Source organism: Leptopilina heterotoma, unplaced genomic scaffold, assembly GCF_015476425.1.
Source record: "Leptopilina heterotoma isolate Lh14 unplaced genomic scaffold, ASM1547642v1 Lhet_17, whole genome shotgun sequence".
NCBI lineage: Eukaryota > Metazoa > Arthropoda > Insecta > Hymenoptera > Figitidae > Leptopilina > Leptopilina heterotoma.
In genome coordinates this window covers 2,898,774-3,042,952 of record NW_025110886.1, presented here as the reverse complement: position 1 = coordinate 3,042,952, position 144,179 = coordinate 2,898,774, and the positions used below count along the sequence as shown (strand labels likewise).

General features: G+C 27.5%; 4 protein-coding genes and 1 long non-coding RNA gene across 7 annotated transcripts; 2 read left to right on the top strand and 3 right to left on the bottom strand.

The window, feature by feature from the left end:
* Window positions 1–2,370: 2,370 nt before the first annotated feature.
* On the bottom strand, window positions 2,371–50,665 carry LOC122499580. The gene is made up of 8 exons (XM_043608024.1): window positions 50,147–50,665; window positions 47,303–48,890; window positions 17,549–17,783; window positions 13,364–13,473; window positions 11,733–11,979; window positions 9,868–10,072; window positions 9,175–9,376; window positions 2,371–7,147 (listed from the first exon to the last, which is right to left on the bottom strand). The coding sequence occupies exons 1-8, from the start codon at window positions 50,347–50,349 to the stop codon at window positions 5,594–5,596; spliced, it is 4,344 nt and encodes a 1,447-aa protein (XP_043463959.1). The 5' UTR covers window positions 50,350–50,665; the 3' UTR covers window positions 2,371–5,593.
* Window positions 50,666–53,580: 2,915 nt separating this feature from the next.
* LOC122499573 (dnaJ homolog subfamily C member 13) lies at window positions 53,581–108,852 on the top strand. The gene is made up of 19 exons (XM_043608014.1): window positions 53,581–53,725; window positions 53,879–53,978; window positions 55,512–55,779; window positions 63,279–64,121; window positions 67,360–67,731; window positions 70,890–71,300; window positions 71,481–72,046; window positions 74,792–75,707; window positions 78,813–79,169; window positions 79,273–79,464; window positions 96,590–97,102; window positions 99,766–100,344; window positions 102,650–103,094; window positions 103,506–103,788; window positions 105,458–105,671; window positions 105,926–106,111; window positions 106,253–106,393; window positions 107,321–107,561; window positions 108,505–108,852. Exons 2-19 carry the CDS (start codon window positions 53,911–53,913, stop codon window positions 108,615–108,617), a joined length of 6,708 nt encoding a protein of 2,235 aa, XP_043463949.1. The 5' UTR covers window positions 53,581–53,725; window positions 53,879–53,910; the 3' UTR covers window positions 108,618–108,852.
* LOC122499574 lies at window positions 108,360–112,186 on the bottom strand. Its single transcript, XR_006301344.1, has 2 exons — window positions 111,827–112,186; window positions 108,360–108,573 (listed from the first exon to the last, which is right to left on the bottom strand). It is a non-coding gene; the product is annotated as an uncharacterized LOC122499574 (long non-coding RNA).
* A 5,132-nt stretch (window positions 112,187–117,318) lies between these two features.
* Window positions 117,319–138,945, top strand: LOC122499585 (cytochrome b-c1 complex subunit 2, mitochondrial). Its single transcript, XM_043608031.1, has 7 exons — window positions 117,319–117,474; window positions 118,093–118,226; window positions 132,689–132,880; window positions 133,611–133,827; window positions 133,952–134,383; window positions 138,218–138,439; window positions 138,683–138,945. Exons 1-7 carry the CDS (start codon window positions 117,430–117,432, stop codon window positions 138,764–138,766), a joined length of 1,326 nt encoding a protein of 441 aa, XP_043463966.1. The 5' UTR covers window positions 117,319–117,429; the 3' UTR covers window positions 138,767–138,945.
* On the bottom strand, window positions 123,281–129,969 carry LOC122499583. 3 transcript variants are annotated; one of them, XM_043608029.1, is made up of 5 exons: window positions 129,381–129,969; window positions 129,102–129,181; window positions 125,862–128,667; window positions 124,120–125,370; window positions 123,281–123,793 (listed from the first exon to the last, which is right to left on the bottom strand). In XM_043608029.1, the coding sequence occupies exons 4-5, from the start codon at window positions 125,368–125,370 to the stop codon at window positions 123,383–123,385; spliced, it is 1,662 nt and encodes a 553-aa protein (XP_043463964.1). In that variant the 5' UTR covers window positions 125,862–128,667; window positions 129,102–129,181; window positions 129,381–129,969; the 3' UTR covers window positions 123,281–123,382. The 3 variants fall into 3 exon arrangements, with proteins under 3 accessions (XP_043463964.1, XP_043463965.1, XP_043463963.1); XM_043608030.1 differs by having other exon boundaries at window positions 128,647–128,667; window positions 129,381–129,966; XM_043608028.1 differs by lacking the exons at window positions 123,281–123,793; window positions 124,120–125,370 and having other exon boundaries at window positions 125,868–128,667.
* Window positions 138,946–144,179: the final 5,234 nt, after the last annotated feature.

The following is a 144,179-nucleotide window of genomic DNA, read 5'->3' as shown; positions in this document are numbered from 1 at the left end:
CACTAGGCATCCACTTTACTTCTACTATGTAGTCACTGGGATACGGGTCAACTCATCTCAAATCTTTCAGTTGCTGAGGACTCATTCAATTTTGCCTGGAGTACACTCGTTTCCAGGTATGAAAATAAAAGACTACTTATTGCAACTCATATGGATCAAATCATTGCAACAACGGTCATCTCACCCAAGTAGGTGAGATTATGGTCAACTCAAGGAATCAACTCTCTCTTGTCCTCAACAACGGAAGCATTGAATGCGCTCTCAACCCTCGGTATGCCAGTGGACCAATGGGACCAGGTAATTGTACATCAATTGATAAGGAGACTTGGCACTCACACCCGAGAATCCTGGGAGGTGAAACTCTGATCAAGGAAGGACCCCCCCCCCCCCCACCTATGCTCAACTCAAGGAGTTGCTTTAGAGAGCGGTAATTCTCATAACATTGTTAAATGTGAGAAATTCCGTGACAGGAATACTAAGGCTGGACGGGAATTTTTCGTTAAGGAGCACCTCTGTTTTAACTGCTTGGGAAGGCACATCGCTAATATTTGTCAAATTGACAAAAGGTGTCAAGAGCATGAAGGCAAACATCACACGATGATCCATCAAACCACTGCCCCTCACCTCAACAGGGATTCGAATCAAACCAAGGAAAAGAAGCAAGGTCTTTCTCAAAGTGCATCCAGCTGTTCTAAGGATCAGTGAAATGGGACGCAGCTTGACGACGGCGGTTCTCATACAAGGCCAGTGGTTCCCCTCGCCACTGCACGTGTTTCAATCACACTCAGATCTATCCATTTCTCTAAGTCCATCTTTTTTATAATGCATACGTCCTTTCAAAATTGTCGTCAACGCTTCCAACTGCTACACCTCCTCCTATCAAATTGTTTTCGCTTCAAAATATCCAACTTGCTGATCCTGATTACTCCATTTCAACCAAGGTTGACCTCATCATTGAGCAGACGTATATTCACAAATTATTCTACCTAAGATCATCAAAGAATCTTCAATAAAACCTATAGCTCAGCTCACGATCTTTGGTTGGATAATTTTGGATCAACAAAAGGTGATTCAATTAGGGAACATTATTTTCATAACATAATTGTTGATGATTTTTAAGAACTACTCACAAAATGTTGGATTCAAGAAGAAGTACGTATCAAGGAAAAGGACAATCTCACTCTTCAAAAGTTGGAATGCGAGGAGAATTGCAAGGCTCGGAATTTAACAAGGAATCTAAGGTTACATTTCTTTGCGCCAAAACCAAGGCTGCTTCTCTCAAACGCCTCACCATCCCAAGACATCCCAAGGCATGACTTATTTACAATTTGAGAACCAGTACCCAGCAAGAAGCAGGGAATAGAGAATAATTAAATTTTTAAAAAATTAGCTTTAAAACAATGATTTTTTAATTTATCTGAATAGGCAAATTTAACTCCCAATTGTATTTCAGGGTGAACATGAAAATTGACAAAAATCAATTCCACTCGACTTCTAGTATAAAGGAAGCCATTAAAAATAACTGAGACTTCCTATATTTTTGAATGCACATCATTTTATTAATTTCAATGTTCTATAAAAAATATGGAATTCTATTATTTTAAATTGACGACGGAAAATTTTGATAGTGAATTCAAATTATAAAGAATAACTATGATTTTTAAGCGACTTTTGTATGTTTCTACACGAAGAAAATTTATTCTTGAGATTTCACTGAATTGAAATTTCAACTGGGTGTTTAAAATTTCACCGAAAGTTCGGTAGAACGTAAGATATGTTATTCGGAAATACATATTTATATTTACTAAATAGTTCGGTAAAACGTTAGATAAGTGTTCGCTATATTTATATTTACTGAATAGTTTGGTAAAACTTTAAAAACAAAAATAAAAGATAATGCTAACGCAGTAGATTATGTTAATACTGCTGTAAATCTCAACTCACTTCAGTCATTGCTTAACCCTCTGTAATTCTATATGAACATACACAAATTTATACATTTTATAATGTAACATACATACCTTCCTACAGTACATTCTAAACGCATTCATACATCGCGCGCTTCACAGTGTTTAAGAAAGCTTAAACTGTTTTTATATATTAATCTGAATTTCATTTCACCGCTTGCAAGAAAAATTTAAATTAATTATTATTGTTGCACGAAATAAAAAATGATCTATATTAAGGAATGATTTTTAAATATTCTAACTATCAATCAAATATACTATGCATAAATAATACTATGCACATTTAATTATTAGATATTTGATAATTAATAAGTGTTTAAAATAATTAATTAAATTTTACTTTAATTAATAATTAAATATAATAAAATATATTGATTTATATGAATAACTATTTACTTGGGGGTTTTCGGGGTTGTTGATTACGAATCTAAAGTAAGCTTTTAAAAATTCAAAATGGCGGGTCTAATATGAGGGAATATTTTTTAAAAATTTATCGGAGTCGATTAATATTTCTTACTCCGAGGTTTTCAGGGTCGCTGATTACGAATCTGAATTTAGATTTTTAAAATTCCAAATTATTTCCTAGTAAATAGTTTCAACTGAATTTAAGAGATATTTCATGGTTTTACAAATTTCTTCTCACTCAATACTTTCAATAAAAATTTTTAAAAACAACGTTTTTTCCAACAAATTGTCTGCCCTAAAAGGAATATGCCAACTTTATTGAAAAATTCAGTAAAATGCAAAGGAATAAATTTTCTATGTGTAGGTAGACAATTTAAAGGAAGATAAGAGAAAGTTCAACGACTAAATTTAAAGTGTCTATTCCAACCAGTTGTCAGCGTCAAATTTTCAAAAGCGTTTTAAAAGGAAATATGGTTGAAAAACGCGTATTTCTCACGAGACTAAATAAAATTGTCTTACATTTAGTGGAAGAATTTTTCATGTATTCAATGTTTAACATAAGGTTATAAATCTAACCTTAATTTTTTGTACGACCTTATTTAACACAATAATTACTTATTTACATACTTTTATACAAGAAAGTAAAATCTTATTCTAAAGTGAAGAAGAAATGAGCATTAAATATGTATCTTCATTAAGTAGTGTCATAAAAATAGACAATTTTTAGCATTTTTAGTAACTAAAGCTGAAGATTCATATTATAACCAATCATGTTTTTAGAACGTATTATTATATATAGAATATATGTTTAGAATATATCCAATGAAATACAAATTTTTACTTGTTTCTCTAGTTTGTCGATTTCTTTCGAATGCACTTTTCTGACTGGTGACGAGTCAATTCATTGAAATAAATATTCCTTCAAATTTATTTTACTCCTTATTCTGTTGAATGCGCGTTTGAAAATTTTTAGGACAATTTAAAATTATAAATTTTGATATTTCTTTTGTTTCATTATAGAATAAAATTACGGAGTAAATTCGTGCATTCAAAAAAATGCAACTTTTAAATTCTTTACAATAATAGATGACATTTTAGCTTCGTTTAATGATGAATCTTCTGTGACTTTAAAATGATTAAATCCTACGCTAGGGTCGAGTTGGAATCTAACAGGTATTTATGAAAATAAGTTTTATATAATAAATAAAATATTTAAAAGGTTAAATTTATTTTAATCTATTGTTAATAATTTTCCAAAAAACCACAAATTTTACAATATTGCTCAGATAGTATTTCTAAGGGAAAAAAGTGAAATTTCTGGCTGTGACCTATGATGTCTTCTGAACCTTGACTTGTGCATTGGATGTTTTTAAGATGTCTGAAAGATATCTTTTTCTTCCAAACTTTGAAAATAGAAAAATTTTTATAAAGTAAAATATTATTTTCTAAGTTCAAGTAGGACTTAGAAAATGGTTAAAAATAAAAGTTTTTGGAATCCGGGTACACTAATAGTAATGTCTCGGAGTCATAAAAAATACAAGTAAAATACAATCTATGTATGGTTCAAAAGATGTTCAAAACACGTCTAAAATACGACTTTTGAACTTCTAAAAGACATAAATATCCAAAAGTTTTTTTTATTACCTTGATTAATTTTTCAGGTGGTGACTGAAGATTTTTTAACTTTACCAAAATAAGTACCACTTTAAAGTATAGGCTTCCAGCGGGGTTACAGTCAGAAATGTTCTCTAACAGCAACAGATATTACAGGAAATCCTACAGGCATCCTTGTCATATCCGGAAATTAGAATATCCTTAAAATATTCCAAGACGTCCCTGGGATATCCTAAGGATATAATTTATGAATATTCTCAAGAGGTCTGCAGAATATCCTGGTAGTGTTAGGGTTATTTTACTGCATATCATAACCAGTTTATGGAATATTTAAAAATGCACTCATTCTTTCCACCAGTAAATAAGAAAAAGTTTCGTTTACACCTCCACGGCCTTTCTTCTTTTTGTGAAGAAAATCTTTCATATGTACGATTAAAAACAAAATGTGAAACTTATTCAATTTCAGTTTTCATTAAAAATATTTCTCCTGTATGAGAAACACTGTTAGAAAAATAAGTATTAAATTTAAAATTTATGAAAACTAAATCTTAAAATATTGAAAAAATGAAAAAATTGTATCGGCTGGGAATCGAATCCTAATTAGCAGTAAACTTGGTTACGTAACGTTATAAAATTAATTAATATAAAATTGTAATTTATACAACTATTACAACAAAAATAACGTTATTGGAAAAATACAGTTACACTCGAAATCTGAATCAGTGAAAATTTCACTGATTCAGATTAATGAACCATTAAAAAAGTACTTTTCGGATGAAAATAGATTCGGGCGACCGTTTGCTTCCAGATATTCCAAAGAGCACTTCCAATTTAAAAATAAAAATTTTTAGAACGTAACTTTTTCTTACTTCTTGGTATTAATTAATATTTATTTTCTAATATGTTTTTTGTAGATGCTTTAAAAACAATAAATTTATTAAGCTACTCTGTCCTACAATATTATAACTGCGGTATATGACATTTTTATTAAAATTGATTTTAGAGATAAATCATATAAGGAAAATTTGCATTTTATGAACCTATAATTAATTAATGTTTACTTATAACAAAATATGGCAAGTGTATTTTTTAACACAGAATGCATAATAATTCAATTAAAATAGGCGAATAAGTTTTGCTAAAGAAAAATATTTACATTGTTTATAATCTATAACTAAACAAAAGTACTATTGTTAAATACCTTTTTCATTATCCTCTTTCAACTTAAACCACACATGCTGCACTTTTTCCGTTGCAGATAGAATTTATGCCTGCAACTTATTATTCAAAAGATACTGCCATCTTGAAAATATTTATTGAACTTTGATTTTTATTAAAAAGTTTTGTTTTTATGACAACCGAAATTCATAAAAATGACGTGCTTTTAAAGAACGTTAATGTAGTACAGATTGGCAACGATTTATTTTCTTTCAATATTTTTTAAAAATATATTTTAATATATGATTATTAAAGATAATATAATATAACGTCAATACTGAATATAAAAGAGAGAAAATTTAGTTAAACAAAACTTGCAACATTCCCAATAAAGTTTTTTGTTCAGAATAGAAAAAATAATTTTCGAAATAAATATAATAATACTTTAATTAATAGTACCCAGAATAATGATGATAACCGGATCGAGGTGGATGATAAGGTGCAGGATTTACAGAATAAGTTGAATTATATCCTGATAAGGGAGGAGGAGGTGGAGAAAGAATTCGGCTCTCAACAGCATCAGGTACCACGTGTGGTGTAGATGAACCAGGCGGTTGTGGACTTGCAATCATTCGAGAACCAGGTCCATGTAAATGATGAGTTCGCGAAAGACTTACATCCGCACTGTGTCTACCTCCGGGTGTTAAATCTAAACTTACTACCCTCAGAACGTCACTATGTGGATAAGGAGGCGGTGGTGGAGATAATGAATAATTTCCCGTTCGACTGAGGTCGACACTCTGACGCTCTGAAATATCATATAAATGAAGATGATGATACCTTGAATTTTGTACCTGTGAACCAAAGTTATGATGATATCCTCTAGCCGACATATCCAAACCCTGTAATTCTCCACTATTGAGAAGGATTGGTTCAAAATTTGAACGTTCTCTACCAAAATCTGAATCAAGTGTATCGTATTTATAGGTCGCTGACAAATCTAATTGTAATGATTTTTCTTTCACAGACAAACTTAAATTTTGAGCAACAGAATCTCCTTCATCACTTGACAAATTGTCTGTTGGCACTTGATGATGGTGATGATGATGTATGTCTTGGTAACGAGGATTTGGAGTTGTCGAAGGTGAGGTTAGATCGTCTTGTTGTATATGAATATAAGCATTTGGCGAACTGACACGAGGTAAATCTTCATGGTGTATATATTGCTCGATATTATGAGATCTAGTTACAGTCATGTATTCCATGGGTCGATGGACATGATAATCTACGTGTAAATGATTTGGAGGCGAGTGTCTATTTTCCGATGTTGGCGATGGAGATATAATATTATCTTGATGTTGAACATACGAATTGAGATGAGGATCGGGCGACCTTGACGGCAATGGCGATTGTAAATGATTTGATATTGAGTACAAATTTGTATCGCGATCAGTATCGTCGAGAATGGGACTAGAAACTGCACCAATATCTCGTTCAGCAGCGTCCAGTGCTGCTTCTACCAAAAGACTAGCACTTTCCGTACGTCTGTATATTCCCATTCCCAACTTATTCCCAGTCATGATATCCTGAGAAGGAGAAATAATTTCATCCTCATCCTCCTCTTCTTCTTCCTTTCGGTTATCTTCAAATTCATAAACATCGTGCGTGATAGTTGATTCGGATAAATGGGAGTTAGGCATATCTATTGTAATCGGTGGATTATATTCGCCCATCCATTTTTTGCTGCCTTTACTTTGTATTCTCGAGGTTCCATAAGGATCAATTTCCGGTCGAATATTCTCGAATGAAGACTCCATGGAATTTGGTATTGGCACTGATTGTTGAGGAGAGGATGTGACTTCACGATCTATTTTTAATGTAATATCACTATTTTCATTCGAAAATTCCACTGAGGTCGATTGAGAAATATTTTGGCTAGTTTCCATTTTTAAACTGTTCTCTGAAGTACACTCGTCCAATGAAGGTAAACTATTACTATTATCCTGAAATTAAAAAAATTATGTTAATATTAAGTTGCAATTTAAAGAAAAGTTGATAAATTTTTTAATATTGTTTTGAAGTATTTTATTGCGGAATTACACAATTAAATTATTTTAAATTGAAATGTACTGTTAAAATATAATTCATAAGTTAAATAATATTAGAAAGAATAACCGATGGTATATCACGTTCGGTAGTGTGACTCTGTGGCATACGATCGTCAAGGTTAAGTGGATTTGAATACGCTTAGTACTCGCCCAGCTGAAAAAAATCGTTTGGATTTTCCCATGGACTTTTCAGGTAATCTCCATATGGAGATTTGAAACTATCCACATGAAATCCGATGGATTGCCATGTGGATTTCCGCATGGATTTTTTTATATTTTTAATAAACAAAAAATATGAACGAAAACCTCTTTAAGATCGCAGAAAGTAGTGAGTGAGGCCCCTTTAGGGTATTAGAATTCGAATTTGATGTTTATTTCTGAAAATATTTAAAAATTGAAAAAATAGAAAATGTCCATGTGAATTATTTCAAATCTCCGCATGGATATCTGAGTAAATTTCCATGTGGAAAATCCAGACGGATTTTTTCAGTTGGGCGGATGGGTGACCGCGCAACGGCTGTCGCTATAGCCAGATGCTTTTTTACTACTTTAAAAAAATATCAAGTGAGAGGTTTTACGTCGAAGTATATAATGATGTGCACTGTCGATTATTGTTCAGTGCACACCATTAGTTTGAATTTTTTTGTTTAATCGGTAAATGATTATTCCAGTCTATTTTTATGATTTAATATTGAGAATAATTAGTCAATCCTTTGTGAGTTCTGTTGAATACTACAATACTGCAACCTCGCATAGCATAACATCGCTTAAACAATGTGATTTATTTGTATAGAAATGCTTTCTTTTTTTCTTTGATTAAATTTTTTTCTCAAATTGTCATTATTTTGAATTATCAACAATTTTGGACAACCTCTGTATGAGACCGAGTGACAAAAAAATTCTGACAATTCACACAAAAATTTGTTTTGTCTCTCACGTCTCATGTGAGACCAAACATTCACCCGGACCATCATGATTATTTTCACACTTCACACATCTAAATTTCCTATTACAATAATTGGTTATGTGGTCTATTTTTTGACAATTGTAACATTGCAGTGTTCGAGTATCGTGATATAAAATTCCATTTTAGTTTTCTATTATTTTTACTTGAAATAAATCTCGCGCAATCCTCATAGTGTAGTAGATTCATCCCACTTCTGAATTGTTAAAGATTTAAAAGATTGGGGCTAAACCGGACGAGTCAAATCTTTCCGAAACCATGAACAATTTCAAATAATGTAAATAACCTGTGAACGCACTGTTACGTGATGTATATGCGGCATAAGGTTTTAGGGACATTTCATTTTTCTAGTAAGAAACCCGGATTTATCTGTGCGCAAACCCGAAGCTACGAGATTAGCTCGTACTTTCAATCGTATGAATGTCAGTGCCTTTTTTAGAAAATTAAAATTGCTTATAGAGAAACATCATTTTTCTCCTCAAAACATCTACAATACGGACGAGACTAGTCACTTTAGCAGTGGCTGTATCAGCAACTGGCAATTTAATTCCACGCTTCTTTGAATTTCCCCGTAAAAAATTCAAAAACACCTTTCGCATTGGAGGATCAGTGGGCTATGCTGTTGCTGGTAATCCCAGCGGTTGAATGAATGTGGAACAGTTTTTTGAATTTCTCGTTTTATTTCAATCTCACGCTCACGCTTCGTTGGAAAATCCAGAATTTTTAATACTGGATAATTATGAGTTTAATTTATCTATTCAGGGATTGAATTATTGCAAAGAAAATGAAATTATCGTTCTATCATTACCGCCACACATTGCTCACATAATCTACAACGCATTAGACCGAAAGTGTAGTTTTCTAAAATCAAACAACTGTGATTTGTATGTGAAGGAACAAGTTTCAAAACGGTATATTACTCTTCAGCAAAAAATAATTCTAGTAAAAAATGGTTTACCTGAGAACTGGTTCTATTTATTCTTGGCGACTTTGCTCCTTCATTGTCTTCTATTATACCACCACTGTACGCATCAAAAGTGTATGCTACTGATCGTTCAATTTTAGGCATCATTTCTTCCGTAAGACCATGAACTTTCTTGTAGTGAAATTGTAAACACTGTTTTGTAGTGAAGGCAGCTTTACAACTACTTTCTTTACATCTGCAAAATAACCCAAAAATTAAACACCATTTTCTGTATTTACTTTATTTTGTATATAATAATAATAATTTAAAAGTATTTAGCAGAGCAAACTTGTTATCCACTCAATGGACAAGATAAACAAAACAAACCGGTATACATAACCTATTTTTCAGCATGGGTACATTTTATTTAAGTTTTTTATTTTTTAAACATTAAAGGTATACTTATAAATAAAAAAAATACTCCATTCGAAACTTAAATCATTTATCAAAAAATATTTTTTTATTTCAGAAAAAAATTATTTTTTGTAATCTCTCAAATAAGCTAATGTTTATTTGGAACCCCAGTGGTATTTTCTTTACTATCTCTGACTTTACCGACTAGGCGTGACATCACGTTAGACATAGTACTATAAGTTAAAGAAATCGTCTACATCTTTTCGTACTGTGAAAGTTGCTCTCATTTTTATGCGAGTTACCTTTTCTAAAAACTATAATAATTATACTTACTTAAATGGCTTTACTCCACTGTGAGTCAGCATGTGAATTTTTAAGTTACTTTTATTTTGAAACATTTTTCCACATCGATCACAAGTTGCTGCTCCTACAACATCTTTGTGATGAACTTCTTTCATGTGACGTTGAAGAGCAGCACGAGATCCTAGCAATTTCAAACATATTTTGCACTGAAATTCTCTAAGTACTTCAGACATATCTGAAATAATTATTTTTCGTTATAAATAACTTATATTAATGAAAGCCCAACTAAAAATATTCGCCCAGATTTTCGAGTAAAAATATGAAACAATTCGCAGATTTCCGTTTGAACTTTAATTATGCAACTCTAAATGAACGTCAAATATTATCTTTAAAAACGCGAAAAATAGTGAGTCAACCCCTCTATAGACATGCTGAAGTAAATTATAAGGAATATTATCTTTTATAAATTACTTAATTATTTTAATCACTCAGACGTATTTATCAATTTTAATAAATGGAGGTGCTTTCTTAGTAATCTTATTTTTTTAATGTAATATATACATCGAGTGTTATTTTTCAAATACCTGTAAAGGGTTAAAAGATAAAAAACATTTTCCTGTAAATTTCTGTCATAATTGTTTCAAATCTCCATACGGATTTCCGGCCTGAAGATCTGAGCAGATTTTAAAAGCTGGAAGTAGACAAATATTAACAATTAGAGTTGCCACAAGACTCGAAGCGAGAAAAGATGGTAAAGGCAAGATGAATCATATATCTCGTCTCAGTAATTCAAGATGAAACGAGTTAAGCAATATACATCCAATTTTAGTGCTTCCTGATAAAAATTTCATTTTACGAACCGGAACCCTGCCTAAAATTGTAATGCAATGTGAAACATAAAAGAATTGAACCGACAGATTAGCTCAGTCGGATAGATGCCTCGCTTGGCGGTCGTTTAAGGACCAAGGGTAAGTACCCTTGGTTCGCGCCCACTTGGCTTGGTATTTTTCCGGCACGTGAGACAATCTGAGCGGGAGGTTTGACGTCGAGGTATAATGATGTGCACCGTCGATTATTGTCCGGTACACACCATTAGAACTCGACTGTCGATAAACCGGTTGTACTCAGGAGAGGTTTTCTACAGTTTCCCTCTCCACTGGCGAGAAAACCCATTAGACGGGTGGTCCAGGCAAATGCGAGTACTCCTAATTTTCAAGTCGCTCTGTAGGCACAAAATTTAGTATAAGGTTATATAGTACAAAAAAATTTGTAAGAGAAAATTGTAGAGAAACACTTGTATAGCCAAGATTGTAGGCTTAAGACGAGTGTATAAACAAATAAATAAAAATAAAAGAATTAAAATTTTGACTAATTTATAATCTTTATGTTTTTGTCCAATTAGCGATAAACAAGACGTATCTGTAAAGTAAATCTAAAAATGAATATGTACTAAGTATTGAATGTATTTGAAACATTTTTATTAGGCCTAAGACAAATTCGAACAGTAATAGTTTATAAATTGAACAATAAAATTCCACATAAAACTTATATCTTTTGAAATATCGAAAAAAACGCAATTCTTTAATACGTTAAATAATGCATCGTAATATTAAACATTTTAATAATAAATAACAATTGGAATAATAATATAATAATCTTAATATTGAAGTGATAATAAAATAATAATAAGTTTAACGATAATGTTATTAAAAAACCTAATTATTAAAAAAAATATTACAAAACCGTACATGTATTAATGCCTAATTTTTGGACAATTTTTCAAAAATATTACGAGAATATTTTGAAGCAAGACGAAATTGTAAAAAACCTCGTTTTGTCCCGTCTTGTGGCAACACTGTCGAAAATTACAAATTTGAAATAAAACCAAGAATTACCATTATGCATTCTTTTTATGTGTACTTTCAACTTTTGTGGTTGACAAAATTTCCGTCCGCAAAAGTCACACAATGGTCGTGAACGTTGTGGATTCTGGGAACATCCATATGTCCTATGCATTTCAAGATAGTTTAATCTTAAAAAAAATTTCTTACAATACTGACATTGGTAGGCACCACGACCTGCATGAAGTTCAGCTGCATGTTTCATAATATTATCTTTGCCCAAAACAGCAGCGCCACATACCTTAGATTTAAAAAAAACATATTTTTTTAATTAAATATTATAATATTGAATTTAGGTGAAGTTCTGAAATAACCAAATCTTCAATATTTCAGAAATTTCATACACATTAATTATTAATTATTTTTTCCCTATGAGCGAAAATGTCGAACCAGTGAATGAATGTTACATCCTACAGTTTGCTTAGCAGATTTTTTTATTTTCCCTAGAGAACAGAATTTCGCAAAATCTGCTTTTAAGTCTCCGTACATACGTTTTAAGTTTTAAAAGACCTTCAGAACTTGATATGTTGCTACTATGACCTATATTAGTTATGTACATCATTCTGTTCTTAATTCACATGATTTCTCAGGTCTGATAGTTTAATGAAACAGTAAGGACAATGGTGAGTTGATGTAGCAGTTTGTTGACCATTTATCATTATTAAGAGTTTGAAATCCGACACAAATTTAAATTGATCAGATCAAATAAAATCTTGACATTCTCATAAGTTTCCTTTATTTGAGGAACTACATACTGTTAATAAATTTAGCCTATTAACGATTCTGGGGATTAAATGGTAGGATTTTTATAAAATAAATTCAGAAATGAACATTAAGGTGGCGCACCAATTTTTCAAATTACATTAGATATAAAAAACAATGAAGGCTCCGTATAGTCCAACTAGTAATATTTGAATGGTTTGACCAAGAATTTTTACTACTTTGCCGATGCGGATCCAGGGGGGTGGTTTGCAGGTCATGACCACCCCCTTACAAGTTAATTTAACGTTTAATATATATTAGCTAACCACCCCCTATTCTGAAATGTTTATATAAGCTGACAACCCCCTATTGTAAATGCTGTATTCGCCCCTGCTACTTTGTAATACAGCTCGCGAATAGTATCTTCAGATCCCGAGAAGGGATCTTGAAAAATTTGTCCGTTAATGAATTTAGAACCAAATCAATTGGTTTCTTTCTTTTTTCTCGTACAGGTGTCTCGAACAAACCGCGGCTAAGAATGAGCAATTCAATGTTTTCACATTGAATTAATAGATTAAGCAATAGTCCGATTTTCCAAATCCCAGTAAATGGGATGATAGAATCACGATTAAAAGTGGAAAAAGTGGGAGTCATTTCTCTCAGGTCCCGTTTAGGTACCTTGAGAAAATCTAGAAATTTTGACTGTTTGACACTGTTTTGACTAGCTACGTCAAGCGATAGAACCTCCTCAAAGAAAGGAACAAAAACTTGAAATATTTTCCTAGTTTTCTCTAGCTCTTGTTCCCCGGCAGAAAAACTAAATCGAACTTCAACTATCTATATTTTAATAGTGCCGCCATATTTTATAATAAATTACATAAATCGTCATTATACATAACATTTATGAAGTTAGTTTTACTTACTTTGCAATGATATTTCCTAATGGTAAGACTATAATTAGTATCGTGAAAAATGCAGCAATGAAGACGATAATAGATTGAATGTGCAAAGTTCAAATTACATCCACCGCAATCTAAAACAATTTAAAAATGATCTATATATAGAATACTTCAATAAAAAAATATGTAGAGGTAATAAAGTAGAGGTTGCAAGCTTTAATTTAACCCAGGCGCGAAAGACAAATGCTGACGATGGGTTGAAGCTTGATTGAGTCTTGAACGCCCAGCGTGGGTAACCCAGAGTTGAAGCAGTCTGTGTATCATTGTCACTCAATATTGGTTCAGCATTGAACACCAATGTTCGTCCCGTGCTCGATTCAAGACTCGGTCAATGTTCGTGAGTGAAGCTTGAACGTCTAATCTTAATTGAAGCCTGAATCAATATTGATAGTTTATTCATTTCCGTGTGTACTTAACAATATTAAATATAAATATTTATAAATTATTTAATATTAAAATATTTTTATGATAATTTTGCATACTATTTAAAAACTATTATTATTATTATTATTATTATTATTATTATTATTATTATTATTATTATTATTATTATTATTATTATTGCTTCCTCGTGAGGAAGCTTTGTAGTCGTTTAATTTCCAAAATTTTTAAAAATCCTTTTAACAAATTTTCTTCTATATAGGACTATGTTATATAAGACCCTAAACAATTGTCCGGATGTATGTATGGATGTGTGTATGTGTGTGTGTGTGTGGATCCCGATTTTTGTGAACACGATAAATCATAAAAATATCTCGAAATGTATTGATAGACTTTAAAAAATTCTCAGAAAAAATTTTTTTTTTGACTTTTTTCTAAAAAAAATTTTTTTTCAAAATAAATTTTTTAAGTTGGTTATTGAAGGTAATATATAATAAAATATTATTCTTTGCATCAAGACGAATCGATTGGTATATAAAAAGTATAAATTGTATGAGAATTTACAGAGTTAATCACAATTAAAGCTGAAAAATTCGCATTTTTATTAAAAAATGAGTTCTTTCCGCAAAATTATGTTGCTATATAAAAAAATCTTAATCATTTAATTCTAAAATCTTATTCTTTGCATCAAGACGGATCGATTGGTATATATAAAATATAATTGTATTTAAATTTATAGAATTAAAACCAATTATAGACAAAACAATTTGCTCTTTTAAAAAATTCTTTTTTTCTTTAAAATCATGTTGCTGTACAATAAAATGTTATTATTTATTGAAAAATAAATCAAAAATCTTATTCTTTGCATCAAGACGAATCGATTCATGTATATAAAGTATATATTCTATTGAAAATTATAGAATTAATTACAATTAAAGGTGAAAAATCCACTTTTTTACTAACATTTTGTTTGTTTATTTAGATTCATATTACTGTATAATTCGTCTATTAAGACGAATGAACTTTATTTTATAAATGTTAAATTGTATAAAAAAAGATTTAAAAATGAAATATAGGTACTTATCGTTAATGCTTCCTCAACGAGGAAGCAAATTTTTTTTTGCTGATCGTAAAGAGGAAGCAAAATGTTCATATAATGAACATCTGGATTTACAACTTGTTATTATTATTATTAAATAATATAATAAGTATTACGTTATTAATTATTGTTATTATTATTAAGATATCAATTTGTAAATAAATCTTAATATTTATTTAGTGTATAATATTTAGATTAATTATATAAGATTCATATAAATAAAGTTAAATTATATAGGGGAGAGTTGTTAGGGTTAGGCATAGTTTTGACTTTTCTTCATAACTTCCCCTGTAGAACGAATTTCGCGATTTTGCGCATATTGTTGGAAAGATCAAATCAAATGCAATGTTTTTGCTGAACATTGTAAAAAAATTTGACCAAAAGATTCGGAGTTATAAGCAATTTAAAAAAAAATGTTGCCAGGGTTGAACATGGTTGCCAGAGTTGAGCCACTGTAGAAAATCAATGAAATATTTAGGTAAATGATTAAAAATTACCTTCAAATGATAGAATGACACTTGGGAATGAGAAAAGGAACCATGAAATTAAAATAAAATCCCATATTATGCATTTTCATATAACTTTAGATAATTTATTTCTCATGAACAAAATTGAAAAATTGAAAAAAGGTTATCAAAAAATTTGTTTTACTTTCTTTCCAATGGAAATGCAGTTTTTAACACCTCTTTAAGTGAAAAAAATGAATTTCTGTTGCAAGTACGCTTTGTAATTGCAAAATTTCGGGTGGCTCAACTCTAACAACCGCTCATGGCTCAACACTAACACACGCGTCGTTTTGCGTCATATCGCACAGAACACAGACGCGTGACACAAACACCAAATTACGTTACACATTTTCACATATCATCTTAATGAACAATTTCTGTAAACTTATTTACACATTTCTTCTACATTTAGTTCTCTTCTTTTGACACCCAAAAAAGTTTTTGCTGAGCCTATATTACTAAGTGGCACAATACTTAAGTATGCGTTTGTATATTTAACTGCGACTCATATGAATAGATGGCTGACATTAGTAGCAAGAATTTACGTAAAAAGATAGATGGCGCTAGTGCAATAAAACAAAATAAATGCGGTGGCTCAACCCTAAACCCTGCCTAACCCTGACAACTCTCCCCTATTATTTTTTTTGCACAGTATCAAATTATTATTTTCAAAGTTCAAGAGGTTCGTTTATCTAAACAATTTTCAGTGAAAAAAATGTTCATTAGGGTGTAATAAATATTTATGCCTAGTAGTTTTACTCTAGGATTATCTGTTTAGTAAATATTATCAAAAAACTATTTTTTGTCAAACGCGCGCGACTAAACACAAATAACCTTGAGACTTTAGCATTGCCAACTCAAGAGTTTAACGTATGTGTTGAGTTAGTAATGCTAAGTTTCAAGGTTATTTGTGTTTAGTCGAGCGCGTTTGACAAAAAATAGTTTTTTGATAATATTTACTAAACAGTTAATCCCAGTGTAAAACTACTAGGCATAAATATTTATTACTACCTAATGAACATTTTATCGTTGCAAATTTTTCAGATAAACGAAACCCTTGAACTTTGAAAATAATAATTTGACACTGTGCAAGAAAAAAAATAACATGTAATTTAACTTATAAAATTATCATAAAAAATATTTTAATATTAAATAATTTATAAATATATTTATATTTAATATTGTTCAGTGCACACGGTAATAAAGAAACTGAATATTGTATCAAGATTGACCAAGTCTTGAATCGAGCATGGGACAAACATTTGTGTCCCATGATGAACCAATATTGAGTGACAGTGATATACAGAATATACGACACTGGCATTGATATAGTAGATTAGGCGAGATGCTTTCCAGCCTTCTGTGGCCGAGCGGTTTCAATACGTGCGTTAAAGACTTCCGGTATGCGTTAGGGGCGCGGGGGGCGTGAGTTCGATCCCACATGCGAGCGAATATTTTTCATTCTTTGTTTTAAGCGTTATATAAAATAATAAAATTGGGTGTTGTGTTGTGAATAAAAACTGTGAACATGTTTGTAAATAATATTAAAAGTCTGTTAAAAAATCAAGAAAAAAATGTTAACGATAAACAGAAAAATTGTCTTTTTTTACTAAAATTATTTTTTTAATATTACTATTCAAATGATATTTATTGTTAAATATATTACTATTTATATGAAAATAATATAATTGAACTCCTTGATGCAAGAACCAGACGCAACCCATTTAATTTCAATGGTCTATGTCTGGTTCTTGCATCAAGGGGTTTAATTATTAAAATAGTAACTTATTGCCATTAAATTTATACACGCATATAATATGAATAAAAGTAATAATAATAATATTTATTATTATTATATACAATTCATATGTATCCATATTATACTGAATGAGCGCGAGAGACGCGTAAATTTAGGAACAGTGGAAGCACCATTGTTTCAGTCCTGCATTAGGGTTCCGCAGCATTGATTGAAGATTTAACGCCAATCTTCAACAAGGACTGGAGCGTCAGACTTAAATAAGTGTTACATTATGGCTAAATGTCAGTTCTCACCTGGGGTCCTATTTTGATTTTTTTCGTTAAAATTAAAAATGGACAGGTAGGGGGTAAAATTTGACAAAGAATGCCCCATATATATATCATATATTTTTAAAAAATATTTACTTGTTTTATCTATTTTGTTCTTCCTCGTCCAAGTTGTAGATTGCGAATCAGCCCAGTACGTTAACTCCATTCCAGGTGTAATATTTTGAGTTGTAACTAAATGTAATTCACCCCGTTTAGTAATAACCGTTATATTTCTTTCCCCTTTGGATTCAGATGGTCTAATGTAACGAATCCAATTACTTTTCAATGGGTTTGTGGTACTTATATAAGAAATTTTGCCAGCATCTTCAATCTATAAAAATTTTATAAAAATCAATTCAGTTCTAAATAAATACTTTCAATGCAGTTGTTATATAGAGTAGACTGCGGCGAGATCATCATTTAGCTTTTGATTTCGTAATTTATGACTTATAAATTTGATAATCAAGAGATTAGAAGTTTCATCTATAGAATAAAATGTAGCGTAAGTACCAATCTTTAAAACCTTTTTCGTTTTTGTCTTTATTGACTCTGAATTCGGAGCTCCAGTTCAAAAAATGAAAAAGTAGTGACCTTGCCTTAGTCTATTCTACACATAAAAACAATATTTTAATGTTGTTAATGCATAATGCTAATATTTTGATAATTCAGTTTTATTCAATTCAAACATATGTGACTCTCTACGGTAGACACCTAAGGGTGTGTTTTAAATTCCACCCGAGAGTTCCCGAGTGCACCTCAAAAGAGTTCAGGAGTGCTATTCTCGAAACCGCACGAACATGGTTCGTATACGAGCAAATTCAATTAGCAATTTTTGTATACAAATCTTAAGTCTTATTCTCAAGCATCACACGAAAAATCGTTCGTCGAATGCCCTGTTCCTGTATCCGTATTCATTCTTGTGTTAGCTTTTATGGTGACTTTCTTATAAATGTCTGAATGAACAAATGAAATTACTTCTGCATAATATTGTTAATAGTATGAGCTACTCATGACTGACCACAAGTAGTAAGGGTTAATGACGCTTATTCATGTGAATTTATGGCTACCTCAGGTGTCCCGCAGGGTTCAAATCTTGGTCCGCTTTTATATTTAATTGATATTAATAAGATCAAGAATATTTTTCAGTTTTGTTTCTATTTACTTTTTGCGGATGACCTAAAACTTTTCTTGGTTATAAATAGTTTTGATGATTGTTTAAATTTTCAGGAAGATTTAAAACAACCTTAATGATTGGTGCCAGCAAAATTCTATTTTTTAAATGCTTCTAAGTGCTCTACTATGACTTTTTCTAAGAAAAAGGTTACATTAGCTTGCGATTATACTATAAACAATATTTCCCTTTTGAGGGAAATTTTATATTACACGTTTGTTATGTCGTCTATGATGTTTGTGTCACATACTGCAGTGTACACTAGGGTGTCCCAAAAAAATAAAAAGTTTTTTTTATTGGGTCTCATCCCCTAAAATCCTTTCAAATTGTGTAAAAATAAGAACACAATATTTGGAAATAAAAAATTTTAATATTAACCCGTGGTTCAGACCCTTTGAACCATAAAAACGCTAAAAATTTAGTGTTTTTTCATTTTTATTATAAATATAAATGTCAAAATATAATGAATAGGGTGTCATTGTAAAGATAATTAAATTACCTTTCGATACATATGTCACAGTATAAGATTTAATGAAAATTAAGAGTGTTACAGTCGTTTAAAGATCAAATTTCATGGAAATTTTGATGATTTTTAGACACTTAAGTAACTTGTGACTGTCCACGAGAAAACAGGGCTTAGGTCCAAAAAATAAATTTTGAGTTTTTTATGGTAATCGACAGATTTTATGTTGCTTTTTCAAATTCAAAAGTCAAAAGTTAAAAATATCAATTATTTTCGACAATATATCGTTTTAAAGCTGGGTATGTCAAGCGTAGTTAACTTCAATCGTAGTACTTCAATCGCTCGCCCTGTGAAATTCACGTTTGGGAGCTAAGCCCTGTTTTCTCGTGGACAGTCACAATTATATTCTGTTCACAGTGAGAGAAAGAGAGGGAAGGAGGTATTGTCTCTCCTTTTAGTTTAGAGTAGGAGCGAAAGAGAGACGAATAGTTAAGAAAGTAATGCCTACTTTTTGGGTTTAGAAGGGGATATCATGTTTTCACCATTTTCCGTCTCAGGTAGAAAGAGAGGAACAGAATTTGATAGGGGAAGGAAAAGTGGGGAATTTCACTTTCAAGCCAAAATACGAAAAGGGCGTCTTATTTCCTTATTGGCTAATTATTTTTCTTTTCTCACTCACAGATATATTAAGGAGTGAAAGAGAGGGAGATCGAGAACGAGATATGAGTGAGAGGTAAAAATTTATTCGTTGTTCCATAAACCAAATGGACAATTTTTCACCAATTTTTGACCCTCCGGTTGTGAACAATCGCAAATATTTTTAAAAACTAATTCGTATAATTATTCGACGCCTCCCGTTCATATAATGCTTATTGAAAAACAAATGCAAGATCATTCTTATTCAGTTTTTAGTGCAAGACAATTCTTATTCGATTTTCCGTGCAATAAAATGCTTATTCAAAATTGTGTGCAAAACAATTGCCACTGACAGAACAATAAATGTAACCCTAAATCATCTTTTTAATATTAAATTGCAATTAAATATCTGAGAATTTCAGTGCGTATCTATTGTTATTAGAAAATTTAATACTTGATTATCTCTTACGTACTAAGAAATATTGTTTAAGCAATTGTAATTAAAAATTATATTCAATTGAAAATTTTATAAAACTCATAGTGTAAGCTAATTTCAGATTGTACTTTTTAGCATAGAATTTTGAATAAGCATTTTATTGCACGGAAAATCGAATAAGAATTGTCTTGCACTAGAAACTGAATAAGAATGATCTTGCATTTGTTTTTCAATAAGCATTATATGAACAGGAGGCGTCGTATTTAAGATTCAATTATCTCACAGGCCGACAAAATTTCATCAATTGCATGTTGCCTGAAATGTTATTGCCGATTCTTATAATATTTTGTCCGTAGAATCCAAATTTGACCTTGAAAATATTGGATTGGCTCTAGTTTTTAGGCAACTTACGTTTCAATACGCAAAATACGCATTTTTCGCATTTTTTGAATGAATGTAAAACCAAATACTGAAACAGTGAATTTGTCCGCATAGAACCAAATTAAAGATTAAATACTGGTCTTAAATATCCAAAAACAAAAAATTTAATTTAAATACAATTTAACCTTTAATGTCCAATGGGACATACGCTGTTCCATAAACGTATTGAAAATAACATTACTTTTGACCAGGTAAGGCAATTTAAGTAAAAATTAGTCTCTCTGAAGGTTTTTGTGGTCGCTGCTTATAAATCTGCTATGAAATATAAAAATTAAAAATTTCGAACTAATTTTTAAAAATAGTTTACACCTTTATGATAAAAATGTCAAATAAAAAAAAATTCGCCATATTAAATCCGCCATTTTCAATATTACAATCTGAATACGGATTTCTACGCAGCGACTACAAATACCCCAAGAGAGACAAATTTTTACTTAAATTGTCTTACCTGGTCAAAAGTAATGTTATTTTCAATACGTTTATGAAACAGCGTATGTTCCATTGGACATTAAAGGTTAAAGTGTATATAAATTAAATTTTTTGTTTTTGGATATTAAAGAGCAGTATTTAAGCTGAAATTTGGTCCTATGCAGACAGATTTACTGTTTCGGTATTTGGTTTTACATTCATTCAAAAAATGCCAAAAATGCGTATTTTACGTATTGAAACGTAAGTTGCCTAAAAACTAGAGCCAATCCAATATTTTCAAGGTCAAATTCGTCTTCTACGGACAAAATCCTATAAGAATTGGCTTCTATTGGTTGGGAAACAAAATTTTGTTGGCCTGTGTCTTCGAACAATGTAAATAAAAATTTATGAATATTTACTTTTTGGACTTATTGAATTTTTTGAGAAATTATGGTCCTACTTATGATTAAAATTCTCGAAAAATTTGATCATTTTTATTAATATTTTTTAATACAAATTATATTATTTTTAAAAGATTTTACCAAATTTTAATTGTTTTCTTTAAAAGAGTTTTTGTATAATTAAAAAAAACTAATTAATTTTTTGATGAATAGCAATTACAATTTTGAATATAAATGTTTTTTTCCAAAATGTTAAAAATAATTCTAAAATATTATTTTTGTATGTATTTAGATTTTTGGAAATATAAATTGAAAATATTGAAAATTATAACAAAATACTTAAAAGAAATTAATTATTTTTCAATTAAATTTTACAAAATTTAAACTATTCAAAAAAATGTTATTATACATATATTTCAAAAATTTAATTATGCCTTAAAAAAGGATTCAAAAACAATTTTTAATAATTTGTTTATAGTTACTTTTCGCATTATCAAAATCAAAATAACTTGCCCTTTTTTACTAAAAAATTGTGGTATTTTGATATTTGAAGTTTGAAGGAAAAGACGAAAAAGTGGCAATTTTTTAAAGTAAGTCGAAAAAAGTCTCAATTTTGTTAATTTCTCTGAGAAATTTTTTTTATGACATTTCCATGTCTATGGTGTTAATATACAGTGGGGCAAACCAGACATACTAACGGTTTTTTACTCTTGTGACTAAATGAATCAACCGATTTCATTTTTCGATGTGTTGTTTAAAAGTTCATTTAATTGTGCAACTTTTTTCCAGAGACACCTATACTTTATCTTTCATTGTTTAGTTGCTGCGTTAACTTAAAAAAATTTTGCCAACTGACCGGTTTGACCCACCCCCTGGGGTAAACCGAACAGTTAGGTTTCTTATCTATAATATTGCATTTGTATAATCTACTATAACAACAAACATAAAGAATCATGTGAACAATGGTTGTAATAATGTTAATAATAATACAGGATTGGATTTTAATTAAATAAATAATTTTTTAATAACAAACAAAAATGTTTGAAATTATCAAGGAAACAGTATTAAAGGGTCTAATTCTCATTGCCCCGTGCAGAAATTAAAATGTGGGCCTGATAGGGTACTAGACAGTTTTCCCGATCTCTGGTGTGGCTCTGGGTAGAGAAACTGACCAGTGCCCGACTAGTGTGTGACGCTGTTCCCGACCAATGCCCTACTTAGGGAAAAACTGGTCAGGGCCTTGTCAGTTTTTCTTAAAATTGCCCTATTTTGTGAGGTTAATTTTATTCAAAAGAAATTACAATAAAATTACTGTAATTAAAAATATTATTATATTAGAAACATAATGAACACAACATATTTATACATAACATAATGAAGTATTATAGTCATTTTGACTCGAGTTTGACTAATTTAAAAGTGAAAATGATAAAAATAATATAATTTCAAGAATAGAAAAACTTAAAAATTTTTGAAAAATATAATTTTTGGTTTTATGATTAATTCATTTTTCTTTTGGAGGTTGTCGCTCCATTCTGACTCCTTAATTTTATAATATTAATAAAGGTTATAATTTTTGTTTTCAAATGTATAAGTAATAATTAATATTTATTTAATAAATATTTTATTCAAATTTATTAATTATGTTTAAAAAATAGTTATTAAATATTAAAGGTGTTAAATTTAACAATCTCTCCGAATCATTTTCTCACTTTAAGCTAATATAATATAAAATAATTATTATTATTAAAATAATATAATATATATACAAACCAAATGATAAATTCATCCTATAAATTAATAATTATTAAAATTCATTAAGTATAATTTGTTAATAATTGTTTATTAATTATTATTTTTTAAATTTATAATTTTTATTTTTAAATAAATGTATAATCATTAATTATTTAATAACTATTATTATTCGTTATTTATAATTTAGTTGTTATTATTAATAAATTGATACCAGTCAAATTGCAGGGGGGAGATTAACTGGCTCAGAGATGGACAATTGAGATTGTCGGTAAACAAAGGTTCGATGAGTTGAAAAGAGAGTTACTAATAAGCGCTTAATTGATCTACTTGATAACGGAGTGATGTCGAGAGGATAACCAGCTCGACGTTGATTGTTGTTGTGTTGAGAGAATATCCAACTCGAAGCATAGTGTAGTAAGCCCAAGAGGATAACCAACTTGGTTGATGTGTGTGGATATCGAGAGGATAACCAGCTCGATGAAAAGTGTTGGTGTATTGAGAGGATAACCAACTCAACGTACGATGTAGTGTGTCCGAGAGGATAACTAACAAGGTTGGTATGTGTGGATGTCGAGAGGATAACCAACTCAACGTATGATGTTGTGTGTCCGAGAGGATAACCAACTCGGTTGTTATGTGTGGATGTCGAGAGGATAACCAACTCAACGTACGATGTAGTGTGTCCGAGAGGATAACCAACTCGGTTGGTATGTGTGGATGTCGAGAGGATAACCAACTCAACGTATGATGTTGTGTGTCCGAGAGGATAGCCAACTCGGTTGTTATGTGTGGATGTCGAGAGGATAACCAACTCAACGTATGATGTTGTGTGTCCGAGAGGATAACCAACTCGGTTGTTATGTGTGGATGTCGAGAGGAAAACCAACTCAACGTATGATGTTGTGTGTCCGAGAGGATAACCAACTCGGTTGTTATGTGTGGATGTCGAGAGGATAACCAACTCAACGTATGATGTTGTGTGTCCGAGAGGATAACCAACTCGGTTGTTATGTGTGGATGTCGAGAGGATAACCAACTCAACGTATGATGTTGTGCGTCCGAGAGGATAGCCAACTCGGTTGTTATGTGTGGATGTCGAGAGGATAACCAACTCAACGTATGATGTTGTGCGTCCGAGAGGATAGCCAACTCGGTTGTTATGTGTGGATGTCGAGAGGATAACCAACTCAACGTATGATGTTGTGTGTCCGAGAGGATAACCAACTCGGTGGTGATGTGTGGATGTCGAGAGGATAACCAGTTCGGTGTTACTCTAATATTCAGAGGATAACCAGCTCAATGAAATATAGTGCACTGGTATTGAGAGGATATCTAACTCAATACTATGCTATGTTCAAAGACGGCGGGGGGGGGGGGTGCATGCAAATAAATGAATTGAATCGAGTCAAAAGCATGTAAAATTTCAAAGACAGTTTATTTTAAAAGTACAAGTCAATGAAGAAATTTAAGTATCGGAGCTCGGGAAAATATTCTAAGTTCCTAAGGACGAAAATATGTTAAGTTCAAAATTGGACGAAAATATTCTAAGTTCAAAATTGGGTGAAAATATTATAAGTTCAAAATTGGACAAAAATATTCTAAGTCCAAATTTCTTCGAAAATTTTCTAAGTCCAAATTTCTTCGAAAATTTTTTAAGTCCAAATTTCTTCGAAAATTTTCTAAGTCCAAATTTCCCCGAAAATTTTCTAAGTCCAATTTTGGGTGAAAATTTTCTAAGTACAATTTTGTGAATTTTAGTATAAGTATAACGTAGTGGTTAGGCTGAGCGGAGGAGGAAGACCAACCTCTAGGTGAGCTCAGGACAAAACTGACGTTTTGGTCCAGTGCATCGAGCTCCCTCGATCTGCAACTTCCCAAAACGTACGGTGGGAGAACTTCTCTAAGAGAGAGGGCAACTCGCGTCTGCGCTTCCTATCTCTGACTCAACGCGATGCGCGTACGGTTCACTCGTTTCGCTTGGGCCAGAGACAGAGTCGCGCGTCTTCTCGCGAGTTATTCCTATATCTCAAAGAATTCTCTTAAAATAAAATTAAAAAATAAAATTACTCAGCCTTTCCTAATTTACTAAATTTACTTAAATTTTTTATTAAAACTAAAATTATAACTAAGTTATAATGTACGGTATTATTAGATTATAAAAATGTTATATATTAAACTATATATATATATACATATATCTATATAATACATAGCATAAAATATACATATTACAATATAACCTAATAACCCTTTATCATTATACGCTAAAATACATTTAAAATTGTTAATTACTAGTATTGCTTCGAAAAACGCGTGGTTTTAAACAACTTACCGCGAAAGAATGTCTAAAAAGAAAACTAAAAAAAAAGATATTACAATTTTCCTTTAAGATAGTAAGCATTGGCTCGGCCAAGAAAATACGGGAACGAAAAATAATGTTTTGTTTTTTCCCTACCATTTAGTGACCTGTATCAAAATAGACTTTATTATAATATTGTACTTAAAGGAAAAAAAATTATATGTATTTTCGTTTTTTAAATATATTACCATAATTATTTTATAAAGTGTTTTAAAAGAACACGCTTTTTTAACTTAAATAACTGTTTTAAAAAAGTTAATTTTAAAAAATTAAATTTATTTACATGCTTTTAAAACGAGGAAAACTGTCGAGGCCCTGATCAGAGCCATATTTCATATCTAGTGAACACCCCACTTAGGGTTTTGGCCAGAATTTCTGGTCAAACCCATAAGATAAAAAAATTCTTAAAAATGTAGTATAATTACTCCGTTTAATTAATTTCTTCAATTGTTTATAATTTTATTATGGGGATTAATTTAAAAAACTTAATTCATTTACACTCTATTCAAACGAGGAAAACTGTCGAGGCCCTGATCAGAGCCCTATTTAATATCTAGTGAATACCTCACTTGGGGTTTTGGCCAGAAATTCTGGTCAAACCCACAAAATAAAAAAATTATTAAAACGATAGTATAATTACTCTCTTTAATTGTATTCTTCAATTGTTCATTATTTTTTATTAAAAGTAATTTTAGAGATTTAATTTTTTTACACTTTATTTAAACAAGGAAAACTGTCGAGGCCCTGATCAGTACCCTATCTAAAATCTAATGAACACCCTACCTGGGGTTCTGGCTAGGAATTCTAGTCAAACCCCTAAAATAAAAAAATTATTAAATAACTAAAATAATGATTGCCTTTCATTGATAATAGCTTCTACAACAAAAAGGAATTCTAAAAACTTTATTAAAAAAAAAATTTTAATAGGGAGAAGTGTCGAGTCCCCGACCAGAACCCTGTTTTAAATAGGGCAAAGTGGGGCATTTTCTGCACGGGTGGGAGCGTTCACAAATGATGTCACGTATTTGGGAGTAGGGGGGGTATCTACTAAACCTGACACAATGTATTTTTACATGTGAAATTGTGTGACAGGAGGAGGGGTGGTCTAAAATCCCGAAAAATTGCGTGACATCATTTATGAACGATTCCATTGAAAGACAATTATTTTACATTGAAAGCAAATATTTTAATGAAAAAACATTCTAATTAATAATAACTTTCATGAAACTCTGATACAATGAAAATATCCTATGTCCGGTTTGCCCCATAGGCTAATTTTGAGAATAAATATTTGTTTAAAAATAAGGTATACTACACATGGTTGTTTCAAAATTCTAAGCAACACTTTTGACAATTTCGCTATTTCGGTGATATTGACACCTAGCCGGTTTGCCCCACTCTCCCCTAATATTATAATATTTTAATGATTAACCCATTAACGCCTAAAATAAGAAAATTCTTTGCGCAATTTCATCCTATACTTTTATGAATAAAACGGATCATATTTTATACCGCAAGTATGTTTCTTATAGGTATTGAGTGCGCTCTTTTCGATTAGGGTGTGAAAAAAAGAATTTAGTTCAACCCAAAAATTAAATATGGTTGCTTTAATTTCAAAAACACAAAATAAATTTCATTTTTTCAAGTTTGATAATTTTTTAATCATTAACCCCTTCACAGTGCATGACGTCTATAGAGGCAAAAATAATTCATGCCACCAATGTGTATGACCGCTATAGCGGCATCTAAAAGGAAAATCTCTGTAATAAATAAAATATGAATATCAATGAATATTCTAAAGTTTTTGCGGTCGCTGAATCCGAATCTTTGGTCAGAATTAAAAAATTCAAAATGTCGGCTCTAAAATGGTGAACAAAAAAATTTTAAATCCGTAAACTTTGAAATTTTTGATCGACATTTTGAATTTTTAAATTTTGATCAATTATTTGGATTCAGCGACCCCAAAAATTTAAAGATGGCGGACCAAATGTGACGTCAAATATGAAGGAAACTTTGAAAGGGTTGGTCACTATTTTTCAAAATACCAAAATGTAACAAAATTCGCCTATGTTTTCTTACTCGAAGGCTTTTGGGGTCGCTGATTACGAATTTGAAGTCTGATTTCAAAAATTCAAAATGGCGGATCCACTATGGCGGACACGTTTTTGAAAAATTCATCGGATTCGCTTGAAATTCGTTACTCTGGGGTTTTTGGGGTCGCTGCTTACGAATTTGAAGTCAGATTTCAAAAATTCAAAATGTCGGATCCAATATCTCTGTGTCAGCCATATTGGACCGCCATTTTGAATTTTGAAAAACCGACATCAGATTCGTAATCAGCGACCCCAAAAACCCCAGAGTAACGAATTTCAAGCGAATCCGATGAATTTTTCAAAAACGTGTCCGCCATAGTGGATCCGCCATTTTGAATTTTTGAAATCAGACTTCAAATTCGTAATCAGCGACCCCAAAAACCCCCGAGTAACGAATTTCAAGCGAATCCAATGAACTTTTCAAAAATGAGTCCGCCATATTGGGTTTTTGAGGTTATGTCAATATCCTGATCTGATGGGGTTAAATGGACCTCGGATTCGGATTCAGAGACCCAAAAAACATAAAGTCTACATAGTGAGACCCCCAGATCAGAACTTTTTTTTTGTGTGGCTGTATTATCAGCTGTGGTTATACTTAATTGTGAATTAAATTCATTTCGATGACCCAGATATTAATTGATATTGTTCTTGCCATAGTTTTATCATTTTGTGGCAACCATGTATTGAAATATACTCAAAATACACCAAAAAAGAATAAATTAAATTTTGTAACTTTAGATTCATTTTATTATTTACAGTGTAAATTTACAAAAGGAAAATGATGAAAATTCCCTTTTTTTAAGTTTCCTTAAGCTTTAGTGAAAATACGGTTTTTTAAGAAGTGACTGCGTTTTATGTAGCCCCCTGGTAAAATTATTTTTTTTTATTTTGTTCTGTCAATGTAGAATAAATTTTTATTTTCTAATAAAAACTGAAATTATCGTTTGGAGTCAATCGATATTTCAGTACGATACGATATATAAAAAAACAAATGAATGAACGATATTTACTATTTTAACATTTTAAAAACGATCAATATGAAGTGATATAATTGAAAATCTCGTATCGTTATGCATCACTAAGATTGAAGGGATATTAAAAATGAAAAAAGTAGTTTCGTTTGCTAAATCTAGTGTAGAATTGTCTTTTTTAATCCAATCGTGGTCCAAAAGAGCTCAAAATTTTCCTAATGAAATACTATCAATAAGAAAATTAAAACCTAAACATTTTTTACTGTTTGATGTGGAAAAAAATAGTAGAAGTTACTAAAGTGTCTAAAAATCATAAAAATTTTTATAAAATTTGATCTTTAATCGACTCTAACTCTCTCAATTTTCAATTTTATTCTATGACTTATGGATCGAAAGGTAATTTATCTACCTTTCTAATGGCGTCTTATTCATTATATTTTGACAATCTAATTTTCCTATAGGTAAGTTTAAATCACGTCGCACCTCGAAAATGCAAAATTTAAAGCTACAAAAAAATTACAAGAGGAAAAATATTAAAACTATGGTTTTCTTACTAGAAAAACACCTACTAGTCGAAAAAATATGTTTTGTTCGATTGGTAATTTTACTGTAAACCGGTGTAGAGAATCAAATACATATAATGATAAAATTGATTTTTTTGGCATCTCTCTGCCAGCCTTTAAAGCCTCATTGCGCAAATTGATATTATGCATAGATAGCACCCCAATGGGAAATAGCCATTAATCTACCATTGGTGCATTAATGGCCCAATATTGGGAGCCATTGGTTTTCTCTAGGTTTATTATTGGCTCCCAATAATGGACCACTAATAGTAAAATCGTGGGATGTCCACGCCGATGCCAATAATTGGCAACCATTATTGGAACATTATTGGCTGCCATTAAAAAACCAATAATAAAAAAAAAATTTTTATTAAATTTTATTAAATAATAAATTTATTTATTATTATTATTATTATTTATTATTAAAAATATTAATTATTTTATAGAAATGGTTATTATTTTCTATCACATCGAAATGTGAATAACCCTTTCGTTCAGAGTCTAAAAATTATTTACCTCACTCCATCAGTGCAAAAATAGGAGAGGACGGGCAGAATAAAATTCCACAAATATTCGTGAGAATGCTGCCTCCTTATATACTTTTCAAGTTTCATGTTAGTTGCAAGAGAGTTTGAACCAACACCTCCTACAGAGCGTTGAGCGAACTACATACTTACCGACCGACGCTGCAGAAATTATCATCATTATATGTAGTTCGCTCAACGCTCTGTAGGAGGTGTTGGTTCAAACTCTCTTGCAACTAACATGAAACTTGAAAAGTATATAAGGAGGCAGCATTCTCACGAATATTTGTGGAATTTTATTCTGCCCGTCCTCTCCTATTTTTGCACTGATGGAGTGAGGTAAATAATTTTTAGACTCTGAACGAAAGGGTTATTCACATTTCGATGTGATAGAAAATAATAACCATTTCTATAAAATAATTGAATAAAAAAATTAATATTTTTAATAATTAATAATAATAATAAATGAAATAACTATTAAATAAATGAATTTATTATTTAATAAAAGTTAATAAAAAATTTTTTTTATTAATGGTTTTTTAATGGCTTAATGGTTTTTTAATTATTGGCCCAATAATGTTGCCAATTATTGGCATCGGCGTGGACATCCCACCATTTTACCATTAGCGGTCCATTATTGGGTGCCAATAATGGGACAATAATGGAATGGTGGATCCCATTATTGGGCCATTAATGCGCCAATGGTCTTTTTCCCATTGGGACTAGATAGGTGTGTTATTAGTGTGCAGTATGTTGGGAGTCAATGTAAGAGTGCGTTAGGATTAATATATTGTATTTTTTTATATTACTCTTTAAAGGGCCTTTGAGCCCTTTATACATTAAATACTCTAAATGCGATTTTAGAATAAAATTTTATACTATTTAAGATGAAAAAAAGGAACTTTTTATTATTTTTTTTAAATCAATTTGTTTAAAAATTTGAAATTTTCGAAAATACATACGCTCGAATATTCAGAATTATAAAAAAGTATAAAAATTGTCAATGAAATGTAATAAAAATTAAGAGAGAAATGCAAATTTGTTTTTTTTTTAATTTCTAGTTTTATTTAAATAAATAGTATGCGACTTTCTTTTTGGAAAGTACGGTTTCAATGAGTGATGAAAAAATTTACAATAAAATAATTGAAAAAGTAATTTAATCAAAAAGTAAAAATAAGAAAAGTTCTAGCGATTATTCCATTCCATTTCAAACCGTACTAATACGACCAATAACAAAATACTATCTTGTTTAGAGCACTTAAAAAAAATAATTTAAATTAATAAAAATACTCTATAAATATACAATGTAAATAATTTCAAAAGAGAATTTCTGCATCTTTTAAATGACTCTATCTGTCCATTAAAGCTTTTTGTTCTTTAAAATGTTCTTATTTCATGTTGCATTTTGTATTTAAAAACTTTGTATCAGAATATCTTAAAACAAGTAGCTTTTAATTTTATTGAAGTGATGTCGATTTTCTTAAAATCAATCATTTTTTAAAAATTTTCAATGTATATGGGCAATTCCACGTGAAATTTTTCTATGGCATTTTAAAATAGAGTAAACATATTTTTCTCCCATTCTTTATAGAAAAATATTAAATACGTATTTTTTTATTTTGGTTTTTCTTCAACTTTAACCCTTAAACGCCAAAATGTGTTGATTTTTAGCTTCGGTTTCAAGATCATAATATTAAAAGAAAAAAATTATTAAAAATTCTACAAAGACATATATCCATACTGTAATATGATTTTTATTTGCTACGGAATTCGCCCGCCGGATGGAGTCCGGGTACGTATCGTAGTTTTTTAAACTAATAATAACTAAATATTAGGTTGAGCATTACGTAATTATTATTTCTACTGTGAATTCGAGGAGAGGTGTAGTCAGTAACGAGTCTCAATTTAAACCTTCGAAAGTGAATATATTGTAAATCAAAAGAAAATATTTAACAAACAATAAAATAAGAAATATAAGAAAACAATAAGTATAAATATAAAAATAGTGAAACATAAAGTAGTATGAAAAGTAACTTAACATTTGTTTCTCGTCGAAAGAAATACTTTAGTTAACATTAGAAATTCATTTAAACAAATAATACTAATTCTTATAATTATCGGTTCTCGCGGAGTTAAGTCAAAACTTTGTTCGCATTAGATTTTAGTTACAAGTAATTCGCGCTTCAGTTTGCATTTCCGATGCAGGGATTTAATTCATATTCGCGAGACAGTCCTAGAATAGGTTTCCACGTTACTCGTGTCCGACGATACCTATGGCACGCGCGCACTTCTAAGAATTAACCAAGTAGCACCTAGAGGTTAATTCAAATTCCGGATGCTGCCGAAATCCTTGCCGTATGCGGTAACGAGTGAATATGAATTACGAGGAAAGGAAATTAATTAAACTACGGTGGCTGTTTCAAAAATACTCAAAAAATACAAGATTTTGGAAAGTAATTTTTTTCAGATCCAATTTTAGTTGTCATATCGATTTTTCCAAGTCATCTAAGGACGACAATATTAAAACTTCATATATTGGCTTCAAATTTGTTACTCGGGAGTTTTCGGTATTGCTATCTACGAATCTGAAGTCAGATTTCAAAAATTCAAAATGTCGGATCCAATATGATGGACGACAACATTAAAACTTCAATTATTGGCTTCAAATGTGTTACTCTGGAGGTTATTTGGGGTCGCTGATTACGAATCTGAAGTCAGATTTTAAAAATTTTAAATGGCAGACGACAAAATATATCAATAACAACATAATTTAATCCGCTAATAATTCTGGCGAATCTTACTTGGATGATGGCGATGCTGAATCTAAGTGTAAGTTCGATGATATTTTTTCTGAGGCAGATCATGATTTTAATTCCTTGTTAAGGGGTCATGAGCAGTTGTAAAATCCCATTGAAATAAGCCTATTTTTAAGAAGGGGAGGATGGGGCAAGGATAGTTAGTTGCTGTTATGCTTAGACGGCTTGCTCAAAAATCGCGAAATTCATGGTATATCCGCGTTTTAACACCAAAAGATGATTGTAAAAATTGCAAGTCAATCTGTCACCATTTGCGAAGTTGGGAGATTATTTTTGAAAAAAGGCTGTTTTGCTAAAATGTCAACGTAATGTTTATCATATTGTTTTCTACATTAGAGTTTCAAAATATTTATTTACGTAAGTGTTTTCCGGAGTGGTATTTCCTGCTGAACACGAATATCGTATTTATTTTCAAATTAATTCACGTCGTTCCTTAAAATTTTTAAAAAACTAAAATATGGGCTCACGGGGCAAGGATAGTTAGAGATAATGCGGCACGGTAAAATCCTGTTAATGCCATTACAAATTTTAAAAAAGTGTTTAATTGTTGTTTTTAGGTTGATATGCATAATGGGTGGTCGTCTGAAGAAAATTGGTTCAACCTCTGATTCTAGTCCAGATGAATTTTAATAAAATAATTGCAATTCAGAAAATGTTCCATACATATTTTTGATACTTGAGATATCAATATTGAATAGTCTAAATCCAGTAAAATAAAGAAAACAAAAATTTACTGATTTTCTATAACATTTTTAGCATTCGATTTTTTTTAACTATCCTTGCCCCGGGCCGCTAGATACGAAAAGGTCTTACCTAACTATCCTTGCCCCATCCTCCCCTACCATTTTCTCAACTCCAAATAATTAGTTTTTATTACATTTTGTTCTGATGATTTTATATACGCAAAGGACTAAAATCTGATCGTTCGACAAATATTTATTTTTGAATTTCCTGTGCCATTTTGAAAAAATAATTACCCGTTTTCTTGATTTTCTTTGTTAAATAAGCAAACAACTTTAAATTAACTAATTTATTTTTAAAACCGAAAGACCAGATTACAGTCCATTAATGTACAAGTATTTTTTAAAAAACCATATCTGTTAAGTGGTTTTCAAAAAAATGGTACCTAAGTGATCCGACATTTTGAATTTTTTAAATCTGACTTTAGATTCGTAAGGGGCCATTCAAGTATTAAATAAGCATATTTTTGAGGTTTTTAGACCCCCCCTCCCCCATCGTAAGATTTTTTATATTCATTAGCGCCATTTTTTCTAATGGAAGTAAGCAATACCTAGACCTCCCTTCCCCTTAAATGCTTACGTAATACTTGAATGGTCCCTAATCAGCAATACCGAAAACCCCCGAGTAACAAATTTGAAGCCAATATATAAAGTTTTAATATTGTCGTCCACCATATTAGAGCCGCCATTTTGAATTTTTTAAATCTGACTTCAGATTCGTAATCAGTGACCCCAAAAATCCCCGAGTAATAAATTTGAAGCCAATACGATGATTTTTAGGGTATCGTGGCCAAGGGCCAAAACCCTTATAGCGAGACTGCGGTGTCCGTCCGTAGTTCTTAAGTCTCAAGTTTTAAGTCTAATGTATTAAGTCTTAAGTCTTATAGCGAAACTTCGGTATAAAAAGTTCTTAAGTCTTAAGTTTTAAGTCTTATGTCTTAAGTCTTAAGTTTTAAGTCTTATGTATTAAGTCTTATGTATTAAGTCTTAAGTCTTAAGACAACATAACAACCGTTGCCTTGGCAACCGTTGCTAAGTTAATGGTTGTCATAACAACCGTTGCCATGGCAACCGTTACTATGGTAATAAAAAAAAATTTCAATTTTAAGCACAAAAAAAATTTTTTAATAAATTATTATTTATTTTTTTGTCATTTTAGGCCACGAAACCCTATGATGTAGGCGCATTCGCCTGCTTCTCTGACTGATTTTTAATATTGTCGTCCGCCATACTGGGTCCGCCATTTTGAATTTTGAAATTATTACTTCAGATTCGTAATCAGCGAACACGAAAACCCCCGAGTAACAAATTTGAAGTCAATACGTTGAATTTTTAATATTGTCGTCCGCCATATTGAATTTCTTAAATTTGACTTTAGATTCGTAATCAGCGACCCCGAAAATCCCCGAGTAACAAATTTCAAGCGATTTCATGAACTTTTGAAAATTGTATCCATCCTGTGTTAAATTTTGGAAAATTGTTTATTTTCAGGCGCCATTTTGAATAAAAAAATACCAAAAATCTTAAAACGCAAAGCATATTTTCAAACTAAAACTATCGGAAATATGTTTTTTATACCTTAGATGACTTGGAAAAATCGATATGACAACTAAAATTGGATCTGAAAAAAAATTACTTTCCAAAATCTTGTATTTTTTGAGTATTTTTGAAAAAATAAGGGTTAAACGTCACTTTTTGGAAATTTTGACCATGCTATTCGAAAGAGCGACCCCCAAAAAGTTTGGCACGGTGGGCTTGAACCAACTTTAAATAAAAAGTCTTGCGAAATGGGATTTTTTTGTGGATTCCAACACTGGAGACCTCCCTGAGTATTTTGCAACAAAAATTAAAATAATCCATCGGGCCGTTTTTGAAAAAAGTAATTTTTAGTATTTCCATCATGAACTCTGTATACAAGCACTTTAAAAAAAGTACAAAATCAAATTTAATTTCAATTTCATGAGTGTACAATAGTATTTTGGATCGCATAATCTGAATTTGATGTTGGATTTAAGAATTTCAAAATGGCGGATCCAATATGGCGACCAAAAAGTTTAAAAATTGTTTAGATCTATTAAGGCCTCAATACTTGAGGGTTTTCGGGGTCACTAAATCTGAATTCAATGGTAGGTTTTGAAAACTAGAAATAGCGGATACAATATGGCGACCAATTAGTTTAAAAATTGTTTAGATTTGCTTGAAACTTAATACTTGGGGGTTTTTAGGGTCGCTGAATCTGAATCCAATGTCAGTTTTTGAAAATTAGAAATGATGGATCCAATATGGTAAACAAAATTTTTAAAATGGTATGTGGATTTAATTTAACGAATTTAACGAACTGTTAGATTTGCGAAGTATCCTGGGAAATAGACAAACTGTTCTGAGTGCAAGGCAGGACTAATTTGTGTAGGCACAAATTTCTTGAAAGAAAAACACTATTTTGTTATTTGTATATAGCACAATTAGTACAATTTTTATCCTTATGACATTGCGGGGTCCTCTTGATCCCGCTTGCCAGTTCGTGACGGTAAAATTTCTAACACCCATGTGACATTATTTACAGTTGGAAAATGAAAACTGTAGAAATATTCAGAGTATTCGGTTGTACTTTTAGTCTATTTAACAGAATTTCTAGGATGAACTCATTTTTTATACGGATTCGGAGAAATTTGAAAAATAGATACTTGCAGGGTCTAATGAACCCCGCTTTCCCGTCCAAAGATTAATCAAAGGAGTTTTAATTGATTAATTATTACAGTGCTATAATGTGTAAATAAGTGTTAATTTTAATTGTAAGTGATGTCATTATTTATATAATCTTATTTGTCTATTTCCTTTTTTAAAAAAAGTAATTCTTTCAAATACGGAAATTTAGATTCAGATTCAACAAAACCAAAAGCTCCGAGTAATGAGTATCAAGCAAATCTAAACAATTTTTAAACTTTTTGGTCGCTATATTGGATCCGCCATTTCTAGTTTTCAAAACCTACCCTACTACCTACCTACTTCTAGTTTTCAGATTTAGTGACCCCGAAAACCCTTAAGTATTGAGACCCAAGTAGATCTAAACAATTTTTAAACTTTTTGGTCGCCATATTGGATCCGCCATTTTGAAATTCTTAAATCCAACATCAAATTCAGATTATGCAATCAAAAATACTATTGTACACTCATGAAACTAAATTGAAACTAAATTTGATTTTGTACTTTTTTTAAAGTGCTTGTATACAGAGTTCATGGAGGAAATACTAAAAATTACTTTTTTCAAAAACGGCCCTATGGATTATTTTAATTTTTGTTGTAAAATATTCAGGGAGGTCTCCAGTGTTGGAATCCACAAAAAAATCCCATTTCGCAAGACTTTTTATTTAAAGTTAGTTCAAGCCCACCGTGATGGATATGTCCTTGTAGAATTTTTAATAATTTTTCTCTTTTAATATTATGAGCTTGAAACCGACGTTAAAAATAAGCACATTTGGGCGTTAAAGGGTTAAAGAAATGTAAAAAAAGTTATTTTTTTAAATTTTTAATAAAAATTTTTTTTTTATAAACAAATTAATTTTTTTTAAATCTGGGCATGATTAATTTTTTCTTATTTAATTATAACTGATAATATACAGAAAATTTTCCTAAATAGGGTTAAGAATCTGCAAAAATATTCCACTGCCCGACAATTGTTTAATAGCAACCCAATGGGAAATAGCCATTAGTCGACCATTGGTGCATTAATGGCCCAATATTGGAAGCCATTGGTTTTCTTTAGGTTTATTATTGGCCCCCAATAATGGACCACTAATAGTAAAATCGTAGGATGTCCACGCCGATGCCAATAATTGGCAACCATTATTGGCACATTATAATAATAATAATAAATTATAAATTATAAATTATAATAAATAAATTTAAAACTCATTACTCGGGGGTTTTCGGAGCCGCTGATTACGAATTTAATGTTAGTTTTTTAAAATTCAAAATGGCGGATCCAAAATGGCGGACAAAATATTTTAAATTTTAGTGAAATGGCTTAAATTTCGTTACTCGGGGGTTTTTGGGGTCGCTGATTACGAATTTAATGTTAGTTTTTTAAAATTCAAAATGGCGGATCCAAAATGGCGGACAAAATATTTTAAAATTTAGTGAAATGGCTTAAATTTCGTTACTCGGGGGTTTTTGGGGTCGCTGATTACGAATTTAATGTTAGTTTTTTAAAATTCAAAATGGCGAATCCAAAATGGCGGACGAAATAAAATTAATCTTTAAAATTTTGATCGCCATATTGCATCCGCCATTAAAATTTTTTAATTTTGACCGCAGATTCGTAATCAGCGAACCCAAAAACCCCCGAGTAACATGTTTTAAGAGAATCCAATTAATTTTCAAATATTGTATCCGCCATTTTGAATTTAAAGAAAATAACATTAGATTTGTAATCAGCGACCCCAAAATCCCCTAGACAACAAATTTGAGAAGAATCCAATCAATTTTTACAAATTGGACCGCCATATTGGATCCGCCATTTTAAATTTTTGAATTCTGACCTTAGATTCGTAATCAGCGACCTCGAAAACCCTAGAGTAACCATTTTCATGCCAATTCACTCATTGTATTTGCGACCAAAAATTAAACAATTATTTTACAATAAACAATTATTTTTTAAACAATAATGTTTATAAAGATCGTAACCACATATTTTAGAGACTTACTATAGTCCTCCTCTTCTCATAGGAATAGTCATTTTAATGTTTTTGAAACTTTTTTTTTTTAATTACAATTTAGAATTTGTTCTTTTTGAGAGATTCACCCAGTTGCATTAATTATGTAAGTGACGAGTTTCAAGTGAATTCGATGAATTTTTGTGAAACTTGTCCGCCGTATTGAATCCGCCATTTTGAATTTTTAAAAATAAAGTTCATATTCATAAATGATTCTATTTTGGCTTGAACGAAATTTATTTTTGACACCGGAATTGGAAAGAGCACAAACAAAACCTATACAAAATGTTCATCTGGTACAAAATGTCAACCGTTTATTTATAATTAGGGGAGAGTGGGGCAAGACGGGGTACTTAAGGTTTAAAGCGCAAAAAAACGAAAATTATCGAATATATACTTTATTATAATTTTTAATTATCATCTTTGGGAATCAGTTTTTCGTAAAAAAGGCGTATAAAGGCTATCTGTTTCTTAAAAAAGCTTATAATTAATAATATTGAAAAAATTGCAAATCTCCCCATCTTGACCCACCGGCGGGTAAGATGGGGTACCCGTAGGGGTAAGATGGGGTACTAAAAAAGACAACCTATTTCTGTCGACAAATTTTACAAGTAAAGGTTGCATCTTCATCTTCATGCATAACTGCAGTGAGCCCATTGGCCGCAGACAAAAAAAGCAGCCCAGCCTTCATTTCAGTCTAAATAATAACCATTACAATAGAGACAAGGTGTATTTTCTACTTTACCATTGCTAATTGATGATTTAACCTGACAAGCTTTTTTCTTTTTGGTCACTCTTATTTTATTCAGTCTTGATTTTAGTAGTTTTCTTAACTTCTCTTATTTATCTTTTTTTTTGCTTAATTTGTGAACCCCGTCTTGCCCCACTCTCCCCTACCCCATCTTGCCCGCACCTACGAAATTGAATAAAACGATTAATTACTACAATTTACGATTCAACAAAGAAAAAAAACATATGCTTCCCTTCTTCTGTAACCCTTGACAGTTAGAAAAAAATCCATACAGTTCTTTAACTGTTATTATTAAGTAATAAACACCTCCTAAAAAAAGTGAAAAAATGACAAGAAAATCGTCAAAAACAGTTTTTTTAGTAAAACAGATAAAAGATTTGTTCTCATGGCTTTTAGGTTTTGTAAACAAGAAACTATCGTCTCGGTGCAGTATTATGTAAAATATAATCGCGATTGGTTAATTCGTTTGTTAAATAAGGCCGGTACCCCGTCTTACCCGCTACCCCGTCTTGCCCCACTCTCCCCTACGTATCACGAAAATGACCAAAGAATTTTCACGAGTTGGGCGTTAATGGGTTAAACTAATAAAAAATTAATTAATTTAATTTTTTTCATAGAAAAGTAACCGGTTATATTGCAAAAATAATTGCAGCTCAGACTCGAGGGCATAATGACCAATATAAAGTAATGTCATTTACTTTAAACAATGGGCAGAGATCCATGTGCCACGTGACAACATGGAATGAAGAAGTGAATAGAATCGAGCCAGATTTGCAGTTAAATCTTGTAAGTTTGGAACTTATTTGAATTTTTTGTACAATAATTTTATAACAGATTGATTTCCTTAATTTCCAATCGGAATTATAAAAATGATAAATTTTAAAAGCAAATATAATTACTGTCAATTTTAATTAATTTAAAGTAGTATTCAGGATATCCCAGGGAGGTCCTGGGGATATCGATTTGTTTTGTGTATCGAGGGAGCTTAGGTGGTACCAGTAATTAAGAAATACAACGAGGGAAATTAAAAATATAAATTAATTATTAGAAAGAATACAGTTATCCTACTATTGAAGAAACAAAAGAATATACCGGTTTCAAGAGAAACAGAATCTTCACTAATCTTTTTTGATGATTTGAAAAATACAAATAGTCGTATAAGTAATATTGTTTATATGATAATGTAAATAATATTTTAATACAATCCTTTTGCTTCATATTGAGTATAAAAATTAAATAAAAAAAATTGATTTGACTTTAATTTTCAGAAATTTAAAGATTCGTCAAATCAACCTTTCGATTATTGTTAAAATATTAGATGAAAGAAGAATTAATAAATTACGGGGGATAGGATCAATCACAGACGAATAATTTAATCTGACGATAAGAATTGAAAATTTCACTACACTGTAAAAAATTTAGGGAGTTAACGGACTCGGGAGTTAGGAGTGAAATTTTTCGAGTTAAAAATCAACTCCAAAAGAGAGTTAATTTCTAACTCCCTTCATTCAACACCCGCGCGAGTTATTTTTTCCTTGGGGAGTTAGCATTTGGGTGTGCAATTTTAACTTTCTTTATTCAACTCCCCTGGCATTAACTCCCCAATGGGTGCGACTTTTATAGACCCCCCGGGGGAGTTAAAATTTAACTCCCTTTTTTTACAGTGTAATGATGTGGAAAATGATTGTGGAGCCTCTCCTTGTTTGGGTCATAGGACTTCAAAAATGAGTAGGTTGAACGTGTTTTTCGTAGAACTGTGATGCTACCATAAAATTGAAAACTCTTCGATCTTCTTTGAATGTCCGTTCTGGAAAATTAGCTTTGTCGCGTTAGGTACCTTTCCTCCATTAAGTGTCACATATTTTGACGTAATTTAGAAAAAATTCCAAGTATTAAAATTCTTTACAAATCGTTAACAAATTTTGTAAATATTTTACAATAAACTAACAATTGCGACAATATCTGAAATATCTAAAAGCATGTAAAATTAATATTAATAATTTTAATTGAAAAGACAGGAATCTTTTATTAATTTTGTCATTTTAGTTGAAGATTCATTTTCTTAAAAATCCTCCTGGCCTTTAAAAATTGCTTTTTAAATAACAAAGAGGGTGTCGAGCGAACTGTCATTTCAAACTATGTAGTTTTTTCTGGATGTATTCGCTAATGACTAATTACCTCCTATTAAGAAACTATGAGAAATATTTCGAAATCAATACGATTTCCTCTTCAGGGAGTCTATAAAATAATACAGAAAACAAAAATAAAAAATAAGAAAACACGAAGACGTTAAATAATAATTTAGAAACATTAAATATGTTAAAAGTCAGTTTTTTGATCTTAATATAATTCTTGTTATGAAGTTTAGACCAAAGAATCCAAATTTTCCATTAAAAAATTTTGAAGACAATTTTTAAGTTTGTCAACATATGTATTTATTATTAATATAATTGTCTCGACGTTTCGATGGTAGCCACCATCCATTTCAAAAGAAAACATTCTAAAAAATTACATTTAATTATAAAAATTATAAGTTATTAATTACAAAAATTATAAATTACAATAATTGAAAAAATTTTCTTTTTATAACAGAAACGTGAGAATACATACGTGGTAAAGCATGTTTAATTTGTTTTAAGAGTTGGGATTAATCATATAACTTATTATTTTAATTTTATTTATTTAAATATGTAGTGGTGGTGGTGAGGAGTTGTTTCCCAACTCCTGAAACAAATTAAACATATGCTTTACCACGTATGTATTCTCACGTTTCTGTTATATAAAAAGAAAATTTTTTCAATTATTGTAATTTATAATTTTTGTAATTAATAACTTATAATTTTTATAATTAAATGTAATTTTTTAGAATGTTTTCTTTTGAAAAGGATGGTGGCTACCATCGAAACGTCGAGTCAATTATATTAATAATAAATATGTTGACAAACTTAAAAATTGTCTTCAAAATTTTTTAATGGAAAATTTGGATTCTTTGGCCTAAACTTCAAAACAAGAATTAAATAATAATGATACATTATTAATAACAATTAAATAAATTAAATAAGAACAACACAAAATAAATAAATAATAAACAAACAACATTTTTAACAATTTACACTGTAAAAACCACTAAAATAAAATAAATTGACCTTAGATTTTTTGACATCTTAAATGTATTCATACAAAGTGTTTTTAATTTTTTATATTACTATGGGGGCTCCGCCCCCCTACGCGCTTCGTGCGCCAACCCCCTATTTTTATTTTAAAATTAAGTAATAATATTTATTAACAATATTGGTTTTTAGCCAAATTCTGTGAAATTAATGTTTGTTGAAATTATTTGTTTCCAAGATACACTACGGGGAAGTAACCAATTTCGTATCTCAAAATTCAAATAAAAATTAATTAGTCTTGTCTTATGTAAAGATTATATAAAATTCATAAAAATTCTACAAAATGATTCAAAAAATGATACAAAATTAAGGAGCTGGATCGAAGAACCGGCTCTTCGCTCGGACCGTAAGCGCTAATATCAGTCGGGTGGCAGTGAGCGCCTCTGGTCCACTCACTCCTACCCGACTGGTATAAGCGCGTGCGATCCAAGCGAAGAGCCGGTTCTTCGATCCAGCTCCTCAATTATATTAATGTTTTATAATAATCGATACAAACAGGAGAAGGAATTAACTTATAGAAATTATGATGAGAAATGATTTTTAGATGATGAGACTTTTTTATTTTTCAAAAATTTTTCAGAACAATTTTTTATTGGAAGGAGGAGAATTAACTTACAGAAATTTTGATGAGAAATGATTTTTAGTTGATGAAACTTTTTTATTTTTCAGAAATTTTTCAGAACAATTTTTTTTAAGCTCAAAGCAATAATTTTTCACAATTAATTGATTTATAAATTGTACGGATTCAGATTGTAGTAATTGAAATCAGGTCCGAAATATAACACATGACTAATTTCTTTTTATTTAGATTTTGAGTTAAAAAATTCGTTACTTCCCTGTAATATATCTTAGAAAAAAATTCGCTGAAATAAATAATTTTAATAAACAATGAAGCAGGAGAATTAATTTAATTAATAATATTACAAAAATTATTAGGGGAGAGTGGTCCTAAGTTGGCCACCCTGCATTTCTCTGAGATGGTATACTGGACGAATCTATAACTTTGTGGTATGATATATTGATAAACCATGATATAATTTATGGACCTAATTATAATCTAAGATTCTTCTACGCATTGTGAGGACAATAATATTGTTTACGACCAATAAAATTTAATTTTTCTTGTTTTTTCGAGAGCAGCTACAAGAGATAAATAATTAAAAATTTCTAAATGCGTGTGTGCGCTAGTTCCTTTATTTAATGTTGTAATAAGAGGTTCTGTTGATTTTTTAATTAAATTTTTTTTATTAGCGTAATAATTTGAAACTTGTAAAAATTTACAGTGGTCCTAAGTTGGCCACCTATTGTTTTTTATTGTTTTTATTTATGTTTTACTTCTTTTTTGTGTTTTTCATCACGAGAAAGACCGTAAAAGTGTAACGTAGGAATTAAACAAAGACAAAAAACAAAACAAAAGGTTTAAAAAACATTAGAAAAGATATAGTACAAAAATTAACGCCTGTCTCTACAGCCATCCACCACTGTAAATAAATGAAATAAAATATTGCTTCATTTTCTAAACAAAAATAGTTAAATAATGCGTTTTTATTCTCCTAAATGTATCAAATTTGTAAAATTTCTGCGTAATTGAAAAGAATATGCATTTCTTCCTTATACACCAGCGAAAAAAGTGGTGGCTAACTTAGGACCGCTATTTCTGAAATGTCAAAAATGCAGCTTTTCACTATTTATTGTATTAAGATTACAAAAGCCATTTCATAACGTTCTAAGTACCACAAAATTATAGCAAAACGATATATGGAAGGTACGTACAAATCTAATTTAATTTTTGACACTGTTGACATTAATTGTGTACGATAAAGACTCCTGAGAGGTCCTTAATGTCCCCCTTTACGTTAAAAAAAAGGTTGAATTTTATCTAAATTTTGATCCCTTGGAAGACCTTAATGAGGCCTCTTTTGATGTAAATGTTAATAAATAAGGTAAATTTGAAACAAATTTTTACCTAATTTACGTTTAGGCCCCTTTACCTTGAAAAAGGTAGAATTTCATCTAAACTTTGATCTCTTGAAAGGCCTTAATGAGGCCTTTTTTATGTGTAAGTTAATAAATAGGTCAATTTTGACCTACATTTTGATCTAACTCCAGAAGATATAAGGAAATTTGTCTATTAAATAGGCCCTCTTTTGACCTATGTCTGTGACCTGAGGCCAACTTCAAAGCGATGACCTTTGACCTTTGACCATTTGTGACCAACTTCAGGGGACTGAATCCAGCGGCGAAATCTTTTTATAATATAGAAAAAAAGATTTATAATGTACCTTTTTTATTTATTTTTTCGGAAATAATAGACAAAATTTCTTCACCCATTAAAGGCGGACAAGGTACCAGCTTCATGCAGATAAAAAACAGGAATTTTCATTAAAAAATTATGAAAAATTTCATTAAACAATTTTTATAGTACTGCACATAATTTTTATAAAATATGTAATTTAGTTACTATAGTTTAATAATAATATTCATAAGAAATCGTCAACAAATTAAATATATAGGTACCCGGGTACCTCGTTCATCCATAAGGTGTCCTTATACACTGAAAAAAAAAAAGTATTGAACCAAGAAAATTTTTCTTGGTTGAAGCAAATCGTGGGATTGAATACGGCCAAGACTATTAAAGTATTGATTGAAGAAAACGATTTTCTTGACATATGATATTTGGGAGAAGAACATATATTCTTGATCCAAGAAAATATGGAATTCGACCAAGAAGTTAGTCTTCTTATACGAAGTATGAAATGTATTAAATGAATAAAATATTTTCTTGTTCTAAGAATATATATAGTTAATTAAATTATTTTATTTGATTCATTCAATTTTTTGTAACGTTCGTTCAAGTAATTCAAGATTTAAATGAAGAAAACATTTATTTTGTGAGAAGAACAGATATTCTTGATCCAAGAAAATATGGAATTCGACCAAGAAATTAAGTAGCATGTAAGAAATGCAGAATATATTAATTCAAAATCATTTATGTATCAAATCAAGAAAGTATGTTCTCTGTCCGAGAAAATATTTTCTTGATTTGAGAAAATTTATAGATTTCAATCAAAAAAATACTTTCTCAATACAAGTAAATTATTTACTTAAATTACCCCCCCCCCCCTTACCCCCATCCCATCTTTTCTAATACTTAGGTCAAACATTTTTATTATTTAATTAATCAACATTTATATTTTTTATTTAAATAATTAAATAACTGTTATTTTACATATATATTTACATTTAATTATTACTTAACACAAATACAACAAATATACCTTGAAAGAAAATTTTCCACGGTCGGAGGAATTGAACTCGGGTTGCACGCACCAGAAGCCGTCACGCTACCACTATGCCATCCTAGCCTCAATGGACAGTTTTCAAAAACTGATATTTAAGTTGCATATACATTTGAAGAAAAATATTTTCTTGGATCAAGAACACCGGCATTGTGTTAAGTAAAAAAAAGTTTCAAAGCAAATAAATAAAATGATTCGATTCAAGAAACATGAATTCTCCACACAATACTTTATTATTTCGCTTAAGAACATGATATTCTAGATTCAATACTTTTTGGTACTTCGGAAAAGTAAAATATTTGGTTGAAATAATTACATATTGAGTTCTGCCAAATACTAAATTGTTAATTCAAGAATTCTGTTCAATGCTAATAATTACTTGACACAAGAAAATGAATTTCTTTCTTCAAATAAATATGGGATTAATTGAATGTAAATTTTAATCAACTTGAAACAAATATTTACTTATATTAACCTTCGTATTTTCTTGAATCAGGATTATATGAGCGTTGAATTAAGTAAAAACTTTTTTAAAGGAAACAAAAGAATTATTTATTTCAAGATCTTACACTTAATTGAATTGAATAAATAAAATATTTCATTCCAGAAAATATAACATTCTCGCAAGAAATTAATGATTTTGAAACATGAGAATATAGAAATGCTTCAAGTAAAAGAAATGCTTAGATTAATTAATATTTCTTTGAAACAAAATAATTTTTAATTGAGTTGAAACAATTATTAACTTGTATTAATCTTCCCATTTTCTTGGCTCAAGACTATGGGTGTTGGATGAAATAAATAGTTGCTTTAAAGGAAATAAAAAAATTATTTGACTCAAGATACCAAATGACTCAAGGTAAATTACTTGACGTGAGAACATGATATTCTTGATTCAATACTTTTTCGAGACTTGGCGCATGTAAAACAGTTCGTTTGAAACAGTAAGATATTTACTTATGTCAAACCCATATTTTCTTATTCCAATAACTTTGATCAATGCTCAAAATTACTTGACACAAGAAAATAAATTTCTTCCAATAAGAAAATATGGGTTTGTTTCAAGTAAATCAGGTCAAGAAAATGCATTTACTTGATTCAATGAACTTTTTTTTCAGTGTAATAATATTAACTGTCCTTATATTAAAAGGTTGTAATAATCTTTTAATGCTTTCTGAAATTGTTTCATAATATGGAAACACAACTTTTTTGTCTTTGTTGTAATTATCATTATTATTATCATTACCATTATTATTAATATTGTCATTGTTCATTGATTTTTCTCTGTTATTAATTTGTATAATTCTTTTTCTTATATGTTTATTAATGAATTCGTCAGGATAGTTATTCAATTTCAAGTCAGTTTTTATGAAAGCAATATTTTTCTTGTTGAAACGTTTGTCAGAGGCAGTGTCAATAAGATTTTGAATTTTTGCAATTTTATTTTGTATTTTTATATTAATTTTAATTTTAATATTGTATTAAGTTAATTCTGTTTTCATAATTTGTTTTATCTTCAGTTTATATTATTTCTGTATTTTTATTTATTACTTATTATTTGATGTTTTTAAATTATTATTTAAAGTCTTCGTGTATTCTCATTATTGTTTTCTGTATTATTATTATTTTATTTATTATTTAATTTTTCTAAATTATTATTTGACGTCTTCGTGTTTTCTTATTTTTATTTTCTGTATTATTTTCATAATTTGTTTTATCCTCAGTTTATATTATTTCTGTATTTTTATTTATTACTTATTATTTGATGTTTTTAAATTATTATTTAAAGTCTTCGTGTATTCTCATTATTGTTTTCTGTATTATTAATATTTTTTTTATTATTTAATGTTTCCAAATTATTATTTAACGTCTTCGTGTTTTCTTATTTTTTATTTTCTGTATTATTTTATAGGCTCCCTGAAAAGAAAATCGTATTGATTTCGAAACGTTGCGTTGGAGTAATTTTTGTATTAAAAACCACTTGTCCGAATATATTCGTGTAATTTAGTACCTACTATTACTACTGATTGTTTGATCTTTTCGGAAATGCACGGACTTTTTAAGTAAGAATTACATTTTAGGCAAATTCATAGTTCACTAGACACCTTGTGACTAAGTAAAATTGACTTTTAAAGATTTACCTCCCAAATGTGACGCATAGAAAAATCGTCTGGTATGTCCATTTCCTTGACTGGTCTGCCGACAAGAGGACCCAGTTGTGCAAAAATTGGAACTTCACTTTTAGCATAAACTCCCAATCCATGTTCAGAATTTGTCGGTTTCAATTCAAAACAATCCGGTATCGATTCTCGCGAATATAAAGGTTTATCGTCATCTACTTGCAATTGTTTTTCCTCCGTTTCTTTGTTTTTTGATTTACACTGTTCAGGTGAAGCGGAATCTTCATCTGAATCAAAACCATCATCTGTTATTTTTCCATAGCCTTCAGACATGGGATCATCGGCATTAACAGTCTTCATAACTTCATGATTATCTTGATGTTTACTCAACCAATTATCATAAGTAATTGAATCATGAACAACATATTGTGGTAGTGTTAAAGGGCAAGCGTCTTGTAAATGTCTGCTATTGCAATCTTGACAGAGTTTGATAGTAATCGCTAATCTTTGTGGCTCAGTAGACATATTTTCTGATAATTGTTCATTGGGAAGCGTTTCAGAAGGCATGATAACTGAGCTTTCTGTGATTAATTCTGATTCCTTAGTCTTTTCACTAATAATTATTCCATCTTGTGGAGCTTTTCGAACATCATGAAGTTTTTTATTCTTGTGCTCATTTGGCACGAGTTTGTGCTTTCGTTTACGATGCTTGTGCATTAACTCTTCACTAGAATCTCCCAATAATTGAGTCATTATACTTTTATTCGGTTCACTGTCATTTTTTAACTTTTTGCGTTTCTTTTTCAATTTCTTATCGTCCGAGTCCTTTGAAACACTTGTCGTCACCAATTCAGAACTTTCCTCAACTCCTTCATGCTGAATATTTTTTTTCTGATTATTTTCTGATTTTAAAGACTCTGAGTCATTTACAGTTTTAACTAGACTCGAATCTTCAATATTTTTGGAAATTTCTTCTTGATATAAACTCGAATGTTCGGTAACATTAATCTCTTCCTCTTTATTTGATTTTGAATTGTGTTTCTGTTCATCCTCGCGCACTTTACTAATTTTCTCTTTATTATTAGACAAACTATTTTCGCTATTTACATCTTTTACAAATACTTCTTTTAATTTTGATACTTCAGTCTTACTAGCGTCAGCTACTTCTGCGTCTATATTAGAATTACTGTCGGAAACACTGAATGATGTTTTCGTATCCACTATAGAAACCTTTTTCTCATTTTGCGAAATATCTGAAGATTGTTCATTCGATTCAAATTTGTTGTCGTCATCGCCAGCATTTTTCGAATGTTTTTTCTTTTTACGCTTTTCTTTATGTTTATCTTTACTCTTATGATGTTTTGTTCTTAAACTTCGTCTCAGGTGTAGCTTAAAAACATCGTCGAGTAGAACAGTTGGCTGAAGCGATTGTATTGTTTTGATAGAAGGCACCTCAGGATCCGAAGCTTCATTTCCTTGTTTCCTTGGACTACGACGTAGTGGTTCCTCCTCTTGTGTTAGTGAAATATCATTTCTAGTTACACTCAAGTCATTCTCCTTATTGTGATTTGTTTTCCAAGAACTCTCTTCGTTGCATTTGCCATCTCGCCTTAAGAAAAAGAAAATAGATAAAATTAGAATTTTTTAAACACGTAATTTGAGAAAAAAATTAATTTTCTTTTCATTAAATAAAATATGTCATAATAAATAATATTAATATATATTTTCTGATGTATGAAAAGCATATTTAACAAAAAAAACTTATGGAAACTAAGATTCTGTTCTCTTTATTTATTACAAATTAAAATAATTTGATTATATTAAATTTTTAAATAAACAATAATTTGAAAATTTACATTATTTGGATTATTTGGCCAAAAATCTTTTCTAAATTATAAATCCAAAAACTTATTCTTTTATAAATTAAATAAATATTACAACACGAAAGAGGAAAATTGAAAAACTCTTTTATTTGTGCAGAAAACTTAAAATGAAAACTGTATTTTTGGTTATATTTTCCTCGAGTTCTTTTTCGTCCCAAATCTTGGTTTTTGTTTTTATGTTCACTAATTCTTTTTTTTAAAGTACGTTTCGATTCACCAACATACGTGGCTGGATAATTATTACAATTAAATTTATAAACAATATTAGTCCTATCCCACTTTCTCGTCAAGTCCTTTCTCAATTTTATTACAGAACTTAAGCTTTTTTCCACAATAAAAAATTTATTTCTTAAATAAAAAATTGTGACTTTTGAAAACAAAATCTTACACTCTTCTATTGACACATCAACATTAAATATTTTTTTCCTGTTTTCTAAAAAGAAATTTTCATCTATTCGTCAACTCTGTAATCAAAAACTAATTAAAAAATTTAATTTACAACTTAATAATTATTTTTCTTAAAAATTTATTAAATCTTATAAGAAATAGTGAGGAGAAAATGAGTTTCCAGAAATTTTTGTTTTAGTTGTCATTGAAAAAAGTTTATTTATACATAATAAATAAATCTTACACACAATATAAAATAATCTTAAAAAAACAATAAAAAAAAGAAAAATTAAAAATTTGTTTGCTAATCAGACAATAAATTAATATAAAATTATAAAAGTTATTAATTATTTGTGAAATGAAATTTTATTTTGTGCTTCTCATTTCGCGTCTCTCCGAGAAAAATTGATCTTTCACCCTCAAGCTCAAGGGTGGGTTATTATATACCGCAAAATGGCGAATTCACCCTTTAAAAGAATAGTTGATAACAAATTTGACAAAAAATGAAATTTTTAAAAAATTTGACAATTTTCTAGAATGTTAGAAATTAAATAATTTTCTTAAAAATAAAATTGATATCTAAATATATATATACCTGGCAAATGATTCTGCCAAGTCTAGCAGATAAACAGCAAGATCTTCATCTGTCAACAATCCTAAACGCTTCTTGAGCGAAAGCCATCTCTTTCCATTCGTAACACCTATATTAATACTGCGAAAATATTTCGGTTTGATATCCGAATTTGTTGAATCACCTTTGTGATAGTCCTTCACATGTTTCATACCTTTTTTCGGCATAACTATACTGTTAACTACATCGTTAATCGCCGGTATTAAAGCGGCGAAATGACGCTTAATTCTATCCTCTTTAGGTTCAACCACGTCCCACCACCTTTAACTCTACCACCAAAACTATCCTCTCCACGGATTCGATGATTAGTCTCTTTTATCGATCCATTAGCATGCACATATACAATGTTTTGAATGTGAAGCGCTAGAAACACCACATTTCCAAATGTATGCAAAATGACATTTTCTGAAAGCGTCCTCTCGACTTCAACATTCATACTATTTTAAAACTTGTTTACACTTGTAAAAGGGTAACCTTTTTTTACATTATTTTTACACAAGTGGTTAGGACGAACATCAATTTTCTTTTAAATAATGCAATTCAATAAATAAACTATAAATTTATACATTCTCACTTATTGACTTAAAATTTCTCCTTTTCTACGGAAAATTAAAAATCTATTTTACTGTAAGTACTTTAAATGTACATAAATGCAACTTAAACTATTGAATCTAAACATTTGAGTGGATTTTTAAACTTTATGCAACTATCAATTATTATCAATATATTAATTCTTTTATCAGACTGGTCATTATTTTATTTCCTAAGAATTACAACACAACTTGTTTTTTATTCAAAAAAGTGAGTTTACGTATATTACGTCATTATATAGGTAATATACGTAGAAAACCTCGAGTTTGTAACATTTACCGTGCATTTACCCATCTCTGGAAAAAATTTGTATCCACATTAATTTTATTTACATTTTAAAAATGGAAAACGGTTACTGACATAAAATAAAAATAAAAATTTTGTTCATAGTTATGTGTGTTATATCTTTTGATTCAAGTGCATTAGTAGATTCTCTTAATTTGTAATAAACTGTAAATTTTGAGGTTAGGGGTGTTTGTTTACTATAAGTTCATTTTACACTTTGACAGAATTATTGAGCGCAATATATACTCTAATTTCAATCTTTAATAAAATAATTTCCTCTCAAAATTACACATTGGATATGCATCTAATTTAAAAAACATGTAAAAATATATTTAAAGTGAAAATTACCTTGTAAAAGATTTTAAGAATTTTAAGTTAGTAAACAAACATCCCTAACCTACAAAGTAATATTAAATCACGAATTCAGAGAATTCGCCAATGCAATTGAATAAAATACATACCACATTTAATTAACAAATCACATTTTATTTTTATTTCATGTCAAACAAGCGTTTTCCACTTTTAAAATATGAGTAAAAATTAAAAAATGATAAAAGCGGGTACAAGTTCTTTTCCCTATAAGAATAGCATTGCGTTTGAGTCGCATGATAATATTCTACAACTGACAATAAGCAACCAAAAAGTCATTTAACAGAAAAATATTTAACATAATTGACATGAAACAGAATTGACATTTAACACAATTGTCATGCAACAGAATTGACATTTAACACAATTATTATTCAAGAGAATTGCCATTTAACACAAAATGCAACAGAATTGACATTTTGACATAATTTCATGAAACAGAATTGCCATTTAACACAAATTATCATATGTAACAGATTTGACATTTTACACAATTGACAAGAAACAAAAATTGACATTTAACACAATTATCATGAAACAGAATTGACATTTAACACAATTGTCATGCAACAAAATTGACATGCAACAGAATTGACCTTTAAAGGCGCTCGCACAGCTCTACTGCCAGCATGAGAGTAAGAGAGAAAAAACATGAAATTTGAATTTTCTGACTTACTTACTCTCATGTGTTACCATGACAACTATGCATGCATTGGCATGCATGCAGAGCTGTGAGAGCGTCTTTACGCAATTGTCATGCAACAGAATTGAAATTTAACACAATTATCATGAAACAAAATTGATATTTAACATAATTGCCATGCAAGATGCAACAGATTTGACATTTAACACAATTATCAAGCAAAAGAATTGGTATTTAACACAATTGCCATGCAACAAAATTGGCATTTAACATAATGTTTTTAGCGCGAATTTTTAAATGGACCAATAAAAAAATTCAAAATGAAAAATAAAGGCGCTAGCACAGCTCCTACTGCCTGCCTGCCTGCCTGCAGGTTAACATGGTAACACATAGGAGTAAGAGAGTAAGAAAATTCAAATTAAATGTTTTTTCTCTCTCACTCTTATGGCGCCTGCCTGCGCAGGCAGGCAGGCAGTGAGGTGAGAGTGTACCTTTATTTGTCAATTTAAAAATCGTGCTAAAATATGTTAAATGTCAATTCCCCTTTTCTTTATTTTTATTTTTTTACTTCTAATTGATTGTTTCAGATGATTCTAAGATTTTTAATCCGAGACACCGTAAGAGGAACAATTTTTTACATGGCCTGCCTAAAGTGGCTGCAACTCCGTTGTTTCTAGATATTTTTTTTAAATTTATAAACATACTTCAAAAGTTACTAAATAATGTGATAATAAAAGGATTGGAAAATAATATTTAGTAGTTTCGTCAAAAAAAAATGTTTAAAAAGTGTTTTTCGCCCGTTATACCATACCTACCCCCCCTTAAATGTCAATTTTGTTGCATAACAATTATTTTAAATGTCAATTCTGTTGCATGACAATTATGTTAAATGTCAATTCTGTTGAATGACAATTTTGGTTGTAGGTTTTTGTTAAATGTTAATTCTGTTGCATGCGTCCCTTGTGTTTCTGTCGTGACGTGACCATTGTAGAACTTGCTTAATTTTCCGTGCTGACGTCACAATGCTTTCACGGACCACTCAGGCTGGAGTCCCATGGTAGCGTTTTGCGTTGCGTTTTGTAACTAGGCTATAAGTGTGAGAGAGATGAAGATATATGTTCGCTATATTTGCACTCATGGCCTAGTTACAAAACGCAACGCAAACGGTGCCATGGGACTGCGACCTCAGGGTGCGATCCCATGTGAGCAGAATACGTCGACCGAAAGCAGAAAATCATGAGAGTGAAAAGAACAACAATATCTACCTATCTCTTTTGCACTCATGATTTTCTGCTTTCGGTCGACGTATTTTGCTCACATGGGATCGCACCCTGAGGTCGCAGTCCCATGGCAGCGTTTTGCGTTGCGTCGTAATGGGAGAAAAAAAGACGCAAATATATGTTTGCTGCATTCTCTCTCATTACAACGCAACGCAAAACGCTGCCATGGGACTGCGGCCTCACAGTGTCGAATTTCGTTAGATTTGGTTAGTTTGTTACTCTATAGTCTCTATACTTCGTGCTTTACAGATTGTCAACAGCTGATAAGCTTAATACACCCACTGTTATTATGACTGCCGTTTCTAAACACTGACGAAATAAAATATATAATGTGCACCTCAAATGAGATAAATCAGTTTAATATTTTATTATCTTGTGAGTATCTCAAATTTATAATTGTGCCGAAGTAATAATCCATTCTTACTTTATTTATTGTCATATTTTCACCGATTGCATTCCCTCCCATATTTCTGTATAACAATTTATTGATACTGTTAATATTTCAAATAAAGAGTATTTTTTTCGCAGAATTTTGCTACTTAATAATAAGATATGTCATAATGACACCAATCAAGGATAATCAAGATGTGGCTTGTTTTCTTGTCACCAAGCACTCATGGAAGGGAAAGTGAGTATTTTATAATTTATAACCTCTTTGTTCTTTATTTAAATTATTCATCTTATACATTATTTTTCGACTTAACAATGAATATTTATTTATTTAATTATTAATGCGACATGTCCTTTTGTACATATAGTACTCCTAAATCTAATAATTTACACATGTAACAATATTAAAAAAAAATTTAAACTAAATCTAGGTTGGCGCTTTAAAAGTTAAAGTTTCAGTATGAAAAAAATAATTCTGATATCACTATTCTCCAAGTAAAAAACAATATTTTGGAAAATTAATCTTTTGTATCTACCAAATCTGTTTATTACAGAAAACAAAATTAATAATATATATATCAATAACAAGTATGTAATATTGAGAATGAAGAAAGTAATATAGGTACATCGAATAATACAACATTTACACAATGTTACTGGATAGAGGCTTTTCTTTGAAGACAGAAATCAAGTTTTGAATAAATGAGTTTATTATATAATATAATAATAAATGGAATATAAATTCCATATGGGTGATTCTCCTGAAACCCTTTTTATTTAATTTACCAAAAAATTAAATTATTTTTTACTTTTCTTTTCACAAATAAATGTTATAAATCTAAAAATGTAAGTTGCGCAAAATTAATTTCCAGAAATACGACCTCCAGCAACATTTTATTATCATATGTTCTAGAGGTTAAGTTTAATTAATTATAACTCTTATAACTTTTAAATTAATGATAAAAAAACTCGGTAGGAATTTTGTTTTAAATAATAAATTGTTATGTTTTAACTTATTACACTTCTTGCTTGTACACTTTATTTTTATTAAATAAATAATTTAATTTGAGGGTTAAATATTTCAAAACAATGATTAAAAAATTAAAAACAAAACGCCTATCAAATATAAAAAAGGCTTCGGAGATGAATTGATAATTTAATAGAAAAATTCTCGTTTTTTTTAATTTTAGAAATATTACAATTTTTGTAAACAATATTTTTATTTTTAATCTTCAAATATTTTTACATAGATTATATATTATGTTTGAAACGTTAAAAAATATGATATTATTTAGAAAACGAGGCTTCGGAGATGAATTTGAATTTTTACTCGCATTGATAATACTATTTTATGTAATTAATAATTTCAATAACTTTTTTTGTCTTATTTTAAACAAATATAAGTGAAAAATAATCGTTAGATTCTCAACTTTAATTTGATATATTTATAAAATATACATGCTACTTAACCAAAACTCGAGGACAAAATTAAATATGTTTTTTAAATAAGAAGAATTTTAATATAAGCATTAAAAGATTATGTAAAGATAGATAAATTTTCGTAGATTGTAAATAAATTTTTCAAAAAATTCAAACTTGAAAGAATATCAATACAAAATTAATGTAAATAATGAACCTCGTGTTGGAGACACGTGAAGAGGTGTATGCACGACATGTATATAGCATGTAAAATAAAAAATATGTTTTACAGTTTGTTTAACCTCAATGTTTAAGGAAACATGAGATTTCATTTAATTTTAATATGTTTAAGGTATAAACGAATTTTTTCAATCGGATCTATGGGAATTACCACATATAATCCTAATAATCTGGAAGTTACTAATAAATGGGAATATGCAGATTTCGTTAGTATTCAACCTACAAATCGCAATCAAGTTGGTTCTTTGGAATTCAGTATTACAATCCGCAAAGATCGTAAAGTTGAAACAATGAAATTCAGCTCGGATCATAGATCGCATTTGTTAACTGAAGCTCTAAAGTATAGATTTCAGTTTTTTGAGAAACCTAAAGAAGTATGGGTACGTATACATTTCAAAATCCAAGTTGTAATTTATATATTTTGGGATAAATCAATTACACCATCGGTCAAAATTGAGAAACCACCCAATTTCAGGTGAATAAAAAACATTTTAAAACTTAAAATTTATGAAAACAAATTTTTTTCATTTTTATTTTTTGAAAGATGATAACACTTTGAAAAGAACAAGATCTTTCAGAAGTCATTTAGCCAATATTTTATTTAAATATTTTTAATTAATAAGATTGTTTCAAATTTTTTGAATTTTTATTGTTCAAGTTTGACGACCTGCATTTTCTAAGAAAAAAATTACACGTTAATGCCTATAAATAATTCTCATTATGTAGAAAATAACCTTTAAAATAAGTTTAAGATTATTAAAAAGCGTTCATTATTTTAGAAGTTATTCAAATTTTTGTAAAACATTGAAAATGACGATTGTTTATATTTCCACAACTTCAGGAACCTCCAAGTAACAAATTGTTTAACTATTCGAGATTTTTTGACACTTTAATACCTTTTTTCATGGGCGTGTCTGTTACAGAATGAATCGATAAATATTAATTAATTAACAAAATTATTAATTAAACAAAATTTAATTATACTATTTTAAAATTTACGTTGACTGGCTCAACAAAGACAAAACTTTATCTGATTCATTCGAGAATAACTTAAGTACTCTTCGTGAAAATTCAATAAAATAATTCATTAATTTAAAATAAGGGTAGTGGATACTTTTCTTAAGTACGCTCTTATTCAGCGGCTCCGATTAGACGGTATTTATGATAAAAAATTAGGAAACAAAAGGAAAATTGTAGGGGAGAGTCTCCAGTTGTGAGACGGGTTTCATTTTTGACCCGTAAATTGTAAACGGGCAAACGAAATTGTAAATAAAATACACCGATCGAAAGGTAACAGAAATACGCAACTTTTATTAAAAGAAAGTATAGTGTTTCGATGAACTCAAAAAATTTTACGATACATTTTCCGAACACATCGCTTTTTTCAAAAAAAAAAAAATGTCTCCAGTTGTGAGACACTCATTAAAAATTGCTAAAATTTAATAAGTTTGACATAAAACGTTATGATTAGTAGAAATAATTAAATATATTAATAATATATATTATTATATACTAAATAATAATATTTATTTGCCAAAATATGACTATCAAATAAACACAATTTAATAGCTTCAACAAGAGCATTAAAATTGATTTCTTCTGAATCAATTGACTTTTTTCCACTTGACATGCCCAAAAATACTAGAAAAAAGAATCAAAACAACATTTAAATAGTATGCCTGCAAAGTAGTATTTTTTATGCTGCCCAGATGGGTGTTGACACCGTCTCACAACTGGTGATATGCTGTGTCTCACACCCAGAAATTGGCGCTATTTTGAAAAAGGAAAATTAAATTATTTTCAACCGCAGATTGGAACAATGCAATATTGCATCACAAAATATAAGGAAAACACTAAAAGAAAATGCATTACATTTACCTTTTTCAATTAATTAAATTGCAAAAAAAGTACTTTGCATTTATTGAAAAAACGCTTTTTAGTCGATTATCACACACAGTGTTGGTATTTAACAAAAACAGTTTATATATCCGCCTCGGTGTACACGAAATAGTTGGCTCATATAAAAAGAAATGTTTTTATATAAACCAATCGGCTTTTTAATATTGCATGTTAAAAAAAATTTACTGTCTCACAACTGGAGGTGTCTCACAACTGGAGACTCTCCCCTACTCGAAAAAAAAATAACACTTTTAGTATACAATTATAATGATATTAGTTTTATTCAAAATCAATTATTTTTCTTGTCGAAGTTCAACAATATTTATCAGTATTACCATATTTCTATTTAAAATCCCTTGTTATATTGAGTTAAGTTTATAATAAAAATATTATCCTTAGAAAAATATTTATGTCACTTAGAAAACATTTACTTCTCAAAAAAAAGAAATAACAATTATTATACATATAATATTCAGTTAATATTCCTTCTGACAAATCTTCTTTTTTCTTTAATTTATGTGTGTGTGTATATATTTTAGATAATAAAAATTCGACTCACCAAGTCTTATTTATCTATATTTAGATAGTCCAATTAAAACGCTGATTCAGGTGTCAAATGACCCACACCTGTGAGAACAAATTACAATTTCCTTACTTCTGAATTTCGTTTCCTATTTATTTCTCTTTTTTGTTTTATTATTCCTCAGTAATTTATTTTATGTTTAAAACATGTGATAATCCTGGATCAAAATTGTAGTTCCTTCTTTTAACTTTAATTGTATTAATCTCAAAATTTAAATTTCGGGGTCACCGAACTTAAATTTTTATTAAACCAAGAATTATTTTATTGAATTTTCACGAAGAGTACTTAAGTTATTCTCGAATGAATCAGATAAAGTTTTGTCTTTGTTGAGCCAGTCAACGTAAATTTTAAAATAGTATAATTAAATTTTGTTTAATTAATAATTTTGTTAATTAATTAATATTTATCGATTCATTCTGTAACAGTGTCAAAATGAAAAAAAAAATTTTTAGTATATTTTTGTTCAATCACACCTAGATACTAGAAATCAAAAAACTATTCTCAATAATTGAGGGGCTGGATGCTATAATGTGTTACGCGCCATTCACTTAACATGGCGCGTAACACATTATAGCATCCAGCCCCTCAATTATAATCAAATATGTACTTTAAAACGATACGATTATTTTCAAAAAATATTCGAAATTCAATTATTTTCAATATCTAGTATTTTCATAAAATTTCTCAAAAGATTTCAATTATTTAAAAGAAAATTGATAAAATTCATCCAAAATTCAATTATTTCAATAAACAAAAAAATTTCAACAGAAATTCAATTAATTTAGAATTGCATTTTCAAAAAAATTTCGAAAAAATCAATTATTTAACAAAATTTATATACAATTCTTCACAATAATTCATTGAATGGTGGCCACTGGTCGGAGAAAACCTGGAAGTCAGGAAATTTTTTAATTAGTCAGGGAAATTGTAAATATTACAAAAGGAAGAAATTTTTTTTATGAGATATCCCACTGCACACTCTGGGACAAATATTCCTTTTTTTCCTTGTCTTACACACGTTCCAATATTCGTTTTCATTAAGGCAGCTACATATTGCATTGTAAATCAATTACTTTTACAAATAATAATATTTTTCATGGAAATTCAATTATTTAAAAACATTTTTAATAAAATTATAAGCAAGAATTCAATTATTTTCATAAATAATAAAATGCTGTTTAGGAATTCAATTACACTACCGCACGGCCCAAAAACATACCAATCTTTAAATCACGATTTTTTTGTAAATACAAATGTCAGAAAATTAACAAATATACCATTCGAAAGATTATTAAATTCTACGATTAATGATACATAACTGAAAATTTTAATAATTTATACAAAGATTGCAGCAATCGACAAATTTGACAAAAAAATTTGAAAATAAAATTGTTTTGGAAATTTTTTCAACCCCTGCACATTTTTTAAAAATTGTAGAACAAATTTGAAACTTACATAAGTGTGATCATTCAAGTCTCATCTTTAATTTAAGACCAAAAGAGTTCAAAAATCTTAATCGGTTAGCGAGATATACAGTAGAGACTCCATTATCCGGATATTCGATTATCCGGACAAATTTAAAATAAAAATTTTTTTTTTAATATAAAGTTTATAAGGTCTCAAGCCGTTAATTAACTTTTATTTTAAATTTATTTACACGAAATGTTGCGTTTTAAAGTGTTTTAATTATTTTAAGAAAATGTTTATGTAAATATTTTGAAATATTTATTAATGTTGACTTTAAAAGTTTTAGTTTGTTTCAGTCTTATTTTAATACATATGCAAATAAATACATAAAATTATGAATCAAAAATTTGTTTAATTCGTACTTTACTCGATTATCCGGATTTTTGATTATCCGGACAAGTGCCAGCATCCATTAATCCGGATAATGGAGTCTCTACTGTAGTTATAAACGGCCGAGCATTTTCAGCCAAAAATCGTTCAAAATTAACTAATTCAATGCATTTGTCAAAAAACATGCTCGGACGTTTACAAATGTTAAAGAACCTTGATTATAGTTCATAATAATTGTCAAAAACAATAATAATAATTTTTAAATTCAAAATAATTTTTTACTAAAATCGACATAGATTACTTAAATAAACATAAATTTGTCTGCAAAAAAAAATTTTTTTTATAAAAAAGATCTAAAGTTATCTATTTGTTAATTAACATTGTTTGCAACAATTTAAATAAATTGTATTATACATTATTATTTGTCTGGTGGTCATACTGGACTAATTTAAATTGATTCCAATCATCTGGAATAAAAAAATAAAAAAATAAACATGATTTTTTCTAAAAATATTGTAAATTGTTAACTTTGAGTAACAAAAAAAATATAAACAATTTAAAATTCAAAAATTGGTTTAGTGGGATCTCTTAGAAATTTTATCCCCTTTAATTTAAGACCAAGCCCATGCAAATCCGATAAAATCTGTAGGTTACAGGCAATTTTGAACAGTAAATTGTAAAAAACGCCAATGTGCGCGGAGCGAGTTTAACGTCATGTAAAGCTCTACACAGCTGCAGTTTTTAATTAATAACTTTTTTTCTAATTGAGGCTCATTTTTTTTCGAAACGGTTTTAGACTCGGAGACATTTAAGGAATAGAATACAATTTTAATTTTTTTGTTAGGACGTGAAGAACATATTTGTTTATTAACATTTTATAAACAAATTATATAAAAAATTATAAAAAATAAAAAAATTTAAAAACAAAAAATATATTCAAATAGTGCAATTCAAGACAAAAAAACCCCATATTTTAATTTTAAAATCCGTCAACTGGAACTCGAGAAAAAAATTTGTTAATTTAGCAGTACTAAAAAATTCAATTGTTAATAACTTTTACAAAAAAAATTTTGTTGGCTTAATATTTTTAGGGATTCTTCTTAGCCATATTAAGCGTCAAAAAAAACTATTTTGGTTCAAAAAGAAAATTTTTTAGTTTTAGGTGATCCGTTTGAGAAATTCTGACCCAACTAAAAAATATGTTTTTATGTGATAAAAGTTATAATTTGTGAAATATCGTGATAAATAATCAATTTGTTCTTTTACTGGTGTCAATTCTTTCACTGGTGCAACTACCCTATTTTTTAAAAATTGCAGAAAAAATTTTAAACTTATATAGGTGTAATCATTCAAATCTCATCTTTAATTTAAGACCAAAAGAGTTCAAAAATCTCAATCGGTCAACGAGATATCATTATAAACGACCGAGCATTTTCAGCCAAAAACCGTTCAAAATCGACTAATTCAATGTATTTGAGGCATTTCCCGTCAGAAATATCACGATTTGCAAAGGGTCTGCCGATTTTCGCAAAACTTCGTGGGATTATAGTTCTATATAAGAGACTTCCTTCCCCCAAATTAAAAAAAAAAAATTCAAAATTGTTGAAGATACGCCATTTTGAATTTTAATATTAATTTTATAAAATTTTAAATATCTCGAAATATTGTTTATGGATTTTTATAAAATTTACACATTTTTCAGGTAAAAGTATGTACTTTAGAATGCAAATAAAGTTAATAAAAAAAAATTAATTTTTAAATAAAAAAATTTAAAAAAATATTTTTAAACAATTTTTTGTTTATTTACTCCTCTCTGAGAAAAATGTTATTAACATATTTGGATTCCTTGTGAATTCACCTTTAATTTCATAAAAAAAATTGATGGAGACTCAACTGGTTCCGGAGATATTGAATTTTTTGTAAAAAAAAGCGTCGCCGCGCCATAGCACCATACTGCACAAGTCGCGTAGTACGTTACCGCAGTCGTGCATTGCTTCTGTAACTATGACAATTTTTTACAAAAAATTCAATATCTCCGGAACCAGTTGAGTCTCCATCAATTTTTTTTTATGAAATTAAAGGTGAATTCATAAGGAATCCAAATATGTTAATAACAATTTTCTCAGAGAGGAGTAAATAAACAAAAAATTCTTTAAAAAAATTTTTTTTAATTTTTTTAATTAAAAATGAATTTTTTTTATTAACTTTATTTGCATTTTAAAGTACATACTTTTACCTGAAAAATGTGTAAATTTCATAAAAATCCATAAACAATATTTCGAGAAATTCAAAATTTTATAAAATTAATATTAAAATTCAAAATGGCGTATCTTCAACAATTTTGAATTTTTTTAAAAAAAATTTGGGGGAAAGAAGTCTCTTATATAGAACTATAATCCCACGAAGTTTTGCGAAAATCGGCAGACCCTTTGCAAATCGTGATATTTCTGACGTGAAATGCCTCATTTGTAAAAAAATATGCTCGGTCGTTTATAATGATATCTCGCTGACCGATTAAGATTTTGGAACCCTTTTGGTCTTAAATTAAATATTAGACTTGAATGATCACACCTATGTAAGTTTCAAATTTTTTCTACAATTTTTAAAAAATATGCAGGGGTTGAAAAAATTTCCAAAACAATTTTATTTTCAAATTTTTTTGTCAAATTTATCGATTGCTGCAATCTTTGTATAAATTATTAAAATTTTCAATCATGTATCATTAATCGTAGAATTTAATAATCTTTCGAATGGTATATTTGTTAATTTTCTGACATTTGTTTTTTGGCCGTGCGCGTGCAGCCGTATCGATAATTCCCAACGGTAGTGTATTTTCAAAAAAATTTAATATAATGACACACAGACATTCAATTATTGTCAAAAATTTTAATAGAATTCTTTGTAAAATTTAATTATTTTTAAAAACTTTTTGCAATTCAATGATTTTCTATATCTATTATCATATCATTTCCATACAGAATTCAATTATTTAACAAAATTTTTGTAAAAATCTTCATAAGAATTCAATTCTTTTCATGAATAATAAAAATTTCTCAGGAATTTAATTATTTAAATTAGAATTTGCATAAAATTAGTCGAAAAAAATCAATTCTTTAAAATTTTTATAAAATTCTTCGCAAGAGTTAAATTATTTTTATAAATATTTAAATTAAGTTTTTAAATATATTATAGTCCTTTTTATAATCGTTGGAGTTTTTTTTGTTGTGACCTTTGATCAAGAAATTAATAATAAATATTTAAATTCTTTGATGAATAATAAAATTCGTTGCTGGAATTTAAATTATTAGCAGGATAAGAAAGAAGTAAATATTTTTGATGGAAATTAGGAAAAAGTCAGGGAAATAAAATATAGAATGGAGTTTTTGTCAGTTTTGTGAAGTGTCGAAAACTAGTTTTTTTGGTCGTCAAGTTTAATGTTTCGATAGGTACGTTTTTACTACTTTTTTTTAGTTTGAAAGCCACTTGTTACTACTTTTTTGAAATTAATTATCGAGTGCGAAATTTGAAATTTGTTTTTACCGAAACTATTCGCATTAGATTTTTAAGACCTTGAAGTAAAGTGAAGCTTTTTGATTTCAGAAATTTTCAGCCTACAAGCATCATTGGTCGGACACAAGATTGCCAGTAGTTTTAGAAGTTACTTCTTTCAGTCTCGACCAATTGGATCCTGCAACAAATATGATTTTGGCAAGTTACTGCTACAAAGATTTTGAAGGATTGGCTTCCGTGAAAGATTATCCAAATGGTTTCGTAATAGTTTATGGTGGCTTTGGCCGCTTACATTTATTCGCATCGGAACATATGGAAGAGATTAAGAAAAAGTTACTAGAAAGCTCATCGAACAATTTGGGTATTAGCATAAAAGTCTTAAAAGAGCCGATTCAGTTGGACGATTTTGTCTCTCAAAGATTTGGCAAGTTCAGTGGAGACGAACATATAACAAGTGTCTCTGAATTTACTGTACATAAAAATTCCCCACGGCATTTAGATCCCCAAAGAAGGACACTTTGTTTATCGGACACGTGTGTTTTAGAGAGAGATCCACAAACTTATAGTATATGTACATTGAGACCATTATCAGACGTTTTTGCTCTAATTCGCGATCAGATGAATCCTCAATTATTTTCAATTCAATATGTGAATGGCCAGATTCGTAGTTATATAGCAACCGACAGAGATTCCTTACTGGCATCTTTACTTGATGGCGTTCGAGCATCAGGCAATAGAGACGTTCACATTAGAATGTTTTCCATTGCTCGTGGAAAGAGATTAGGACCTTTTAATATTCCAGTGGAGGAGGAAGTGGAAAACAATCACGTCAAGTTCCTTCAACAATTACCAGGTGGCAAAAGTTTTGCTGAAGTCTTAGAAAGGTTTAACGCAAACATTCCCTACAGTGGCCTTCGATTCATAACGCAAGAGGTATGAATTTAAAAAAAATTATTAATATACAAAAACTTGTTCTGATATTAATTAAAAGTTTTCTTACTGAATAGAATTACATAATTTCATATTTTTGGAACAACATTAACACAACTTTCTTACTGTACTTATATAAAAATTATTTTCATTCTTATAACTTTGCAGATCAAGATTTTTAGTCAGTTGAAGGTGTTATAAAACTAATAGAATTTTAAAAGATTGTTTAATCTTAAGTATATCTTTAACTCTACGTATTTTGGGGGAGTTTGATCCAGCCGAGGGTTTTCTCCAATGTGTTTTTTTTAATAACGGTCGATTCTATTTCAATTCAAACAGGCTATGTACAGTTAATTCAGAAAATCATTTTTCATTGGAAATGTATTGTTTTTCAGACAATTTTAAACGACCCGTATTTCTTTGTTTTGCAGAAAAAAATTATGTAACGAAGTTAAATCCTTAATCGTGGCTTATATGCTCTTTTAAAACCCACAAGTTAAATTAAACAATGTTGAAATTTAACAAAATGGTGGCAATTTTTCTGTAAAAATGAAAATCGAATTTTCTCAAAAACCCCAGCGTTTTTTTCTTTCAATTTTTACCAGGGTTGCCACAGGTCAGGAAATTCAGGGAAAAGTCAGGGATTTTTATGAAAAGTACTGGAAAAAATTTAATTTTTAGAATTTATAAGAAAATTCTAAATTTCGGAGTCTTTTTTGTTTGCCTCATAAACTATGAAATTGCCAAGAATTCTGATATAAAACCTTCAATTTTTTCTTTTTCTGACAATGATTTCTTTTTTAATAACTTAATTCTTGAAGAACTATCATATACAATTATTACTTAGAAATTATTCAATAAATAATTTTACTCAAAAATTTCAAAATTAATTGGATTTCAAAAGAGTTGCGTTTACAATCTTCATAAATAGATGAACTTCAAAGGTTTCAATTTAAAATTTTGGTAAATATCAATTTTTAATGAATTTTAATAGAAATTTTAAGAACAACTGATTACAAAAATTTGATTATTCTCAAAAGTGATCAACTTTTTCGCATAAATTCAATTATGTTCAAAAATTTAAAAAAATTCTCGTCAAAATTTCAATTATCTTTATAAATAATAAAATTCTTCTCCAAAATTCAATTATTTTCAAAAAATTTAATAAAATTCTTGGCAAAATTTCAATTATTTTCAAAAATTTTCCTCATTTCAATTATTTTTAATATCTACTATTTTAATAAAATTTTCCAAAAGAATTCAATTATTTAAACAAAATTTAAATAAAAATTTCACAGGAATTCAATTACTTACTGATTTTTTATAAATTTCTTCGAACCAATTCAATTATTTTTAATTTTTTAATGAAGTTTCTCGAAAGAATTCAAATATATTTTCAGAGAATTAAAAAAAATAGTTCTAAAAAATTTAATTATTTCGAAAAATTTAAAAAAAAAAAATTGTTTTAAAAATTCTATTACATAAAGAAATGTTGAACAAATTCTTCACAAGATATAGTTGAAAAATTTTTTCAATTTTAATAAAATTTTCCTATACAATTCATTTATTTTCAATACAATTCTTCTTAAGTATTCAATTATTTTCACAAATAATACATTTTTTATGGGAATTCAATTATTTAAAAAAATTTGAATAAAATTCTTCGCAAGAAATCAATTATTTTTATAAATAATAATATTTTTCTCGAAAATTCAATTATTTTTAAAAATTTTGATAAAATGCTTTATAAGTTTGAAAAATTATTTTAAAAAAATTGATCATAGAATACAATTATTATCGCAAAATATAACATTCTTTCTAGGAATACAATTATTGTCAAAAATATTTGTCAAAATCTTCGAAACAATTCAATTATTTTCGTAAAAAATAAAATTCTTCGAAGCAATTCAATTATTTAAGAAATTTTAATAAAATTTTTTCAATAATTCAATTTTTTTTCAAAAATAAACATTTTTACAGAAATTCAATTATTTAAAAAAAAATTTAATAAAATTCTTCGTCAGATTTCAATTATTTTCAATTTTTTAATGAAATTTCTCGATAGAATTTAATTATTTTTAAAAAGTCTTTAAAAAAATCTGGGAAATTCAATATTATTTAAAAAAATTTGAATAAAATTCTTCACAAGCAATTAAATATTTTCATAAATAATAATATTTTCCTCCGGAATTCAATTATTTTCACAAATAAAATTCTTCACAGGAATTCAATTCTTTAAAAAAATGTTTAATAAAATTCGTTGCAAGAATTCAATTATTTTCATAAATAACAAAACTTATCGCAGAATTTTAATTATTTTTTGTACAATGTTAAATAAAATGATAGAAAATTGCATTTATTCTAAAATTTTTTTTTTAAATTCGCCGAAAGAATTTATTTTGACTTAAAATTTTTAATTATAATTGAATATTAAAAGCATTATAGCTTGAATTTTGAAAAGGGTTCAAATTAAAATCTTTGAAAATTTGAATTTATAGAATACAATATTTTTATGATATAAAATAATGATTTTATCACTCTGTCATTTTAAATTTATTATTGTATTTCAGAAGGTTTGAATTTCAAAATCTTAATTCCTATAGAAAAATAATAATGATTAAATATTTATTCAAAAAAGAAGTTATTGATGTTTTCGAATAATTGTACAATTAAAGAGATTCGTAAATAAAAGTAATAGAACATTTTTTTGAGTATCTAATAATTTTTGGAGTGAATCAGAATATTCTTCAGGGTCAGGGAAAAAGTCAAAATTTTTTCTGGAAATCAGGGAAAAGACAGGAAAAAACAAAATTAAATTTTTGTGGCAACCCTGTTTACTAGTTTCTGAATGTAAAATGATCATTTTTCAAAAAAAAATTATTGGGGTCCCACGTCTTGGAAAAGAATAAAAAAATGTTTTATTTTGAGAAAATGTAAATTTCAAGTGTTTTCAAGATCTATATTAGATTCAACAAAAACCCATAAATCATTTATTGAAAGTATAAAGCAAAATGCTATTATTTATTTATTTTTTGCACTGCACTTTTCTTAATCGTTTTCTCCCTATTTTTCTAATATTCATCTTTAAAAAATTTGAAATTTTAAAAATTTTAAATTCTTTTTTTAATAAGAAAAATTTATTTGGTTTAATTTATAAATAATAACTTGTTTTATAAAACCTATTTGGAAAAGGAAAAAATTGTGATAATTGAGTTAATGAAAACACTTACTTTATTTTAAGGGAGGACTTTTTACGGAGAACAAAGATAAATTAATTCTCAGTGCACTGAATTCCTTGGTTAACAAAGAAGTGGAAACTACTTATGAGATGGAAGCACAATTTCACGCCATCAGGCGATTGATAGCAAGTAAAGTTGGATTTGCAGCTTTTACAAGTATGCCGGGTTTCAGAGAAGCGATTGGTGGCAGAGTGGTAAAAGCTTTAAAAAGACAGGATTGGGGAGTGACACAAGCAGCAATCGACTGTATATGTGCTCTGATGCAACCTATGCATGATGATTGTGATTTACGACAAGAACAGTTGAATAAGAGTAGCCTTTTAAGTAATAACAAATTTTTGGAAAGTCTTTTGGATATGTGGCTTAGTCACATTGTAAGAATATCTTTATTTTTTTTATTTAGAATGTCTTGTTATTCCATTTTTATTATTGTTACACAGTGTTACAAAAAAGAAATTATACCAAAAATTACTTTCATCATACATTAATGAGTGATGTAGATTAATGAAAAATTAAAAAGAATGGTGTATTTCATATTTTCGATGCACCCTCAAAAATCTCATTTTAGAGCAAAACACCGTTTTAGGTAGGTTTATGCTCTTTAAATTTTATATTTTTTCCTTGATTTTGATTTCTTTATTTTAATAATGAAAATTGGAAATGTAATTTATTACTAATATAAACCTAAATATTTTTTTATATTTTCAAATAAATGCTTGTTGAAAAACATTTGAGGCCTTGGATCCAATAACTCGCCCGACGCTCGGAGGTACGCGCAACTGCCAGTCAGTGAGCAGTGAGCGCCTCTGGGCCACTCACTGCTACCCGACTGGTATTAGCGCGTGTCTTCGAGCGTCGGGCGAGTTATTGGATCCAAGGCCTCATTTGTTGATGTTGAGGCAAACTACCAGCACATGAACAAATCTCGAAATTCAGACTTATATTTTAATGATATTCTTTGTAACACTGTATTATTATTTTTATTATTACACGGAAAAGTTTTGAGGCAAGTTGCTGTTACAGCAACTCACCTAAAAACTTTTCCGTGTATTATTATTATAATTTTTATTACTTTTTCATGGAGAAAGCTTTGTAATTCTTCAATTTAAAATTTTTTTAAAATATTCTAGACAAATTTTCTTTTTAGAAATGTTACATAACTAATGAGTTCTTGATGAAATGTCCAAAATTATATATATGTGTATCCCAAGTACCCCCAAGGTGTCAAGAAAGCGTTTGCAAATACGCAACCATCACAGTTGATCCCCTTTTCCCCTATTGTCTTCTTTTTTCAATTTTGGCTTCTAAATTTAAAAAATTTTTAAATCAGGCTTCGCACTCATTTACTAAAACCTACTATTTACTACTTTTTTACGTTATTCTGCTATTTGGATACTTTTTTAGATTTCAGCCACTAAAACCAAAGAATTCAATTATTTAAAAAAAAATTGTTAAAATCCATCCAAAACTCAATTATTTTCATAAATAATAAAATTTCCACAGGAATTCAATTAATTTAGAAAAGCATTAACAAAAAAATTTCAAAAAAAAAATTATTTAACAAAATTTTTATACAATTCTTCACAATAATTCAATTACTTTCACTAATAAAAACATTTTTCATGGAAATTCAAATTTTAAAAAAAATTTTAAGCAATAATTCAATTACTTTCATAAATAATAAAACTCGTCGAAGAATTTCAATTATTTTTAATACTATTTTAAATTAATTAATCGAAAAATTTAATTATTTTCACAAATAAAGTTTTCCACAAGAATTCAATTATTTAAAATAAAATGTTCATAATATTTATTATATTCCAAAAAAATTAATTATTTAAAACAATGTTTATAAAATTCTTATGAAGAATTCAATTATTTTAAAAAGTAACAAAACTTTTCACATAAATTCAATTCTTTTTAAACATTTAAATAAAATTTTTCGCAATAATTCAATTATTTTCATAAATAATAAAATTCTTAGCAACTGATCAATTATTTTTATAAATAATAAAATTTATCGTATATTTCAATTAATTTTAATACAATTTTACAGAATTGATCAAAAAATGTAATTATTCTTAAAAATTGAATGACAATTTCACGAAAAAATCAATTACCTATTTAAAAAAATGTTTTTTTTAATTCTTAGTGAGAATTCAATTATTAACAAAGATATTAGAATTTTTCACAGGAATTCAATTATTTTCATATGTTTTAATAAAATTGTTCGAAAAGAATCAATTATTTTAAATACAATTTTAATTAAATTTTTTAAAGATATAATTCAATTATTTACATAAATAATTCTTCGAAAGAAGAAAATTATTCCCGAAAATTCAATTGTTTTTAGGCATTTTAATAAAATTCTTTGCTAAATTCATTTTCATAAATAATAATATTTATCACAAGAATTCGATTATTTTTAAAACTAATAAATTTCTTCTTGGAAATTCAATTATTTAAAAAAATTCTAATAAAATCGTTCGCAAGAATTCAATTATTTTAAAAAAAATTTAATATAATACCACACAGACATTCAATTATTGTCAAAAATTTTAATAGAATTCTTTGTAAAATTTAATTATTTTTAAAAACTTTTCGCAATTCAATGATTTACAATATCTACGATTGTCATAAAATTTCCAAGCAGAATTGAATTATTTAAAATTTTTTTGTAAAAATCTTCGTAAGAATTCAATTATTTTCATGAATAATAAAAATTTCCCAGGAATTAAATTATTTAAATTCGTAAAAATTAAATTATTTTTATAAATATTTAAATTCTTTCATGAATAATAAAATTCGTTACAGGAATTCAATTATTTATCATCAGGATAAGAAAGAAGTAAATATTTTTGATGAAAATTAGGAAAAAGTCAGGAAAATATAAAATGTAGAATGTAATTTTTGTCAGTTTTGTAAAGTGTCTAAAACGAGTTTTTTTTTTGTCGTCAAAGTTTAATTTTTCGATAGCTACTTTTTTACTAATTTTTTTTTTAGTTTGAAAACTACTTTTTGCTACTTTTTTAAAATTAATTATCAAGTGCGAAGTTTGCAAAATACTCACAAATTGTCTTTGTGACTTTTGTACCAAAAATTTTTTTACACTAAAAATTTTAGTTGTTATAGAATTAAATTTTTTTACATTATAAATAATCGAATGGTCACATAAAATATAGATTTTATTGGAAATTCATAAAATTAATCCTTCGTATTATTTTTAAAATTGACATTTGTTTTTTGTTGTTTTTGTGTAAGTCTTTAACACACATAGGAAAATTTGTTTAATATAATTAAAAAGTTTTAGAAAATTTTCAAGATTTGACGGATTATAATTATAAAAAAAAGTTTAGCAAATATTGCATAAATCGATAAGAAAAAATAAAAAAAAATTTTAATGCTTTCTCCATGAGGAAACTTCTAACGAGAAAGCAATATAATGAAATAAATATATTATTATTATTATTATTAGTATTATTATATCTATTTTTAGTATTGTCATGTATATTAATGGAAATTTTGGTTTTAGAATCACGGAACTGGTGCTCTCGTAGTTTCCGCTATGCTTGATCTTTTGACTTTTGCGTTGTGCATTCCGTACAGCGAAACTACTGATGGCAAGCATTTTGATAATCTTTTGGAAATGGTAGCGTCAAGCGGTAGATCGTTATTTAAATTATTTCAGCATCCTTCTTTGGCTATTGTCAAAGGGGCAGGTTTAATTATGAGAGCAATTATTGAAGAAGGACCTCAAGAGATGGCAGCGAAAATGCAAGAATTAGCTCTTGCTGAAGGAGCTTTACCGAGACATCTTTTAAATAGTTTATTCACTGTTGGAAGTGACAGTCGATTATTAGCTCACAGACAACTTTGCAGGCATTTAGTGGGTTTATGGATCACTGGACATCCAGTAGCAATGGGCTTACTCAAAAGAATCATGGTACACAAAAGTTTGAATACATAAATTCAATTTCTAATAAACAATAATTTAATTTTTATTTTATATTTCTATTTAAAAATTTATTTTTTGATTCTAAATATTTAATTCTGCTTATTTTGTAATGTTTCTTAATCGAATAGTATTTAGATAGCTTACTTAATAATTTATCATTCTTTTAAGCCTATTGGATTACTGAGTTACCTTGACTCTGAAGAAAAAGTTCCCGATTCTTTTTTAGAGGAAGAAAGATTGAATAATCGTGACAATTTAAAAATTGCCATTGATCATGCGGCGAAAAACATGAAAAGTCCTCAGTGGATAGCGTTTGAACGGCGAGTGCGTGTTTTTGAGAAACAAGTGGAAAATGTTTTTCAACATTGGGGCACTCGCATTGGTTTTGAGCGTAAAGAAAAAATAAAGGAGAGACCAATTGTTTTGAGAAAACGAAGAGAAAGAATAAAATCCGAAGCCAACTGGAAATTGTTTTATTATAAATTCAATCAAGATCACGCATTGCCGAATCTCATTTGGAATCATAAAACAAGAGAAGAATTGAGAACATCATTAGAAAACGAAATCCGAGCATTTTCAACCGATAAAGATTTGTCTGGTGGGATGTTAATTGCTTGGAATCATCGGGAATTCGAAGTGCAATACCAGTGTTTGTCGGATGAAGTGAAAATTGGAGATTATTATTTACGATTATTGTTGGAGAAGGATAGTCCCGATAATCCAATTAGAAAATCGTAATTTTTTTCTTTATTCGATGGCGACATTATTGAGTCAGAATTTCAGAACTGGACCAACAAAAACAAATTTTTTAAATTTACATTCTGTCTATATATAATTTATTACAGCCGGATGGTAGAAAAACATTCCCGAAATGCGTTTTCAAAAATTTTAATTTTTCAAATTAGTTATAAACAATTAAACTTTAAAGAACCTTTTTAGAAAATTCACTATTGCTTAGTTGTTTTTTGATAAAATTAAATAATATTTGATAGTGATATACAAAAATAATGCCTCTATTAATAACAAAATTTTTAAAAATTCATGATTATTTATGCAAAATAAATTGTTAATTAAACAAATAAGGTTTTAAATGACTTCTGGAATAGTTACGAAAAAAATTCAAAAACTACAATAATCTATGTTTTTTACACTTTAATTTACAAAAAAAAATTTTAGTACCTTTGAAAATTGGGCAAATACATAATTCAATTATTTTGAAAAATGATTGAATTTTCGCTGGAATTCAATTATTTTAAATACAATTTTAATTGAATTCCAGGGAAAATAAATTATTTTTGAACATTTTTTTTAAATTCTTCGAAAGAATTCAATAATTTTAATAAATAGTAAATTTTCCGCAGGAATTCAATTATTTTAAATACAATTTTAATAAAATTCTTCTCAAAAATTCACTTATTTTTTTAAATTTTACAAAAATTCAATTATTTGTAGAAATAATAAATTTTTTCGCAGGGATTCAATTATTTAAAAAAGTTTTAATAAAATTCTATTCAAGAATCCAATTATTTTCAGAAATAATTAAATGGTCGATTTACTGAAAATCATTGAATTCTTGTTTTTAATAATTGAATTCTTTCGAGAAAATGTAATTAAAATTGTATTAAAAATAATTTAATTCTTGGCAAGATTTTGATTCAAATTCTTGTTTTTAATAATTGAATTGTTTTGAAGTATTTATTTCAATTTTCTTGGAAATAATGAAGTTTTTTATAATAATTTCTACTGAAAATTTTAAAAATAATTGAATTTCAAGAAAAATTTCTTTTAAGTTTCTAAAATAATCGTGTTTATTATTAATTGTAATTAGTTAACGATTTTCCTATTAAATTATATTAAAATTATTCATAGAAAATTAAATTCTTTTAAACAATTTTATTAGAGTTTTTAAATTCCTCCAAAACATTTTTTTAATTTTTGAATATAATTGAATTTCTGCGAAGAATTTTATTATTTTTGAAAATAATTGAATTCCTTTGAAGAATTTTATTATTTATGAAAATAATTGAATTCCTTTGAAGAATTTTATTATTTATGAAAATATTTTAAATCTTGAGAAGAATTTTCTTATTTATTAAAATATCTTTAATCTTGAGAAGAATTTTTTTATTTATTAAAATAATTGAATTCTTAGGGAAGATTTTACAATTCATAAAAATAATTTAATTGTTTCGAAGAATTATATAGCTGAATTTTTGAATATAATTGAATTTTATGAAAAATTATGAAAATATAATGATTTTTTAAAAAGAATTTCATCAAAATTGTTAAAAATAATTGTATTCTTTCTAGAAATTTTATTAAAATTGTAATGAAAATAATTGGATTGCTCTAAAGAATTTTATTATTCATGAGAATAATGAAATTTTTTGCCACAACTTTTATTAAAATTTTTGAATAATAATAAACAAGAATATTTAATATTATGTACTTATGAGTGAATTCTTTAAATTTTAAATCTGTATAATCATTCAAAAATTGATGTATTTCTTCAGGGCTGCAATGATTTAAATCAAAATGCAATAGGAACCGAAAAGGCTGCAAAATTAGTATTTCTGTTTAAAGTTTTGAATTCAAAAAAATAAAAAATAATATGTTACAAAGATAATATAATGAATATCAGAATATCACAATTATTAGTTTTTGTTTATTTGACTGAAGTTATTGAAAGATAAGAAATCAGTATTTTATATTTGAGCTAAAGAAGCATTAAATATCAGTATTCTGTTACAGTTTCCTAAAGTTTTTAAAACCTATTTTATTATAACAAGAATTTATATAAATGTATTTTTTATTCAGGATGGTCACAAGTTAGGAAAAAACTGGAAATCAGAGATTTCTTTTAGTCAGGAAAAAGTCAGGGAATTTTTAAAAATTCTTCATAAGTCTGGGAATTTTAATCAAAAGTAACCAGAAAGTAAAAAACTTTGATAATTATGTCATTTTAGTTTTTTAAAGACATTAAAAAATTTTTTAACCAACAACTTTTAATTATCTTATCTTTTTCTTTATAAATAAAATTGTTACTTAAAAAGCATTATTAAATTTTTAATTATCAATGCAGAATATTAAATAATTTAAAAATTTGTTAATTAGGGAAAACGAAAAATTAGTCAGGAAATGTCAGAGAATTCTAAAATGAAATTTTGCAGCCACCCTATTATTATCAATTTTATAATTTTTAATACTAAAAAAACGAACAAAAAAATAGTATAAAAAATGATTTTTATCCGCCCTGATATTCTTGAAAATATAAAGTTTTTTAATTTACAAAATAATAATAAACGGAATTCCGCGTTCCGCGCGTATCATTTGCCAGTATATAATAATTGAAAAATTAATTTTTTTGTAAAACAAATTATGTATATAATGAAAATTTAAAAAGTTTGTGTCCCAGTTCAGAAATTTTGATTATTATTACTTTATTAAATTTTTTAACGAAAAGTATTTTTTTCACGCAGGTATGAGTTTTTCAATGATTTATATCACAGGTTTTTATTGACGAATAAGGTGGAAATGAAATGTCTTTGTCTACAAGCAATGGCCATAGTTTATGGTCGTTACTACGAAGACATTGGACCTTTTTCTGATACAAAATACATTGTTGGAATGTTGGAACGTTGTTCCGATAAAATGGAACGCGACCGACTAGTGATGTTTATAAGCAAGCTCATTCTTCATAGAAGAAACGTAAAAGATATTTTGGATCAAAATGGTGTGCGGGTGCTCATAGATCTATTAACTTTAGCTCATTTACACACATCCAGGGCTGTTGTTCCCACACAGACTAATGTAATAGAAGCTGGTCCCGATCAAGAGCGTTCGGCGGAGAAAGAATGGTATTACAATGATGGCGATAAACGAAAAGGACCACTTCGTTTGAAGGATTTAAAGGATCTCTACATTTCGGGGAAGATTACTTATAAAACGAAAGTTTGGGCCCAAGCTTTAGACAGCTGGCGAATCATAGCACAAGTGCCGCAACTCAAGTGGACTTTGGTTGCTAAAGGAACTCCTGTGATAAACGAAAGTGAATTAGCCACTTTAATTTTAAATATTTTGATAAAAATGTGCGAATACTTTCCAAGTCGAGATGTGGACAACGCAATTATCAGGCCCTTGCCTCACGTCAAACGATTGTTGTCTGATCCGCAGTGTTTGCCACATTTAGTTCAACTCTTGCTGACATTCGATCCAGTTTTGGTTGAGAAAGTCGCCACCTTGCTTTGTGAAATTTTAAAGGACAATCCTGAAATATCAAAGATTTACTTAACAGGTGTCTTTTATTTTATTCTCATGTATACTGGATCCAATGTTTTACCTGTCGCCAGATTTTTGCAATTGACACACACTAAGCAAGCGTTCAGAGGTGATGACGTGAGTAACGTTACTTTTCTTACATTTTCTTCTTTTCATTTTTTCAAGTAGATTTTTTCCCCTTTAATATTGGAAATCATAACAAAGTTACAAATGTATTTTTATTTTTATTTAGTAATGAAACAAAAATTCACCTGTTTCTTACGCGGGACAAAATAATGAAATTACTTGAGAACTTCCTGGTTTAGAATTAGTAAAAAAAATCACTTTTTAAAATGTTATTCAGGGTTGACACAGGTCAGGGAAGTCAAGGAATTCAGGGAAAAGTCAGGGATTTTTATTAAAAGTAAAAGAAAAAATTAAATTTTTAGAATTCATAAGAAAATTCTAAATTCTGATCTCTTTTTTGTTTGACAAATATAAACTACGAAATTACCACGAATTCTTATAAAAAACCCTACTTCTGACAATAATTTATTTTTAAATAATTTAATTCTTCAAAAACTATCATAAAATTATAAGTTATAAATTACTTAATGAATAATTTTATAAAATTTCAATTTTGAATGAATTTAATTAGAAATTCTAAAGAATTTAGATTTTTAAAAAATTGTAATAATTCAAATTCTTCTGAAATTAGTTAAATGTTTTAATTTACTTTAATTTAATTTAATTAATTATTAAAAATAATTCATTTATAGAAGAATTTTAGTAAAAAAACATTTCGATGGCCCCGAGCTATTTCATACTAACTCGCGGGCGAGTTAGTATGAAATAGCTTGGGGCCATCGATTTGAAACATTAAATTTTGGAGAAGTTACAAATTATACAATTTTAATAAATTCTTAGCAAAATTTCAATTATTTTCATAAGTAATAAAATTCTGTAAATAATTTCAATTATTTTGAATATACATGATTTTAATAAAATTCTACAAGATAAGAAAATTGAATTATTTTCAAAACTTAAAAAATGTTCGCTGGAATTTTTTTTTTAAATATGATAACTTTTATAAAATTTTTTCAACAAGGATCAATCGTTTAAGACAATTTTTATCAAATTCTTTGCGAAAATTAAATTATTTTCAAAAATTTTAATATCATTCGTCGAAAAAATTTGTAGGAATTCAATTATTCTAATGAATAATAAAATTCTTCTCAAGAATTCAATTATTTTCACAAAAAATAAAATACTTTAGATAAATTCAATTATTTTTAATATAATTTTAATAAAATTCTTGGCAGAAATTCAATTATTTTCATAAATACATAATAAAATGTTGACAGGGATTCAATTATTTGAAATACGATTTTCTTTGCATTTTTCACAAAAATGCAACTATTTTCATAAATTTTATTAAAATTTTTCGAAAAAAAACAATTATTTTAAGAAATTTTAATTTAATTCTTTATAAGAATTCAATTTTCAAAAATATTCAATTATTCATAAATTATTTATTTTTGTATTTAAATAATTGATTTCTCGCAGAATTTTCTAATAAAAATTGATTTTTAAAAGAAATTTTAGATAATAATTCAATATTAAAAGCATTATAGCGTGAATTTTAAGAAATACTTTAATTTTGAAAACGTTTCAAATTAAAATCTTTGGGAATTTGAATTTTTTTTTACTTTTAACTGACAATTCTGTAGAATTTATTTTTTTGAAAATGTTTAATTGGATTTTTTTTAAATGAGTTGAAATTTTTATTTTCTAATATATATTTAATTGAAGAATTTCCGAATAATTGACCAATTTTTTATAAATTTCTTCGAACTTTAATTTTTTAATGAAGTTTCTCGAAAGAATTCAAAAATGTTTAGAGAATTGAAAAAAATAGTTCTAAGAAATTCAATTATTTCGAAACATTTAAATAAAATTCTTTTAAAAATTCTATTATTTAAAAAAATGTTGACAAAATTCTTTACAAGATTTAGTTAATAAAATTGCTAAAATTTTCCTAAACAATTCAATTATTTGTAATACATTTCTTCTTAAGCATTCAATTATTTTCACAAATTCTACATTTTTGAGGGCAATTCAATTATTTAAAAAAATTTTAATAAAATTCTTCACAAAAAATTAATTATTTTCATAAATAATAATATTTTTTTCCGAAATTCAATTATTTTCACAAATAAAATTCTCCAAAGAAATTCAATTCTTTAAAAAAAATGTTTAATATAATTCTTTGCAAGTATTCAATTATTTTCATAAATAACAAAACTTGTTGCAGAATTTCAATTATTTTTTGTACAATTTTAAATAAAATGATAGAAAATAGCATTTATTCTTAACATTTTTTTAAATTCGCCGAAAAAATTCAATTGTTTTTAAAAATTTTGATAAAATTCTTCATAAAAATTAAATTTTAAGAAATATTCAATTATTTAATAAATTATGTATTTTTGTACTTAAATAATTTAATTCTCGAAAAATCTTCTAATAAAAATTGATTTAAAAATGAATTTCACCCAAAGTTTTAAATTATAATTGAATATTAAAAGCATTATAGCGTGAATTTTTAGAAATAATTGAATTTTGAAAAGGGTTCAAATTAAAATCTTGGAAAATTTGAATTTATAATTACAATATTCTTATGATATAAAATAATGATTTTATCACTCTGTCATCTTAGATTTATTATAAAACATGAAGGAATTATTTATTTTTTTAAAAATGAAGTTCTTGATGTTTTTGAATAATTTTATAATTTAATCAATTCGTAAATAAATGTAATAGAACATTTTTTTGAGTATCTAATAATTTTTGGAGTGAATCAAAATATTTTTCAGAGTGATGGAAAGAGTCAAAATTTTTTCTGGAAATCAGGGAAAAGTCAGGGAAAAACAAAATTAAATTTTTTTGGCAACCCTGATTTCCTGTAATTTTTTTGTATTTCTAAAAAAAATTTTTTGGACAATAATTTCATGACACTAGGGAACATTTTTAATAAAAAAAGTTGATTTTTTTAAAATTTTTGACCAAAAAGTCTGATTAAAATTTTTTTTAGAGACGAAAATCCCTTTTACCTAACTTTGTGAAATATACAAATTTGCATTTTGTACTATTATTGCTATAATGATTTATTTACTCTAATTTATTTATTTCTTCTTCAACAACATGTATTTTAAGGAAATTAAAAAAATTTATCCATTGTTTTAGAATACGCAATCTGATATTATGCAAAAAAGTATTCTTGGACAGCTTTTACCAGACGCAATGGTCAGCTATTTGGAAAATCACGGAGCAGAGAAATTCGCTAAAATATTCTTAGGCGATTTTGATACGCCAGAGGCTATCTGGAATGCAGAAATGCGGCGAATGCTTATTGAAAAAATTGCTGCACATATTGCTGACTTTTCTCCAAGATTAAGAAGTCACACTATGGCGCGATATCAATATATTGCTATTCCTGCAATTAGATATCCTCAATTGGAGAAAGAATTATTTTGCCAAATATTTTATTTGCGACATCTTTGTGATACTGTTAAATTTCCTCAGTGGCCAATTTCAAAACCTGCAAGTTTTCATACTTTATAAATCATTAAAATTTTGTTACTAAATTATAAATGAAATATCTTGAAGAAATTTATTTAATAAAATTAACAAATTTTGTTTTCAGGTTATGTTATTAAAAGATGTTCTTGATACCTGGAAAAAAGAAGTTGAAAAAAAACCACCAATTATGACAATTGATGAAGCTTACAAAGTTCTTGGTTTGCAAAATGGTAAACAACACAATGAAGCGATAGTTCGAAAATCGTATTATAAATTAGCGCAAATGTATCATCCTGACAAAAATCCTCAAGGACGAGTAAGTTTTTCGATTTTGCTTCCTTTCATTTAAATTCTTTTGGAAAAAACAGGGCTCGAACTAGGTCCGTAAATTTGCTTCAAGTCCGTAAAAGTCAGTTTTTTCAAAAAAAGGTCCGTAATTTCAGTGAGAAAAGATGAAAAGTTCGTAAATTGTACGATATAATTTGGAGAATTTTAGAGAAATTACAAATGATTGCAGAAATTCAATTATTTTCAAAAGTAATACAATTTTTATCACAAAACTCAATAATGTTCAAAATTCACAAAAATATCTCGACAAAATCCCAATTATTATCTTTATAAATAAAAAAATTCTTCTCCAAAATTCAAATATTTTCAAAAATATTAATAAAATTCTTGACAAAATTTCAATTATTTTCAAAAATCTTCATCAATTCAATAACTTTAATATCTACTATTTTAATAAAATTTTCCAAAGGAATTCATAAATTAAAAAAAAATTTATAAAATTCTACGCAAACCTTTCATTATTTTCATAAAATAACAAAAATTTCACAGGAATTCAATTATTTACAAATTTTCTATAAATTTCTTCTAATTAGTTTAAAAAAAATTTAATAAAATTATACGCAAACCTTTCATTATTTTCATAAAATAACAAAAATTTTACAGGAATTCAATTATTTACAAATTGTCTATAAATTTCTTCTAATTTAGTTCAATTATTTTCATAAATAATAAAATTTTTCCAGGGATTCAATTATTATCGTAATAATAAAATTCTTTTTAAGAATTAAATTATTTTCATAAATATAACAAAACTCATTGCATAATTTCAAATATTTTTAATACAATTTTAATAGAATTCCTCGAAAAATGTCATTATTCTTAAAAATTTTACTAAAATTCGTCAAAAGAATTTTTAAATTATTCTTAACTAGCAAAGTCCTACGCGCGCGTGAATGATTTAAAGAATTATCACGGTAGCAATCTGCCTACCTGCTTTCCACAGAAAAAATTTAATAATTTCAATTTATATTCTTGCATGTTTACAATAGTTATGATTTTTTAAAAAATCTCGGTATTTCAACTATATTATTATTTCCACGCCTCAGAAGCCATTTAAAAAAATTGCAAGAAGATCGAAGGCGGGGAAAGCAGTGATTTTTATTTTTTGTTACGGATTTTTCAGAAATCCTAAAATATAAAATAAATCAAAATTACTGCTTTCCCCGCCTTCGATCTTCTTGAAAAATTTTTTAATGACTTCTAACATTAAAATAAATAATTAGCAAATGAAAAAAATTGCTGCCAAGGGGTGGAAATTATAATTTAGTTTAAATACCGAGATTTTTAGAAAATCCTCGAAAAATCAAAATTACTACTTTTCTTGCCTTGGATCCTTTTGCGATTTTTTAATGGCTTCTGTTATTAAAATAAATATAATTACCAAGTGAAAAAACATGCCTCTACTCAACTCAAGTTTCAAATGTAATTTTTATACATGTAATTTTCTCATGAAATCCCTCAAACATTTTTTAAGCTCATATAAATGTAATAAAATTCAAACTCAAAAGATTTAAATTATAATTTCTGCAAATATTTTAATTTTCATTCTTATGTTTCTAATAATGGTTGGGGTAGTTAGTTAGTTAGTTTTTCTAAATCGTATTTTCTAAAATTTTTTTTCTAATAAAGGTGAATTTCTAAAAAACTTTTTTCTAATAAAGGTGATTTTGAAATTTTCTGTCTTCTAATAAAGCTAATTTTCTAAAAATTTATTTTTCTAATAAAGGTAATTTTCAAAATTTTTCTTTTTTCTAACAATATTCTATTTTTGTAATCACGATCAATAAGTGATATTTCGTTAAAAAATTATAATAAAAAATAGAAATTATGCAAATTACTTAACAAAATTTTTAAATAATCTAGTTAAAAATCGTAATTAACAAATTATAGGAATTTTTTCATTAAAGATATTTAAAATTTTCTAAAAAAATTTTTTATAAATATATTAACTTTGGAAATTTAAAATAATGTAAAAATGATGCAAATTATTTTTTTCCAAAGAAGAATAGAATTTTGTTAACAAATTGTGATAAGAAATAGTAATTTTATAAAAATTTTTCTTCATTTTCAAAAAGAAACTTATAATTTTGTAAACAGAATTGTAATTGAGAAACAGAAAATTTAATCTTTATTTTTAAACAATTTTCTAATTTTTATCAAAATTATGGAATTTTAGAAATTTTAGGAAAATAAACATTAGAAATTATAACTTTTTATAAAATCTTTTTTCAGAAATCAGATTTAATTACAAATCGCCTTTTTAGACAAAAAGGTGTAGAAAATACTTTTTTTTAAAATAGTGTTCGCCTACCCTAATAATTGTTAGTATTCATCCGAAAAATATTATATTGAATACATTGAAATGTTGATAATTGAAGGAAAGAAATGTTTAATAGAATTTATAAGTAGGGGAGACTGGGGCGAAAAGTTAAATTTTGCATAAATGATTTTTTTTTGGCAATAAAAGCCGCTTAGATGCAAATATTTGTATATCAATATTGTAGGGCAACTTGTCCTCTACAACTTTCAATAAAAAAGTTCCTGATATTTTCGCAAAAAATACATGTTTTGTCCTTTTTTGAAAATTTTGTTTTTTTTAACTTTTCGCCCCACCCTGGGGCGAAAAGTTAAATTCTATTTTTAGCCTACTAAAAATATTTTCTGATAGGTTATAAGTAGTAGATAAGTTAAAGTATAAGTAAACAAGTAATTTAATAAATAAAAGATCTTTGTTTATTTAACAAAAGCTTTAGAATACATAGTTGTAAAGTTAAAAAATTAAAATTTCAAAAAAAAAAATTTTTTTTTGGTTTATTTCATGTGAACGGTCTTGTTTTTTGACAGAGTACTTGCCCAATGTTAAATAAATAATTTTTAAACAAATAAACCCAAAAAAACGAAAAAGAAAAAAAAATTTTTTAATAACATGTAAAAATACATTTAACTTTTCGCCCCACCCATTATTTAACTTTTCGCCCCAGGGTGCGTTTTTGGCTTTAAAAACAAATATAAAAAATCTGACTAAAGATATTTAGCAAATACCTTCAGGTATCTCTTCAGGGGACCCAAATAATGAAGTAAAAAAATCGCGGTGAGGATAAATGCAAAAAATATACTTAAAAGTTGATATTTTCTTTTTCGAAAAAATTTTCAAAAGTAGGTTGAAAAAAAACTTTCAATATAGGCACCACAAAAATGAACAGAATTGCACACAACTCCGGACATTTATTTAGGGTGATAACACCCTTCTATAATTAAAATTGCAATGCTCTAACTATTTCCGTTCGAAAGATAATGAATTTTAACGGTTTTGGCAGTTTAACTTTTCGCCCCAGTCTCCCCTATTATTTTTTCTGAAATAAATAAAGTTCCCGATTCTGCGTAACCGGAATGGCAAGAGTATCAAAAAATGTAAAAAATGCGGAATTTTTTTTGAAGTTTATTGAATTATCATTTTATAGGAGACTGAATTTACCAAAAGAAACAAAAATTCTAAAGATTTAATTGAAAAACACTATTTTAATCTAAAAAGCATACTAAATATTTAAACTTCAAAATTTAAGTGTCTTTAATCAATTTATTTTTGTCAAACAAAAGTGGCAAATAAAATTCAGTTCACTAATTGAATAATATTGTAAAAAAAATTGTTCGATGTTAGAATTTAAACTTTTTATCAATACCAAGTTTGAGAATTTCATTAAATTTATAAGAATTAACAAAATAATAGAGAATTCTTGAAAAAATTACATGTATTTACCATTTTTAACATCAGTTGAATAGAGGCATGTCTTGATCATTTTTCTTTTATTTGTAAAAAAATTTCTTTGCATCAAGTGGTTATCACACATATGGGAATACTCATAACCAAAATTCCTATCAAAACATTAATTACTATAGAATAACAAAAGACGACACTTTCTGTTCACGGAATAGCAAATTATTATTATGTACTAGCAAAATCCTACGCGCGCGTGAATGATTTAAAGAATTATCACGGTAGCAATTTACCTGCCTGTCTTACCACAGAAAAAGTACATAAGGGAAAATGTTCATGATTAATAAAATGAAGAATATATTTCAGAACTATAGATACGAAAATTTTTTTGAAAATCCTACAAAACCGTAGGTTGAAAATGTATGGAAAAAATTTTTCAGGGAAAGTTCTCGAACTGTACCTGAACACCTGAACAGTGAGAAAAGAACATGAGAAAAAGTTGAGGTCTAATCCTGCATTACACTAAAGAAATTCTTGAACTTTTCAGGAATCTACTGTGTAGAGCAGGAGAAATTCTCGAAGTTCACGGCAGATTTTTGAAAAATTCAGGGACATCTTTAGTGTAATGCAGAATTAGACCTTAACTTCTTCTCATATCCACCGTTCACTAAAGAAGTACAGTTCGGGAACTTTGACTGAAAAAATGTTTTCCGTGTGCTAAGAGTTTTCGATAAAAATAATAATGAATTTAATGGAAACTTTCTGAACTTTAGATAGAATAATTGTTGAACTACTCAACAATCGCAAAATTTTAAATTGTCTCTCAGTTTTCTCTTTTTTACTAATTAATATTGGTATATATTGTAATTTTTTGTAACTTCTCTAAAAAATTTTCCGTATTCACCATTTCAGAATAAATTCTCGATTTTTGTGAGACAACATTTTTCTGTGTTCCTTTTACAAATTGAAACATATCGATTATAATATCGATATGTTTAAAATTCTTTTAAAGAATTTTATTTAAATTTTTTGAAAATAATCAGGGGAAGTTAGTCACCATAATTATAATTTTATTTTTTTAAATTTCTTCACAATATATTCAATTATTTTCATAAATAGTAAAACTCATTGCAGAATTTCAATTATTTTTAAGACAATTTTAATCAAATTCCTGGAAAAATGTAATTATTCTTAAAAATTTTATTAAAATTCGTCGAAAGAATTCAATTATTTCTAGAAACATAGTAACAAATTTTTCTCAAGAATTTAATTATTTCTATAAGTTGCAAAATTCTTTAGATTTACTAAATTCTTTTGAATACTATTTTTAAAAAGAATCCTTTACTAGAATTCAGCTATTTTCATAAATTTCTATAAAATTCTAAAAAACAACTCAATTATTTTCAAATGTAATAAAATTCTTCGCAGAAATTCAGTTATATTTAAAAATTTGTTTAAATTCTCATCAAAATTTTAATTATTTTTATAAATAATTAAATTGTTCTGTACAATTCATTTTTTCAAAAATTTTAATAAAATTCTACGCAAACATTCAATTATTTTTATAAATAATAACATTCTTTGGAAGTATTCAATTACTTTCATAAATAGTAAAATTCTTTGCAGAAATTCAATTATTATCAATAACATTTTAATAAAATTAAATAATCAAATTTTCATTTAAAATTATTAAAAAAACATTATTTTCAAAAAATTTTAAGAAACTCGCCAAAAGAATTATTTATCATTCATAAAAACTCTAATAAAAATTTTTGAAGCCATTTGTAGATTTATTTATATTTGAAATCAAATAAATATAAATTTGATGAGAAAAAAAACCGGAAATAATTAGGACAAAGTCGTGAAAAACCCGGGAATTTTGTTAAATATAGCGCACAAAAAAATTATTATTAAAAATTTTTAATTCCTTAAATTGTCAATATTTAGGGACGTATGACTCTCCCCAAATTTAACTCTATATAATTGTTATTTCATGGAATTGCTTCCTCATAAAGGAAGCTTTGTATTAGCAAAATTTTGGATTTTCATTTTTTGACATATTTATAAATTTTTTTTTATTATGCCTAATACTTTAGTACTTTATATATGCACAGGAACTCCCCGTATAAATGTTCTAAATAAATAAAAAAAAATTTCGACGTATTTTGAACTCCGAAGTCCAAAAAACGGATTTTAAAAATTTGTCCCGATGTGTGTGTGTGTGTGTGTGTGCTAACATTACATTTGCCTCAATATCTCAGAACAAGAAAGAGCAAAAGGCCCAAATTTTTTCTTAAATTGTAGGTCTCCACGGGGGACATAAAATGAGAGTATTTTCAGCCCGATTCATGAAGTTAAACTATTTTTTTTTTGCATTTTTCATTTTGTAAAAAAACGTTTTTTGGACATAACTTAAAAAAATGTTAGGACACTTATAAATGTTTTTCTTTAGTTTTGTAGAGTTTTTCACACGCATCTTTTGAGCCCTAATTGAATATTTTTCGTTCATATTAACCGGAAATATTAAACTTTAAAAAATCAAAAATTTTAGAAAATAAGACTTTTTTGAAAATGTTGTTGAAAAATGTAAAAGTTTAGTTTTGTTTTGTATTTAGTTTTGTAGAGTTTTTTCAGACGCATCTTTTGAGCCCTAATTGAACATTTTTCGTCCATATTAACCGGAGATATTAAACTTTTAAAAATCTAAAATTTTGAAAAATAAGACTTTTATAAAAATTTTTTTAAATTATGTAAAAGTAACTTCAAAAAATTATTACCAACTTGAAGAGCATTAAAAAACGCTTCGTTTGACCTATTTTTTAACCTGATTTGGGCAGAAATTATGAAATTATTGGTATTTGAAAAATCAAGAATTGTGGAAAATATCATTTTTTCAACATTCTTGTTTATTAATTTATGTGTAATTATTAAACTATTATTACCATCTTATAGAATATATAAAAACACATTTTTTAGACCAAGATTTAATGATTTTTAACCCTTTTATAAAAAGTAATTCTTATATTTCAATTATTATTATTTCTATGAGGAAGCAAAGTGTTCATGAAATGAACACCAAAATTATAAAAATGTACAACTTGGCAGCGGTTTTTTAAACTTTATAATTATTATTTACTCAAAAGGTAGATATTTAAAATTTAATGAAAACATTATTGCTTAGTTTTTATTTTATGTCACTGAATTCAATTATTTTAAGAAATTTTAAAAAATTTTTTTGGCAAAATTCAGTTATTTTCAAAAAATTACAATATTTATTATAAAAATTAATTTATTTTCAAAAGTAATAAAATTCAATTATGTTCAAAAATAATAAAATTTATTCTTCTCTGAAAATCAATTAAGTATTTAAAAAAAATTTAATAAAATTCTGCGCATGAATTCAATTATTTTTATTAAAAATATAATCCTTCACAAGGAATTTAATTATTTTCAATACAATTTATCTGAAATTCCTCGAAAGGATTAAATTGTTTTTAAAAATTTTAATAAAAATTCTTCATAAAAATTCAATTATTTTCAAAAGTAATCAAATTCATGTCAGCAATTCAATTATATTCAAAACTTAAAAAAAACTCTTGTAAAATTCAATTATCTTTTTAAATATGTAATAAAATTCTTCTCTGAAATTCAATTATTTTTAAAAATTTTAATAAAATTCTTGGTAACATTTCAATGATTTTCAAAAATTTTCCTCAATTCAATGATTTTCAATATCTTCTGTTTTATTAAAATTTACCAAAAGAATTTAATTATTTAAAAAAAAGGTTTTTAATAAAATTAAACGCCAACATCTATAATTTATAAATATAAATAATAAAAATTTCACATGAATTCAATTTATTATTTACAAATTTTTTATAAATTTTTTCGCAGTACTTACTTCAATTATTATTTTTAATACAATTTTAATCGAATTCCTCGAAAAATGTAATTATTCTTTATAAAAATTTTATTAAAATTTACCTGAAGAAATTAAATTATTTAAAAACTTGTTGATAAAATTCTTTATGAGAATTCAAATTCGAGAAACATTCAATTATTTAATAAACTAGCCAAATTATCCGCGCGCAAGCGCGCGGGAATGTTGTATTGCAATGTTTATTGTAAACAATTTCAAGTCATTTTAATTTATGTAATTTTTAAAGAAATACTTATTATGACACATAACTAAAAAAACTAATAATTAGAATTAAATTTTCAAATTATATTATATTTTTAAACTTTAAAGTACATAAAAAAAATTTAACAAATTTTGATACTAATTTCAAATTTTACATCAGATTTTCAAAATTGAAAACTTCTTGTACGAGGTAAATTAAATTTCGCAAAAATTGATATTTAATACCTAAATTAAAAATAATCTTCAACTTTCTGAACAAAGAATATAAATAATATTTTTTTTAGAGAATTTTTACTACCTTAAATTCGCTAATTTTCAAAAAAATTTCGTAAAAATCAATTATTTAACAAAATTTTATGCAATTTATTTTTCACAATAATTTAATTACTGTCACTAATAATAAAATTTTTCATGAAAAGTCAATTTTTAAAAAAAATTTTTTCATTAAATTCTAAGCAAGAATTTAATTATTTTCATAAATAATAAAACTCATCGAAAAATTTCAATTATTTTCATTACTATTTTAAATTAATAATCGAAAAATTCAGTTATTTTCACAAATAAAGTTTTTACACAATAATTCAATTATTTAAAATAATAAAATTTTCATAATATTTATTATATTTCGAAAAAAATAATTATTTAAAACAATGTTTATAAAATTCTAATGAAGAATTCACTTACTTTCAAAAATAATAAAAATTTTTACAAAAATTCAATTCTTTTTAAATATTTTGTTGGAAACTTTAATTTATTAGCAAAACTGTAGTAATTATTAGGTTTTAAGCCGGGTTCAAAATAATAAAAGTCACTTGATTTAAATAAAAGAAAGATTAAAACAAAACTTTAATGGTTAAGAAGATGACATAATGTTTAATTCGTTCGCACAATGTTACTTTTCGCACAATATTCGCGTGTTCGTACTTCGCTCTCTAATCGCTCATTCAGACATCACGCCTCGACCTCGCCATGATGCTAACTGTCCGCCTTTTCGGTCTATGCGAACCAAACGAAACTTACGTTCATTCATACGGTGATTTATCGTGAATTACGTACAATAAGGCGCTAACATTCGGTCATCCTGACAGAGAACTCGTCCTCGAGTGATATTCGGAGTTACATAAAGAAAAAATAAGAAAATTTACATGTTAGAATTGTCGTAACGCTGTGGACGTCGTACAACTCTCTTCGATCGTCGTAAATGATTCCTATCCGACGTGTCGGATTCCACATCACTATCAACCAAGTCATTATTCGAGTTTAATTGAATGTTATCAGTAAAAGGTGTTGATTGATCCTCATCAGATTGAGGATCATTCGAATCAGAGTCATCTTCAACCGAAGGAGGATGCCATAATTTTAATTGACTCGCGTGGGCCGTAGCTGCATAACGACGACCATTAGAATCAATATTCAAATCAGCTACGCCGTAAGTATCTCCTAATAAAATTTTTGTGACTACAAGTGGACCGCGAAATTTCTTTTGGAGCTTGGTTGATTCCCCAGTGATTTCCGGCACGTTTGACATGTAAACAATGTCGCCAACATCGAATTTTACATTTTTAGTATGACGTTTATCGTATCTTAATTTGTACATTTGTTGATTTTTGTCGATTTTCATTCTTGCTTCGTCTTGTAATTCGAGTGGATTCGAGTAACGATCTACAGTAAGCAATTGTAATAGGCCTTCATCGTGGCAATTTATGTAGCCGTACAATAATTCGAACGGAGTTTTACCGGTGGCTTTATTCGGGGACGAATTTAAATCGCGTTGGACTTTCTTTAATTGAATAACCCAGTCTTTTGCGTCGGGTTTCGAAACACACGCTTGAATCGCTGGGATGAGAGTACGATTGACTCTCTCTACAAGACCATTTGCTTGTGGGTGTCTAGGTGAATTTAACGAATGTTCGATACCGTGTCTTTCACAAAATTCGCTAAAGATTTTAGATGTGAAACAAGTGCCTCTATCGCTTATTATTTTACGCGGAGCTCCAAAATCAAGAATAAAATTTTCAAAAGCTTTAACTACATTGATAGCTTTAGTGTTAGTGGTCGCTGTCAAAATTACAAATTTCGTAAGAGTATCGGTAATGACGAGAATGAATTTATTTTGGTGAGTAGCGGTTATTAACGGTCCAATGTGATCAACGTGAATGAGAGCAAACGGTCTCTCACCAGGTTTTATTGGATGTAATTCGCCGGCAGGCTTTCCTGTTTTCGATTTACAAATAATGCACTGAATGCAGCTTCGTATGTGTTGTCGAACATATGATTTCATTCCCGCAAAAAAGTAAAGTTCTCGAATATTAGAAACAGTGCGGTCAAGTCCCGCATGACTTCGAAGATCGTGGTGTCGAATAACAATACTTTTTCGGAGCGATTTTGGAACGACGTATAACAATTTGTTATTTTCACGCTTGTAAAGAATAGAATTCTTTAATTCGTAACCTGTAACTTCGTTTCTTTCGTGAGTTGTTCTCTCGATAACTGGTTTCAAAAGAATCTCGCGTTTACTTCGTAGGAATTCATCAGCGTATTGAAAGAGTGTAATCTCATCGTCGGGAGTTACAATGGAAAAGATTCCGAGAACGTTATCGCAACGTTCTTCTTCAAGATCGGGGGGCTCAACGGGTGCGCGACTTAATGCGTCAACGTGACACATTTTGACTCCGGGTCGATGAACTATTTCATAATTGAATTCTGAGAGTGCTAACGACCATCTTACAATTTGCGGGTTTTTCGTTTTATGAGTGTTTAAATACAGTAAAGCACTGCAGTCGGTCACAATCTTAAATGGGATGTTAATCAGCCAATTTCTTAATCGGATGACTGCCCAAACAATAACATTAAGCTCGAGTTTGCTCGAGTGGTAATTTCGCTCCGGATCGCTAGTTCGTCTGCTGATTGCATAAACAAGATGCAATTTCCCATCACTGGAACGTTGCATCAACATTGCTCCGAGACCTAGTGCACTCGCATCAGTATGGAGTTCTGTTTCTCGATCGGGGCAAAACGGCTGTAAAATCGGGTCGGTAGTTAATTGTTTTATCAACTCGCGAAAAGAATTTTCTTCAAGCTCGGTCCATTTAAAACTGTTATTTGTCTTAAGTAAGTCGTATAACGGGGATGCAATTACCGCAAACCTAGGCACAAAACGTCTGAAAAAGCTACATAAACCAAGAAATTGTCGAACTTTATGAATATCACGAGGTATTGGAAATTCCGCGATTGCTCGAAGTTTATCATTACCGGGTTTGATTCCAACTGACGAAATTTCAAAACCGAGATAAGTGACAGATGATTTTAAAAAGTTACACTTCTTTAAATTAATCGTTAGTCCGGCATCAAGAAGTGCTTTCATAACCGAGATCAATTTTTCACGTAAATCCGTCCAACTATTACCGAGTAACAAAATGTCATCTAAGTAAAATAAAACGTTCCGATCTCGTAATGGTCCTAAAACGCGATACATTAATTTTGAAAAATAAAATGGAGCATTCATGAGACCGAACATCATTCGAGTGAACTCGCCTGTCTCGTCCGGAGTTATAAAGGCAGTCTTCTCTCTCGCAGCAGCTGATAAGGGTACTTGCATGTAACCTAAAGCAAGATCAATAACAATAAACAGATTACATTCACCGATTTTTGACAGCTGATCGTCGATGCTTGGAAGGGGAAAATGAATTCTCACGGTTTGTTTGTTTACCGGCCGATAATCTGCAACGATACGAGGTTCACCATTTTTCTTTTTAATCAGAAACAACGAACTTGCATATTTTGAATTTGTGTCTCGGATAAATCCAAGTTTTCTATACTCACTAATAATATTTCTCATTTTTACCCGTTCAGTGTCGCTCGCAGGAATTGGTTTTCTAAAGGGAGGGATACTACCCGGTTTTATTTCAATGTCCATTTCGATAAGGTTCGTACAACCCAATTCACTTAAATTCTTAGCTATAGCGCCGCGAAAAGAGTTTAATATACCTACAAGGTCATCAATTACTTCCCTGGATTGATCTAAGTCGAAAATGATGTCTTCCTTCGTAATTGGTTCTCGGGTGGAATTCGGAGTGTGAAAATCCTGTAGAGGAATAACCTCCGCCCGTTCGATTACTGTTCCTTTGGCGATGGATTTTGGTTCGGCGTTGAAGTTCATGACTGGAACTTGAATTGGACTGCTCGACGACAAAACACTAATAAAATTTATTGAATTTGGTGGGAGAATAACGTTATCTTCCAAAACCAAATTTTCCACTGCATGATTCGTCACTGGTAAATTAGAAAATTTTTCGAATTCACTTGTCACAAACACGAGACTGTCACCGACCTTGTGATAATCCACGTAAGGTGAATCGGTGAAAGATCGCCCCACTAAAACATCCAACGAGTGAAAATTATCAGGAACTATTACAAGTCTCACTTCCGGCACTACGATTCCATCAATCGACAAATTGCACTTGACATATCCAGGACAACAGTTGGTAAAATGTTCCGGTCCGAAGCTCTTCAATACAACGTCTTCTCGAACAACATTAAATTCGTGCTTTATAACTGCTGAGGCTTTTATCGTGCACTCCGCTGCACCTGGGTCGATTAAAGCTGAAAGATTTATTCCATCTACGGTTATCTCTTTTATATATTTATGAATAGAAATGTCTTGTTTCGCAATGTTTACCTGATTGACGATGGAGTTTACCGAATTTCCATTTTCGTTACAATGCCTTTGAGTATGGCCTTCCTTGTTACATTTACTGCATCTTTCCGATTTCGAAGGTCCAGGGCAATTTCTAGAAATGTGTCCGAACAGCTGACAGTTGTAGCACTTCAATTGGCCATCAGCATTTCTAATAGGCGGCCGTTTATCTGGATTGTTGACAGGATTACTTCTCGAAAATGTATTATTGTCCTGCGGTTCGGTTTTGGTGACGTTGTGAGGTGTTGCAATATACGGTTTCTTGTCGGGTATTACTTTATAATTTTCCTTCGATGCTTTTATTCTTTCTCGTCGCTGATCATTTAATCTCTCGTTAGCCAACATGTCGTGCAATAAATTCTCGACATCTGAATGAGTGCGGGCTGCCATTGACGAACAAAGGTCACGAGACCATAATCCAATTAAAACTTGTTCTTTAATCTCCAAAAACGATAATTTTAAGTCACTACACAATTTCACTTTGTTGTAAAAATAAGTTGTTAACATTTCATTTTTATCTTGCACTCGATCAGACATTTTTTTCCACTTCACCGTTAAGGTTTCTGTCACTACAAAAGATTTACGAAATGCTTCACAAAACCCACTCCACGAATATTGATGAGCGTTGTTTAATCGAAACCAGTCTAATGCACCGTCTTTCAGATGAGATCTGGCGGTCTCCAGCGCGAAATTGTCGGGCCAGCAGTGAAGAAGTTTCATACTTTCGAGAGATTTAATCCAATCGTTAGCTTTTGATGTTCCCATTTCACCAGAATAGTTGTCAATGTTTCCACTTAAGTCTGGCATAATATGGTAGTTGAGGTTAGGATTTCGAGTGTTTTCAGAAATGGAATTGTTCGTCAATCTTTCACACATTTGTAACATCAACTGATCTCTGCGTCTCCCGTCTTCAATTAGATTAAGAATGAGATTTTGCATGTGATTATTCGCTAAAGGATCGTCGAGTGTATCGGCGTATTGTCTCGGTGAAGGTTGATTTTGAGCAGCGGGAGTGGAGAGGATGTCACGACGAACATGTAGATTCTGCTGAGAAAAATTTCCAGTGCCATCTCGTGTGTGAAAAGAATCATCTTCGTATCGGTTACCGATGGTAGTACTTTGGTTATCAACGCCAGGTCTTCGGGTATTTTCGTGTACTCGGCTTAAAGATGGCGCGCATATACCTCTACCACGTCCAAATGATAGGCGATTTTGCGGCAATAAATTCGTTGATGGTCTGTTTAAAGGCGTAGAAAAATCCTCTTGGTTAGCCAATCTATGGGGGTTTTGAATTTGTTCTTGAAAATCCTCGAATTGTTGAGCGGTGATGCTTCCTTCCTCGTTCGACATTTTTATCTTTGTATTAGTTCACGCGGCACGGTCAAGTTTAAACACGTTTAGCGTCCGCCATTAGCACATGCTGATTTAGAAAAAATCGTTTCAATCGCGTCAAAGTTAATAAAAGGGAAAACAACGTACGCGTCACGTAATAAAATAAACAATAAAGTCTCCCTTTTATCCCACTTCTGAATGTTGGAAACTTTAATTTATTAGCAAAACTGTAGTAATTATTAGGTTTTAAGCCGGGTTCAAAATAATAAAAGTCACTTGATTTAAATAAAAGAAAGATTAAAACAAAACTTTAATGGTTAAGAAGATGACATAATGTTTAATTCGTTCGCACAATGTTACTTTTCGCACAATATTCGCGTGTTCGTACTTCGCTCTCTAATCGCTCATTCAGACATCACGCCTCGACCTCGCCATGATGCTAACTGTCCGCCTTTTCGGTCTATGCGAACCAAACGAAACTTACGTTCATTCATACGGTGATTTATCGTGAATTACGTACAATAAGGCGCTAACAATTTTAATAAATTTTTCTGCAATAATTCAATTATTTTCAAAAATAATAATATTCTTCTCTGTAATTCAATTATTTTTGAGAATATAATAATAAAATTCTATTCAAATTAAAAACCATTCAATTATTTTCATAAGTAATAAAATTCATAGGAGGATTTCAATTATTTTTAATACAATTTTACAGGAATTGCTCAAAAATTTTAATTATTCTTAAAAACTTAATTTTAATTCCTCGAAAAAATAAATTATTTAAAAAAATGTTTTTTTTAAATTCTATGGAAGAATTGAATAATTATTTTAAAAAATTTAATAAAATTGTTCGAAAGAAATTAATTGTTTTAAATACGATTTTAATTAAATTTTTTTGAAATAATTCAATTTTTTAAATTTTAATAACATTTTTCTAAGAATTCAATTATTTACACGAATAATTTTTTGAAAGAAAAATTATTAAAGATTATTAAAGATAAATAAAAAAATTACCCCCGAAAATTCAATTATTTTGAGGTACCTATTTTAATAAATTTTTTTTCAAAATTCAATTATTTTCATAAATAACAATATTCATCACAATAATTCAATTATTTTTAAAAATAATAAATTTCTTCTTGGAAATTCCATTATTTTAAAAAATTCTAATAAATCGTTTGCAATAATTCTATTATTTTCATAAATAATAAACTGTTTTTTAGGAATTTAATTATTTTCAAAAAAATTTAATAAAATTTCCCACAGCTATTCAATTATTGACAAATTTTTTAATAGAACTCTTTGTAAAATTTAACTATCTTTAAAAACTTTTCGCAATTCAATGATTTTCAATATATACTATTTCATAAAATTTCCAAACAGAATTCAATTATTTAAAAAATGTTTTGTAAAAATTTAATTCTTTTCATAAATAATAAAAATTTTCATTAATTCAATTATTTAAATTAGAATTTGCATAAAATTATTCGAAAGAAAGGAATTATTTAAAAATTTTTATAAAATTCTTCGCATGAATTAAATTATTTTGAATTCTTTCATGAATAATAAAATTCGTAGCAGAAATTCAATTTATTAGCAGGATAAGAAAAAAGTAAATATTTTTTATGAAAATTAGGAAAAAGTCAGGAAAATAAAAAATATGGAATGGAAATTTTGTCAATTTTGTGAAGTGAATAAAACGAGTTTTTTTTCTTTTTTTTTGACATTAAAAAAAATGAAAATAACCCACAAAAATTAATATTCAAAACAAACAAATGAATGCAGATAATTTGCTAACGGAAAGGAAACTTACGATTATTATAATGTATTATATTTATGTATTTTTGTATTTAAATAAATGAATTTGAAATGAGTTTCAGTTAAAATATTAGATAATAATTGAATATTAAAAGCATTAAAGTGTGAATTTTTACAAATAATTGAAATTTTGTAAAATTGAATTGTAAACAAATGAATTTGAAAATTTTCAAAAAACTTTTCCGAAAATTATTAAAAATAATGCTTTTATAGAAGAATTTTAGTTAAAAACACGAAAAGAAATTTTAATTTTGGAAAAGTTACAAATTACTGCAGAAATTCAATTATTTTTAAGAGTAATAACATTCTTTCTAAAAATTAAATTCTATTGTTTAAATATAATAAAATTCTTCTTAGGGATTCAATTATTTTGGCAAATAATAAAACTTATCGCAGAATTTCAATTATCTATTTCTAATACAATTTTAATCAAATTTCTCGAAAAATATAATTATTACCTATGAAAAATATTATTAAAATTCGTCGGAAGAATTCAATTATTTAAATATTTGTTGATAAAATTCTTTATGGGAATTGAATTTTAAGAAACATTCAATTTTTCAATAAGTTATTTATTTTTGTATTTAAATAATTTAATTCTAGTAGAATTTTCTAATAAAAATTGATTTAAAAATGAATTTAAGTTAAAATTTTAAATAATAATTGAATATTAAAAGCAATATTGCGTGAATATTTGGAAATAATTTAATTTTGAAATTAATTTTTTTGAAAAAGTTTAATTGAATTTTTTTTATATTGTTTGAAGTTTTTATTTTCTAATATATATATATATATATATATATTTAATTGAAGAATTTACGAATACATAATTGAAATTTCGTAAAATTGAATATTGTATAAAAAAATGGATTTGAAAATTGTCAAAGAACTTTTTCTAAAATTATTAAAAATAATCGATTTAAAGAAGAATTTTAGTTAAAAATTCTTGAAAATAATAATTGAATTGATAATGATTTTATCACTCGGTCATCTTTAATTACTATAAAACATGAAGAAACGATCACTCCGAGTCGAAGACTTCGAGTTATCGATATCTTCATGTTTTATATAAAAAATTTAATTTATAGTTTTAAGTAAAATGTTCTCTTATTTGACTCGGACTATTTATATTTTTGTTAGTTTGTAATTATTAATTATTATTAACTAATAATTAATAATATTATTAATATTATTAATAATAATTTATAATAATTTATATAATATTAATTAGCTCCCCAATTTTTCATTTTTGGTGCGTAAAGTCTGTATTTTTAAATACTTTCACTGGTTTGAGCCCTGAAAAATATACAGATCAATTAAATTTATAAATTTAACATTTGTCAAAAACGCTTTAAATGATTATTAAAAATCTTATGATTTTGTTCCAGGACAAGTTTGAAGCTGTAAATCAAGCTTATGAATTTCTATGTAGTCGAAGTTGTTGGACAACAGACGGCCCAAATCCCGATAATATTGTTTTAATTTTAAGAACGCAAAGTATTCTATTTCACCGATATAAAACAGAATTGGAACCGTACAAGTATGCCGGGTATGGACAGATTATTACAACAATACAAATGGAAACTGCGGATGATCAATTGTTTTCAAAGTCCACACCTTTATTATCAGCAGCAAGTGAACTTGTTTACCATACGGTTAATTGCTCGAAATTAAACGCCGAAGAATTAAGAAGAGAAAATGGTTTAGAAGTTCTTCTAGAGGCTTACACGAGATGTGTCTCAGTACTGAATAAATCGAGTAAACCTACTGAAGCTGCAGTTCAAGTTTGTATACATATCACAAAATGTTTCTCCGTCGCTGGATCGTTCAGAGGATGTAGGGATAAAATCATCGAATTACCTCAATTGGTTAAAGATCTATGTAGAATATTACAATTTAAGGTAAGTTATAATGTAATTATTTATCTTTCTTTGTGATTTTTGATTTAGTTCTACTTTAATGAATAATTACATAAAATTCATTTATGTCTCAAATTCAATTAGTTGAATTTATCTTTAGAATTTTTATTGAATTTAATAATTACTACATTTTTAAATAATCCAATGAAATAGGAAAATGAAAACCTTCGCTTGGACGCATAGGCTCAAGCCTAATAAATTGTTCCCTAGAATTTATAAGAAAATTCTAAACTTTTTTGTCTTTCTTGTTTGCCTCATAAACTATGAAATTACCACGAATTCTAATACAAAATCTTCAAATTTTTCTATTTCTGATAATAATTTTTTTTTAAATAACTTAATTCTTGAATTATCACAAAATTATTATTTATAAATTATTTAATGAATAATCTTACTTAAATATCTTAAAATTAATTGAATTTTAATAGAGTTGCGTTTACAATTTTTATAAATAGATGAACTTCAAAAGGATTTAATTTTTCATTTTATCAAATTTCAATTCTGAATGAATTCAATTATAAATTTTAAACAAAAATTAGTTCTTTTTTATTTTAATGATTTAAACTATTTTCAAATTAGTTGAATTTTTTAAATTATACTTAATTATTTCAAAAGTTTAAACCCAATTCTTCGAAAGAATTCAATTATCTTGATAAATAAGCAAATTCTTTCTAGAAATTCAATTATTTTCAAGTATTTTAATAAAAATTTTTTGCAAAATTCAAATATTTTCATAAATAAAAATATTCATCAAAAGAATTTAATTATTATTTTCAAAAGTATTAAAATTCTTTGCAGAAATTCAATTACGATCAAAAATTTTGATAACATTTTTGACTAAATTTTAACTATTTTCTTGTATTCAATGATTTTCAATATCTACTTTAATAAAATTTCCCAAAAGAATTCAATTATTTAAAACAAATTTTGATAAAATTCTACGAAAGCATTCAATTTTCATAAATAATAAAAATTTAACAGGAATTCAATTAATTTTAAAAATTTTCCACAATTCAATGACTTTAATATCTACCTATTTTAATAAAATATACAAAAAAAATTCAATTATATACCTATTTAAAAAAAAATTTAATAAAATTCAACGCCAACATCTATAAAAATTTTACAGGAATTCAATTATTAACAAATTTTTTATAAATTTCTGCGCAATAATTCAATTATTTTCATAAAATTATTTTTATAATTATTTTTATAAAAAATAAAATTCTTTGTAAGAATTCAATTATTATCATAAATAATAAAACTCATCGTAGAATTTCAATTATTTTTAATACTATAATTGAATATTAAAAGCATTATAGCGTGAATTTTTAGAAATAATTTAATTTTGAAAAGGTTTCAAATTAAAATTATTTGAAAATCTGAATTTTTTATATTTTTAACTAACAATTCTGTAAAATAAATTTTTTTGGAAAAGATTAATTGAAATTTTGTTGAAATTATTTAAAGTTTTTATTTTCTATTGTATATTTAATTAAAGAATTTTCAAATAATTGAAAATTCGTAAAATTGATTTTTTAAACAAATAAATTTAAAAATTCTCGAAGAAATTTTTAAAAACTTTTTAAAAAATCATTAAAAGTAATTAATTTAAAGAAGAATTTTAGTTAAAAATTCGGGAAAATAATAATTAAATTGAAATGATGAAAATAATTTTGAAAAAGTTTAAATAAAAGTTTTCTTATAATATAAAATAATAATTTTATCACTCGGTAATCTTTAATTAATTAATTATAAAACATGAAGATATCGATTGCTCCAATCACTCAGAGAGATCGATTTCTTCATGTTTTATAACAATTTTTTATAAGTTGTTTAATTTCAAAAAGTTTTAAAATTTGAAATTTTTGAAAATCTTAATTCCTGTGGAAAAATAATAATAATTAAATATTTATTTAAAAAAGAAGTTATTGTTGTTTTCGAATAATTTTACAATTAAAGAAATTCGTAAATAAATGTAAAAGAACATTTTTTTGAGTAAAATTTTTTTTTAAATTCAAAAATTTTCAATTAAAATTTGTAAATTAACAAATGGAATTTATAAACATTTTTTTCCTTTATTTTTAAAAAACTTTGAATTTTATTAAAACAATTGTTATTAAGAAATAGAAATGAGGCAAATTATTTCCTTATGAAAATTGAGAATTTTCTACAAAAATATTAAGAAACGGAAATATTTAATGTTTTTTTTTTCAAAAGAAAAATAAATTAAAAATTTCCTATTTTTTATAATTGAAAAGGAGAAAAATTAGCAGAATTTAGATCAGTCACACGAAATTTGTTATAAAAAGAAGCAGATAATAAAGAAAATAGGTATATTTTTTATTTGTTAATCATAATTTTTTTTATATTTTCTAATTTCAAATATTATTTTATTATAAATCATGAAAAAATGCCTGTTTATTTTCGATTTGTCAAAGAATATTTTTTAAAGAAAGAAAAACACAAGCATACAAAAAAACTAACTTCAAAGTGTTGACAGACAGGAAAAATAAAAGAATACGAAGATTATTATAGTTAAAATTAAAATAAAATAATTATTTACATTTATAGAATGTGGTTTTTATTTTATTTAATTTCTGTTAATTATATTTATAATGATAATTATGATTGTTCATCCGCAGCACTTAAAGAAGTTATGTTCAGTGACTACAGATTGCATTTCTTCTCTGGCTGCGGATAGTATACTTCAAATGCAATTGTTACAATCTGGAGCGTTGTATCACCTTCTTTTCTTTATGTTCAATTACGATTACACATTGGAAGAGGGAGGCGTGGAAAGAAATGAAAATGATAATTTGCAAGAAGTTTCAAATAATCTCGCAAAACTGGCTGTTAGAGCTTGTGCTCGATTAGGTGGATATATGAAAGGAGAAGATGAAACGCCTGTCAATCCAGTGACAGTGATGACACTGGAAAAGTTGCTTACGCCTTATTTATCAAGACAACTGTCAAGCGATAAACCAAAAGAAATCCTGAAGACTCTAAACTCCAATTGTTATAATCCATACATGATTTGGGATAACAGTACAAGAGCGGAATTGATTGAATATTTAAAAAGTCAACGACAAAATAAATTTGGTAGCAAGCCAAATATGCAACATGACTTCATTGATCTTACGTATAGCGCTCATAAAAATGAATTGATCATAGGCGAAATATACGTTAAAATTTACAATGAACAACCTACATTTCCCATTGAGGTAAGTGAAAATTTTAATTGTCAATTAATAATCTTTCTTATAAACTTGTCAATAAAATAAGGCACATACATAGTCTTTAGAATTCTACATTTCATAGAATTTTATTTTAAACTATTTTCAGTTTTTTTAAATTTTTCTTAATTGACTTTAAATTACAGATTGAAAATTTTCATTCATTTTTTAATTAACACACTTTTTATTTAAAATAATTTTTATATAAAAAAATTTTATTTATAAGAATTAAAGAGAACAGACTTCGCACTCGATAATTCATTTTAAAACAGTAGCAAAAAGTAGCTTTCTAACTAAACAAAAGTATGTAGTAAAAAATAGCTATAGAAAAATTAAACTTGACGACAAAAAAAACTCATTTTAGACACTTCACAAAACTGACGAACATTCCATATTTTTTATTTTCCTGACTTTTTCCTAATTTTCATCAAAAAAATTTACTTCTTTCTTATCCTGCTAATAAATTGAATTCCTCCAACGAATTTTATTATTCATGAAAGAATTTAAATATTTATAAAAATAATTTAATTCTTTTGTCAAGAATTTTATTTAAATAATTATTGATTTCTTTCGACTAATTTTATGCAAATTCTAATTTAAATAATTGAATTCCTGAGGAATTTTTATTATTCATGGAAAGAATTAAATTCTTACGAAGATTTTCACAAAAAAAAATGTTTTAACAATTGAATTCTGTTTGGAAAGATTATGAAAATAGTAGATATTGAAAGTCATTGAATTGCGAAAAGGTTTTAAAAATAATCAAAACAAAGAATTCTATTAGAATTCTTGAGAGAATAATTGAATATCTCTGTGGCATTTTATTAAATTTTTTTGAATTCTTAAAAAGCATTTTATTATTTATGAAAATAATTGAATTCTTGCGAACGATTTTATTATAATTTTTTAAAATAATTGAATTTTGCAAAGAATTTTATTAAAATGTCTCAAAATAATTGAATTTTCGGGAATAGTTTTTTTATTTATCGACATAATTGAATTTTTTCAAAGATTTATTTATGTAAATAATTGAATTCTTGGGAAGAATTTTATTTAAAACTAAAAGAATAATAATTGAGGCTTCGGATCTTAAAAGGGCACTTTCAGCATTGATATTAAATGGTAGAAGTGCCCTTTTTTTAGACAAAAAAATTTTAATTAAAATTGTATTTAAAATAATTGATTTCTTTTGAAAAATTTTATTTTAATATTTGAAAACAATTAGATTTCTGTGAAAAATTCTAATATTTTTGTAAATAATTGAATTCTTCCAAAAAATAAAAAAAAAAACATTTTTTTAAATAATGTAAAATTATATTAAAAATAATTGAAATCCAGCAGTGAATTTTATTATTTATGAAAAATATTGAATTCCTGAAAAGAATTTTATTAGAATTTTAAAAAATAATTGGATTTCCAAGAAAAAATTTATTACTTTTAAAAATATTTGAATTCTTGTGATGAATATTATTATTTATAAAAATAAATAAATTTTGCAAAGAATTTTATTAAAATATTTGAAAATAATTGAACACCTGTGAAAAAGTTTAATATTTTTGTAAATAATTGAATTCTTCCAAAAAATTTTTTTTAATAATTGATTTTTTCGAAGAATTGAAATTAAATTTTTAAGAATAATTTTTTTTGAGCAATTCTTGTAAAATTGTATTAAAAATAATTGAAATCCAGCAATTTATTTTATTGTTTATGAAAATAATTGAATAATTGCAAAGAATTTTATTAAATTTTTCGAAAATAATTGAATTCCTGAGAAGAATTTTGTTATTTATGAAAATAATTGAATTATTGAGAAAAATTTTATTCAAATGTTTAAAAAGAATTGAATTTCTGTGAAAAAGTTTGTTATCTTTGAAAAATAATAATTAAATTAGTCATAAGAATTTTATAAACATTGTTTTAAATAATTAATTTTTTCAAAATATATTAAATATTATGAAAATTTTATTTTTATTAATTGAATTCTTGTGGAAAACTTTATTTGTGAAAACAATTGAATTTTTGATTAATTAATTTAAAATAGTATTAAAAATAATTGAAATTCTTCGATTTATTATTTATGAAAATAATTGAATTCTTTTGCGAAATTTGATGATGAATTTCGAATATTTTTTTTAAAACAATTGAATCGTTTTAAAGAATTTGATTATAATTTTTGAGAATAGTTTTTTCATATCTAGTATTAACGAATTTAGTAGTAGAAATTCTAAAAAATAACAGAAATAGTAGCTTTTAGTCCAAAGTACTGCATAATAATAATTATGAATTTTTGCAGAATTCAAAAGGTTTCACCATTGATTTGTTAGAGTTTTTATCAAAATATTCGGAATATTTAATTTCCCTTGATGGAATAACTTTAGCAGAAAAAGATAACGAAAAATTGAGGCACATCGTAATGTCTCTTGAGGGATTGAAGAATATTATTAAAAATAATCCTGACGTCGAAATACAGTGCATTGGACATTTTAAATTATTATTTCAACTTTTAAGTTGTAACAATAATAATAATAATAATTTTAAGGCGATACAAAAAGGTGCCTTAGAAGTAATTATCAACGTTACGAAAAATCAGGAGTGCGTTAATGATATTGCAGCAAACGATGTTGTAGTCCATTTACTTTTGTGTCTAAATACGTTGAAGGATTCACAGCTCCAAATTCTTGAAGCATTGTATGCTTTAATGAGTACGACGAAGATTGTGAAAGATGCTTTAAATAAAGGTAATTGAAAGTAAATATGTGACCAGTCCAAGAAACAAAGGAGCTTTGGTGTGAAAAAATAATTTTTCACTTTTTTGCCAATTCGGATAGAATTTGAGACGTTGTCTCATATTTTTTAAAAATTTAACAGATTTTGAAAATTTTAAAAATTTGACATCGTATTCGTAATCGAACCTTAAAAACCCCCGAGTAATGAATTTCAAGCGAATCCAATGCATTTTAAAATTCGTCTGCCATATTGGATCCACCATTTTGAGTTTTTAAAATCTAATACCCCTTTTTTCTAGACCAGGTCACATATATAATTTAATCGCTTAAAATTTAAAAAGTAATCACTGTAAATGAGAAATAATTCTGTTATTCTAAAAAGAAAAAGAATTATTGTTATTTATTTATTTTATGTTTTAACAGGTGCTGTTATATACATTCTCGATTTATTTTGCAATTCAAATAACGCACAAGTCCGTGAAGCTGCAGCAGAGTTACTTGCTAAAATGTCTTCCGATAAATTAGCAGGTCCCAAAGTGAAATTAGATTTGTCCAAGTTCCTGCCACGATTGTTTAGCGAAGCAATTCGAGATGCTCCAAAGCAATGTGTCCATATGTTCGAGTCGAAGCAGGAAAATCCGGAATTAATTTGGGACGATCACTCCAAAATAAAAGTGTCTAAATTGATTGCCGAATTAAAGGATGAGTAAGTTAATTTTTTGCTGAAACTTTATTTTAGACCTATAATTATACATTTTGATAATTTTTTTACTTTAAGGTAGTTCTCCGGCTGTTACTCTTGAAAAATTGATTTTCGATAGATTTTCTTCAAATTTTGAAAAAATGTTTCCTCAAGTGCCCTTTAAATGTGGTAAAAATTTCCAAACCCTTTGCGATGCTAAATTTTGAGTTATTCAAGTTCAAACTTTCACTTTTATATGCGATTATGTTAAAAATAAAAAATGTCAACCACAATATCTCGTTCTTTGACATGGCAAAGGGTTTTGAAATTTTTCCCACATTTAAAGGGCACCCGAAGAAACACTTTCTCAAAATTTGAAGAAAATCTATCGAAAATCAATTTTTACAAGAATAGCAGCCGGAGAACTATCTTAATGCATAAAATATATTGTAATTTTGTTATTTTCGTTTCAAACTTTCCTCATTTCAATGATTTTCAATATCTACTATTTTAATAAATTTCCCAAAAGAATTCAATTTTTTAAAAAAATTGTCCTCAAACATTTACAAATTATTTTCATAAATAATCAAAATTGCACTGGAATTCAATTATTAACAAATTTTTTGTAAATTTCTTCTCAATAATTCAATTAATTTCATAAATAATAAATTTTTTTTATTAATTTAATTATTTTTATGAATAATAAATTTGTTTTAGGAATTCAATTATTTTCATAAATAATAATAAAGCTCATCGCAGAATTTTAATTATTTTTAGTACAATTTTAATCGTATTCCTCGAAAAATGTAATTATTCTTAAAAATTTGATTAAAATTAGTCAAAAGAATTCAATTATTTAAAAATTTGTTGATAAAATTTTAAAAAACATTCAATTTAATAAATTATTTACTTTTGTATTTAAACAATTAAATAATTTTGAAAAGGTTTCAAATGAAAATATTTGAAAATTAGAATTTTCAATACTTTTGAAGAATTATTTTTTTTGAAAAAGTTTAATTTAATTTTTTTGTAAATAATTTGAAGTCACATGGAAATTTTTCCAAATTCTCAGAAATTTTCCAATATTTTCATAAGGAAATTTTCCTAAACGTTTGACAGAATTTTTCCAAACTTTTGGGATTTTTGTACACTATTTCATGAGAATGTTTCTAAAGTCATAGAAAGTTTTCGATAATTTTTTAGAAAAATTCCCTTATCTATGTTAGTAAATTTTTCTAAACAATTAGTGGAATTTGCTTCCTAAATTTTTTTGGAAAAATTTCCCAAATTTTCCTAACAATATTCTTAATATAAAATAATCATAATACTTGTATACCACCTAAGTTGTTTAATTTCAAAAAGGTTTAAAATTTGGAATTTTTGAAAATCTCAATTCCTGTGTAAAAATAATAATTAAATATTTATTTAAAAAATAAGTTATTGATGTTTTCGAGTAAATTTACAATTAAAGAAATTCATAAATAAATAGGAAACAAGATTAAGTTTTTAGTTCATTTTATCCAAGTTAATCTATTTATAAAGCCTTTATTTCATTGACAAAAGCATTTTTTAAATAAATTCACATGCAGGATAAAAAAAATATAATATACAGCAAAACAGCTACAAATGTTTGATTTTCAAACTCGCAACCAAGCCCCAATGCACTCTACTCTAAATCTTGTTTTTATTTTAGACATTATAACATCCAGAAGCGAAATCCAAACGCATTGCTGAAATTGGCTGATGCACAGAATAATGTAGACCCAGCTACGAATGAGCCTGTTGTAGGAGGAGTTTACCTAAGATTATTTATTGCTAGTCCAACGTGGGCTCTTAGAAAACCGAAAGAATTTTTAAGTGAGCTTATGGAAACAATCTTAAATTTAATGTCCAGGGAAAAGACTGATGTATGTATTATAAACGCAAATATAATTCATCTGTCATTCCATTATATTCCAACCAAAGTCGTTGCTGACTAATTTTTAAAAATTATAATACTTTGTAGGAATATCATTTCGTAATCTTGAGACCTTAAATAATATTCCTACAAAATATTATAATTTTAAAAAATTATTCGGCTTTGGTTGAAATATAATGGAATGACTCTCATGTTTATATGAAAATGTCGTAAAAAGTTTATAATTTTTATTGTCATTTTCAGTCAGATATGCTAGAATTAACAACTCAAGCTTTAGTAAATCTATTGCAAGCACAACCAAACTTAGCGGACCAAATACCTTCCTTAGGTCACATACCACGTTTATGCCGACAAATGTCAATACGGAATAATCAGCCATCCGTTTACAAAGCTGCAATATTAATATTACATCAATTAGCAAATAGTGAGGTAAAATTTTCAAATTTTTATTTATTTTCCCTGTTTAATAATAGCAATATAATTTTTGCTTATTTTATTATAATAAATTATAATTTTTTTTCTTTTATTACCTACTATTTACAATAATATAAGTTTTGAACTTATTTTCAGGTTTGCATATCATCCATTAGCCAAACGGATTGTATAAGTCCATTGAAACATGCAATGCAATCTAGAAAAGATATGATTGCTATTGTTTGTGAAACGTTAAATAGGTTGTTTTTAACAAACGAGGATCGCCTTATTAAACAAGTAAATGCTTTTTCTTCTTGATACATACATGTATATTGTATTTTTTAGTTTTAATTCTTTGGCAGATTTTTATCTAGTATAAAATAATTAATTTTGAATTAAGAGAGTTAAGGGCATCCGGGAAATAATACTGGTTTCGTGATAGATGTCTCATTTAAAAATAAAAGAATATTTTGAGTCGGGATTTTTTGGTAAATATAGAGAAATGCTCTGGGACCAGCGGTCCTCTCGGAATTTAGAGAAATTTTGATAAATAATTATTGAAAAAAATTGTTTAAATATACGGAAAAAGGGGTTTTGAACGGTTCAGTATAGACGTCTCATTTTGAGAGAATAAAATATTTCGAGTTCATATTTGGAGGGGTGATAGAGGAAGACTCTCCGAGGAGCGGCCCTTTCCGTTTTTGCAATAATTTTGCGAGGAAATTATTTTATTAACGATTGAAAGTGGAATAATTTGAGATTAATACATTTCCTTAGTTCAAGTCGCGACCACTTCCGAGAATTGGCGCCACCTCCTTGACCACTGACACATAGATCCACTTGTCTGTGTGCTCGCCGCCATATTGTCCGAAACTTTCGCCAAAAATACAACTTTTGTAATTTCGTTTTTCAATATTTATTTCAAAAATTACTTGCAATTTTCGAGAATATTCTTTATCATCATGAATTACCCTAATTATCATGATAAATCGGAACTAAATATCTCTAATTATTTAGGAGTGAGACGACACGCGGGAAAACACTTTTTGGGCTTGATTTTTCCCGGATGCCCTTAAGCAACATTTTTGCAAGTAAAAATATTCTAATGATTCCGAATTATGATACTGGAAAGTGATGATGTTCATAAAAATGCCGTATTTCTTTATTTTTATTAAATAGTAATATGTAATTATAATTTTTAGTAACAGTAAAATATATTTTTAGGCTTTAGAAGCAGATATGGTACCTTATCTTTTAAATATATTGGAAGGAAAAACAGAAATATTTGAGAATGTTGCCACCACAAGAGCGCAAATTGTTAAAGCTTTGAAAGCAATGGCCCAAAATTTTTTGTTGGGGGAGAAAGTCAATGAAATTCTTGAAAAATCTCCTGTTTGGGCAGAATACAAAGACCAGAGACACGATTTATTTATATCAAGTGGACCAACATTGTGCTATCTTCCAGGTAATAAATTAATATTATACAAGACTACATCAATTTTATATAAGGGTTAGATTTTCTCAAGTGGACCTTAAATTTTCAAAAGTTGAAATTTATCCGTGTAAATGTGCAAAAAGATAGTTCTACTAGAGTTACGAATAACCTGTAAATTTCATTAAAAAATATTCAATTGTTTATTTTTTATAAAAAATTGAAATTTTATGCATAGCATTTTTAAAAAATGCATAAATTTGACAAAAATTGACGAAACTTGATGATTCTTTTTGCAAATTAACTATGAAATTCCAAACTTTATAAAAATAATAATTTTTACTCCATCGAAACTTTTAATTTGTTATAAAAAATAATTATTTATTATAAACAAATTAAAAATAAAACGTGTTCTGGATAATCATATTCAATTTTATAAATAAGAACTTGAAGAGAATTTATTAAGGATTGCATATCAAAAAGAAAAAATTGTTTCAAGCAAATATTTTATTAATTATGAATTTTTTAAAAATATTTTTTAATGAAATTTACAGGTTATTCGTAACTCTAGTAGAACTATCTTTTTGCACATTTACACGGATAAATTTCAACTTTTGAAAATTTAAGGTCCACTTGAGAAAATCTAACCCATAATAAATGCGACATAGGTAGTGTATTCAAAAATTTTGTAACATTTTTAAAAATTTTGTGTTGAACACAAATTCTGAGAACAACCTTTTTTATCAGGTTAAGCTTTCGAAAAATTATAACAATTAAAAATAGTGATTTTTTAATTTTTGAAACAAACAATCCTTCAATTAAGAAACTCGATACTTTTATAAAACTTAATTTCTTCACACAATAATTAAAAATGTTATACATAATAATAATTCTTGTACTTGTAATTCTTGCGTGAACTGATGAAAAGTAAATTAGCAATTTATTTATTGTACTAATTTTTGTGTGTTTAAATTAGCTGGAACACCGATGTCTGCCGGTTATCTTACAGCAGGACCAAGTGCAGCAATACCATCTGGCCCACCACCTGTTGAAAAAGAAGATAATTCACTAAATCGTAACGATTTTTGACATGTCTGATTCAAAAAGTGATGAGGATTAACTACGTTTATCTTGTAAAGAAAATTTGAAATTGTTTTTTACCGTGATGTTATAAATATTAATTTACTCTAACATTCATTGTATTATGGGTTCGTTATTGAAATCTTGAAGTAGAGAGCTTTTATTTAATTGTACATTGAAACTTTCATGTCAAATAATCTCATATTTTACCCTTTTTATAATAAAAAAGTTAACATATTTTTTACCGTTTTTGAACTCTTATTCCTGTAAGGGACCGTCCATAAATTACGTAAGGCATTTTTCTTACATTTTGACCCATGCATCCACGTCTGTAAGGCTCCGTAAGATTTTGAACACCCCCCCCCCCCCCTATCTTACGTAAGTTTTTGCTTAGGTATTTTTTACGAGAATTTACTAGTAGCATTGCAAAAAATTGTTCATAAAATGAATTAATAAACAAATGTTTGGTGTTTAGTTCTGTATTTCTTAGAATATACTTAATTTATATAAAATTTATTAAACATATTTTCCTTTGGTCAAAATAATAAATATTAATGCAGAAATTTAGCTTAATATTAACATCTTTGGTATTGGGACAAAAATTGTCCACCCACCCCCCCCCACCCAAATGACCTTACGTAATTTATGGACGGCCCCTAACAGCACGAAGAAACATTAAATACCACTACTTCACATGGTCTCAAAATTTTAATATGTTACTATTACATTCTATGGAAAACTGACTTACGTTATACAGGCTTCGCACTCATATACTAAAAGTTACTATTTACGACTTTTTTTACAATTTGTTACTATTTTGATACTTTTTTCAGATTTCCAACACTAAAAGCTACTTTTTTTCTTTCTTTTTTTCACAAATTCCATTAGTTTAAATCCAACAATAATTGAAATAAAGAAATTATTTTCAAAATTTTAATAGAATTCTTAGAAACACTTTAAATAATTTTAATAAAATTCTTTAAAACGATTCAATTATTTTCAAAAATTTTAAGAAAATTTTTTTAGCAAGAATTCAATTATTTTTCTAAATAACGAAATTCTTTGCTAAAATTCAATTATTTTTACAATCTATTATTTTAATAAAATTTTCCAAAAAGATTCAATTATTTAAAAAAATTTTTAATAAAATTCCTTGCAAAAACTCTAATTATTTTCATAAATAATACCATTTTAACAGATTTCCAATTATTTAAAATACAATTTTCATTCAATTTTTTGAAAATTTTAAATAAATTCACTTAAAAAATGCAATTATTCTTAAATTTTATTTTCAATTATTTTTTAAAATTTTGATAAAATACTATATATAGAAATTCAAGTTTATAAAATAATGAATTATTTAATTCATTATTTCTTTTTGTATTTAAATAATTGAATTTTCATAGAATTTTCTAACAAGAATTTATTTAAAAATGAATTTCAGTTCAAGTTTTAGAATTTACACTAATACTTTAAGTCCACTAATAATTGAAATAATTAAATTCTTCTCCGAATTCCAATTATTTCCAGAAATTTTAATAAAATTCTTAGCAAAATTTTAATTATTATTTTAAAAAAATTTTCTCAATTCATTGATTCTTAATAGGTATCTACTATTTAATAAAAATTTTCCAAAAGAAATCAATTATTTAAAAAAATATTAATAAAATTCTATGCAAACATTCAATTGTTTTCATAAAATAATAGAAATTGCACAGGAATTCAATTATTTACAAATTTTTTATAAATTACTTCTAAATATTTCAATTATTTTCATAAATAATAAAATTTTTATAAGGATTCAATTATTAACGTAAATAAAATTCTTTTTAGGAATTCAATTATTTTCATAAAAAATAATAAAACTCATTGCAGAATTTCAATTATTTTTATTACAATTTTAATGGACTTTCTCGACCAGTGTAATTATTCTTAAAACTTTTATTAAAATTCGTCAAAAGAATTCAATTATCTAAAAATTTGTTGATAAAACTCTTTATGAGAATTCAATTATTAAATAAATTGTTTTTTATTATTATTTAAGTAATTAAATTCTATTAGAAGCGTTATAATACGAAATTTATAGAAATAATTAAATTTTAACAGATTTTTAAATAGTTTGTCTTTGAAAATTTTGATTTTTATAAAACTGTAATAATATTCAAATATTTAACATAACAAATTAATTATTTATTATTTTCCAAAAGTCAAGGAAATACTGAATGCAATTTTTGTGAATCGTTTGAAACGAGTTTTTTTAATCGTCAAATTTAATTTTTCGATAGCTACTTTTTACTACTTTCTTCAGTATTAAAGCTACTTTTTTAAAAGTAATTATCGAGTGCGAAGCCTGGTTATAGAAATAACTGTTGAGACTATCAAATTTCACGCATTTAGTATACCTTTTACGGTTCTTCTTAACGTGACTAACAAAAATTGGTATGTTTTTTAATAAAAGAAGAGAATAATTTTTAAAATGTTAGAAAGCTATAAATTTCTATAAAAAGCAACATCAGAAAATAATGTCTATAACAGACTCATAGATACTACAGCGATATTTGGAGCTAATGGTTGAAGAAATTTATAAGGAATTTCACTGTAATTATATAGGTATACATAAACATATCTTAAATATTATTATATTTCGTTAACATTCGTTAAATCTAACGCAACCCTTCCTGATTGTGTGAACCACATTCGGTACCCGTTCGGTTCCAGGTGGAAAATCTCAATAAAAACGCGTAAAATGGTTTAAAAAAATTATTCAAGTTATTAAATTATTATTTCAAGAGATGCAATATTTGAGATGAAGTATGTTGTAAATAATTAGATATTAATATGTTTTGTGTAAAGTGCTCACCTGTCAGTTTAACAGGGATGTGGAATTTTGTTAAATTTTAAACCCAGTATATAAAATGTTCTAAAAATATTCTTCCAAAAAGGATATAGATTTTTAAATATCTAAAGTGCTAAACTGTCACTTCAGATATTTCAATCATATTGACAACAACAACAGTAAAATTTGTAATACACTTTTTATCCACTGTAAAATATAATGTATCATTTCACAGAACAAATTAAGGTACATATATTCATTATTCTTTAATTATAGCAGACTTAGTAGGAACGCTATGAAATCGATTTTTTGAGACAGATTTACTTCTCTTTTTCGTCGATATTCACTAGATTTTTAATTTGTAATAAAACTATATACCTACTAGCTCATGTAAGTTTGTGAATACAGGTTGCGGTGTGCAACATTAGTTTTTAAGAGTACTTTTGTACGAATGGGCAAGTCCCGTATATGTTGAATAAATAAATAGATAATATGACATTTTCGACAAAAGTTGGATGAAAAAATTGCCATGTGCTATAAGCTATAAACGAGACATGTCAGTGACCAGTGATGCCACTATGTGGATTACCCAGGGTGTTTTCGACGTTGACACTCTGAGCGCTCTGAAAGTACGAAACGTGGTTGGTTGGGCTAGGGGAATTCTGAATGTTGATTGGCTGAACTTCAAAATTCATAGTTTTATGCTCTGGTTTCCACACTCTGTATCGCTCGGACCTTTGATACCGAGCGATACAGAGTGTGGAAACCAGAGCATAAAACTATGAATTTTGAAGTTCAGCCAATCAACATTCAGAATTCCCCTAGCCCAACCAACCACGTTTCGTACTTTCAGAGCGCTCAGAGTGTCAACGTCGAAAACACCCCCAGTAATGTGGGGAATTTGAGTACATTAAAATTTAAATGAAGGTAAATCCCACTAGTGTCTTCAAATAATAGTAACTCCTTGATTTTTGTAACATTATTTTAATAACAATAAAAGGGGTCATCCATAAAGAATATGATACTTAATTTTGGAAATTTTAACCCCCCTCATGCCTTTTCCATTAATGAGTAACATGGAGCATGATATTTCACGGACCCTCCCTAACCCCCTAAAGTATCACATATGCTTTATGGACGCCCCCGAAATAAATAGAAATATTAATGATAAATGAGTGATCAAATGTGACTAATTGCCGGTAAGTATACAACAAATGTTAACGAAATAAATGCATCAAATTTAATTTATAAACGATAATGGCGAAGGTATAGTCAGATAAAAGTCTAATTTTGTAAAATAAAAATTAATTTAAATAAATAATAAAAATTTTTTGTTTAGCTGCGCAATCTATCATAAAATGAAAATTTTTTTAAAATACTTTAAAGTATATTGTAATCATTATTGTAAAATCAAATTAAAATGTGACTTGGTGACTTTAATTTATTCACGGTTATAAAAAGTATATAGCAATATTCAATAATAAAATAAATAATTAAATTTGAAATTTTTTGATTTTTCGAATTTTTTAAAAAAGTTTGATTTCTTCTGTTCCATCCATTCCGCTGTTCAGAATTAAGGTACTGCCACAGCTCGCTGCTGCCTGCGCAGGCAGCTGAGATACAATGAGAGTAAAGGCGCTAGCACAGCTCCTACTGCCTGCCTGCAGGTTGACATGGTAACACATAAGAGTAAGAGAGTCAGAAAATTCAAATTAAATGTTTTTTCTCTCTCACTCTTATGGCGCCTGCCTGCGCAGGCAGGCAGGCAGTGAGGTGAGAGTGTACCTTAAGGGAGAAAGAAAATTCAAATTCATGATTTTTCTCCCTCACTCTCATTGTATCTCAGCTGCCTGCGCAGGCAGCAGCGAGCTGTGGCAGTGTCTTTAAGGTACTCGCACAGCCCTGCATGCGAGTTTTGTGTGTCACAAATACATTTGTCAAAGGTGGTCAGAAAAGCGTTAATCCGTTTCGTAAATTAAAGGCGCTTGTATACCTCCACGTTTCTGAGTATATCAGAAACGTCCAGCGTTTTGATTGGCTTTTTTGGAAATTCTCTATGAGCACAGCCAATCAAAACGCTGGACGTTTCTGATATACAGTAGAACCCCGGTTATCCGAGCTCGCTTTATCCGAGGTCTCGATTATCCGAGGTGGCCTCAGAAGAGGATATACCGCTTTATCCGAGTATTGCGGCTGGCCTAGTCCGAGTTATCCGAGTTGCGACATTAAAAAAAGTTCAATAATATTTGAAAATTTTTTGTTATTTTAATAAATTACATAAGTTATTATGAAATATGAATATAAAAATCCCTTTCTCGTTTATATTAGAGACTTTTTTATAAATAAAATGTTAAATTACGTATATATTATAATAAAAGTCCGTTTTATCCGAGTTTTCGTTTTATCCGAGGTAGGTCCGCTCTCTAAATTTGAATCAGCGAAAAGTCGCTGATTCACCAGCCCAGAGTATGCAGCTGATTCAATCAGCGTATATACACTGATGAAACAGCGTATATGCACTGATTTTCCAGCGTATATACGCTGTTTCATCAGCTGCATACTCTGGGCTGGTGAATCAGCGACTTTTCGCTGATTCAAATTTAGAGAGCGGTCCACATTAGCTCGGATAATCGGGGTTCTACTGTACTCAGAAACGTGGAGGTATACAAGCGCCTTAACTCCGTTAATTTTTTCGTTAAGGGCATTTGAACCATTATGACGTCACAGTTTGTCCAAAGCATTTGTTCTAAATATGTGACGTCATAATGGTTCAAATTCCCTTAACGATTTGACTTTTGAGTCTTTCCATTATATTTCGACTAAAGTCGTTGCCGACTGATTTTAAAAAATTGTAATATTTTGCAGGAATGATTTTAAAGATATTAGGATCACCGAACAAAACGAATTTTTAAAATATTTTTGATATTTATTGTAAAATAAGCATTTAAAGTATATGAAGTCGTAAAAACTGTCACATTTTCATCTATTAGAAAATATTAAAGAAAACACATAAATTACTATAAAAATGTAAAAAAAATTATCAGAATTTATTAAGAACGAATTATTTTATTATTATAAATTGGTAGAAACAATTATTAATAAGAAATATTAAATAAAAAATGATCTTAAAGTTCACCTGGCAAATAACCTATTTTTGCAAATTTCATTCACTAAATGTGAGAAAGATGAAATCATTAAATTGAATAAAACCTAAAACCTTATGAAATATAAAGTACCTACTGTGATTAACTTTTAGTTTTTCTTATCACTTTCTACCTTTTTTCTTCATAAATATTAAAAAATAAATCATTAAAACTGGCACTTTGCCCATTTTCATGATTTTAAAATGTAAATAACTTCTGCCCATAGATACAAACACTGGAAAAAGATTTTCTTTGGTCCCGAAGCTATTTTTCGAAATAATTAATTTTAAACTTTTCACTATTTCTATCAGGTTAACACATGTGATTTTTTTAAAACTGAAGTTGGTTCAAAATGATTAAACAAGAAGAGCTAACTTCGTCCTCAGAAAACACATGTATTAACCTGACAAAAATATTAAAATGTTTAAAGTTTTAATTAATTCGGAAAATATCTTCGGGACCAAAGAAAATCTTTTTCCAGTGTTTGTATCTAGTGATCAATTAATTATTGCCCAATTTTCGTAATTTTTCATTTTTCTGGGCAGAAGTTATTTACATTTTATAAAATCGTGAAAATAAGAAAAGTGCCAGTTTTAATGATTTATTTTTTAACATTTATGAAGAAAAAAGGAAGAAAGTGATAAGAAAAACTAAAAGTTAATCACAGGTACTTTATATTTCATAAGGTTTTAGGTTTTATTCAATTTAATGATTTCATCTTTCTCACATTTAGTGAATGAAATTTGCAAAAATAGGTTATTTGCCAGGTGAACTTTAAGATCATTTTTTATTTAATATTTCTTATTAATAATTGTTTCTACCAATTTATAATAATAAAATAATTCGTTCTTAATAAATTCTGATAATTTTTTTTACATTTTTATAGTAATTTATGTGTTTTTTTTAATATTTTCTAATAGATGAAAATGTGACAGTTTTTACGACTTCATATATACTTTAGATGCTTATTTTACAATAAATATCAAAAATATTTAAAGAATTCGTTTTGTTCGGTGATCCTAATATCTTTAAAATCATTCCTGCAAAATATTACAATTTTTTAAAATTAGTCGGCAACGACTTTAGTCGAAATATAATGGAATGACTCTTTTAAGTTAATTTTAAAAACAGTTAACGAACTTGTTAACTTCCGTTACATTTCTCTTTCGTTAACTAATGGAGCACTCACAGCTCTGCCTGCCTGCGCAGGCAGTAATTGGAGTAAGAGAGAAAGTCAATTAGAGTGAAAGAGACAGTAAATTCAAATTTGTATTGCTGCCTACTAGCTGTGAGTGCGCCTTAAGGTCCGTAAAATTTCTTTTTTTTGAAATTTTTAATTATCCTACTAAAAATAAAGTCACAAAGCGACAGAAATTTAGTCAGAATCTCTGATGATTTTAGACTGCTTTTGTTACACTGAGAGAAATGAATGGTTAGAGCAACTACTTTTTTATTAGTAAAAGCAAAATTTATTCTCCCGTCTATTTAGTTAGTAAAATCTAGTAATTTTACCAGTAAGTTTTAATATTCTGCATGTCAAACGTAACTATTTAGAATTAGTAATATGCATCCACATAAATAGTTGGCTTTACCATTTTTGTTAGTAAACAAGAAAAAAAATGTCGGCTTGACATATGACGCATAACTTAGTGTTGTCCTACTCTTAGTGCATTTGTTAAAGTTTAATGTGATTATTTGTTTCTAACTTTTTGTTATTTTTGTGATAAGAAGAATATCGAGTGTGTGGAAACTGATGAAACTGTCAGAAGAGATATCGAGAGTCGAAGAATGTAAAGGACGTGTAATAAGTGCAACTTGTGAATATTTTGTATACTCGAAGAAAGAGTACAGTGTTATTTTTGTAAGGATAACGATAATTACTTTTCTAATATTATTCGCACATTAAAAAATATGTTTATCATGTCTTTTTAGTGTGCGAATATTATTAGATAAATAATTGTTGTTATATATTTATTTATTGTAAAATGAACTAAGTAAATATACCTATTAGAATTTTTATTAGTGGTTCCTACTAACTAAAATAGTTGTCTTTACTAATAGAAAATGGTAAATCTTTTACTATTTAAAAATTGTATCTCCAACTATCCAATTAGCAGCAGTATAGTTTACTAACCAAAATGGTATTCGTAAACATTTTATTGGTTGCGATAACTACTCTGTTCTCTCAGTGTATGATTGCAGCCACAGAACATCAGACTTGAGTCATGTTTAATCAGAAAAATTCAAAAGTAGTCAGGTTTTTTATACAAATTTAAAGGCGCTAGCACAGCTCCTACTGCCTGCCTGCCTGCAGGTTGACATGGTAACACATAAGAGTAAGAGAGTCAGAAAATTCAAATTAAATGTTTTTTCTCTCTCACTCTTATGGCGCCTGCCTGCGCAGGCAGGCAGGCAGTGAGGTGAGAGTGTACCTTAAAGCTGCGGTTACACCTCTGCAGGCTGCCTGCCTGCGCAGGCAGGAGCAACGAGAGTAAGGGAGAAGTTTGAAGTCACTGACTCTCTTACTCTTGTACGTTACCATGACAAGGCAGGCAGGCTGCCTGCAGAGGTGTAACCGCAGCCGAAGTCGACACCCTCTTTCACCTGGAAAAAGGTCAACGCCCATTGTAGAACCGACCTAAGGTTGAGTCCACAATAGGACAAAAGAAAATTGTTGTAGAATCAGCATTAACCCTTTTAACGCACGTATATGTAAATCATGTAATTCCTCACGTAACAATGAAAATGATCGCAGAGACATCTAGCGGATTCTTGCTCTTTTTTTTGATATCGGGACGACATTCGTTCGCAAGTGTCTTGGTGATTTTAAAAGATTAAAAATATGGCTTGTTCTGTAGTGCGGAGTCCTATTTTACGAAATCCTTCGGTGAGAAAAGTATTTAATAATCAATTAATGCATATTCCAGTTTCACGACATTTTTTTCAAGTGCTTTTAATAATTTATTCCCAAGATTTGTGTGTCTCGCCAAGTGTTATGTAAAACCCTGCCCTATAAATTTGAAATTTACTCTAGTATGTATAATAGTGCCAAATAATCTTAATAATCAATTAGTGAAAAAAATATAATTTTACTTTAAAATTATTTATTAATTTTCATTTTGTATAATTGATAACATATTCATTTAAACTTGTTAAAATGTCAATAGTTGCTTTCAATTTGTCATATTAAATATCCAAAGTCATAAATTCAATGAAAGTATGTATTAAATTATTGTATTTAGAAAACTGTTATGCAAATTTCAACAAGGTTTTTATTTTCTTCTTATGTTTAATATAGTAGTGAATGAACAATTGTAAACAGAAAAGAAATATCACTTTTACTTCTAACCTCAAATCTCTAATTGTTAATGATCAGTATTAAGTTTAAGTTCTGTCATTTTAACTTCTTTAGGTTCTTTAGTTATGAAAGAATGTAAAATTTATGTTTAGGTATTTTTTCTTGTTAATTTATTAAAATTATTGCTTATATGATATATAAATTTAGGTTCGCCATTATGCACTTGCAGCAGCGGCTCAAGCTGCTGTACCATCTCCAGATGTTCAAGTTTTAGGAAATAAAATCACTGTTGCTGCTGTTGACTCGAATAGCCCTGTAACACAAATATCTATTGTTTTCAAGTATGTATCAAACTGAATATTCTCATTCTTCTTCTTATATGACTTTTTGTACAATATACAAGGTGTCAGAACATTAGTATTCTGATTATAGAAGTTCTATTATTATTTTCGCCATAGAGCACAGTTGCATGTGAAACGATCAAGTAAAAATTTTAATTTTCTAGGATTGACTGTGAAATTGTAATTCATTTTATTTTTAAGTAAGCTCAAATTTAGTTAATCTAAATTTAAATTTATACAAACTTCCAACAGTATAAATTTCAAATTCTATTCTTAATCAATCTCAAATTCAAACACTTTGAACTTTAAGTTATGTGTTTTTTTACTTATACTTATGTTTTACGAACAATCTAGCAAAACCAAAAATATTTCTATAGTTTTTTTTATTAATCAATCTTTTACGTCCGAGAAATATTAATTATAGATGAAGGAAAATAAACAAAAACATTCGGACAATTAATTTTAAAAAAATTGGTTTACTCCAACTTTACCCTTCAAACGTCAGAGAAAACAGATTTTAGAGTCATAACTAAAATAAATGAGAATCGAAATTATAAATAAATAATTATAGAATGAATAAAATAAATTATTAAAATTTGAAATTTACATTTTAGTTACAGTAATTAAAATAAATAAATTAAGTTGAGATTAACATACCTATAAAAGATTAGAAATTCAATTTTGTAATACGTAAATAAACATTAATTAACACTAATAAACATAGACATTATGATGACACACAACATTGACATTATAATAACACACAACAGAATTGTTAAAAATGTACTTAGGGGAGAGTGGGGCAAACCGGACCCCCTAACGGTTTTTTGACTCTTGTGACTAAACGAATCAACCGATTTCATTTTCGATGGCTTGTTTGAAAGATCATTTAATTGCGCAACTTTTTCCCAGAGCCACCTATATTTTATCTTTTATTGTTTAGTTGCTGTGTTAACTTTAAAACAAAACTTTTGCTCCCTTCGTCGCACAAACGCAAGCTAAAACTGTCAGATTGAAAAAATAAGGCATACTAAACATGGTTGTTTTAAATTTGTAAACAACACTTTTTCCAATTTCGCCAATTCGGAAATATTGAGAGGGGTCCGGTTTGCCCCACTCTCCCCTAAATAAATTAAAATAAAATAAAACTCTGCGTGTGAAGTTAAAATTAAAACTGAACTCCAAACACTATCGATTCTGTACATCAGTTATTATAACAAATAAGAACAAAGAATTTTTTAATTTTTTTTTAAATTGGGTTCATTTATAAAAATAATTAATAATTATAAATAAATAATACAATTTTTAATATTCTATTATCAGAAAAATTTTTTATTGGATTTATAAAAAAAAATATTGTCTTCTTTATCCGCTTGCAAAAGCACGCATTAAAAATTTTAAAAAATTATCTTGCTACAAGAAGGTACATGTAATAATGTCAGGACCGTAAAAAGTGATTTTTTGTTATATAATAATTTAAGATTTCAAGGTTGTCTGTCTGATAAATTGATATCTTTACTGTTATTGTTGCAAGTTTTGTTTTGAAACTGAAAATAATAATGTAAAATTCTTACAATTAAAAAAAAGTTAACATTTTTTTTTAAATAAATGAAAGGACAGAAATTTTTAAACAAAAAGCCGAAAAAGAAAACAGGACACGGTGAGTCTCGATAAAGTTCAACCCAAAAGTCTTTCCACTAAAAAATTTTTTACAGATATTTGTTCACACGTGAAATTAGAATATTTTTCGCCTAAAATGAAAATCATCTGTCGAGGGTTTTTAAAATGAACTCGATTTTTCTCGTTTTTTTGTAGGTTAATTGCTGTTATTTCATTAAAAATTGAAATATTAAATTTTTTTTTTATTTCTCTCCTTTAAAGTCTCATGAACAATTTCCCATAGATGAAGATTTATTTTTGTTATTAATTGTGTTTTAAAAAAATTCTCAAAAAATCTTGTTTCTTTGCGATTTTTGGGTTATTTCTTAAAATTTTAAGATTTAAAATTTTTAATCTTCATCTATGGGAAACTGTCCACAAGACCTTAAAGGAGAGAAATAAAAAAAATAAATTTAATATTTCAATTTTTAATGAAATAACAGCAATAAACCTACAAAAAAACAAGAAAAATCGAGTTCATTTTAAAAACCCTCGACAGATGATTTTCATTTTAGGCGAAAAATATTCTAATTTCACGTGTGAACAAATATCTGTAAAAAATTTTTTAGTGGAAAGACTTTTGGGTTGAACTTTATCGAGACTCACCGTGAGGAATGAAAAAGCAGATTATTTATTTCAAAACAAAGGCTTCACAGTCTGTCCCCTATTTCCCTAAAAGTCCCCTTCTTTTAATTTTGGCCCCTAAACGTACCCTATTTTGAAAATTTCCCCTCCCAAGTGCGAAAACCAACGCGGCCCAACACTGGCCCAGTATTGGCAAAGCTGGCATCGAGACTTGGCAGACAATATTGGCCCGACTTTGCGCCGACTCTTGTGGTGTTAACCGCGGTTGGACGTCGGCAGCCAGATCTCGGCAGACATTAATGGCCCAATATTGGCAGCCAGATCTCGGCAGACATTAATGGCCCATTATTGGCAGCTAGATCTCAGCAGACATTAATGGCCCAGTATAGGCTGCCATTACTCCCCCCGTGTAGACAAAATTAGAAAAAAATAAAAATAAATTTTTTTTTATTTAATTAACTAATTAATTTATAACATTTATACGGCTTATTTCCCTAAATTAAACGCAAACTTACAAATATTTGAAAAATTCTTACCTCTCGCGGGGATCGATACCTGAACCTGACGCTCCACAGCCTAACACTCTGACCACTCTGCTACTCTGACTTGAAGTCGAAGAAGCAAAAGGGTTCTTATAAGCTACACTACACTGGCCGATACTGTGCCATTATTGGGCCGAGCTACGTCCCAATTTTGGCAATTATAATTTGCCATCATAGATACAAAATGATAGACATTAATGTGCTATTCCTGGGCCAAGCTACACCCCAATACTGGCAATTATAATTTGCCATGAAAGATACAAATTTGTTGCCATTAAAGTGCCAATAATGTGCTATAATGTCCGATCTTTGTGACATCACTGGCAATTAAATTTTGCCATTAAAGATTGATCAACTTTGCCAATATTGTGCCGTTATTGAGCCAAGCTACTCCCCAATACTGGTAATTATAATTTGCCATGAACGATACAAATTTTTTGCCATTAAAGTGCCATTAATGTGCCTTTAATGGGCCAATCTTCGTCACATCATTGGCAATTGAATTTCAAAAAATTTTAATATCAAAATTCATGGCATATTTTTAATATTTAATTATTATCTAAAAATTTGACTAGAATCCATTTTGAAATCAATTTTTACTAGAAAATTCTACAAGAATTTAATTATTTAAATGCAAAAATAAATAATTTATTGAATAACTAAATGTTTCTTAAAATTGAATTATGAGAATTAAATTTTAAAAAACATTCATTTATTCAATAAATTTTCTTAAGGAAATAATTTGCATCATTTTTATTTCTTAATTACAATTGCTTTAAGAAAAATTCAAAGATTTTTAAAAAATAAAGGAAAAAAATGTTTATAAATTCTATTTGTCAATTGCAAATATTAATTGAAAGTGAAATTGAAAATTTCTTAATTTTTAGATAATAAAGGAAAAATTTTACTCAAAAAAAGGTTTCTGTTACATTTATTTACGAATTTCTTTAATTGTAAAATTATTTGAAAACATTAATAACTTCTTTTTTAAATTAATACTTAATTAAACTTTTTCAAAAAAATTAATTCTTTAAAATTGACAGTTAAAAATATAGAAAATTCAAAGTTTCAAATATTTTAATTTGAATCCTTTTCAAGCTTATTCAATTATTTAAATACAAAATAAATAATTTATTGAATAACTTAATGTTTCTTAAAATTAAATTCTTATAAAAAATTTTACCAAATTAAAATGCCATTAATGTACCTTTAATGGGCCGATCTTCGTCACATTACTGTCAATTGTCTTTTGCCATTAAAGATTGATCAACTTTGCCGTGAATGTGCCGTTATTGGGCCAAGCTACGCCCCAATACTGGCAATTATAATTTGCCATCAAAGATACAAAATGTTTGCCATTAAAGTGCCACTAATGTGCCATTAATGGTCCGATCTTCGTGACATCACTAGCAATTGAATTTTGCCATTAAAGATTGATCAACTTTGCCAATATTGTGCCGTTATTGAGCCAAGCTACTCCCCAATACTGGTAATTATAATTTGCCATGAACGATACAAATTTTTTGCCATTAAAGTGCCAATAATGAGCCATTACTGGGCCGATGGTCGGCGCATCACTGGCAATTGTCTTTTGCCATTAAACATTGATAAACTTTGCCATGAATGTGCACTGAGAGAAACGGATAGTCAGATTTTGATGTTAAAAAGATGATGTTACACGATACTATCATTATGCTACTGCCAACCATCACAGATGCTAAAAAAAATATAGTTATGCTACCCCGTACTACCAAGATGTTACTCCTGATGATATTGATGGTAACGGTGACTATCTAGATAGCTGTCTGTATACGTACACTGTAAAAAAGCCCAATGTAAATTTACAACGTGTAACGTTGGAAACTTTTCGCTTCACGTATGACGTAGTACTATTACAGCCCGAATGTTAACTTACTTACCGTTCGTAACATAACCTCTCTTATGTGATTTCGCATCAAATTGTAAATCGACCACTCGTCGGTAATTTTACATAATAATTTCGCGGCATTTTTAAATTATTCTTTTTTTATATTTATTTTGTATTACATAAAGGTTAAATTAAAAAGGAAATAGAAGACAAATGTAAGAAATAAATAAATATATTAAATATTTATAATATACGAATCACATTTATTATTTATTATTAATAATAATATATATATTATTTTATTTATTTATTTATGATTTTTTATTTTTATATTTATTATTATTTATTATTTATTTATTTATTTATTATTTATTTATTTTTTTTATTTATTATTATTATTATCACATTTATTTTTACAGAAACATGCAGTCTTTAAATATCACAAGTATCCACCCATGCAAAAAGCAAAAAAAAAAAATATATTGGTGTAGCGTTGTACCGTATTATGCAGCATTTTCTTCTTCTTCTTCTTCTTCTTCTTCAATTTCTTCTTGTACTTCTTCTACTCCTCCTTCCTCTGCATTTATTATGTGGATACTTTTAATTTTATTATAAAAAGAAATGACCTTCCTTAAAGAATGTGAAGGTGATTTAGCCTTACTTTCGTTATCACTAAGTTTAACACTCAAGAATATTCTTTGGATGAAATCCATTGTTACAGAAATTGACTCAGGGAATTTTAGATTAAAAATAAATAAAGATGCGAAGAGGCTTTTAAACGCCGTAAGATATGTACAGTCTTCGAATACCACATTATTTTTTATGCAGAAGGACATTTTATTGGTGTTGTTTTGTACTGCAATCCAGCCGAATGCCTTTTCTGGCGGTTCTAATTGCTCGATCGGATCATTTTTCTATAAAAAAAAAACATTTATTAACTAATTCCTTTAATTAACTATAATTCCTTGTATAAACAAGGCATTATTTGTCTGAATTACATAACGTATTTATTAAAATTATTATAATTATATATATTAGAAAAAATTTAAGAAAATAAACAACCAATTTCAAAGAATATTTGGTTTATATTAATATATATTCTTTTAATGGAATTTTGTAATTAAAAAAATAGTACCTAACTGAAATAATGAGATATGTATTTTTCAATTTAATATTTTTAAGGATTATACTGATTGTATATTTTAAAAAAAATTTAGTTTCCAATAAAAGAAATTCTTACCTCATACACCCAACAAATTCGGGTTATGTCTTCATGAAAGTGTTTGGTAATTACGGTTAAGACGTTATCATATGTTATTTCACGATTGGAGCAAAAGTTTTTCTTTAATCCAAAACTGATAATTTGTTCTGAATACCTTTCCAATGCTTCATCCATCAAATCAATGTCATGGCCCATTAGAAGTTTGTAGTGCCAAAAAAAAAATTTTTCATTTAAAAGAATTGGCCAAGAGTCTTGAATGTCTTCATACGTAGGCGGGTGTAACAAATTGTTTAAAAATTTTCTTTGGTATGCAAATGACAGTACGAAATTTTTCTCCGCTTCTTCCATATTTGCCAGCATCTGTCTTTCATCAAGAACTTGATTTTGATTAAGTATCCAATTTCGTAAGAAAATCCTCTTTTGTTCAAAATTTTCTAAAGGTAGTTTTAAATCAGGCTGCCAATGCAAGCATCCAGCTCTGGCAATTTTAAGAGCCGCGAGACTTTTACAGTTAATTCCCAAATCCTTGGATAAGGTTGTGCCATTTTCTGGTCTATTTAAATTATTATTCCTGTTTAATAATTTGTGAGATAATGTGTGACAACCATTTCCCAACACTTGGTTATTCAACCTTTTATCCTGAAATGTTTTAGGATATTCTGCAACGATTTGTTGAGCCACAGTCTGAAATGCCCGTAGAGGAATGGATGTTTTTATGTTTCTCATTTGAAATACAATTTCGTTCACAAAGTAAGTTATCGTATGTTTTGTATTGTTGCCAGTTTTTAATTTATTGATGTATTCTGCTGAACAATAATCCCACTTAAATCGAAAGTCTCCCCATGGGTCGTCGGACGTACTCTCGACAGTATTGTTATCGGGATTTGGAACTTCATTTTCTTCGGGTACCGCAGGCTGCAAGTTTGAAGGCTGCAAGTTTGAAGGAGAAGACGAAGTAGAACGTTGTGTAGAAGGACGTTCATTAAATGGACCATTATTATTTTCATTATTCTCTGACAAAGATGGAGCTTTCCAAACTTCGTTTTGTTGAAGAAGCATAAATATTTCACCTTCCTGATACCACAAATCCAATGACTCGTCGTCATCCACTTCCGTCCCATCCTTATTTAAAACTATTGTCGTCCCATTAATATTTAACTTTTCGTTAGCTCGTATAAGGAAATTATTGAAAAGATTTGTCTCCGTCTTCACTATCACGGACTTTTTACTCCCTCTATCATGCGACCACACTTTAAAAATTTTAGGCATCTGCAACAAAGAATTTGTATACGTTAAAATTTGGTAATATTTATAACCCGGACTTCTTTTATCTAATTATTACATTTTATATATTTTTTTAATTATAATTATAATATTAAAATAATAATAATAATATTTATATTATTATTACTATTGTAGCTCTCTACACGGGAAAAGGAATTGTTAAATCTACTAGCGGATTGTTAATATAGAACTTGCAAATCTGATTTGTTGTTGCAACAATTTTTTTGTTCTTTGAACAAAATAATTGTTATCACAATTTCCAGTTGTTAGGAGAACCTAAAAACTGTTTCAACAACAAATCAGATTTGCTAGTTCTATATTAACAATCCGCTAGTAGATTTAACAATTCCTTTCTCTCCGTGTATATTTGAGGTTTAGATTAAGGAATCCTGTTTTTTATATTTTATATATTTTTTTATTGTTCATAGTTATAATTTTTTAAGATCAAAATTCTCGATTACTAAATTTACACTTACATGAGATTCTTAGAGTAGTGGATTCAGTGGCTCGTATTTAGGTACAATGACTGTAGTTCGTAAAAGGAGTATTTCTGGTAAAGGATCCGGAGATAACAAAGAGGAATAGGGAACAATGGATAAATTTGAATCATTTCCTTTTTTCTTAATTTCAAAGATACCGAGTTGATCATTTTCAACAATTTCATTTGTGAAACCAACGAAATAAAGTGTGTCACACCTTTTATTAAATAAAATATGTTTTATTTTCAAAACTCGAAAATTGCCCGTTTCACATACACCAACACAGAGACTCATATTTTCGCAATAATTTATACCGCGAAAAGAAATTTTTGATGCCACATAATAGAATGTATTGTTGGACTTCATAAAAGATTTTATTACTTCTGCAACAGACTTCTGAAAATTTTCTAAATTAAATTCTGCAGCATCAAATGCTTTTACTGAATCTTCATCGAATGTATGAAAACATGACATAATTTGGTGTTTTTCACTCAAAGTTTTTGTTACGTTTTTAAAATTTTCCGTATGCCTTATAAGGCTTTTAAAGAATTGATGTTTGCTCTCCCCTCTAAGTGTACAAACATGTTTTAATGGGCCAAACTCTTCTATTAAAGATGGGTAATGTGCTATGAAGTGGTGTTTTGGTCTAAGTGGCACCATTGGAAAGCATTCTATTCTTAAATTTAAATATTCATTAATTACACTTTGTAACAGAGCTACTTGACCAATCGAAAGTGCAGGAGCACACACAAGGCTACTAATTTTTCTCAAAAGTAGAACCATATTCCAAACTTTGTCCTCGGAATTTTTAATCGCATGTGCAATGGCTAATGGAAATATTAAAAGTAATTTTCTTACTTCAGTCGCAGTCCCGCTAATTTTATTTTTCTTAATATTAATAATAGGAACATTGTCTCCACTAGGATCTGTAGAAAGTTTAATATTTTGGATATGGAAATTTAAATAGCCGATTCTAAACCATCTTTTCTTTAAAAGATCTTTTACAATTAACATTAAATCATAGGGTACTATACCCTCATACAAATCGTGGGCTATGCACGGTGGCAAACCCGGGTTGCAGACGTGAAAATGTTTTAAACAATTTAACGGCGAGTTACCTGAGACACCTAAACATAATTTTTTAGTTTTTTCTGCATTTCTCGAACATACCGTATAACTCCATCGATTCCTTAAATCATTAATTGTGAAATCATTTGACAATAATGATTTTCTTGTGATATTGCAAAATCGACAAAAATATGTTGATTTACTAAAATTTTTCGTAAAGCAACCAATTTCACTACTTCCTAGATTGTCACCCAACACTGCTACTAAGGATGCAAAAATACGTTTTTCAACACCATCGACTGTAATAGGTATCCCCTCTGATTCTAAAAGCTGTAAGTCCGAGATTAATCTCTTTAAAAATATAGTCCATCCAAATTCGTTAACATACTTTTCTTTACAAAGAGCAACTAATTTCCAACTATCTGCTTTCGATCTTAAAAAGGGAGGTAAATTGCCTAAGTTCATATATATACCAACAAGTTTAAATTTCCCCTTTGATGAACCCAATGGATTACAAATTTCAAATGCATCCTGAAAAAGAATTATTTGCAGGGCACCATCTCTAAAAAACGGATTATTTTTTATTACTTTTCCATCTTTAATATCCGCGAAAACGTTATTATTGTTTGAAGTTAAAGGACCAAAACAGTATTTCCTTACATTTTCTTGGAGCAACATCATCTTTATTGTTTCTATTATAGGTACGTAATGATAGAATTTAGAATTTTCTGATAATGGAATCTGAATAGGTTCTACGAAAGAGAAATTATTTTCATAAAATTTTTTCCTACAGTGTGTGCTTCTTAAAACACTAGTTTCACTGTCATGAGCGATATTCCAAGATTTAAAACTATTTTTAAAGATGCTTAAAATATCTTTTTTCTCTGTTTCAGAAAAGTTGCTTCTTTCTATTTCCGCTTTGAATGCATTAGAACATGTTTGTACAAAACTAGATATACTTGAAATACTGGCCTGTAGAGAAACATCTGAAGTGAAATGTTTTGCACTCAAAAGCATGTATGTTTTTGCTAAATGTTTCGTACCATCGTTCACGTAATTTTTTTTTTCTTTACTTTGGTCTACCAAAATTGAATTATCATTTAACACCCCACCGCTATCTATTTTATTTATATTTGCATTATCATATAAATTGTCCGAATCAATAATTGAAAAGTCATTTTCTTCAAAAATTTCTTCAAAATTTACGTCAAATGCAGTTTCTTGAGTATTAATGACTCCATTATGAATTTTTCCTTTGTGACATCTATACAAATGAATTTTAAATGCATTCTTCGTAAAAAATGGTTTAGAAAATTTCGGACAATTTGGATGAGTGCAAGTAATAGTAGGACTCACTTTATTTATATGATTTAACAAATGTTTTTTTAAAACAGATTCACTGGTACTATAAAATTTGCAATTACTTTGTCGACAAAAAAATTTCATACTTAATAAAACACCTTGTTTTTCACTTATGCAGTGCATTCGATTACAATGATCTCTAAAATTTTTGTAATATATGAATGTTTTTTTGCAATTTTCGTATAAACAAACAAAAAGATTTTCAGAAACATTAGCATGACTCAATTGGTGTTTATTGTATAAATTAATTGCCGGCAATTGTAAATGACAAATATTACAAGTGAACATTGTTGAAATTGAATTGTAATTGAATAACGAAATGCAAAAAAAAATTGTTAGGATATGAGCAAACCTTGACAGAAAACCAAACGACCTGCAACAAAGAAAATACAATTGCATGAAGTCTTAAACTATGACTCCTTAGTATCGGTTACAAATTTTTTTATTTTACAAAAGATTCTCAACTTTCCAATGAAAATAATAAGAATTTAAAAAGAGTAGTTTTTGTGAAAATTAAAAAAAAAGTTTATTCTTTATAAAAAAGAGGGATTAGATAATTTTTTTCGTTAAAATTCCGGTAATAAAAAAGTAGCTTAAAATTGCTTTAAAATTAACTATATAAAAATTAAAATAGCTTTATTTTAAAACATTTTATTTGAAACTTCTTTTAAACAATTTAGTTAAAAATAATAAAAATACTACAAACTTATTAAAATTAATTTTAATTATTCATAAAATAGGACAATTTTTAACTTTTAAATAAATGGTATTCCCGAACTATTAAATTCTAATAAAAGCTTTACTTACCTGAACAGGAAAAAAAGATACGTATTTTAAAAAAATACGAGCTGCTTAAGCAATATATGAAGATATTCCATGAAGATATTCTGAAAAAATTTTTTATGTTTGAAAATTATTTTAAATAATTAGATATTTTTAATAAAATTTAATAAAATAAAGACACGTTTAAAAACGTGTCTCTTTTTAGGTTAAAAGACATTACCTTATTAACTTTGATAAATATGAAAAATTAAAAAGAAATCTTTCAAATTTAAGAAATGAAAAATGTTAAGAATTTGAACTTACCTTTACCAATTTCCTTTAATCGCAAAATTGTCGAAATTTTAATAAATTATTAAAATTAAAATATTAAGGTTTGCCTCGTGGGTTTGCCTATATGCGCATTGTCACGCAGTGTCACATTGTCACGCAGTGTAGAAAAACATTCGGGCAAAAAATATCATATTCGAATGTATACTTACAGACAGCTACGTAATTCTACATACTGTCGGTAAAACTATCAGCTGTAAGTTACTTAACACACGAAAATATTTTTACGGTTGGGTTGCTAACATACAACGATATACGTGAAGCGAAAAGTTTCCAATGTATCACGAAATGATTTAACATTCGGGATGTACATTTACTAACGCGTGACACATTTACAACGATAAGCGTAATAATTTTACTTTTTAATTGTGAAAATACTATATGGGTGTTAAATTATTACGTGTACCGTAGTAAAATTACAAACTGGAAAATTTAAAATTAACGACCCGATTGTAATTCAACATTGGTCTTTTTTACAGTGTAGCATTAAAGATGGTCACCCTAACCACAATTATGTTACCCACTACTATAAATTTCTCTCCGTGTGCTATTATTGGGCCGAGAGCTGGCCCAGTCTTAAAAAATTTGAAATTGTGACCATCAGCGCCATCATTGGCCCAGTAATGGGACGTTTTGGACACCAATAATGGCCCAGTAACTACTGCCAATTCTCGGCAGACATTACTGCACCAATGATGGGCCGTTTTTGCAGTCTTGGCATTTCGCACTTGGGCTATTTTTTCTTTTATCTTTTAATGATGAATTCACTCCAAATTTAGCAAAGTGCCGTTGAAAATTTCAATTCAAAACTTTTGTTTTGAAAGTTTCAAATCTTGAAATTTATGATCGATGAAATGTTTCATGAAATTTATTAGATTTGTAAGATTAGTATTTTGGTGAAGTCAAGTCTCAATTATGTTTAGAAGTTGGTTGTATTTTAAATTCTTATAATCTGCACAAACTTGTTATGACATACATTATTTTTAAAAGACAATATTCATCCCAAAAATTCAATTATTTTCAAAAGTAATAAAATTCATCCCAAAAATTCAATTATTTTCAAAAGTAATAAAATTCTTCGAAGAAATTGAATTATTTTAAAAAATTTTGACGAATATCTTGTCAAGAATTCAATTATCTTTATAAATAGCAAAATTTTTCGCCAAAAATTCAATTATTTTCAAAAATTTATAAAAATCTTTGCAAAAATTCAACTATGTACTTTCAAAAGTTTTTTGCATTTCAATAATTTTCAATATTTACTATTTTCATAGAATTTATCAACAGATTTAATTATTAAAAGAACTTTTTGATACAATTCTACGAAAAGATTCAATAATTACATATTTTCATAAATAATAAAATTTCATTTACGAATTCAATTTTCATCGCAAAATTTCAAATATTTTTAATACAATTTTAAATAAATTCCTTGAAAAATGCCATTATTATTAAAAATTTTATTAAAACTTGAGGAAAGAATTCAATTTTAAGAAACATTCATTTATTCAATAAAACAATAAAATTTGTTGCAATAATTCAAATATTTTCATAAATAACATTTAATTCGTCGCAGAAAATCAATTATTTTCAAAAATTTTTAAGTCATTTTGCAAAAGAATTCAATTAGCTTAATAAACAACAAAATCTCATAAATTCTTCCCATAAAATCAATTATTTTAAGGAATTTTAATAAAATTATTTTCCAAAATTCAATTATTTTGATAAATATCAAAATTCATCACAAGAATTCAATTCTTTTGAAAAGTAATAAAATACTTTGCAAAAATTAAATTATTTTCAAAATTTTTAAAAAATTCTCGTCAAGAACTAAATTATCTTTTTAAATAGATAGAGAAATTCTTCTCAAGAATTAAATTATTGTCAAAAATTTTTTAAAAATTCTTCTTAAAAATTTTAATAAAATTCTTCTCATGCATTCAATTGTTTTCAAAAATTATTATTTAAATTCTTCTCAGGAATTCAATTATTTCAAAAAAATTTAATAAAATTCTTCAAAAAATTTTCAATTATTTTCAAAAATTGTTATAAAATTAAAAAAATAAATTTCATTAAAATTTTAATTATATTCCTTAAAAAAATTAAATATTTTCAAAAGTTGTTAATACAATTCTTCGTAAAAATTAAATTTTAAGAAACATTCAATATTATTTATTTTTGTATTTAAATAATTGATTTCTCGTAGAATTAAATTATTATTTTTCTTACTTTTAGCTAACAATTCTGTAGAAATAATTTTTTTTTGAAAAAGTTTAATTGAATAATAATTGATGTTATTGATTTAAAGTAGAATTTTAGTTAAAAATTCTAGAAAATGTTAATTGAATTGAAATGATTCAAATAATTTTGAAGAAATTACAGTAACAATATTCTTATAATAATAAAATAATGATTTTGTCGGTCGGTCATCTTTATGTTTTATAATAATATTCTTACCTATGAGTTGTTCAATTTGAAAAGGTTTGAATTTGAAATTTTTGAACATCTTAATTCCAATGAAAAAAAAAATGATTAAATATTTATTTTAAATAAAACTATTGATGTTTTCGAATAATTTCACTCTTGAAGAAATTTGTAAATAAATTTAATAGAACTTTTTTTTGAGTATCTAATAATTTTTAGAGTGAATCAGAATATTCTTTAGGGTCAGGGAAAAAGTGAAAGTTGTGTTTGGAAATCAGGGAAAAGTCAGGGAAAAATGAAGTTAAATTTTTGTGGCAACCCTGTATAAATATTAAATAAATTATATTTTTATCTTTATTTAACCAATTTTTATGGTCGCCTAAAAGTCCCCTATTTTTTAATTTTCAGTCCCCTATTTCCCCTAAAATACTTTTTAGGGGCACTGTGAAGCCTGAAAACATACACGGGTTCACAAAACAAACCCTTTCGTACATAAGTACTGAGGTAGAGGTAAAAAAAATATCATTTAAAAACTAAAATTCACACACATTATGTGAAATTTTGAAATTCAAATAAATTTAAATAAATCATTTAATTAGTAATTGATTACAATTAATAATATAATTAATTAATTTTTATTAAAATATTTAATTTTAATTTAATGTAATTTCACGTACTTTTTAATAATGAAACAATTTAAAAAAAAATGTTAACCACATTTTTTACGAAATTAACCCTTCTTTTTTATTTTTAACCCCTTATGCCCAATTAAAAAATTTTTTTCTTATTTTCATTTAAAAGCTGAATAAATAACATCTCAATGAAACGAAAATATAGTAATTTAAAAATTACATTTTTAGAGCTGGTTCTCGATATGAAACTTACGATACTCAAGGAATGTCTCATCTTCTTCGAATAGCAGCAGGACTAACAACTAGCCGATCTACTACTTTCGGAATAACAAGAAATATTCAACAGCTTGGAGCTAATTTAACTGCGGCTTCTGATCGAGAAACTATTGCATATACAGTGCAAGTCCTTCGCGATAAAGTGTAAATCACCGAATTATACTTGATAATAATATTAAAATTTTAATATGAAGCATAATTCTATTTAAAACGATCCATATCATAAGCAATTGCCAATATAAGGCAGTTTTCAAGTAATTATTTCTCCTATTTAAAAAAACCGAACTTATAATCTCTCATTTTTTTGAAACTTATATAAAAATAAAGCTTAAGTATTCTATTTTATTCACTGTAAAGATTATAATAGACAATTAAGAAGATTTTGATAAATTAATTAAATTTTACAAAAATTTTGGAGGTTAAAGTATGCAAAAAATGTAAACCACTTATCAAACAAAGCAGCATTTGTTTCTACTAAACTTTATGAAATTACAAAATTTACACAAACATTGTACATAAGAAACCATTATTTTAAAATATTTATTGCTTTTTCTTTAATTCAAATGGAATATTTTAAAGTTTACGAAAGTGACAATTTGAATAAAAAATTCCGCTCTATTCATACGTTTTACTCTTTGAAATCGTAAAAATAAATTAATTTCTCAAAATTCCCTTAATTGTCAGTGAATAAACTAGAATTTGAAAACCATTAATAACAAATAAGGTTCAGTTTTATTAAATGGGATAAGCTTTTATTTAAAAATTGTCTTACATTGGCGATTGTTTGAGATGGGTAGTTTCCAAATTATAATGCCTCATATAAATATATAAAATTACTTGAAACAATATAATTTTTTTTTCATCATAATTTTAGAAGCCAAGCCTTGCCTTTCTTGGAAGACGTGGCAACTCGTCAGGTTTTTAAACCATGGGAAGTTTCTGATTCTTTTCCAAGGTTACGATACGAAATTTCAACTGTTCCTGAGGAATGCCGAATTATTGAGCTTTTGCACAAAGCAGCTTATCGTACTGGTTTAGGTTTCTCCCTATATTGTCTAAAAAGACAAATTGGAGAAATTAGTTCTGAAACAGTGAGTCTATTGATATTTATTATTTCATGAAAATCAAAAATTGAAATTTAATATTTTAACTTAATTGTTGATTAGTTTTAAATTTTAGTTATGACGTATCAACAGAAATAAACTTTATTTTCAGCTTCAACATTATGTTTCAACTTGGTTTTCGGGATCAAGATGTGCAGTAGTAGGAACTGGAATTTCTGCCTCAGAACTAAGTTCCTTCGCTTCGCAATTGCAAGTTAGTTCAAGTGACTGTAAAACGGAAGCATCCAAGTATTATGGTGGTGATGCTCGTAAAGAACGCAATTCACCAGTGGCTACTGTTGCATTAGCTTTCGAAGCTTCTGGATTGGAGAAGGGAAATGAAGCTCTAGCATTTGCAATTTTGAAAAATGCTGCAGGCACAGGTCCTTGCGTAAAATGGGGAAGCGGTGCATCTCCTTTAATGAAGGAATTGACAGCTGCAGCAGGTACCGAGCCTGTTGCTGCATCAGCATTTAATGCAAGTTATTCTGATTCTGGTTTATTTGGATGTATCTTGCAAACAACTCCTGACGTAGCAGGACAGGTAAATTTATTTTTTATCATATGAAAATAACATCATCAGAGATGTTAAAAATGGGTCTCAAAACCTATTTAAAATGCTAAATACTAAATGGTATCACAAAAAGTATTTCAAATATAAAATATAAAATAGTTTTCAAAAAGTTATTTCAAATGCAAAATAGAAAATACGCATTTTCAAAATGGTTTTACAAAATAAAATGCTTTTTTTTAAATGAACTTTATTTTTACGTAACTTTTTGACTTTTCCATAAAATAATATTGTATCCCTTATGAAACTGTTTTATATATTATTCTATTAATTTGACTTTATACAATAAACTACTTTTTTGAAAAAATTGTAAGAAAACTTTGTCAGCAATTAAATAAAATATCTCATTTTCGAATGCTTGATGTGAAATCCTATGTAAATATTGAAACTTTGATCCTAAAAATTTCCGTTTTTAGTATGTAAAAATGAATATTATCCCATAAAGTTTGGTAAAATTTAAAAGAAAATGAATTAGCCGAAGAATCTCCTTAAAAGAAAAAATTGCTACAATATAAAAAAAATTTTCTTGTATTTTGCATTTTCAAATACAAAATAATGAAAAAAACCATTTCAAATCAAAATGCAAAATGGTTTTCGTCAAATGCATTTAAAATGTAAAATGAAAATAGGCATTTTGCATTTTCTATTTTGCATTTGAAATAGATTTATTTGAAATAGTTAACATCTCTGCTGTAGCGCATGGCCGAAAGGGACTATACCAGTCAGACATCAGTGAGAGACCTAGAGGCGCTCACTGTTGTCTGACTGGTATAGTCCCTTTCGGCCATGCGCTACAGGCAGTTGTCCGATCCACGCCCTCAATTGTTTTCAAAAAATAACAATATTCATCATAAGAATTCAATTATTTTCAAAAGTAGATAGATAGATATTTATTTCCTTAATGCTACATGTTTACATGTTTTACATCCAAAAGAAAAAGCCACATAATACATTTTCACTCAATAAATTTCTCATATTTTCAAAAGTAATAAAATTCAGTTATATTCAAAAATAATAAAATTCTTCTCCGAAAATCAATTATTTTAAAGTATTTTAATAAAATTCTGCGCATGAATTCAATTATTTTTATTAATAATATGATTATTTTCAATACAATTTAACTGAAATTCATCGAAAGAATTAACCTTCCGTCACACACCTAGGGAGGGATTCCCTCTACGGTTTCAGTATTTTTTAAGTAACTTTTGTTTTCCTCATTGAAAAATAAAATCAGTTTCTATACCTTTCGACAATTTACTCCTCAACCCATTTCTAAAAAAATATTTAGTTTAAACATAATTAATATATAATTATGAAGCTTCAAGGCCAGAAAAAACTCGAAAAAGTGAGGTTATGTTAAATAAAAAAATCAAGTTTTCAAAACATTTTTTGTTCCACTGTTGGTTAATGACAAAATTATATTATAAATATAATTAAAATGAATTGTTTAATGATTTTTTTGCTTATTTGTTAATGTTACATTATTTTTACATGTCAAGTGGAATTCCTTCGAAGATGTGCATTCGTGTAATTAATTTTTATTTTTGAGACCGAAAATTAATTTTATTAATTTTATAATTTAGAATAATTTACTACATATTTGTAAGTTTGTGTTAAAACTAAATTTTTGTTGATTCCTTTGTTTATGTTGTAATGTTGCTTATTTTACAATGTGGTGAGGGATTCCCTCTAAACGTGTGTAAAGTCGTAATTTTTTCCCATGTGTGTGACGGAGGGTTAAATTGTTTTTAAAAATTTTAATAAAAATCTCTCTATAAGAATTCAATTATTTTTAATACGCAGTTTTAATGAAATATCTCGAAAGCATTTTATTTTCTTTGAAACAATTAAATTGTTTCCAATAAATAAAATAAAATAAATTTCTTGTCATGAAATTAATTATTTTCATAAATAATAAAATTCTTCGCAAAAATTCAATTATATTCAAAAATTAAAAAAAAAAATTTGTCAATTCATTTATCTTTTCAAATAATAAAATTCTTCTCTAAAATTCAATTATTTTCAAAAATTTTAATAAAATCCTTGGTAACATTTCAATTTTTTTCAAAAATTTTCCTCAATTCAATGATTTTTCAAATTTTTTATAAATTTCTTCGCAGTAATTCAATTATTTAATAAATGATTTATTTTTGTATTTAAATAATTGAATTTAAAATGAATTTCAGTTACAATTTTATACAACAATTGAATATAAAGCATTAGAGCGTACATTTTTAGAAATATAATTAAATTTTGAAAAGGTTTCAAATTAAAATATTTGAAAATTTGAATTTCTCATAATTTTAACTAACCATTCTATGGAATTAAATTTTTAATAAAGTTTAATTACGGATTTTTTAAAAAAATTATTTCAAGTTTTTATTTTTTAATATATATTTAATTGAAGAATTTACGAATAATTGAAATTTTGTAACATTGAATTGTACACAAATAAATTTGAAAATTCACAAAGATCTTTTTCAAAAATTATTAAAAATAATGCATTTATAGAAGAATTTTAGTTAAAAACACGAAAAAAATTTAATTTTGGAAACTTTACAAATTATTGCAGATATTCAATTATTTTCAAGAGTATTTAATTCTTTCCAAAAATTAAATAACCTTCAAAAATAATAAAATTCTTCTTAGGGATTCAATTATTTTTATAAATAATAAAACTCATCGCAGAACTTCAATTGTTTTTAATACAATTTTAATCAAATTTCTCGAAAAATGTAATAATTATTAAAAAATTTTGATAAAATTCGTCGAAAGAATTCAATTATTTAAAAATTTGTTAATAAAAATCTTTATGGGAATTTAGTTTTAAGAAACATTCAATTGTTCAAAAAATTATTTATTTTTGTATTTAAATAATTGAATTCTAGTAGAATTTTCTAATAAAAATTGAATTAAAAATGAATTTCAATTAAAATTTTGAATAATAATTGAAGATTAAAAGCAATATAACGTGAATTTTTAGAAATAATTGAATTTTTGAAAAAGTTTGATTCAATTTTTTTTTATATTATTTTAAGTTTTTATTTTTTCTAATATATATTTAATTGAAGAATTTACGAATGATTGAAATTTTGTAAAATTGAATATTGCAAACAAATGGATTTGAAAATTGTCAATGAACTTTTTCTAAAATTATTAAAAATAATCGATTTAAAGAAGAATTTTAGTTAAAAATTTTTTGAAAATAATAATTCAATTGATAATGATTTTATTACTAGGTCATCTTTAATTATTATAAAACATGAAGAAACGATCACTTCGAGTCGAAGACTCGTAGTTATCGATATCTTCATGTTTTATAGTTGTAAAAAATTTAATTTATAGTTTTAAGTAAAATGTTCTCTTATTTGTCTCGGACTATTTATATTTTTGTTGGTAATTGGTCCGTAAAGTCCGTATTTTTAAATACTTTCACTGGTTCGAGCCCTGCATCATTTCATATATAAAATGAACATTAAAGGACCCAGACGCGACCCCTGAGATACCCCGGAAGACAACCTGGACTGATAACTCTTAAAAAAAGCATAGTATACAAATTTACAAATCCATTCTGTTCATCAATTATAATTCCTGAAACCGCTGCATAAAAATGATCGAATATCAAAGATTTTAGCAAATGAACTTAAAATTGTTATAGGTCTATAATTTTGAGCTCCTGTCCCCTTATTTATATCAAGATTCTTTATTCTTGAAATCTGGAATGCCTCACTTAATTATAAATTTATTTATTTTAAAGTAAAATTACTATTTTTTCTGATAATAATATACGGAATTTGATTCATTAAGGTTACAAAAGCAGCAAACAAATGGCTACGATCTGCTAATATATCAGATGCTGACATTGCACGAGGTAAAGCAGCACTAAAAGCTAGTATTTTGGGTGCAACTGAATGTGGAGAAACGCAATTGGAAAATCTTACCCAACAAGTTCTATTGAGGGGAAAAGTAGTTACACCATTAGACCTTGCTGCTGAAGTAGATAAGGTTTCGGCTGCTGATGTTAAAAATGTAAGTATTTCATTTTTACATACAAGAAGCTTCAATAGAATCCCGGTCGAGTTGACCGGGATTTTATCTATTTGATAGGTACATTTAATTAGTTTTAAGAATGTGTTTCTAAAATAAATTAAATGTTATACTCTCTGAAAGTTAAAAAGCAGTCGATATGCCAAAGAAAATTTAACAGTATAACAAAAGCTGTAAAAAATACCTAAGGATTCATAAATTGTATTATAATTTATTGATTAACAGGCAGCCAAAAAAATCAGCAGCGGACGACCGACAGTAGCAGCAATTGGAAACATTAAAACTGTTCCCTACTCTGATCAACTATAAAGCAATTAAATTGTAAAAGAAGCAGTAATTAAATAATTTACAATTTCTTATTTATGTAAGTGATGGAAACCATGTTCAATTGTTATATCAACTATATATGATAAAGGATCGTGTTTTGCATCCATTCACGTAACTGTGTAAATAATATAATAAATACATGAAAATACAATTAAAAAAAATTATTTAAAAATTTTCTTTAAAATATATTTAACAATTTATAAAAATGGTTTTCGTTTTTATGTTCAAATTAATATTTTCTGTTATTCGAACTAAAGAACGATTTTATTAAAATTCACTATATGTTGATTTATAGAATAAAAATACCGATACTGAATAAAAGTGTATTATTTTATTTCGGAATTTTTTTGTCGTTCAAAAAAAAAATTTAGTTTCCATAAATGTTATGTTTTAAAATACAGGCAAACCTCTCTACGTCGGAAAGCAATTAGACGATTCCGCCGTAGAGAGGTTCGTTAAAATGCTATTAGTAAGTGAACGTTCAGGGATGTATCAACCATTTTAAATGATCTTTAAATATGAAACAGAAGTTATGATAATTTATTAATAGAGGCACTTCACGTCAGAAATATCACGATTTGCAAAGGGTCTGCCGATTTTTGCAAAACTTTGTGGGATTATAGTTCTATATAAGAGACTTCTTTCCCTCAAATTTTTTCAAAAAAAATTCAAAATTGTTAAAGATACGCCATTTTGAATTTTAATATTAATTTTATAAAATTTTGAATATCTCGGAATATTGTTTATGAATTTTTATAATAAAGTTATTAAAAAAATAGTACATTGTACAACTAGTGGCGAAAGTGTGATTTTTCGAGAGTGAAGTTTGCGGCTCGAGCGTAGCGAGAGCAGCAATCACTCTCGAAAAATCATTCTTTCACCACGAGTTGTGCACTACGTTTTCTCCAACGCCTTGCGAGGAAAGGTTTCTTCGTGAGTTTCGTATAATTTTAATTTAACGTGTGCTTATGTTTAATATAATAAAAGACGAATGTTTTGAGTGGGGAAGTAGTTAGATACAAAATAAATCTCGGTCAAAGAACAAGAAAAAAGAATAAATTCATGATTTACTTTCGCCACGCCAAATTTACTTTCGCTACGCTAAAAATTACTTTCGCCACGCTGAATTTACTTTCGCCACGCTCTTTAGAGCAGTTGAGAAAAGTTCTACTTTCGCCACACTTTTCTGCCAAGAAAAGTACTCCTTTCAGAGCAAGTGTTGGAGAAAAATAATTTTTAAATAAAAAAATTTTTTTTTAATTTTTAAAACAATTTTTTGTTTATTTACTCCTCTTGGAGAAAAATGTTATTAACATATTTAGATTCTTTATGAATTAACCTTTAATTTCATTAAAATAAATTGATGGAGACTCAACTGGGTCCGGAGATATTGAAGTTTTTGTAAAAAATAGGCCTACTTGCAGCAGCAATGCACGGCGACTTGTGCAGTATGGTGCTATGGCGCGGCGACGCTTTTTTTTACAAAAACTTCAATATCTCCGGACCCAGTTGCGTCTCCATCAATTTTTTTTTATGAAATTAAAGGTGAATACAGAAGGAATCCGAAACATTTTTCTCAGAGAAGAGTAAATAAACAAAAAATTGTTTAAAATTTTTTTATTTAAAAATTAATTTTTTTTAATAACTTTATTTGCATTTTACAGTACATACTTTTACCTAAAAAATGTGTAAATTTCATAAAAATCCGAAAACAAAATTTCGAGATATTCAAAATTTTATAAAATTAATATTAAAATTCAAAATGGCGTATCTTCAACAATTTTGAATTTTTTTTTGAAAAAATTTAAGGGAAAGAAGTCTCTTATATAGAACTATAATCCCACGAACTTTTGCGAAAATCGGCAGACCCTTTGCAAATCGTGATATTTCTGACGTGAAATGCCTCAATAACCTTATTTTAAAATATGTATTAAAAATCATTAAATTCTTTTTTTTTTGTTAAAAGTCAGTTTTTGGATCGTAATATAATTTGTGTTTTGAGGTTTAGGCCAAAGAATCCAAATTTTCCATTAAAAAATTTTGAAGACAATTTTTAGTTAGTCAACATATTTATTATTAATATAATTGTCTCGACGTTTCGATGGTAGCCACCATCCTTTTCAAGAGAAAACATTGTGGTAAAGCATGTTTAATTTATTTTAGGAGTTGAGAAACAACTCCTCACCACCACCACTACATATTTAAATAAATAAAATTATATTAGTAAAAAATTATGATTAAATTCATAACTGTTTTTTGAATTTCTTGCAAAGAATTTTGTCAAAAAATTTGAGAATAATTGAATTCCTTCGCGGAATTTTATTATTTATTATGAAAATAATCGAATTCTCGCGAAAAATTTAATTAAAATTTATAAAAATCCTAATTAAATTCTTTTGAAGAATATCTTCAAACTTTTTAAAATAATGGAGTTTCTTTAATAGTTATAATTGAAATTTTTTAAAGTAATTGAATTATACAAAGAATTTTTTCAACTTTTTAAAATAATCGTGTCTGTTAATAATTTTAAATATTTGATTTTTAAAGTTTATTAAAATTGTATTGAAAATAATAGAATTCCTGAGGAGAATTTTATTATTTATAAAAAATAATTTAATTTTTGCGATAAATTTTAAATATAATTTTTTTTTAAATAAGGTAAAGGTCCCAATTATGGGACAATTTACAATTTTGTCCCTATTATGAGACAGTATTATAAAAAATAAAATAAATGCAATTAAAATTGGTCATAAGAAATTTCTACTTATTTCAAAAAATTTTACACGTTAAAAGAATAATTATTTTTGTATAGCATTTAATTTAATAAGAAATGTTTATTTGCATTTTAGCTTTTAAATTAAGGTAAGCCAAGTTTTTCGTCAGACTACCGTCCCACATTAGGTGCACTTATTATTTGCTATCCCTATTATGAGACACACAGGAAATATACAGCAAACATAACCTCAAATATTTTCAGTTTTTTCGCATTAATTTTCTACCAGAAAAATTAGTTTTATAATTATTTTTTAAACCAGAATTTGTTTATTGTATTTTATTCTTTATAATTAATATTCAAATTATTAGGATAAGTCAATAGAATTCTAATTACTTATTGAATTAAATAAATGTCTCATAATAGGAACATTCATTATGGGACACCCGTACATACAGAAATCATAGTCCCATAATTAGTGCAGTGCAGAGTTTCATAATTTAATTAATATTATTTTTATTTCATGAAAAATAACCATTTTAGGGTCTAAATATTATTCATAACATATCAATCTTTCAATCTATACCCTAATTATTCATATTAACACTCCCGATTCCAAGAAATTTAGTTTAGCTTAAACAGCGTCCCATAATTGGTACTTTTACCTTACTTTGATTTGTTTTTCTATTCATTTTATCATTTTTTATGTTTATTTTTTATCATATATATATATAAAAAAAATTAGAATTCGAAACTTTTCGGCCCTGAATTTCATGGCATTCACACAGTCACAACTCTCACGATATAATCCCTTCTACTTCTACCTGGCGAGTTTCCGCCGTAGAGAGGTTTGCCTGTATGTTTTTCATTCACCTGAAAATGGGTGGTCTCTCAACTTTGATCGGTAGTGTAAAAATTTAAATTTTTTGAGATTGGCTTGATATTCTGGTAAATTCTTTTATATAAAACAAAAGAAATAAAATTCAAAAATAAACTTTTAAAAATTAATTATTATTTATGATTTTAATTTAATTATTATATTTTGTTTTTATTGAGAAACTTCTTGCTTTGTAACCAATTTAAAGGAATATGCTGCAATAATTAAGGTAAAGGTCCCAATTATGGGACAATTTACAATTTTGTCCCTATTATGAGACAGTATTACAAAAAATAAAATAAATGCAATTAAAATTGGTCATAAGAAATTTCTACTTAAGGTAAAAGTACCAATTATGGGACGCTGTTTAAGCTAAACTAAATTTCTTGGAATCGGGAGTGTTAATATGAATAATTAGGGTATAGATTGAAAGATTGATATGTTATGAATAATATTTAGACCCTAAAATGGTTATTTTTCATGAAATAAAAATAATATTAATTAAATTATGAAACTCTGCACTGCACTAATTATGGGACTATGATTTCTGTATGTACGGGTGTCCCATAATGAATGTTCCTATTATGAGACATTTATTTAATTCAATAAGTAATTAGAATTCTATTGACTTATCCTAATAATTTGAATATTAATTATAAAGAATAAAATACAATAAACAAATTCTGGTTTAAAAAATAATTATAAAACTAATTTTTCTGGTAGAAAATTAATGCGAAAAAACTGAAAATATTTGAGGTTATGTTTGCTGTATATTTCCTGTGTGTCTCATAATAGGGATAGCAAATAATAAGTGCACCTAATGTGGGACGGTAGTCTGACGAAAAACTTGGCTTACCTTAATTTAAAAGCTAAAATGCAAATAAACATTTCTTATTAAATTAAATGCTATACAAAAATAATTATTCTTTTAACGTGTAAAATTTTTTGAAATAAGTAGAAATTTCTTATGACCAATTTTAATTGCATTTATTTTATTTTTTATAATACTGTCTCATAATAGGGACAAAATTGTAAATTGTCCCATAATTGGGACCTTTACCTTATTTCAAAAAATTTTACACGTTATAAGAATAATTATTTGTGTATATCTTTTAATTTAATAAGAAATGTTTGTTTGCATTTTAGATTTTAAATTAAGGTAAGCCAGGTTTTTCCTCAGACTACCGTCCCACATTAGGTACACTTATTATTTGCTATCCCTATTATGAGACACAGGAAATATACAGCAAACATAACCTCAAATATTTTCAGTTTTGTCGCATTAATTTTCTACCAGAAAAATTAGTTTTATAATTATTTATTAAACCAGAATTTGTTTATTGTATTTTATTCTTTATAATTAATATTCAAATTATTAAGATAAGTCAATAGAATTCTAATTACTTATTGAATTAAATAAATGTCTCATAATAGGAACATTCATTTTGGGACACCCGTACATACAGAAATCATCGTCCCATAATTAGTGCAGTGCAGAGTTTCATAATTTAATTAATATTATTTTTATTTTATGAAAGATAACCATTTTAGGGTCTAAATATTATTTACAATACATATCAATCTTTCAATCTATACCCTAATTATTCATATTAACACTCCTGATATACCAAGAAATTTATCATAGAAATTTAATTTAGCTTAAACAGCGTCCCATAATTGGGACTTTTACCTTATTCGGTAACTCAGTTTTTTTTTAAATATAAAATGAAAGTTAACAACAATTAATTATTATTTAAACTAAATTTTATCAAGAATCTTCTTTTTATGTAATAGTTTTCATGGAT

What these genes read in the sequence shown, in the direction of transcription:
- LOC122499573 (XM_043608014.1), top strand. Translation starts at nt 53,911, where the DNA reads ATGACACCAATCAAGGATAATCAAGATGTGGCTTGTTTTCTTGTCACC. An exon ending in ATATGTGGCTTAGTCACATT is followed by an intron (nt 67,732 to 70,889) that starts GTAAGAATATCT and finishes TTTTGGTTTTAG; the next exon opens with AATCACGGAACTGGTGCTCT. An exon ending in AACCTACATTTCCCATTGAG is followed by an intron (nt 100,345 to 102,649) that starts GTAAGTGAAAAT and finishes GAATTTTTGCAG; the next exon opens with AATTCAAAAGGTTTCACCAT.
- LOC122499580 (XM_043608024.1), bottom strand. Translation starts at nt 50,349, where the DNA reads ATGCCGAAAAAAGGTATGAAACATGTGAAGGACTATCACAAAGGTGAT. An exon ending in GAACAAAATAGATAAAACAA is followed by an intron (nt 13,474 to 17,548) that starts GTAAATATTTTT and finishes AAATTGTTTTAG; the next exon opens with ATTGCGGTGGATGTAATTTG. An exon ending in TAAATAGAACCAGTTCTCAG is followed by an intron (nt 7,148 to 9,174) that starts GTAAACCATTTT and finishes TTTTAATTTCAG; the next exon opens with GATAATAGTAATAGTTTACC.
- LOC122499585 (XM_043608031.1), top strand. Translation starts at nt 117,430, where the DNA reads ATGGCTTGTTCTGTAGTGCGGAGTCCTATTTTACGAAATCCTTCG. An exon ending in CAAATATCTATTGTTTTCAA is followed by an intron (nt 118,227 to 132,688) that starts GTATGTATCAAA and finishes TTACATTTTTAG; the next exon opens with AGCTGGTTCTCGATATGAAA. An exon ending in CAAGTCCTTCGCGATAAAGT is followed by an intron (nt 132,881 to 133,610) that starts GTAAATCACCGA and finishes TCATAATTTTAG; the next exon opens with AAGCCAAGCCTTGCCTTTCT.
- LOC122499583 (XM_043608028.1), bottom strand. Translation starts at nt 128,582, where the DNA reads ATGTTCACTTGTAATATTTGTCATTTACAATTGCCGGCAATTAATTTA.